This window comes from Acanthopagrus latus, chromosome 6, assembly GCF_904848185.1.
Source record: "Acanthopagrus latus isolate v.2019 chromosome 6, fAcaLat1.1, whole genome shotgun sequence".
Lineage (NCBI taxonomy): Eukaryota > Metazoa > Chordata > Actinopteri > Spariformes > Sparidae > Acanthopagrus > Acanthopagrus latus.
Window position 1 is genome coordinate 25,773,313 of NC_051044.1, and position 117,036 is coordinate 25,890,348.

The 117,036-nt window shown below is 44.3% G+C and overlaps 2 protein-coding genes across 18 annotated transcripts; both read left to right on the forward strand.

Moving 5' to 3' along the window:
• Window positions 1–28,894: 28,894 nt before the first annotated feature.
• On the forward strand, window positions 28,895–79,417 carry sulf2a (sulfatase 2a). Of its 13 annotated transcripts, XM_037101653.1 has the most exons (26): window positions 28,896–29,143; window positions 29,694–29,847; window positions 29,955–30,059; window positions 43,031–43,161; window positions 50,432–50,500; window positions 53,916–54,138; window positions 66,095–66,364; window positions 67,116–67,355; window positions 67,457–67,608; window positions 68,443–68,612; window positions 72,193–72,343; window positions 72,615–72,790; window positions 72,891–73,019; window positions 73,300–73,356; window positions 73,470–73,599; window positions 74,060–74,267; window positions 74,678–74,960; window positions 75,096–75,192; window positions 75,304–75,398; window positions 76,033–76,092; window positions 76,182–76,348; window positions 76,508–76,650; window positions 76,842–76,950; window positions 77,042–77,075; window positions 77,575–77,628; window positions 78,014–79,417. In XM_037101653.1, exons 7-26 carry the CDS (start codon window positions 66,169–66,171, stop codon window positions 78,042–78,044), a joined length of 2,682 nt encoding a protein of 893 aa, XP_036957548.1. In that variant the 5' UTR covers window positions 28,896–29,143; window positions 29,694–29,847; window positions 29,955–30,059; window positions 43,031–43,161; window positions 50,432–50,500; window positions 53,916–54,138; window positions 66,095–66,168; the 3' UTR covers window positions 78,045–79,417. The 13 variants fall into 13 exon arrangements, with proteins under 13 accessions (XP_036957558.1, XP_036957548.1, XP_036957552.1 ...); XM_037101657.1 differs by lacking the exon at window positions 53,916–54,138 and having other exon boundaries at window positions 66,070–66,364; XM_037101650.1 differs by lacking the exon at window positions 53,916–54,138.
• Window positions 79,418–80,006: 589 nt separating this feature from the next.
• zgc:92107 (uncharacterized protein LOC492329 homolog) lies at window positions 80,007–116,734 on the forward strand. Of its 5 annotated transcripts, none has more exons than XM_037101301.1 (10): window positions 80,007–80,215; window positions 94,476–94,982; window positions 104,771–106,208; window positions 108,478–109,144; window positions 109,426–109,518; window positions 112,154–112,227; window positions 112,897–113,096; window positions 113,735–113,826; window positions 113,934–114,103; window positions 114,851–116,734. In XM_037101301.1, the coding sequence occupies exons 1-10, from the start codon at window positions 80,202–80,204 to the stop codon at window positions 115,043–115,045; spliced, it is 3,450 nt and encodes a 1,149-aa protein (XP_036957196.1). In that variant the 5' UTR covers window positions 80,007–80,201; the 3' UTR covers window positions 115,046–116,734. The 5 variants fall into 5 exon arrangements, with proteins under 5 accessions (XP_036957196.1, XP_036957197.1, XP_036957199.1 ...); XM_037101302.1 differs by having other exon boundaries at window positions 108,478–109,120; XM_037101304.1 differs by lacking the exon at window positions 80,007–80,215 and adding an exon at window positions 84,464–84,602.
• The last annotated feature ends 302 nt before the right edge of the window (window positions 116,735–117,036 follow it).

Sequence of the window (117,036 nt, forward strand, 5' to 3'; positions counted from 1 at the left end):
GTAGTAGAGTGAAACGTACCTCATAAGTAGCACTGAATAGAAATAATCATGTAAAATTCAAGTATCTAGAAATGTGTCTCCAGTAAATGTACTTCATTACAATACGATGTCATGCTTTTAAATTAAGTTCCTTTACCTAACTGAGGTCTGCAACAGGTGAGTGTTCATAAAAAACATATTTCTGCAAATGCAAGATTTTCTTCAGAATTGTTCTAAACTAATTGCACAGACTGGTGCAATGCACAGTGTATCTCCCAGTCTTTCATTAATCAGCCTCCTTCTTTAAGGAATCAAAAGCAGCCTTTCTCTCTTCAGATTTGACTGTAAATGCTTTTTAAAGAGCTGCACAGATGTTTCCAGACCAGAGATAACGGCTGCATTGCTCTGCTGTCGTGTTACAAAGTTAACTACCACCAGGACTGTTTCTTCTAGCAGTTGCAGTAGCCTGTAAAAACTTTTTTAAAAACTTTCTTTTTTTCCCTTTCTTTTCTTTTCTTTTCTTTTCTTTTTTTTTTTGCCCTCTGTCCTAGGTCGCAGCTGACAGGGCGGAGGGAGGGCCGGGTGGGCAGAACAATGGGAGTGCGGTGCAGGGATTGTGGGAGAGAATCTAGGCTGGAGCCACAGTGTCTGGAGCGCCCCTCCACTCCCCTCATCCAGCTTTTGTTCAGCTGCAAAAGCTATCAGCACTTCCTACTGACACCAACAATAACTCCACACAGCTGGGCCCTTTTTAGCCTGTTTACAGCACATCAAGGCAGAGGGGAGAGAGAGAAGACAGAGGGAAGAGGCAGAGGAGGGGAAAGAAAAGTGAAACATATTAGCTCCTGATTTTAACTGACAGAACAGCAGTGCCCTCTCTCTCTCTCTCTCTCTCTCTCTCTCTCTCTCTCTCTCTCTCGCAGCTCCCCTCTCCTCCTTCACCACCGACACACAATCCATTTCCCAGCGGGCTCTTTACATGTGAGCCGATTATCACTTTTATTTCTGCGACCGGCTACTGTTTGTGTCAGGGCTGTTGCAACATCCTGCATCCATCAAACAGCAGAAAAGCAACACTTGTCTTTTCTTTTTAAGGACATTGTGTATCTTGGCTATATTTGTTCCAGCACATTTCTTTTCTTTTTTTTTTCTAAAGATAAATCGTACCATTTGGTTAAGAGGAAATGTATTAGCGAACACGCCCTTTTTATCGCTTACAGCAAATAGATCTACAAGAGTGCACTACAGGAAGCCATGAGGGGAAAAAGTTTGTACGGGAATTCATTGTGAGGAAATAGGACATTCCAGCAATGCTTTCACGCTTTTGCCTCTGTTATTATTGCTGTGGGGACAATAAGTAGTGCGAGTACTACTTCCTGTTACATGAAAGTGACCCAAGCACAATAGTAAATGCTTTCTTAGACAGAGGCTTGTGATTATTGAGATACTACTGTTGAAAAGAAATGTACAGGAATTTGATTATGAGAGGAGAGCACCACATGTGGGTTTTCAACAATTTTTACTCACACACATACGGACACACACACACACACACATGCAAACACACAGACCGGCCATCTCCTCACAGCTGTGGGATTAGTTTCCAGTTCCCAGTCTCGCTCTTCCTGTTTGCTTGATAATGATCACACCTGTGTGCAGGTGTGTGCAGAGGCTCATATGGGAGTGGGAGGGGTGAGTGTGGTGTCAGATGCTGGAAAAAAAAAAAAAAAAACTTCAACCACACGACACAGCGTCTCACCACTCCCCAGCTGAGTGATGGCTGATCGGTGCCACTCAAGACCTGTCAGTCAGGAGGGTTGTGCTGAGTGTGAGAGTTTGTTATGGCGTCTGTGGGTGTATATTTCTGCCTGGATTCCTGGTGTGTCCCCGTGTGGCCTGGCACCTCCCCGGGCAGCCCAACCTCTGTAATGACTGAGGACCAGTGGTTGGGAGTCACTTCCTGTGGGAGTCCTGGTTCAGAGATGTGTCATCGGCAGCGCAGACCGGCTGGAGCCTCGCCGCCTGTTGGGTGTTTTTCCCCTTGTGTGCAGGCAGCAGACTGGGTGGGTGGATGCATGGATGCCCTTCCCTGAGAGCCAGGGGCAGGTTACAGGAACACTATCTCCATCTGATAGTTGGTGTGGCGAGAAGCCTCAGAGAGATCCTTGAAGCCCCACAGGTGTCCTCTGAGCTGAGTCCTTGGCCTCGCAGGGACAGTTTGGTCTCTCTCTATCTCTTGTGTACGTGTGTGTGTGTGTGTGTGTGTGTGTGCATTCACTGGACCCAAAGCTCACCCCTCCTTCACACCCCTGTGGCCATCTCCCTCCGCCTGGTTCCCACACACACTATCAAAGCCCTTTAATGGCTTCTAATTAGCTCCCCATCTGCTGGTGACAGCGCACTGGTGGCATGCTAAAGCACCCATTGAGAGCATAGGCATTGTGCTCTGGAATACTTTCCACTCCAGTGGCAATTGCCTGGAGAGAGAGCTTTAGTTGGGGGGTGCAGGGGTGGGGCTGGGTGAGGAGGGGGTGAGAAGAAGAAGGAGGAGGAGGAGATGCTGGGTAGTGTTCTCTACAGTCAGGGGCTTGGGGGAGGGCAGGGGTGGAGGGACGCACAATAGGAGACAGTGTTACGGCTTGTTGCAAATCTAATAACGCCAGAGTCCCTTTTCCGTCCGCTGGTCATCACCCCCGCCACCTCCGCCACCAGCAACTATTTCAGGATCCACCTCGCCCCTCCCTCGACTTCTTCACTTCACCTCAGTTTGCCGCTGACAGCTCAAATGTGACTTTGCGCCGAGGCCACAGTGAAACCGGCGACGCAACCTGATGAGGTGCTCCATTGTCCCGAGGAGCCCCGTGGCTACTGTTCCCCACTCGGACCGAACAATAGACGCACCTCTAAAGAAACTGTAAATGTAGCCTAATGAGGCCTCTTCATTAGCAGAACCTGTCTGTGTGTGAATGTGGCTTGTTTGTCAGATCCTATGAGGCCTTCTCCTCTCCAGGACTTCCAGCAGGGCACAGGTCCACTGGTAGCAGAAGGGGGCACCAGCTGTTCCCAGCTGGTAGCCAGAAGATGCCTATGGGGGACAGGCCTGATTGCTGCTGGCCAGCTGCCCCCTGCTGCAGGAGGGAGATGGAGAACAAACAAATAACCGCTGCCGTGAAAAACCATCAGATCGGCTGCATTCTTTGTCCGTAGACAATGTGGACTGTCTTTCCCTTTTGAGCTACAGAGGAAAACAAGTCTGCAAATCAGCACCAAAATTCAAATCGAGCCAGACAACCGTCACGAAACCCACAACATCCACAACAAAGGGGGAACACACACCCAAGGAAATCTGCATACCTGGTCCAAATTCAAATCATGCTCAGGTGGCATCAAACTGTTATATGCAAAAACTGGGCCATAGAATGAGCCCTTCATATAACACAGACCATAAACACGATGTTAGACTTTCAATATGAGCGCAGTGCATTCGTCCAGTTTTACATTTACAAGTTCTGTGGAAAACAGCTATGTCCGAATACCATGTGTAGAGAACTGCTGTCGTCCCGTGTGATACCAAAAGTGTACGCTAACTTAAATGAACTCAGGTCTGTAAGTTAACAGATGTTATGTACATATTTCCTTTACATCTTAACATATCTTACACTGCTGGAGTACCAACTACAGCTTTAACCACCATCTTTTCCTAAACCTGAACTGGGCAGTTTTGTAGCCTCAACCTAACCAAGCTGCGGCCATTAAGTGCTTCTTTTTATTACCATGACGATCAACTGACAATGCATCTGCTCTCCACAGGAATCGATCTTTAGCATAGGTGACACACGCAGTTTGAAAGCAGAAAGTCATGTGATTTGACAGCAGGTTGCTTTAAAGGGATGAAGCAGAAGATATCACATGGTGCAGAGTTATCCTCCTCCCCGTTCTCATTGCTGAGCAGCACCACGACTTCTGCCGTTTGACATTTCGACATAGTTTGGAAACAAGACAAAGGATTACTGAAGTGTATTCCAACAGTTAATTCAAGAGAGGAATTATTTCATCCCACGTGTTTTCTGTTCGATCACAAGCGTATAACAAATGCGCCAGAGTCTCCACATGTCCTGTTACATGTCCAACTTGTAGCACTGCTGCTAGTTTTAAGTCTTGCAATGTTGGAGGTCTCCCAGAGGCTAAAAATGAGTAGTGACTGCAAACTTTTCCAATCATCTTTTCGGAAGTTCGTAATCCAGTTCCCTTTCCATGAATTATTTTTAGGACATCTGATGTTGTTTATATATTTACGCAGAATTTTGTTGCTCCTCTTTTTTTTGTAAGTGCAAAATACGTTAAAGATTTGAGAGAATGCAGAAATCACCCAAATTCTCAGTTGGTTTTATTATATAGATTTTTTTATTTCATCAGGGGCTCTGAAATATATACCTCCCACTAAGTCATTTAGGATGAATACGGGAACTAAAAGATGAAAAGTTTTTTTGTGATTCCATATGGAGGATCTGCTCGATAAATATAGAGCAGATTTGGTCGTTTGTTGTTCTCTCTTCGCTCCAATATTCTCTGGCTACAGAAAAGAACTGTCCTGTCCTGTCTGTTTGTGTTAGGAAAGTCTCCGCAGCAGAAGGATGCACTAATTGCTCTTCTCCTCTGACCCACACAGGGGTCCAAGTAGGGGGTGGATGTATTTTAGCAAGTTAAGAATGAGAAAACAGACAGATGTTACCAGTGTAGTCATAATAAATGCTAGCCCCCTCTTGTCTTTTCCAGCATAAAACTTGGCAAGATTGGAAATGGGTTTACTCTCTACCCAAACACACTTCTACACTCTATAAATAAGGAAAGAAAATGTTGTGGTAACTTGCCTGTGACATAGTTGATCTCGAAAATGTCAAACTTTTTTATTTTATTTTATTATTTTTATTATTTTTTTAATTATTTTTGAAAATGGTTGGTTATGTCCAGAATATGGATCTAACGAAAACAACGGAATGAACCATGATGAGAAGGTCACAAAGAATGTAATGGGGCTGTAATAAGAAACGGAACTAACACATTAACATCAACGTATTCAATTGTCTGAGCTCATTCGGGTGTTTTTCAGATTCCATGGCAACTGAACGCGCCACTTTGAAATGACAAGCAAGAGCCACGTATTTGTGTGTGTGTATGAGACGAATGGTCTGTCACCTAACCTCTCTCTCCATCCCACACACAAACACACACACACACACACACACACACACAAACCCGCACATCCCCACAGCTGCACAGAGGCGTCCAGTCAGCACGGCCAGGGGACATGGGAGCCAAAGCCCAAAGATGGAGCATGGACAGTGGCAGCTGGGGAGCTGACAAAGCCCCATTCAGAGGGCCCAGGCCTGGGGACAATGGCTGGGCCAGGCTGAGCCCTCTCCTCCACTCTTCCACCCAAAGATTAATACTTCAGATGGGCTTCCCGGTGGCAGGCAGGGCTAAAAGGAGAGCCCTCCTGTTTGTCACTGGGCATTGTGCGAGTCGCCTGAGAACCAACCTCTTGGATGAGCTTGACAAATGAGAGCCGCCATTGACAGTGAACAGATTGGGCCTGCCACTTTTGTTTTGATTGTGGAGCGGGTATAATCAAGTTATTTGGGCCTCGGGGAGTTTTTGTTTCTCTCTCCTGATGCTCTTGACACCAAAGTCCCACCTTAACAGTCTCGGCTGGCTCAGCTGTGATCCGAGCCTGGTCAAGTTTCCCCTCCTGTTTGTTGTTTCTATTTATCAAAGCTGCAGCAGGAGGAAGTTAATTTACTTGGGTGTGGGAAATCGGCCGCCTATTCATGTGCCCTACAGAGGCAGCGCAGGTGCAACAGGTGTAGGTGTGTGTATTCTTGTCGCAGTCAATGGGGCTACAGTAGAGTTATTGTTATGTTTTCTATGCAGATGTCCCCTGAACACCTGACCTGAGTAATGTTAAAAGAATCGCTCAGCTAGGGGACTACAGTAACCAGAGACCCTGTTAGGTAAGGGGTTAGGGGTAAACACCCCCCCCACCTTCCTCCCTCCCTAACCTTTTCTCTGTTGCTATGAGGTGAGTGCAGCGCAGGTGTTTAGCCCCCAGCTAGGCAGCATTTCAGGTTAAACTGTAGGAACGCTGCCCCGCCTTCACACCAGGAACTAGAAGTGGCCGCAGAGTACACAGCGTCACACCTGCACACCTGTGCTCCCAGTGTGTGTGTGTGTGTGTGTGTGTGTGTGTGTGTGTGTGTGCGTGTCTGGCTACTGTGATCACATCACCTGATTTCACAACAGGAAATGTTCTGCCACTGAAACTTATTATCAGTTAGGGACCATGTGCCGTATTAAATATGAATGTCAGTATTTGATGTGCTGCCTGAGGCTCATTTCCACCTGCGATCCCCCTGGCAGGCCACATCTAAAACATCCACACAGTGACAGAACAGCAGGAAGCAAACGAGACAAACAAGACAAAACACACACACACACACACACACACACACAAACACCCTGTCAGGGCCGGTGTTGGAATATAACAAAGTACATACACATGAGTACAATTTTAAGGTACTTTGCTCGAGTACTTCCATTCTCTGCCACTTTATTTTCTCCACTTCTCTACATTCTGGAGACAAATACAATGCTTTTTACTCCAGAGTGTGTTTCACAATAAAGACAATAACTCTCATCACCCCATACTACTTATTAATTTGTTTTGAGAGAGCCCTCTGGCAGCAGAAATGACATACTGTGCATTTAAGGTCACGATACGCTGGATTTGTTGATTCCCGTAGGTAAACATTATTCAAAGGTGACAGGGTTGACTGCTGAGTCTCATTCCCAGGCTGTCAAGTACCAACGCTTTGGTTTGGCAAAAGCATTAGCATTTGAAGACCTGGGAATGAGACTCAATAATCGGCTATGTTTCTCCCGACCTGTTGACAACCAGAGGCGCCCCAAGGCAAAGTTCTATGAAAGGGAGGAGGGCCTGTTCTCTGTAGATACTGATACTGCCAGACACTCAGGTTCTCAGGTTAAATCCTGCTAAAGATTCTGGTAGATCTACCACCCTTTACGTCACGGACGTTGTTGTGGCTCTCACAGAGAGACCTTACTGTAACGACAAGGTGCAATAAAATCACCTGTAGAATATATTCTTGAATAGTTTACAGTTTTCCCAGCAAAGTAAACAAAGTCACACCCTGGAGGAGGGGCCAAGGCATTTACACTTTTATTTTTGAGTCTAAAATTCTCAAGGCTCACAGGAAGATGTTTCTCCAGTATCTTATTGTGACGACAATAAATTGGATTTGTTTGTACAAGGCCTCTTAATGACTGTTTCTTCTGCTGGCCACCAACATGTGCTGCAGTAAGACGTGTGGGAAAGGATCATCGCGTGCATGACTATCTTTGCTGTGTCCACAGAGGGACAGTCAGAACAGAGAGCGCTCATTCAGTCAGCATTGTGCATGCAAATAAGCTGCACATATAGCTAAATTAAACTGACCTAAAACTAATTTTCCCCTCGCCACTCACTCAGCCTTTGACTGGCTCATAAAGCGACGAGCAGGGACTGAACGTTTGTTTTCATGTGCTGTGGCTACAATAAGAGAAGCCTGGGCCATCTGCCCTCTCTGTCCTGTTATTGCCGCGCATCGACCAGCCATTCTCACGATAAAGGAATGTGCCCTTCTTGTAAACATACATCGACCCCCTTGAAGTGCCACAAGCGCCATTCCCTTTCCTTGTTCCCTCCCATCCCTCCCCTCACGCCCGGGTGTCCCTTCATCCGCCCCTGTCTCCATCGGCCCCCCAGGTCCCTCTCCTGCCAGTCCCCTCAGCCGCCCAGGGACGATCCTCCCCTGGTTCCCACGTGGAATTGAGAGACACGCAGCTAAGACAAGCGCCCTGCTTTCCACCCAGGGCCCACTTCCAGGAATCCGCTTGTGTGAAACTTCTCTGCAGCAGAAGGTGCCCTACTTTTAAACTTCATTCTTCTCCCTGGGATTGTTTCGGGGCTTTAACAAAAGGGGAAAGAGCCTGTGTGCGGGTCAGCAAGGGGTGTGTGAGTATGTGCATCTAGGTTATACTGGGGTGCATGCGTTCGCGTGCACGCCCGTGTTTATGCGGCAGAGTGTGTGTGTGTGTGTGCACGTGAGGGGAGGGCCGCAGGATTATAAAGAGGAAGTGAATGGGAAGTACACACTCAGTGACAAAATAAGAGGGAGACATTCCTTTGCTGCCCCTCCCCTCCTCCTCCCTGCTCCCTCTTTCTCTCCTCTCCCTCCGCAGTGGCAGGGCCCTGGGAAAATCAAACAGGTGGTTTGGGCCTGGCAGGAAAGCTGGCTGGGCCCGGGGTGGGCAGGCCTACAGGCTGCTGGGGGCTATCAAAAGCTCTTAGGCCCAGCTTTAGGCCAGCACTCTGAATGGCCCCGGGCTTCATTATCATGTGAATTCTGGGAACTGCCCCGGGCCCCCAGTAACACCAGTGAGCTGCCCATATGGCGTTCGCTTGGCAACTAGGGAGACCCGGCAGCCCCCTGCCCCCCCCCCCACCCTCCAGTGCTACTCCTCCATTCCAGCACTCCTGATATCAAAGGAGGACAAGGAGGAGAGGGAGGCAGAGGCCCAAAGCCCCCCAGCCCCAGCCCTCTCCTGGGGGGGCTGGACCACACAGAGCAGCAGTGGACAGTCCTTAGGGACCCTGGATAACACCGCTGCCCTACAGGGCACTACAGCTAGACCTGCTCTGGGTGGATTTAGCCATCGAATTAGCATTAAAACCACATTCTAAAGCTGTCAATTTAGCATCAGAGCCAGAGCTTTGACGGATAGAGATGTCGGCAGCCTCTCCACTTCACGAGGGAGCTCTTAATCAGATGCTCTCCTTCCATCAAACCATTTCTCACTGAGGATGTTGGAGGGTAGACTCCTTCTGACTGATTACTTTCAGGGTGCACAATGTGGCACGGCAAAATTCATCTGCGTGTCTTCACCAAATATGTGGTTGTGCAAGTTTGGTGATCTGTAAGTCCTCGCCGGGCTGGCTGGTCAAGGCTAATATGGGTCAGTTACGTTAGACTCCTAAAGTGTCTTTCTTTGGAAGCATTTTTCCCTGAACTTTGCTGTTTACTAAGCATTTTGTATACGTTCAGTCAGTATCAGGGTTAGGAGAAAAGAAAATGTAGTCAGTAATGTAATTCAAGTATCACAATATCATCACTTTCTCTCACTTTTGGATTACTTCAATACTGAACATATGCTATTAAAGACAAGAGAAAATAAATGTCAGTAAAATGACTTTAATTGATATTAATTATGACTGTGTTATCCTGTTAGTCATCCTCTTTTTTTACTGATAGTATCTGCAATCTAATTTCATCTTTTTGCTCTAACCTACCAAAAACTACCTTTATGTGTCCTGATTACATAATCCTATAACAGGTATTCTGTTACTCTCCAAACCTGGGCACTATTCAAAACATGTATCCTACCATCGACTCCTGTCCTATAACTGTCTGCAATCATTTTTTGCCCCCTTTTTTTAATTCAGCAGTTTATGCTCCAACACAGGAGCTGTGTTGGTACAATATCAGGTATTGGTACTATAATATCACCACAGTGAGATTTTTGACAAGAAATCATCAGTAATATGGATGTTGTGACTAAGTGGCTAAAGACGAGTGTAAGAAGAAGAAGAGGAGTGTGGTAAGTTCAGAAAATAATAACTTTACTGTAAAACCAGGAAAAAGACAACACAGATCACAATGTAGCAACAACCAGAATCAAAGATGATATACTGATCATATCAGTGACGTTATATTTCCCTGCCCCAGCTGTGTGACCAGGCCTTTTGTGAGCCATAGCAGCCAAAACACTGAATAGCTACTATATGCTGTAGGTGTCCTGGCCCTAAGTGGCCCCCCACAAGAATTCCAGATACATTAGCAGTGACTTAAAAATCCCACAGAGACCCATCTGAGGTAAATAACCTCGTGAGTCATCTGATTTTCCTGGATGAGGATGAGGACACTTGTACAGAGGAGATGTCACTTAACAACAGAGCAGGAATGCTGCTCCAGCTGCTGCAGTCAGCCACCTGCGTTACAGTGCAGCGGGGGGAGGAGGAGGAGGAAGTGTGTGAGCTATGTGTGTTATATGTGCCACATGATCTCATGCTGATGAAGAGACTGGATGGCTCCGGCATTGTTCATTGTGATAACTGAGGTGTATGTCTGTGTGTGTGTGTGTGTGTGTGTGTGCGCACGTGTGTAGGCATATACAGCACATGTGGATAATCGACTCAGCTTACTTCACTGCTTGCACCTGCGATAAAGAAGGCGAGGTATGGAAAACAGAGGAGAGAAAAACAGGGCGGGGAGGAGGAGGGAGGGAGGAGTGTGCGAGTGGGAGAGAGAGAGGATGAGAAAGAATTAGAGAGAGAGCGAGAGCTGAAAGTGTGATCTGACTTCTGAGGAACTCTGCTGGTGATTCATGCCGTTACACATGGAGCGATTCACTCCCTCTGCAGCTGTGCGGGCCACATGCGCAATATGATTTCACAACATCTTCCCTGTCCTTGGAAATTCCTTTTTTTCATGCAGCCCTCTCACCCCCATCCCTCCTGTCAGTGTGCTGGCTGTTACCCTGACAGAGAGGCAGGTGCACGACTTAGTCATTCTTCTCTTCCCCGAATAGGTCTGTGCTTCGCTGAGGCTTTAGTCAGCTAGACGTACTCGACCAAAAAAGCACTGTAGGAGTCATGTGTTCATCAGACAGTAGGCTTCACAGTGCTGATGCTGCTGTTGGTGATGGTATCATCATCCCCTCTCCCTTCAAGAGGCAAAACAGTCCCCCCCGAAACTCAAGTGACTCAGTATTTCTTGGTTTTGGCTCCTGCTCTTTGCCCTACAGGCTGTGTTTGCTTACCTTTACAGTATCACTCTCGTCTAGTATTCGATCGATCCGCTCCATGTCCAGTTGTGACCCAGGGGTGAGCTCACACCCAGGATGACGTGTGTGTGTTGGGGCTGTGATTCATCCCACAGCTGCCCCCCCCCACACACACACCCGACCAGCTCCAGCTCTGGAGACTGTTTACAACAGACCCCTAATTCATAGCAGTGAGTAAACTTTCACACTTCGAGGCCGCAATGATGCCAGAATCCAGGATGTACATGATTGACATCTGCGAGGCTTGATTAGTAGTCATTCCATGGCCATGTGCTTCGGTGTTGAGACTATTACATAGATTGGATAAGCATGTCGACCCTGATTTCATAGCATTTTAATTCAAGAAGCTAATAAAGGATCGTCATCTATCCCATGAGATCCATGTTTGTGTTCACACTGTGGCTGCAGCAGGGATGGACCGACTCAGTGTGCCAGAACCACAACACTGACCTCATCGAGCTGATCTAGCATCGACCATGACATGACCGTTCCAAATTAAACACAGTCATTTCAGAATTCTGCTCCTATCAGTAATGTTCAAATTACTGGATCGTAGCCCTGGCTTTCCACTCGCTGATGGTTTTTGGAGATGGCGGACTGAAGAGCTCAAAGATGAGACTGGAAGGCTCGTCAGTGCATTGGCAGTGCCTTCTTCAAGTTTTCAAGAAGGCTAAATGTCTGGTCTTGTCGGAGACAGATTGGGCAGCCAAGCAACAACCAGCTGAAAGATCTTAATACGTAACCCCCTGTTGCAGATGTGCCTCTGATCGGGAGCTTTTGTAAGCCATCTCCAAATAACAGTGGAAAAAACTAGGACTACGATCCTGTGGTGTGAACATTAAATTCATTAATTCACAGACTCAGAGTCACAGAATTTTAATCTGTAGACTCGTGTTACCTTGAATGAAACAGATAATATACACAATTAGTTGATTGATTAGTGACATTGCTTTTGGTTTAAGAACTCTGACAAGCATCTTCAACAGAGATTCCGCAGTGAAAACTGCCACATGAGGTTAAGAGGTATATGCAGGAACACATTTTATACTTGCAATTTTATCTTTCAAACTGCTGAATGCCACTGACCTGCAGATGGATTACATACCCTGATGTTCTCACATTTGAGACAACAAATCTAAAGAAAGACTCGATTAATGTGTGACTGACATTATACTAAGTGATGAGATAAAAGCACTGATAGTGAAGCCTGTGATATGATTGTTACCTGACCTTGTGATTCTTAATCATTCTCTGTCTCCATTCTTAGTCAGTGACACATTATAGAAATGATAGAAGGACAAGCGCCAACAACTTCAGGCATTGCCGAACATCGAATGATGGGAAAGTTAGCTTAATGTTTACCAATGTTGCAGGCAAAATAGACTGAAACCACCAGTATAAAAGAGGAAAAGTCTGTAAGGAAGTATTTTATGGAAAATGGTTCTCAGGCTGTACTGTAAAGTCATGATGAAGGCTGCCTCAGCACTTTTTGGCATTACATGAAATGAGTCCATGTCACCTAATATTAAAAGATTGCATCTTGTTTAATCATTCTCTGACCCGATATTAGATTTTCATCACCTGAGATCCGTATGTGTCTTGTTCAAGACCATTCTGTAAGATCAGAGTTTGGGATTTAAACAAGTTAACGATTATGGTATTGATCGACTGGCGCCTGAATTGAAACTTAAAGGAGCACTATGTAGTTTTGGAGAAGAAATTAACTCTAAGAATTTGAACATTTACAATATTAATGAGGTAAAAAAATAAAAATGTCTTTCCACAACTGAATAAACAAGCTGCTCTCGGTCTGAACACTGTTTGAAGCTCAACAGGTGGCAGGGTCCGCCACATATAAACAAAGTAAAACATTATGAAATCTGCCCAAATCTGCAAAGTGCATCTTTCATTAACAGGTTAATACCTCTGCATGAGATTACCTTTGAGGAGATGTAAGATGTTACGACGCTGTAAACACCTGCAGGTGAGCTCACATTCTCTTGGCTGCATCAGTTAGGTGGGTGGTGCCTTCAATGAATAGAACCTGTCTGATATAGATATACATAATATATGTTAAGAGCTATATTCATTGTTTCATGAAGCATTTCAGTCCCTAATCCCCCACTCAAATCACACACACGCAACCACACACACACACACACATATATATACCTCTTATCCCTCTTCGCGCCAAAAGAGCCAGCAGGAGAAACTGAAAGGGAAGAGAATGGGCCTTCGAATGGCGAGGGAATGAGAGTTGAGTTGAGGAACAAGTGAGTGAGTTAGAGAATGAGAAAATGAGAGGGAGAGACAGCATGGATTCTTTTCTTTGGGGCCTTAAAGACATGTTTCCCTCAGATGTTGGCTCTTCTTCAGATGCTAATGGTTCACTCTTATTCCCAAGCTGGGCCTTAGCATAACAATGCAGTGGAAGTGAAAGAGCTAAACCTCTGCTTTCTTTAAGAAGCCAAAGCTGGGCTTTTCTTGTGGACTAATGCCCCTCTCTCTCTTTGTGCTCCTAGTGAAAGGCCTGTGGAACGCAAAGGCAAGGTGATCACAGAGTTTACTGAAAATGAGACTGAAACAACACACGGGCCCGGGCTGAAATTGCATCGGTGAAGTCATTGTAGACCAGCAGAAATGACCAAATATAGAGCAGTGAAGTTGACTGGCCCTGAGCCAGAGCACTCAATCTCTGGAGTATGATGACAGCAGTCGTTTTGAATATTATCAGCTTTTGCTTTTAAAGCTGTGCTGAATTATGTCTGTTGGAAGACTCCAATCCAAATGTTATGACTGTGCGTCCCGTGCTGACTCCAAGACGCCAGAGTCCCATCTGAAAAGCAGTTGCAAGCCTGAAGGGTTTTTGGACGAACTGCGTTCTGACCTTGACGGGCCCCGAGTAGATACTGTGGTGAGGCCCTGATAGCCTCTGATAGCAAAAGAGGAACATATGGTTTTCTGCTTTATCATTCATCAAGGAAGAATGAACAGGACGAGAGGTAAAGGACACAGAGGAGGACACAAAGACACTGTACGGGTCACAGCGGCGGTGGTGGCGGCGAGACATGATGACTGCAACTTATCCGTGTTTGTGTGAAGTTGAACTGTTCCTTCTCATTACACATCTTTCAATTTTCTGCCTTTATGCGAAAGCGGTTCTTAGAAATTTGGAAAGATCTCACAGGGCACATTTTGAGATGTGGTTTCAAGGCTGGCTGGCATTTTACGACTGCATGTTTATGACATAGGCGCCTATAAAAATATTGTATGCTGAAAATATATGTACATGGGAGGGAATTCTCAATTTTACAGGAGCAATTGGGAGAATTTTTTTTCAGCAATTCCCGTGAAAAAGAGATAAATGACAGAAGATCTGATCAACTTCCCATGTAGGAAAATTAACAAATGCATAGTATGTAATGACAGAAGTAGCCTAGAAGCAGTAGTCTTGATTACTATATAAGACTTTACTACAAAGTTAATCAGCAACTTTTTTGGTGATTGGAGAATCACTTTGAATAACCTTTTAAGAAAAAAAGCCAAAAAGTTTCTCTGAATCCAGCTTCAAAAATGCGGATGTTTCTGGTCTCTTTCCTCGTCTCTGACAATAAACTGAATATCCATGTGCAAGTTATAGAGAAAACAAGACATCTGAGAACGTCATCTTGGGCTTGGGAAACATTATCACCCTTTCAACTTTTATTAGATCAAACGACTAATCGATCGGTCAGGAGAATAATCAACAATAGACAATGAAAGTAATTGTTAGTCGCAGCCGTCGTCCAGAGGACAGTGACCTGATATGACTTAAAAGGCATGACAGCATAAAGTGACGTGAGAACTCTAAGAAATCCAAATGAGGCTTCATCTGTTGTCCCTCAGGCCTCACGATGACAATAGCTGACTAAGTACCCCCCAATTACCAGGTTTTACCCCATTAACACCTCTGACGCGCTCCCTCTCTCTCTCTCTGTCCTTGCAGCTCTCCTTCAGCCCCCCTCTCCCTCTTCATGCAGATGAGTCCAGGTGCAACACAGAGGAAGTTAGCACCTCCTCAGCACAGCAACACACTCTATTTACATGCAAAACACTGGGCTTAGTCAGTAAATGTGTGAACACAGGTGTGCGTGAGTGCGACGTGGTAGCGATGTTGTCACTAATCTCTATGTCCTGACGCACTGCGTGTTTGCTCTGATACTGTGGATTCGCAGCATTGTGTAATTAGATGCTTCGTGGAAACACATGTCAGTTTTCTATTGTAGGAAAAATACAGGAGGAGGACAGAAGAAGCTGAAAAATACGCCTCTCACAAACACAAGCCTGCATTTACTCGTGCTGAATCAAGCTTTTTGTGCTCTTTCATTTGTGTGCGTATATATATGTGTGTGTAGGTTGAGAGGAAGTCGGTGGTGGCACCCAATGTCATTTGAAGCGGAGCGCCTGGCGCCACAGCATCAGGAACATCACTCCCTGGTGCCAGGCTCATTTTTATAAGCACTCTCTAAATGACACACAGCTGGCTGCATGGAGACAGCAGTCACTGCCGTCACTACGCCCTAATCTGTCTTTCCCTCTCTTTTCCTCCTCTCTCACACTCTGGTGTTCAGCTGGGCTGCCTCCCTTCCTCCCCCCCTCCCTCCCTTCAGGGTCCAGACTTTGTGGAGCCGAAGCTGCAAAAACTCACTTCCTGGAGCTGGCGTTCACTTCCTTTTCTTTTTGTGGGACTTCCTGCGCTGCCTCTGTGATCAGGCCGGTCAGAGCTGACTCTCTGGGAGAGACTTCCTGATGCACAGACAGCTGGGGAGATAATTCTCCTTTTTCTGCCTTTGTCAGGATTTTTTTTTTCTATCTCACTTTTTGTGTCTCCAGAGGTCTTCTTTTCCCTCTGTACTGTTTTTCCATTTACTCTGCTGAGCTGCAGGTTTATTTTGATACAGAGCGAAGCGAATCTGATCCCCCGGAGAAGGATCATCTTCTGAAAAGGCAGACCTCCAAAGGGCAGCATCACAGGGAAATGAGCCTAACAGATATCAGACAGCCTAATGATATCAGACAGAGCCACGAAATGCAGCTCATACCTGCTAATCCGGAGAAAATATCTTGCAATACAGCACCAGGCTGTCCCATCAAGAAAGCCTGATGTTCACCTCAACCGGCACCTCGCCCTCCCCTCTGGCGCAAGCGGAGGAATGTAGTGGGTGTGGGTGTGTGGGCCCTGGTAGCGAGCAGCGACTGGCTCTAGTTGGTACATCGAGACCGAGAACAGGCTTCTGTGATGGTTCAGGCAGGACAGAGCACAGACCCGCTGCAAGGAAGAGGCCTACAGAGAGAAAGTGGGAGTGATACAGCTAAAATAAGCTTAAGTAGGTGTGCAGGAGAGAATGTAGTTTGATTTTAGATGCATTTCTGTCTGAGCTCTCGCCGAATCCCAACCTGCAACACGTCACCTATCATCCATAAATGTTTTTTTTTTTTTTTTTAAATCACTGCAGCTAAAAGAGCTACACAGGAACTTCCTGGCCAAGGCATCCATCCTTTTTTTTTTTTTCTGCAGCAGCATATGCTCCCCTTATGCTACTTCCTCTCTGTATGTCCATCTGGCCACCTGGACCACTGGTGACAGCAGGGTGGCAGGTCCAGGGTCAGGCCAGGGGAGGGAGGGCAGCAGGGAGCACCACTAGCCTGGGGATAGAGGGTAAGATCCTAACCTGGAGAGAGGCTACGGGCCGCTGAGAGCCAGTGTGCCACCTCTATGCCCCCCCCCCCCTCCTGCACAGGGGCCAAACTGTGAGAGCCTCCTTTGAGGGACGTGGCTCACACATGGGCTCCTCACAGGCAGAACGTGTTGTGTGTCAGCAGGCTCTATGCTTTGTGCAGCGGACAAATGGGTTTAGTGTGTTGCTCCTCTGTTTGCACGGCTGCTCTCATATGTTTGAGGTTCTCTGAGGGGAATGACCTGGCAGGGGCAATAAATAGTTGGACTGGATAACTAGTGTTGTTTCACCTGAACACTCAATCTGTAGTCAAACAAGCCCAAGGGATACCTATTGAAGTGTACGGCTTCTAAGGGTTTATATTGCCTCTTTTGACATCTACACAGATAATATCAAGGTGTGTAGAAGCTGAGCTGTGCAAACAGAGCTACAAGTGAAGGTACCATGTGCAGATAGCAGTGTTTTGTATCAACCTCTGGCAGTTTCACTTTCCTTACGCAACAAAAATAACAGCAGCGGCGATACAGTCTCACTGCCAATCTGTCATAATTAAGGTGATGTAGTCTTCGGGACTCATCCTCAGTGATGGTGGAATGGGGGGGTTATATGAGGGCGAGGCCCATGTTCTGGGCATGTTCCGACGGGATCCCCAGGCTCTGCTGTGCCCTGGCCCCGGTCCGCTTGGCTCGGCCTGGCTGGCTGTTCCCAAGAGTGCTGAGTGACAGGAGAACACGGCGAACTCTCCACAAGTCCTACACTTCCTGAGCTACTGCTGGGCTCGGCAGCCCTTGGGAGCTCTGCATGGCAGCAGGCTAAGCACACACACAGGAAGAGGTGACATCTGAAACAGCAAATGCTGCAACAGTTTGTTTGTTGTGTCTTTAAACTGGCGAAAGTTTCGAGTGTATGCATTGTGTCCCTGGGCCGTCTCATCACACCAGAGCATCTGCCAAACAACAGTCTCCAGCATTCAATTCAGCATAGAGTAAACTTTTTATTTCACGAGACTGCAGTGAAACACTTGTCCACTATTTATTTTACACTGCATGGTGAAAACATAACGCTGTCTTTGATAAATTTGGCATGTTCTAAAGAATATAAAGTATTACCAGCTGGTCTAATTATCTCAAATCACACAGTCCTGCTGTACATACAAATGGGAAAAGAAATGTGTCAACAAATGTTCCAGTGACATGGTGCATTAATCATAAGAGCTTCAGTTTGATTATGTGCAATGTAAGACTATGTTTTTGTGCTTCAAATCATTGTAACTTGCTTCATAATTCCATTAAAAAAATCTAATAATGAGTTCTAACATACCCAACGTATTAACCAGCTTAGCCCAGAATGTTTTTTTCATATAAAAGGAGATGCTTTAAGAGAGCTCGGGGATGAATGTGTAATGAGCTCGAAATAACCTAAAGCCCTTTTTTCTCTCTTTTTCTCTTCTCTGTGTCCTCCCCCCCCTCCTCCCCTCCCTGCCTTTTTTTTCCCTCCTCTTTTGGGAAACATGCCTTTCCCAGCTGCACAGCCCCCACAGCGCGAGGCCAGGCCAGGAGCACAGCTGGCCAGACTTGGTGGAGCCAGTCGACAGGCGCATGGAGCGCAGCCCGCCCAGGGCCCGCTTCCTCCGCAAACATGCCCAGGTGTGGGGCCTCCGAGCTGGGCTTCTGATCTCTACCAAACAGTACTGTGTGTGTGTGTGTGTGTGTGTGCAGGGAGGGACGGTGGGATGAGGGATCAAGAAGGCAAAAGGGGGGAGGAGGAGGAGGAGGAGGGAGGGGGGGTGTCATGGTGTAGAGGGGGGTGTCCCTGCTGAAGCTGTGTCAACATTGTGTGCTAATGTGTGTGAGTATGTGCATCTGTATCTGCATGTGTTTGTGTTTCGGGAAGTGAGGGGTCACCCCCGGGGGAGACAGTGGGCAACAACAATTACCGCAGCATTGTAGCTAAATTGTGTCTGAATTGTTCGTCCCTGCCCACAGCCAGCCGGTGCCAGGAGAGAAAGGCTTAGAGTGGCTACGTAATTACTGTGCAGTGGCTCATTTGGAAGATGCAACACTGCTTATTAGCATATAATGGAAAATAAATGATCACCTGCAGGATGAGTACACACTCATGCAAAGCTCAGAGGGCTGTTTGAAGAATGTAATTCTGTGCAGATTACTGATTACCTTCCACACACAACAATAACTGCCTACTTTCTGTTAACTCCAGGTCTCTGCGAGCTCTGTTGTGCTGCTTGAGCTGCGGTCTTAATACGCTTAAACAAAAACACACTTCTGAGCATATCCAGCTCAGGCCACAGAGCTCGCCTCAGTAACTTTCCCATAAATCACTTCATAAATCACTGCACAAAATGTACGTTTAAATGATTTCAGATTGCATCGTAACAGTGACATTACCTGTGGCTGATTTGATATGCAAACCCCCCCCCATCCTTACCCCCCTCCAGTTTTACTGCGTTACAAACGATGGTGACCTCACACTGGCCTGGTCGACATCCAATCCAAGCATTTAACATTATAACCAGATTCCAACACACACACACACACACACACACACACACACACACACACACACACACACACACAGTGAGCAGCCTTCAAATGCATGCTCGAGCACACACACACACACACAGGAACCAATTCCACACTCTGCACCAGATGAAACATAGTGTAACAGGAGGCGTATGAGCTGGGGTCAGATCAGATAAGGCGAGGCCAGACAGCCTCAGATAAGCTCTTTGAACGACTCTATCTGCAGCGTCAGGGAGACGTTCTCCCCTCCAGCCGATTCACATGATGACTGCTGGCCAGGCGGCTGTTGCTGGCCTGTTTGTGGCCTAGCCCTGCTACTAATTAACTGGGAGAGCCCAGGGCCCTCTGACTGACTACCTTGTCTCCTCCAGCAACCCCCCCCCACTCTCCACTCAGGATTGCTCATGCATGCATGCTAACAGACACTCACGCAAATACACACATAGGCTCCTATCTGCTGTGGACCCCAGGAGGATCTTAGGTGGTGTAGGTGGCCCTCTTGTGGTATAAAATAGAGGCTGTTGAGGAATGACAGTGAGTGCCGTCCAAGCCGCTCAGTTGTTGGGTCTTTCTGTCTGTCTCAAAATGTGAAAAGTGGGTTGCACAAAATCTCATTTGGGCTCAACTATGCATAGTCATACATACTGAACCACTATCAGAAATGAAACTAATATCGATCAAACTATCAGTTCTTGTTGAGATATGCAATGAATCATTTAGTTCTCTGAAATGAAGCCAGGTGTACTGTTACCCCAGTGGTTAGCCTACCTCTGCAGTTCCCAACATGTGTAAAAGGAAGAGCAATTTAATAAAAAATTTTAAAAAAATCCACATATTGAGTCATTACGCCTAAACACATGTGTTGCAATTGAGAGTGACTGTGTAACTAGTCTGAAGTCTAAACTGTGAGCTAAAAGTGGGCTTAGTGGATAAATGATTTACATTGACAGCTAAACATTATGAATAAGAGTTAAAATGTAAAACTCGATCGATCAACGGTTAAAATAATCAGCCAAAAGTAAGATATTAACAGGTGAGAATGAAGGCTAAGTCTGAGACAAATGGTTGAATACTTAGCATAAAGTAGATTATTTGAAACTGATAACATGTTAGACAAACTGTTAAATCGTTAGCTTACAGTCATGGATAAACAGCTGAAACTGATAGCTAAAGGTGTCAGACAAATGGTTGAATAGTTAACTCACAGTCATGGATAGCCTAAACATTTGAGACGGATAACTCAAAGTGTTCCACGTACTGTTAAATTGTTAGTTTAAAATCATGCATAAATGTTTGAAAAGCTAAAAGTAGGCTAATGGTTAGAAAAAGTTTGCCAAAACAGCCACCGGTACAAGTAGGCTACAAACCTACCTATCAATTGGGAGTTCAACTGTATTATGACAAATGACAAAAGCTGGAATATACACTTTTATGTAATCAATATGTCAAATTAAACAAAATAAACATCCATCCTTGAATCACCAAGGGTGATTCAGTTCATCGAACTGGGCTGTGAGGGCACATAAGACACAGACTTTAGTCAATCATAACTTCCCAAAGCCTCACATGACCTCTTCACATTGCTTATTTTATCTGACTAACAGCCCAAAACCGACAGATATTCGGTTACATAAACAAGGGAAAGCAGAACTCTCACATTAGAGTTATAATCAGTGAAAGTTTGACTTGTTTCCTTGATAAATGACTCACAAAGACAAATTAAGTACATGTCAGTTTATCAACTAATCACTCCTGCTAACTCATTAACACCCTTCCCTTCTGTTAAACCATGGCGAGGCATACCGTAAGTTTCAACTCAACAACACTGACAGTAAATCTCACACTACCCATATTGTCGAGTCTTGTACACTTCATTGTCTAATGTAAGCTTCTGATGACAGTCCAGTCGGAGGTCTGTGCTGTGTTTTAGCAGCGCTCCCCTCCCACGGTGCAGAGGTTAAAGCCCAGTTAACCTTGTATCTCCAGAAGCATTCCAAAGGCTGTCAGCTGGTTTTTCCTGCAGCGTCCCATGCAGGGTCGGGGCCTTGATGCTGGGAAGCTGCCCTCTGAATCCCCACAACAAGGAACAACACAATCAGGGATATTTGAACAACCACAAAGCGCATACACACGCACACACATACACACACACACACACATATGGACGCAGGGGGAAGCTGTGTGAGCGCTGCTGCTACTGGTATCTCACCATGAGCCGACGTATGCTTAGGAGGATCAGCTGGGATTTGTGTTTGTGTGTGTGTGAGTGTGAAGAGGTGTATTTGTGTGTTTCGGTTACTGTGTTTGTGTCTACTGGTCGGACTAAAAATGGTGGCTTGCTCACCTGTTCACACAAAGTGGACAGAAGGGGAAGAGGCCTCTTTTCACGGGGCCACAGTCACGGCTGAGTGCACACACACACACACACACACACACACACACACACACACACACACACACACACACACACACACACACAAACAGACACACACTGGCCTCCACGTTTTTCCCCCTGCGCTCACCTGTTTGTTCAGAGGATGTCTGCAGCCTGATCAACTTAAACACAGCTCCAATGTTTCCACGCTACCTGTTTGAACAGCTGAGTGAAGCGTTGACTTTAGCACTTTGCACAATAGCACGGGATTGGTTTGGAAGCACACACAGGCCTCCTCCTCCCGTGCTCCTTCTGCTCGCGTGGACTTGGATGTGTTAAACACTGCCCGGTGACCCACTGAAAAGCCTCCCCCCCCCTCTAAAATAGCTCTTTCTGGTACAATAAGAAATCTGGTTTTAACTGCATGTTTGTGGTCTGCATTGCTTACTATATATGGGCCGGGCCTCCCAGTCCAACATCTAATTATGTGTTGAGCACTGATGGGAAAGGATTACACACACTCACATCCAGCAGGAATCTGTAATTGTGTGAATGTACTCTGTGGATGTTGGAGTGGATGTCAAGTATGGGAAGCAGTGTGCTATTGAAGGAATACCCTGGTGCCAGTGAGACTAGGGAGCAGAGCGCAGACGAGCTGTGGTGGAGCTAAATGAGGAGAGACGGCAGCGTTTATGACACCGAGCTGCATTCCTCTGTGATCTATAGGCAGCTGCACCCTGATGGCATCATCTGCACCTACACCTACAAATGGACACAAACGCACGGTTAAAGGTTTACATGTAAAAAGGTGGTAACTTTTCAAACTTGGAGCTCATTCTGTCTCATATAGGCAGTGAGGGAAACTATTACAGGCTTAACGCGGCACAGCGGGCTTGTCGGCGTCCGTCTGTCGCTGGCCGGCCTGTTTTGGGGGTCCGGGCGGAGGGGTTTTGTGGCTGCGGTGCTGCCTGAGGCCTGGCTGGGCTGATTTACAGGCGGCGTGGGGACATGTGCCGGGGATACTCCCAGAGCAGCCTGGTGGGGGCCAAAACAGCCACACTGCTGCTGCCTGCACATCTGGAGTCTAGACTGAGTGGCTCTGCCGAGCGCCTCACTCCCTCCCTTCTTCCCTCTCTCCGCATCCATCCATCCATCCATCCCTCTGCCTCAGCTGCTGCGTCTCCCTCCTCCCACCTCCATCCACTGTTTGTGTAGCTGCCCGGGCTCAATTGAAATTTAAGATCAGCTCTCACTTTTTCCTCTCTCCCACTCACTTTCCTTCGCCCTTGTCTCTTTCTTTCTCTTCTCTCCCATTTCTTGCCCAGCCTCCAACACATCTGATGAAGGACGAAAAAAAAAAGCGTCACGGAGCGCATGTGGAAGACATCATAGGGGATTGTTATTCCTCTCCCTCTGACAACCGGAGCCTAAGTGTTCACAGGGGGACCCTCCAGTGATCTTTCAAGGAATTGAGGATCTGGCTCCCGAGCCAAGGAGCGGTCATATAAACACATTGACTCTGACATACATAATAAACAGCAGTGCAATAAACATGATACCTCACATGCTCGCTTTTGTGACACACAGCCTTGTTTTAATGGTGGCTCGTGTTAGCTGCTGCCAGGACAAATGTTCCTTGTTCAGCTGAAGACCTTGTGAAGATAAAGTCTTCTGTCCGATCAAACTATCCTCCCTTCCGTTACCTCCAAACACACATCTTCTCTTACGGCGTTCGTACAGCTTTTTAACAGGACATTTCAAGCGCATTTAGAGCTTCATCACCAGCTGCTCATATTTGACTTTGACTGTATGGTTCGTATGGTGTAGCCGAAGCTCGCTAATGTTGGTGCGAGGAGACGACAAAAGATGAGATCATTTCAAATATTAACAGGTTTTTTGTGCGAAGAACCACATCATGTTAAAAATTGAGCATTTTCGAAGGATCATTTTTTGTATTCAAGCATGACCTTGAAAACACAAGTCTTTTCCAAACTTTCCAGACTTTGGATGAACCCTGCTACCATCCATTCTGACCGTTCATCTTCCCTCTCTCTAAATCACACACACAAGGAGGTAAAGCCTGTAATGCTGATGTTTTTTCTCACACAAACTTCACACAGGGGAGCACTCATTAGCTTTGTAAGGGAGTCCATAATGCGTAAACAGAGACATATGTGCTATCTCTCATTACACCCACATGATGGATGAAGTTCTCAGCTTCATAAGATAAATATGTTATGGTTGGTCGGGTGGTCTTGGGAGCCAGTTAGGAACCTCTACTTTCCAGCTGAGATATGAATTGTTATGCAAATGATCCATTGTGCCCAACAGTGGCTGTTTTATAACTGCTCCTCCTGTAAACAGCATGCATCAGGGTTTCCCCTTGGAACATGAGCACAAACACAATAGTGTATCCCCTTTAAACAGTGGAAAGTTGTTGCAGAAACAACCTCTGTCTGTGGATCCAGAGAGGCAGGCGTCAGTATAATTTACTGCAGACAAACAGGGACCTCTCTTTCTTTCCATGTAGCCTGATTTCCTCTCAGTCATGAACATGAGCTTTTTTTTTTTTTTTTTTTTTAACTGCCGTGTTCACCCTATCGCATTCACACTGTGTCATGCGCTGCGGGATAAATGGCTGTGTTCAACTCTCTGGTGTTAAACAGGTCGTAAAAGGCAGCCACATGATACTCTTCCAACAAGGCCTGAACCTGTGCTCGCCTGACTGTCGCCTGCCTGCCTCCCCCCCTCCCCTCCCCTCAAATGGAACAAATTATCCAGCTACTTGGGTAAAACAAGGTAATATTCATTCTAGAAAGGAGTCAAGAAAGAAAGACGTAAAAGACAGAAAGAAAACATCTGGGCAGCACTGGTTGCTGTTTGCCTTCTCTGGAAGCAATTAGAACAAACAGTGTTCCTGCTCTATCTGAATGGTCTTCTCTCACGTTTCACTCTGGTTGAACCTCGCACATCCTCTCACCACCTGTATCAGCTCTGGTTCCCACCCTCGTCCTCTGTCACCAGAGGATATCGAGGGTGAGAGAAGGGAGAAAGACACCAGATACAACAGAGGGAGGGAGTTTTTGTGAAAGTCAAACAAGTAGTCCCAAGTGATCGAAGTGACCTCAGCCCTTCAGATTACAGGTGCAAACCGTCGGCACGGCTCTCACCTGCGCTGAGGCTTGAGTATCACACATGATAAAGGTCTAGGCGACAGGTCTTCCCTGCTGTCCGTGCAGCCTGAAAGTTATCCTCAAGCGCCTGCTGAAGTGCCGTGCTGATCTTGGCTGACATGAAAACAAAAGGCGCTCTCCACTGACGTCCTAAAATACCTCCTACTGGTCACTGACAAAAGCTTAAACACTGCCAGTGAATCATAAAGATGCTTTTTGACCTTTCCAAAAAATACAAAAGTTATCAAAATGCTGCTGACGTAGCTACTTTTCCCCAGTGACAAAGTGGACATTAATGCCAGATGGTTTACTGTAAACCGGAATTTGAGGTAGCTGAATAGTTTTTGTTATTTCCGACTAAGCGCTGAATCATTTTGTCCTAGTGAGACCCATATATTGCACAATACATGTGTGCAGGTCCAAGAGAAAGAGTGTTTTCTACTCATGAGTGTGCAGAGCTAAAGAAAGTGTCCTGTTGTTGCACAATAAGCCACCGGCTGGCTAGGCGTGTGCACCATTGGTGTGTGTTGAGACCCGCAGATTGGCACAACATTGTGTGTGAATCATTGGGCTTACTGGGGCAACACCACTGTCAACACAGGCCTGCCCAACGCCCCACTGGGTGAGGCTCAACAGCAGTGGTGGTGCACCAGGACGGGTATTAGCTGTGTTTGTGCTCATAGAGTTAGGCAAACACAGGCTTAACCTGTTATCCAGAGGCTCAGCATACATTCTGTCTGGTGATGAAGTCAGGTATGAAGAAAAGCAATCGGATTGCTGCAGTAGGTGAGAAGAGTTGTGTCCCTGAACTGTCACAGATAAAGTGGTCATAAAGTCATAAGGTGAAGTATGAGGACAAGCAGTTCCACAGCCAGTGCAGGTGAGAATGGAAGGCATCATCTGCCTGCTTTGATAAAGTCAACCAGTGCAGGTCCATCGCAGTGTTTCCACCATTCCCCTGAAACCTCTCCTTAAAGTGAGACTATGTAACTTGCATTATGACAGGTTCAGATACATTACATCTGACAATATGACCAATACAATACATTTTACATTGCTTAACAAGCTTCATCAAATGTTTTAATGAGTAGAGATGTAGTTTTCAGTGTTGTTATTAAAAGCTTTGTTGTTGTTGTTGTTGTTGTTGTTGTAGTTTGTATGTGTTGTTCCCTTGTGCTTTAATTGTGACATCATTTTTAAATTGTGAGGACTCCAGGAAGAATTGCTCCTACCTTGGTTGTGGCTCATGGCGACCCAATAAATAAATAAATGAATAAATGAATGAGTGAATAAATTAATATTTATTACTTGTTATATGGCATTGTACTGTATTGTATTATATATAATATTGTATTATATTAATATGCAATTAAATGCACCCTAGACCATTTTGGTAAACTAAGGGGTTATCCAGAGGAGAAAATTAATGGAGAGTGAAAACACTCCATACCTCACAGGAGACATGTTTGTTGTTTCAAATGGATGTATTAAGGGAACTGGATACCAGTCTTAAAGACGGAATCAGATCAAGTTTTACAAAAGTTAAATTTTTGTAGGTTTGAGTTTACTAATACAAAATAGTAATAAGTGACTTAATTCTCAGTTCAAATTGTTCTGCGAGACAGAGAAAATGTGTTGGGTCACAGTCCTGCCAGTAGCCATTGGCGCAAATTTTCTTTTGAAGGCACAGTGTGTAATATTAAGGTGTGTTTGGGATGATATATTGTCAGACATTGAATACAATATTTGTATTTTCTTTTATTAATCTTTTTAATCATTAGCAGGGTAACTTTGATGCAAGTCATATAATATTTGGTACCTTCATGTTCCAGCACCAGACTGAAGCTTTATCATACTTTGCTGACTTAAAGATTCAATCCAAGTTACAGTTCGACTGCAGTTTTACATCCAAAACCTACACTGAGTTTGGACTGTACAAGAGTAACTTAATACACTTATCAAAGTTTATTTTAGGACTGAAAGTGAGAGTTAGATGAAAATGAAAACGGTGGTGTCAGCGGTCATGCCCTGTCAAGTAGAACCAGACCAGTCTCGATGACAGGTGACAGAAGCCATGTTATTATAGCAGTTACTCAAATGATTCATATGAAAAAAAGGTCATTGTTCCAAAGTCTCTGTAAGTGTCTGTGCATGTGTGAGAGCATGTGGTGGTATCTGCCAAACCAGTCAGTCACAGTGACTGTGTAAAGTCTTTAACTGTGCATCAGCTCCAGTTGTAAACTGCCCCACTGTGTTAACCTGGTTTGTAACAAGCTGCCTTTCGAGGGTTTTTACGGCTGTGTTATGACGTCCTGAACGGTCCGCTGTCTGCAGGTGGCGCTTAGCCTTTCACTCAGCTCTCTCCAACTGTATCCCCCTCTCTTTTACTCATGGCTCTTACTTTAGGTCGCTAACTTCTGGACTGAAATGATGCCCCTATCTAACATCCATCATCCAGCCATTGTTGTCATCAGTGATCTCACCCTCCCCGTCACAGTGAACCAAACCATTGCCAAGGGATACTTGTCAAGCTCACGGTAATGCCTGTAATAACAGCTCTATTGGTAATGACAACAACAATTCTCAGAGACATATTTAAACAGATTATGGGCTCCTCTCCCTGGGTGTAGGCTGTTGTTTCACCTGCAAATGATTGCTCTACCAGCACCTCGCGGAAAAACAAGCAAACACAGGGAGAGTGGAGATATCGCTTGGTCTTCAAGTTACAGTAGATTTTTAGTCTAAAACAGGACAGTTGCGGTTGAGCTTGTAGTTTGGATGAGATGCTGTTCATGTGTATGAGGCCTCTCCTGCAGGAGCTCAGTGCCTTTGGGAAATAATGAAAAATAAACACAGAGCCTTGATGTTGACTCAGAGAGAAGTGATCCACAGGTTATTACTGTGCTCCTCTGCCTCCTGCTCTCCCATGGCTCTTGGATGAGTTTGTGTAATCTAAGCAGATTGCCCCCCCCCTCAAAAAAAACCTCCAGCCCCCTCCACACATACACACCCTCTGGCCTCTGGGGCAATACATGTCAGATGCTGCTGTCATGTCTCATTTACACCTTTCTTTGCAGCTGTAATGGATAGATGGAGGGTGTTTGTGATACTAATCTTGCAAGCTGAGATTTCTCACACAAGGTTGATGACAATTCAGTTTTATCTGATCCATACCTACCATAAACGGTGGTTAAAGGCGGTGGTTGTTATATGAACCTCTAACCGTTCACGCATGGATGGACCAGACTCTTTAAGTATGCACATAACAGAGCTTGGCCTTCAGCTTCCAGCCCTAATGTTTTCTTTATCATCAGTTTGTTCCTTAATTAAAGTATTTAGCATCCTAATTTATTCAACATTATGTAACTGAAATGCTTCTGAAACACGCGCTGACCGAGTTTGTGTTTGCTGGACAGGTAAAGATGAAAAATGATTAAGGGATTTTTCTAGGGGATATTTGACCCCTAATGCATCTAAATACACAGACGGTTTCAAGTTCAAATAAAAGAAGAAAAATGATTCTTCTACGCTCTATATAAATCTACAGATATAGTTTCCAGTTTTAAAGAGGAAGAAGAGGTTCTCAACCGATGGGAAGTAACTGCAATACCCTTAAATCTCTAAATCCAACCACATTCAGCTCAAAACAAGCCTACATATTATTTAGAAATACTTGTTTTCTCACAGCAGATAACTTGACCCATTTTCCTGTTCTGCCCCCTGAAACTAATAACCAGACACAGGCCTGCACACGGAAGCCTGCAGGATTTGCACCACTTGTCAGAATAACTAGAAAGCTGGTGGCGCCCTCTTGTGTTCAGATTTGGTAAGTAAAATAGGCCGAATAGAAGCAACATGAGGGTGTTTGATTGTCTGATTAGTTGTAAGATGTCTGATATATATATATATATATATATATATATATATATATATATATATATATATATATATATATATATATATATACACACACAAAGTTACGTTTATTTGCCTCTTCTGCTTCTTCTCCTTCTTTGTGTTTTGGGCTGATTTAAATACATAACCTCTGCCATGGCGACTCAGAATGTGTGCTGGAGAGACCACTGACTGTCCCACTGCGCTGTAATACCACTAATCAAACTACACCTGCTCTGACCGCAGAACAGTCAAAATATCAATGCGCGGAAGGTAACCGTTAGCCTGCAGTTCACTCGATGACGTCGCTTTTTAAATAAGATAACGGAATTATTTTCTCAAAAAAAGACCAAACTTTCAAACCTTATATCATTAAATATATGTTTTAAAAACAACTAATTTTATAAGTACATACGAGTAGGTATGGTCAACAGTCGGCAGAGGTCGCTGCTAAACAATGCTAGGGAGAGAGCACACAGCAGGCGGGCTGTGGCACAGAGAGGTCAGGTGTGTGGATTTGTAGTTGTTAATTACCTTCTGAGAGACAGCTGTCTCAAGGATTTTGTTACAAAAAGATAAAAAAAAATATATCTACGATGGTAAAAAAAAAAAAAAATAGTTTATGCAAAACAAAATGTATGGCTTAACGTTTATCCAGCTAGCAGGTGACACACTTCACAAGGCACATCTGCTAGCTAAGATACAACTCCGGTTAACAAAAGCAACGTTTCCTTTTTCCTATTCAAGATTAATGAAATGTTAAAAGAGACAGTCAAAATAAGACGTCAGGCACACAATAACCGGCTGCAGAGCTAAATACACTGTAAGATTAGTCGTAACTTTGCCCAGGTGTGTTATTATACTAACAAAGAATGAAGGCAGGAGTTTGTGTTTGCTGTTGTTTCATGCACGCAAGTAAACACTTCCACCAGACAGCAAGTCTATGGATTTGATATTAATAGGCAGTGAGTGATGTTTGGTGATTCAATATACTGAATGAATTATAGATGATATGTCCTGGAAAATATAACTCTAATCTCTGAACAAAACATCACAGACCTCAAGAGCTGCTTCAGCCTGAGCTCCTTTCACTCTGCCCTGAGACAGCCAGCCAAGGAGAGAGAGACAGACTGGTGTCTGTCAGGAAAACGCTGCACTGTTTCTCTGAGCCTTTCTCTGCCTCTCCGTCCCTCTCACACGCACACACTCAGGTCCGTGGTATGGCCAGTTGTTGGTGTATTTGGGACATCTGTGTCTCAGTGTGGCTGCCACGGTGAGGTCACTCACTCACTGAATCATACTGTTATTCTTTTTATAGATGTCCTGTGACAAACGCTGGAGTGAAGCAGCTCCGTCTGATGCAGATCTGAGCCTCGACCAGTGTGCAGCAGAAGCTGTGCTGCAGAGGTCATCCTTGTGCGAGGTAGGAAAGTACTGAATATTGATTACAGCCGCTGGAGTAGGCATGCAGATCCTTTACTTAAATAACCATGGCAACACTACAATGTGAAATACGTCCTTGCAGCAGCTTAATGTTATAGCTGATCCAGGCTGCTTAGTATATGGTTTAATCTGAGGCATTGCATCACATGTTTTCCTTTTTTTTCAATGGTTTTATATGGCGTGTCTTTATCTGCAAACTAACAGTCAGGTAAATTAGTTTAAAAGTGAACAGAGTAGAGGTACGGAGTTGTGCAGACTTAAAATACTAATTTAACAGACCAGTACCTCAAAAGTGTACTTATAAACAGTGCTGAAGTGACTGTTTTGTGACAGCCCATTTTGAAGTTCCTTGTGAAATAACTTGCACACTTTACATTCCCCATTTTGGTATCTTGTCCCAAATCAATACTACATACAAATATTATTATATCATGTCCTAAATACTAATCACTGTGGTATAATGGTTTGACATAACTACACATTTGGAATCCCACTGCCAATTAAACTTCACAAAGCCAAAGCCTGTTTTGTTTTTTATTCAAATCTTATTCCTTTTGTTCTCCAAGGTCTTTCAGGAGCTGTCTCACCAAAGTTAATTTTATTTTATTTTATTTTTTTTCCCCCCATCTCCAAGCAGCACTTCCATTTTTTGGTGCATTGCATTGTGCAAAGAAATCATTCATCCACAGCACCCTCAAAAAATGTTTTATTACAGCCCTACATACTGAAAAATCTGCTTAGAATTAGATTGCACTATAGACTTGGTGTCACAGTTAGTAAGTAAGTTACTAATTTGAAATGTAACTGTAGGATAAGCAATAAACAATAACAATAACATGAATGTGTAAACAATAACATGAATGATGGCTGAATTCCTTGCTGCTGCAGTTTCAGGATATTGATGTTGTTTCAACCATTTCACACTGCGTGACTCACTGCGACTTCTGAATAGAGCAGAGCCATTGTTAATGTTATTACAACTCTCGCTCGAAAAACGCTTGGAGTTTGTGTTAAGCGAAAATGAAAACTGAATGCAGTCGCTTGCAAACAAACTGTGTTTATTGTCTATTGTCCCCAAGCCCATGTAGTAATATCCTTTATACAATCATTTGTTTCACAGAGTGGTGAGCCTCACTCCATCCTTGCTTGTGAATCACTCAACTTGTCAAGGATGCCTCTTTCATACCCAATAATGATACTGTCACCTGTTACCAGTGAACCGGTTAACCTGTGGAATGTTCTAAACAGGTGTTTTATAAGTATTCCACAACCTTTCCAGTCTTTTGTTGCTCCTGTCCCAACTTAGTGAAGTTGACAAGGTAAAAACATACACTGTTTTCAATTGAGTTTATGTCAAAAAGGATGAGCAGATTATTACATTCTGTTTTATTTATGTTGCCACTGCGGCCCAACTTTTTTAGGAATCAAGGCTGTAAAAGTGTTTTCTAATCTCACATATATATCGCACATTCTGTTCAATTTTTTTTTGGTGGGGGGGGGGGGATTGGACTGCAGTAGCACCTGTGCTTTCCCTTTCATGAGGAGTCAGTGTTGCAGTTAAAAAAGCCTGTTATCACTCGTTATAGATACTGTAAGCTTAAAGGGGTAATTTGCAAGATATGACCAGAATTCAGATTCAGAAAACAACAGTGTTGACGTTGACGGAGCAGTTTGCATGCCAACCAGCTGGCCCTGGCCCATCCTGCATTCTAACACCAGTTTGTACAGCAAGAGGCAATAGTCTGATAGCTTTCGTAGTTTCAGCAGGGAGATACAAAAGCAAGTCAACAAAATAAACTCACAACATGGAGATATCATTCCTAGTTTCCATTCTGAAAAGAAGAAAACCACTGTACACTGTATTGTATTGTTTACCAATCTAAGCTGATCTTAATTGCCTCATTTACTTATCGTAAAACACACACTGTCTTTCTTTCGGGGTTTCTTTTGAATTCTAGCCATTTCTTGCATATCATGCCTTTTAAAAAAGTGTTGTCACCATCTTCATATCTTGCTTTTATAATATGTACAAATTCACAGTCTGAATGCTCTTTTCCTTTTTGAGTAAATTCCAAAATGCATAAAATAGTAAATGTAATCCTTTGCAGTCAACTTGTTATAAGCATGCAGTTTATTTTGCAGGTACAAATTTTAATCAGATTACTGTAATCTAATTATGTGTAACACATCACTGTTCAGCCTCTTCATGAGTATTATAAATTCACATCGTCTCTACAGTAAAAAAATGTCTCTTGTGCACCGTGTGTTGAACACAAGGTTGCTTCTCCTGTGTTCCTTTGTCTCCCCCACAGTCCCTCCTTTCCATCCATCTGTGCTCTTCACTTACTGACTTTGTCTCTCCTCTGAGTGTGTTCCAGCCATATTGTGGTTTGAAGTGTTTCTGCTTCTAATGAGCCAATTGTTCTTGTGTTTTGTTCCCCTCAGGGAGTGTTGTGTAGCTAACAACATTCTGCTCTCAACCATTTTAAAACATATTCACTGCACCAGGGAGGGATTGGGGCCAACGATACAATAATGCCTTGAAGCATGTACAAAATGAAAAATGTGTTAATGACACTCGCACTAGCGAAGTGACAGAGCATTCTTTTCCTGTCAATTAGACCTTGGTTATTCAAAAGCAATTTGCAACTCCCTGCAGAGTAAAATGTGTGCCATCTCCCAGGCCTTAGTCTGTGATTGTGTAAGTTATGTATTCATTCTATGTCACTGCATGTGTCCTAGTTCGAGACATAGAAGTAATATTAAGGTTAGATACAAGCCAAACCACTCTATTCACAGTAGTATTCCCTTGAAAGGCGAAATGTATAGGTCTATTTTAGGTGTGTATGAGAGTGTGCATGTGTGTGTGTGTGTGTGTGCGAAAGTTTGCCGCTGACCGTGTACAAGGGATATTGATAAAGCTGGCATGCTAGGCCCTGATTAATTGCCATGGCATTTGGCTGTTCTTGGTAAATGCCATATCCCATGCTGAGTGGTTGGTTAATGGATGTCTGCCCATTGCAGTCCCAGCATCGGCCCTTTCTTTCTTGCCCTCCCCTCTATCCTTCTTTTCTCCTGTCTCTCCTCTTCTCTCCTTCCTTCCTTCTGCGCCTCTTCTTGATAAAAGGTTAGCTGTGCCCTATCAGCAGGACTTGAGTGGAATGATCGCACACAGCTCAGATGTCCACACTCTTGACAGTTCTGTCCACAGCCTCCTCTCTATTTCTGACAGCTCCGGTTCAAAGGTATCTTGAGGTTACGTCCTCTCTCTTCTGCTCTTTAATCTACAGTAAATGTGTTTTGATAAGAGCTGGGAAAGAGCTCTACCTTCAAGTGTGTATACCCTGGAGACCCAATTTTCGGTTTGTCTCTACATCTCTAGAAAGAAAAAAAAAAGATATGAAGAATTAGCTTTCGTCCTCAAGTGAATTAGTTTGCTCTATCTTAATGAGGTTTGCCATGTCAGAGGGAACAGTTCAGAGCCTGCATGCTAAACAGACTGAAATTGGAACAGAGTATTAGCTCTGCAGCTACAAAAATACCTTCTCTCTGCAGCCCTAATTTCAACACTTCCACGCAATTACCCTTATACACAGTTTTATCTTGTCACTTCCAAATGGGAATAGGAGACCAGGCAGAGGGGAAATCATCTTGTTTTTTTTTTCTTTCTTTTTGGAAAACTAATTCCAAAATCTAATTAACTGCAGAAAAACATGTCACTGGTTTGGCTGGAAACATCGAACGTAGTTATGCAAATGGACCCGAGGATTGTAGAATGTGATTTGACAGAATCTCATTCTGGATGGTGCGGGGCCAGATAGAAAGATTACTCAGCCGTATCTGAATGGAGGCAAACAGGAAGCGATGAGCCTCGTAATTTATTGTGTTGGTATTTCTCCTGTTTGACTTCAGACAGCTCATTACGGAGCGAGGTGTCACGCAGCCGGACAGAAAGACAGACAGGAGCATTTCTATAATGGGCCCTCCTCTGCTCTGCCTGCATCAGCTCTTCTCTGCCTTTCATGTCGCAGGCTTAATCTGTGACTTTTTTTTTGTTGAAAATATGAGGTGCCAAATAAGATTTTACACAATTCATCATTTTGCTCCTCACAGGGAAGAGAGGGAGATGCTATTTCATCCTCCCACTTGTCTTTAGTCTGCTTACAGGGCTGTTTCAGGGCAGCCGTTGAGAGATAGCTAGAGGGTTTAGATAAGGAGAGGAGGTCTGTCTCACATTTTGTTGGACACAATGGTGAGACGATGCTTTCTGCTGTGTTGTGACAGTCTGCTGTACAGGTGTCATTCTGCTGTAGCTGGCTGGTGTTACTTTTGGCAGAGAGTGGTCCATATGCTGTGAGAGTGTCGAAATTTAATTAACATTTGTGCCACACGAAGAGGACTGGAGCTGCAATGATTAGCTGATTAATCGATGAGTGCTTCGAGAGAAAAAAATAATAATTCTTTAACCATTTGATTATTCAATGGAGCATTTAATTAATTTTTTCATACAACAATGACAGAAATTGCCTTCTCCGTTTTCATATTAAACTCAATATTTTCATGTTTGACTGACAAAACAAGGAATTTAAGGGCATCATATTGGACTAGGATGGACATCTGAGATTTTATAGGCCAAATGATGATAATTGATTGATCTAGAAAATAACAGAAACATTAAGGCAACATGCTGTAGATAATTGTACTTGTGTTTTGGATTCCTCCACTGTCCGCTTGTCAGATGTAATGTAGTGTTGCGTGATTACTACAAATGAACACGACGTATCATAGCAATATTATGCCTTGAAAACTCATGTTGTGAATTAAACATGCATTTAAAGGCATTTCAAGTGTGCACATGTGCTGCATACACCTCAAAGAGTAACAGCGTGCCAAGCTAGCATCACCTGAAGCAAAGACAGTAACAAACGACTGAAGCTCAGTCGAAATGGGTTGACTCTGCTTATTATCAAAAACTAGGTAGTTGACTTTACTATAATCCAAACATCAAGCAAGTATAAAAACACAAGATATAAAAGTTAGCAAGCCAGCTAAACAGCAACAAGTTCAGCTCTGGACCTTCTGCAGCACCTTTTACTAAGGAGAGCTGTCGACACCAACTGAAAGCCAATGTTCCCTAATGTTCAGTCACTGTCCTCTGTTAGTGTCCTCTCCAGTTTCTTCAACTTCAGCTCTTGCCACTAGCACAGCTCTCTTTCTGGTGCCCATTTTTGCCTCAGACTTGAAAACCTCCTCTGGGCAATCCAAAGCAGCTGTGATAGAGGTGTAAACGCTGCACTGTAACTCCCAGACGATGCTCTGAACAGCAGGGTCAGCTAGCAGACCTAACTTGTAGCTGCATCACACACATCAGTTGCTGGTTGCTTTTAGGAAACTCTGTAAATCACAGAGAGTTGAGGCAGAGCAGCCAGAGAACATCAGAGGGAAAACCAGACAGCTTTTCTCCATTAACATGATCCAGTTTCACCAAAATCACTGAGATTGATGCTGTGTGTGATTTAGTGCCTTAAAGTGTTGTGCACTGTGATTCTACCCGTTCACCATTACATAGTGCAGAAACAAGTAATAGGGGGCCAGCGTTGCTGAGACAGATATATTACACGTCTCTGTACAATCAAAATGATTTTGAAACTGTTATAAGATCTTTTTTTTTTAATAAAAGTTCCATAATGTTGCTTTAATCAATACTGAAAAATAACTATTAATTGCAACCATGGTGAAGACTTAACAGTGACTAGCCTAACCCTCTCAACTATCTGATCCAGTTTTCTAAAATCTAGCACCAAACTACCCTCTTGAAGACGTGCAGACAAGCAAAATATTTGAGAGTTTTTGTAATGTTTCATGATATTGAGTCATCACAAGTACAAAAATAAAAATAGTCACACCCCCCTGCAGCGGTGACCTTTTGCTGTGATGTCAGCTCATACACCTTACTCTTCAGGAGCCCTACTCACACCCTGACAATTCCTGATAGCATGCCAGCGAGTGTTTGTTTGCAGACAGAGAGCCACACAGAAAAGAGGCAAGGTCCATCCTGGTACCAACAAGTAATTAATTATTGAGGACATCCAACGTGACTGCTTGCTAATCTACATAGCCGTTTAAGGCCTCTTGATTTATAATTCAGGCCCTTTACTCACTCCTCTGAGTGCTGAGAGTGGAAAGCTGAATTCGAGGGCACTTGAAACTTCAACAAGGCAAGGTGTCTCCTTTCACTCAGGGTCCCCTGTGACTGTGTGCACGCATAATTGTGTGCCATACACATACATGCAGGCATGCCTGTTATGTTAAAATTTCAAGCAATTAAATCAAATTCCTCTGTGTAGCCGCCCTCGCAACGATTTAAAGTGATTACAAATGTATTTGTGCTAAAAACACTGGGGTGCCTTGTTAGACAAACCCACAATCTCTCCTTATTTAATATGTGTGGCAGATATTACAGTGCTGTATGTTAGGAATTCAAATAACATGGCGTCAAAGGGGTTTAAGTTAATTAGCTAGAGATGCGGTGCTGGCGCTGGCCCACAGCGGCTTGTGTTCCTGGGGACCGCAGACCTCGACGGGGGGGCGCTCTTTGATCTGCGGATCCCACGGTCTGGTAACAGTTCTCCAACCTCTGCAACGCCTGCTGTGCATGGGACAGATGGGAGCGAAGTGTGTGTGCACCTTTGTGCAAGTGATTTATCCAGTCTGTGCTGATCTTGATCATTTTAATCATGTTTTTTATTGAGCTTTTAACAATGTAAACTTTTAAAAACAGAACTTTCCACATGAGAGCCCTCGCAGTTGGTAGACTATGGTATAATAGAGTACTCATTTGAAATAGTTTTGTCATACCATCCAAAAAATAACACTGTAAACAATTTTGTAAAAAAAAAAAGTTGTAGGATGATGGCAGACACAAGTAAAAGCCAACAAAAAGTGGTGGCATAAACCCTTGTTAATGGACCAGTTGGTGTATTTTTAGAGGGTCTTGTGTGAATTCACTTCCTATAATCAAATGTATTAAAACATAAGTGGGAGACTATAAGTGAAGAAGATGGTATTCATAATTTCTAATATTGCAGTTTCTGGTCTGGTGAAGCAGTTTCTTAAAGGTGAGGATATTTTGTAGAAATTTACAAATCAAATTAATTTTTATTTATATAGCCCAAAATCGCAATCACATTGCCACAATGGGATTTACAATCTGTACAGTGAACGACATCCTCTGTCCTTAGACTGTTGATTCGAGCGTGAAAAAACTTGCCATGTTGATGGGAAAAAAAGACCCTTTTAACAGGGTAAAAAAAACAAAAAAAACAATGGAAGAAACCTCAGGAAGAGCCACAGAGGAGAGATCCCTCTTTCAGGATGAGCAGGACGAGGCATCACCAAGTGGTGCCCGAGCCACATGACTTCCTGTCCACCCTGGTGACCTGGAAGAGGGCAGTCCACACAAGATAATTAGTAATAGACAGAGAGATCAGAGTCAAGAGGCTTCATGTCCTTTTTCAATGGGATTGTATTTTTTTTTTTCCAAATCTAATTGCGTCAGTACTTCTCTCATCCAATTCACATGAGTAGAGATTGATGAATGCTTTCAGTTAAGAAGCACTAGTCTACATGCCAGCAGACTGACTAATGTTATCATACTGCACTCTGGGCTACTTTTTCTGATTTTGTTTTTTACCACAACTTCTGTTACTGTGGGTTAATGAAATGGCATATTAAAGTTTGATCAACTTTCACTACTGAATTTACAGAAGGTTTGATTTCTTTCAGCCTCAGTGAAGACTCGGTTCATCATAAAAACTCCCACTCTTCCCATGATTTTATTCAACTGGCTTTCAATAGCTTTTCTTCCTAAACTATAACAATACAGTACATAAAAACATTTCAACAAAGCACAATTGCAGAGGCTGACATTTATAGCCAAGGCCAAACCCTAGCCTCAGAAGACAACAGCTTGGTACTTGTAGAAATGTGAGGGAACAGAAACATGTCAAGGGTAGCAGAGAGTTCAGCATATAACGTATATCTTATTGTTAACGATAAGTTATACATCAGCCATGTACTCATTTTCGAAACCAGAGCAGTGCATCAAGGTTTTTTTATAACCCTGATATGGAGTGGAAGATGAATTCCTTCTAGACCTGAGTACACCTCCCCCTGCTGGCTGTTGATCAAACAACATGGATTCCTTTAGTGAACTGGCAGGGTGTCCCATGTCTAATTACTATGTGCTAATACACAGTGTACCAATGTTGACAGCACACTCTTTTGGCAGATAGAGTGAACAAGAAATCAATGGGATGTACTGTTTTGTACTAACAGGGAATGATACAAGCCGTGTGGGATGCCTGTGAAGCCGCGGATTGGGAAACAGTTTTTAAAAAAAATGACAACTTGAACTTTTCAGCTCATTTTGTTTTTCCAAACATATTTTGACTAGCCAAACACAGGTGGAACTAAAATGTCACTAATTATTGTGTCCCCGTCAGGTGTTTCCATGGCCGTGACAGTGGGTACATGATGTAGCTACCAGGACGCCTCATTACATGTTTATGCTTATGCTGCTAGCTATGACAAATGTTCAAATCAAATGTGTGTTCTGAGAGAGGTTTCAAAAGCTGTCAGCAGCGCATGTGGGACACCAGTTTCCAACATCATTTTTAGTAGGGTTGTTCAGGTACCGATACCAGTATCAGATATGGCTCAGATACAGATTGAAATAGTACAGGAATCTATGCACTGATCCACGTAATGCCACGTAATATACTCGCCAAAAAATAGCACCCGACTACTTTTCCAGAAGCAATCCATACCACTGTACCCAGGTATTCTTAATGCACTGGTATCTGATAGATCTGATCTGATCTATATTGGCTGATACAGAAGTTAAAGTATCGGGATTGTTTTCAGGAAGGGAATAAAACCTCTCTAACTTTTTAGTATTCATGGTGGCATTTTTAAGCATACTTCATTTTAGAATTTTCCCAGTGTGAGCGCACGGCATACTCAAAGCACAGTACAAGATGTTGAATCACTATATATATGAAACTAGGACACCATATTGGTCTTTTTTCTGTCTACGCCTGTGTTTGTTTGTATTTGTCCTCGTCACTGCCAGAGTTATTGTGTAAGAACTAAGAAAACTTGCACACATGGCAGTCTGTCTCAGGATGGTGCTGGAGGGAAATCTACAGTCTGTGTTACAATTAAGGAGGATAGAGGCTTTGTCATGGTTGCTCAATTGGAGATTTCATATTTTATTGCAAAGCTTTTAGTGAGAGACTTATTCAGACTTACTTCTGTCTGAAATATGTCTATGACCAAAAGCTTAGCAATTAAAGTTGAAATCTGCGATAGAGGAAACTTTGCCGGAGCCTCTACTCTTTTTAATTGTTCCATTCAGAGTTGTGGGACATTCATGAATGAATTATAACATCACCTCAGGATATGGAACCAACTGCTGCAAAAAGACGGCCGCTCATAACTGACTTATTAACTATTTATATTTTCAAGGGGGCGTGTGATGTGACGGTGACGGGAGAGATGAAATGAATAAGAGGAGAATACATTAGACATGAAAGGATGATGTGTGTGGCGGTCATCATTGCCAGGATGTAATGATGTCGGGGTCTGCTGCTAAACCATGCCTGGCATTTTGACGACCTTCTGCTCCACAGGAACTCGAAGGAAACATGGTCCAGGAACACTGAGCACAGCTGCAGAATGTGACTCATTCAACTATTTGCATTTGTAATTAGCCAAGAAAGCTGTCCTCTGGACATATGTTTAATCCTCTGAAGTTTGTGGGTGTTCTGTGTGTCTGGGCATTTTGCTTTAACACACTCTAGAAACATGTTAATGCATTTTTTTAATCTAGGAGCTGAGTTGGAGGATGGGATTGTTATAATGGCTGTCTGACTCTGAAGCCATGTGCTCAGAGGTTAGATGGGTCTCTTGCTAGTGTACCTCCAGTAGCTGCTGTGCTATTTCCAGGAGAATTGTTTCATGGGTCCAGGGCTCCATTCATCCTCACTTCTGTCAATCCTGTTTCCTTGAGTCCCCACACTGTCAGCTCCTGGGCTGCTCCTCTCTGTTTCCCTCTGTTCTTTTCCCTATCTCTGTTCCTCTTCATAATGTAGTCATGGTGATGTAGCACTGTCTCAATGCATAGGGCCCATTTGCACATCCACAGACACACACTCAGACAGGGAATAGTTGGAGGACAGAGTAGGAAGGATGTGTGTGCACGGTGGTGGAGGTTGAGAGAAGTCAGCCTTGAACCAGCGCACCCAAACCAAGAGAATAATAGGAGGAATGGCGCTCTCAGAGAGATACAGATCTGGCAAGGAGGGGTGAGACAGTGAGGGGGTCTGCCTCATTTGCACTGGAGTCCTCCCCTCTTCATGCAGCCAGCTGACAGCGGATATTTTTATCAGGCTGGCACACACAGTGCAGAGAAGGAACAAATTCATTTGTAAAAACACACTCCCAGCCAAGGACAAGATCTCCGCTGGAAGGAACATAGCTGTCTTTCACAAAAGAAATCACTCTTTTTTATTTATGCACCTGTCTCGGCACTGTCATGCAAAGGTGCCGCACGAGACCCCTCCCCCCTCTGTGTCCGATGAAGCAGAAAACAGAAAAGCTATCAAAATTTGTTCCCTGGACCCTCCTGGTGGTTTTGAAAGTCTGAATGTTTTTCTCTGTTTTTCTGTTCTTTGTCTCTCTGTTTCTGTCTGCCTTTTCTTCCAGACCCTCAGTGGGGTTTTCCCAGAAGCCAGTGGGGTTTGATACCTATTAGTTTACATAAGGAGAGTTTACTCAGCTCATATACACTGGTTTGATGGAGAATACATCTGTTGATCTAAACCCAATTAGAGGTCAGTGTGAAGCCAAAGCTTAAGTGTGCGTGAGACCAAGCGAGAGAGAAAGAGAGAGAGAGCAGCAGCATGAATAAAGTATGTCCTAAAGTGGTGTCACTGGGCTGCTGTGTTGGCATGTCGGCACTGCTCAAGAAAAACATGGCCGTCTCTGGGGCATTGTCTGTAATCCAGCATGTTAGAGCAGCTAGATGGCTCCTTTATGTAAGCAGTCCCAGAGTCTCAGACATCATCTGATATGCACATAGTGGAGGAATAAATACATTTCCAGCATTATATTTTGTTTTAAGATGATTATGAATAGTGTTAGAAGAGACTAATCCGATCTTACAAAGGGCTTATGGTTCCAATTGGCTTGACTGACAATGCCTTTTTTTTTTTTTTTTACCAGGATTAGTACTGAATGCACCTGATGTTAAAGCAGGAAATATAATTTTCTTTATCCTCAAATGCCATGCAAATCCCCCGCTCTGAATAGTTTGTTTTTGCATCTGCAAGGGACAGCCATGGACAAAAAAATACTGTTTGATTTTCTCCAAGCAGCATGGTTTCATCTCGTTGCAGTGACACAAATACCATGGTGTGCCAAGCTGACAGATAGATGATCCATTGCAGACGTTGTAATTGAAAACACAGAGAGGGGGTGGACAATTAATCTCTCTTTCTCTCCCTGCTTCAAATTTCCGTGGAGAAATACCTCGAAAATGCAGATAATAGATAAGAGTGTTATTGATTAGATGGGGTGGGAGGAGAGGCGAGGAGGTGCAGAGGTTCTCCATCACTAATCTCTCTGGCTGTGACTGCATCTAAATAACCTGCAGAGAGGGATAAACAGGCGCATCCATCATGGGACGGCTGGTGCGGACAGTGATGGATGCCTCCGCCCTCCGCTGCCCTCCACCTTACCATTCCCTCCTGGCCAGGGATGGGAAGTGACACGGGCACTCAGGAGAAATACCTGGCTTAAACTGGGCAGGAAAATGCTCTGCTTTAGCGCGCTGTGATGGAAGGATTCAGGGCAGGCTTTGGATATGTTTTGAGTGTGTGTGTGTGTGTGTGCGCGTGCGTGTTTGAGTTTGTAGAACTGTCCCGTCCTCCGTCCCCTTGTCTCTTTGAGTTTGTAGGATTATCCATCTTGATAGATCCTATTTGTTTTGTCAAAGAGGAAATTGGTTTTGTGGATTTGTGTGAGGGTGTCCGTGTATGTGTGTGTGTGTGTGTCCGTGTGTGTGTGTGTGTGTGTGTGTGTATTTGTGTGTGGTATGTGTGTGAGCTCAGCAATATATATGCCTTTTGTGTGCTTGTGTATAAATTGATTTAGGTGTGGGTTTCTCCTCTATCTGCGTGCCCATGCACTGTGAGCCAAATCCCCCTGCACTGCCTGGACCCAGTGAGCAGGCGTGCCCACGCCAGCTCGCCTCAGAGGTGCCAGCCTGATAGATATGGTGTGTGTGTGCCAGGCTGTGCCTTCCCTCCCAACCCCTGCAGCATTAAGATTGATCCCTCGTTCCCTCCCATTCCTTTCTCTGTCACTCCTCTGTGTGCCTCTGCCTTTATGAGACTGTGAATAGGTGAAGCTCACTAGCTCCAACAGATGGCCAGAGCAGCCCTGTTTCACTGTCTCTCTCTCTCTCTCTCTCTCACACACACACACACACACACACACACACACACACACACACACACACACACACACACTACTGCCCCATGAATGACAGCTGAGAGAGAAAGAGAGGACGAGGCAGAGTTAAAAGTGAACAGAATGAGAGAAGTAACAGGAAGCAACACAGGATAAGAAAGACTAAAACTAAGGGAAACAGAGAGCCAGTGAGGATTCACAAGCAGCGTGGAAGATGGAAAAGGAGACGGAGTGATAGAACAACAGCAAGAATATGCTCAAAGAAGAGTGAAAGAGAAGAGAAGGAGAGAACTGCTGCTGAAAAAGGGACTGAGGGCAAAATTGAATTGTAGATTGAGGGAGCCTCTCTCCTCCCTCTTTCCCTCCCTCTTTTATTTATCTCATGTGAAACCACGCCTCCCTCCTTTCACTTGTCAGTGCATCTATAACAGTGAGCTGTCTGCACCGGGCTGCGTGGGGGGTGAAACGAGCTCCTCACTCTGCCAGCACAGGGGACCGGATCTGATCGGACCGGACAGGACTGGATGTTACTGGACTTGCCAGAACAGGTGTGTGGATTTATGTTTGTGCATGTGTGTTGATTTGTGAACGATGACAGAGAGCAGCATGTGTTTCCCTCAGTGTGTGATCGCTTGTTCCTCCACAGGACTTGCTTCCAGAGTCGCGTATCTAGAAGGTACACTGGAGCTTTGCCCTAGTTTACACTTGAATGCTCTGATCCGTTCTGTTTGCTTCTGAGATTTATGCATGGAGCTCCTAACGGCGCTGCTCATCAGGGTAAGAGAGATAAGACCTCTCGAACATCGGGTGCACCGGACACTTCACTCTCTTAGGTGTCGCTAAATCAGAGCAGATAGTAGAGGAGCTGCTGTTAATCTGGTGGAACAAGTTGGTAGTTTTGGGGGCTAGACGCCATTGACATGTGCTGTGCCTCATGTGTATCTGAAGTGATCGTGTTTCGAAATAATAGTAATGTATGTGAAACGTTGGTTGTGTTGAGAATCTGTGAGGATACTCAATGAAACAAGTCAGCACAGCTTTCACAGCTCTTCGATCTGTCTTGGTGTAGAATCTGATGTGTGATTAGTCCTCTTTGTCTTGCTGTTTCACAGTCTGCTGTGTTTTGAAATATGGAACATGCATTGTCTCCGCATTGCTTTGTATTTATTCAGCCAAATATAATCCTGACTGTTGCTGAAAAGTGTGTGTGGGTTTAAAATTAGAGCAAAAGCGACAACTACAGCAGTGAAAATGTTACTTTTTTCTGAGGCAAGACTGGTCCAGTTTCTTGTTTTTATTGTTTACCTTATGGGGACCTTTTTTAGAAATGGAGGGGGTATCAGCCATGAAGAATTTATTCAAGAGCCGCCATTTCAACAGTTGCAGCCGTTACTCCCATAGTAGCCTGCATGGCTTACGAGGCTGGTCCTAGTGAATGTACTCACTATCAGTGTTTTGTCAATATCTTTATGGGTCAAAAGGCTGTGTCATCACCAAGTGGTGGCAGTTAAGAGCAGCGGAGAGGAGGGGGGGAGGCGAGCGCTGACCTAAAGGCTGAAATATTCATGATAGAGACAGCTGAACGCCCCATGCTGTTTGTAGTTATATGGGTGGATGGATGAACGAATGCAAGGATGGAGGGATGGGTGGAAAGGAAAGAAGCTTGAGAGATCTGTTCTTTAAGCATTCATTATTTATCACAACGCACTCTGCCATGGAAGCTCTAACCCCCACATCAACTGGCCTCTTTTCTCACTCAGATGCCAGTGGACTGAAGGAGGATGCTCCTGCTTAGTCTACCTGTCAGCTATAGTCCCTCAGGCATGCTGAGACTGCAGCCGCATGCTGCAAACTCTGCTCGCGCACAGACACACACACGCATGCACACTCCCAGATGTAGAAGATACCTGCTCAGATTTATATTTACACACACTAAAATGTAATGGTTACACTCACTACGCTAAGTAATGTAAAGACGAGTGCTAACAAAATCCCAATCTTTTATTCGTACGGCATTAACCCAAACCTTACACTGGGTGCCCTCACAAAGCACACACACATACACACACCCATCACACCCTAACCATTTTATTTTGCTCACATCTTTCTCCAGTTCCTATTTTCTTCTCCAGTAGTCCACACATTCTTTCTAATACACATATACGCCACACAAACACAAAGACAGACACACACACACACACACACAGTCAGTTGGAGTGACGACCTTGAGACCTGTTGATGTTGTTTGCAGCAGCCGTGCTGTGAATACATAAGAGGCCATGTGGGACTCCCGGCGAAAATGGGGCACTTGACATGCCGTTTGTAAAAATGACTGGAAAATGTGCAGGAGGGCTTGCGAAGCAGTCGAAGGGAGAGACCGGCATGAATATGGATTGTATGCTAATGCTGCATGCAAAGGCTGTTGACTCAAGCTGTTGATGAAAGCAGAGGACATGTTCCCCGATCGCCACTTAGGAGGTAGAGCTATCGACAAACCCATTGTGGACGCCGCCGCATCCCCGGCCAGGGGGGCATCGTGATGACAGGTGGCAGATATCAGTGACAGCAGCCAAGGTGACACAGCTCACCAGTCTCTGAGGGCCCGCAGGCGGCCGGGGCAGCACCAGTGTCTGCTCATTTTACCGTCGCCTTGACCTTTTGTGGTTAGACACAGGGAGGTTATATTAGAGGGTCCTAAAGCTAATGTCTCCCGTTAGCCTTATTCAGCCCTCTCAGAGCTACACTTTCTTCCACCTGCTCTACTTTGTGTCTCTCTACATGTTTACTGTCTGTAGCAAAACCTGCTGGTGCATCTGTTTTTATAAACATTTTTAATTTGCCCATTAAAAAAAAGCTGAATTGGCAGTAAAAGGTTTTTACTCTTGGCTGAGATGGAAAAGTTGTTATACTGGAATAGAAAAGATGCAATAAAACCTTATGGAAACAATTTTTTTTTTTTTTTTAGATGACTTGTTTATTGTATCATTTTTGTCTACAAGGCATTCATATTCTGCCACGAACCTCCACTCCTGGAGCAAAAAGTAAAAATTGGGTGTTGTGTAACTGCAGTGTCACTAGTTTAAAAATAATCGAAGGTGAGAGGCAGCAAATAAATGTCACGATGTATCAGAGTCTCAGATGCGTAATTAATTTTGCAAGTTGACTGCTTGAATAGACTATCCCCTTTGACTAAATAAAAAATTTGCAGCAATTTCAGCTTCAACTCGGAAGCATAACCTGTGTTTCATGACTCCATTCAGTCGCACATCCGGCTCCTGTAGACTACATTAAAAGTAGCCTGACAGTAAGTAGCACTCACGTGCTTCCCCTCCGAGTCCCTCTTCATCTGTATGTATGAGATGCTGTTAACAGGTCCTGCGATGAGGCGGCAACAAGAGATCAGTGCGTGAATCTCAGTGCTGCTGCTCCCCTCAGCTCTAATGATAGAGAGGCAGAGGGACTCCATGACGATGACGCTCAGACGCTCCTCTCTCAACAGTGAGAGAGCCAAGAGTAGTCTACAGCTGGAGGGAGTGAATAAGGAGATGCATGCTGCTATGTGTCTTTACGTGCACGTGCTTCTGCGTGTGTGTTGTGTTTCTCTGCCCGTGCACAAATCAGCTCAGCGTGTGTGTGTGTGTGCGTACGTGTGATTCCAAACATTCACATGTGGACGGCCATCGGGCTGCTGTGAGCCAGTGCAATCAGCTTTCAATCTCACCCCTCTATGTGGCTGAGCTGCTGCAGTACAGGTGCCCCACGGGGAAATGTAATTATACCCTGCTGGCCACAGAGTACAGGCTTCACTGCCCTATCTGTCTCAGGAGGGACAGCAGCTAGAGGCCCCTTCTCACTTGCAATATCAAACAGCATGTCACTAAAGCCCCACTATATCTCTGAAATTTGTATTAAATCCTCGCTCCCATCTCCTCCTCTAATCAGCTTTTAGATCCCGGGGTTATCGGTGGCCTTTTGCTACAGTTTTGTTACAGTTGTGAATAATTTATGACAGAATTAACTGTGGTTGCTAAGAGCAGTGATTGGGAGATTTGGGCACACGGCCAAAATCTGACTGGAGTCCAAAGCCACTCTACTCAACCGTATTTTTTTCTGTCTGATAAGCAAATTCTCATCACTGCAGATCTAATTATCCACATAATTATTTTCATCGCACTTCAACCACCTGAGTCCCTCTGTGCGGATTTGAAGGGTTTCATTGATTTACCTGCAATATATTCCTCTCATCTCGTCTGCGTTCCTTTCTCTTATGAACATGTCGCCTGCACAGCCCGCTCCCTCGCTGAGGTGTGTGCTGAGATGGTGCCCATTAGTAAAGCAAAGCAAACAGACACACCCTACTCTCTTGGATTTAGGCAAACAATCAATGAGAGCACTCACATAACAGCAGTCTAAGTGGCCCACCGATGTTACGATTAAATGAACACAGGATGCAGTGGTGATGGCAGGACACACAAACAAAATGAAACAGATCATTTTCTATTCTGGAATTTGTTTCATGTGCACAAAACACCACCCCGAACCTTCTGCCCTGTTCAGTCTTAATGCGAAGAAGGGATTATATGGTAACTAAAGGAAAAAAGACAGCAAACAAAAAAAGATCAGCTATGACAAATTTAAGACGTCACTGAATAAAGTAAGACAAGGGTGAAGCCGGGCCGACAAGTATACCGGCAGCGAGGACGGCGCTTGACTGAACATTTTACCCTGTGAGTCTTCGTGCGTCACCTGTTTCATCATGTTGTACCTGGTCATGGTAACTTACAAGTGCAGCTGTGCCAGAACACTTCTGTGTCCTTCATTTCCCTGATTTGCTACACTCCAACTCTCCCTTAATCTTCATTCCTGTGTTCGTCATCATCTCTCCGTCCCTGTGTTTAGCCCGGTCACAACTCCACCCTCGCCCCCTCCCTCGTGCCTCTCCCTCAGGGTGTAGCAGCCATTGTTGTGCCTAATAAGGTTTATGGAATTACAGATCTCTGAAATTGGATTTTCTCACTTCACCAAAGCAGCAGGATTAGGGGTTTAAGGCCTGGTGCATCGGGGCACAAATGACCTGTGACTGAACTGTTTTTTTTCCTCACTGCGCCCTCAAGGTGGGCAGATCAGGCCGTTGATGTGCCAACAGCTCTGGAGAAAGACAGAAAGACTGTCAGGTTTCTTGTATCCGTACATGTACCTGGCAATTAAATGGATTGTGAGTCAGACGGCTTTTTGGATCCTACGCCTGGATTTGTGTTTCTCTCATGTCGACCACTCTCACACACTCCTCCTCTGTCTGTCCTCACAACTTCTGCCTGTGTTTGATCTAATTCTAATCTAATGAATCTTTTGATCTTCGCTGTCTGACACCCAGACACAGCCCAGATTTCTACATCCAAAGTATCTCAATTCGTTCTAATCCTTAAAATCTGGCCGCTGGTGAAGCAATTGATTCTCAGTGATGTACAGAGATTTGGACTTTCTCTCCCGGCTCGTGTTTAATGAACTGCGGGATTCCTTTGCTAACCTTGAAGGTTAAAAAGAAGCTAGCTCATCGCAACTCGAGATAAATTCCTCTGTTATTGTTCAGATGGGACTGAGCATTATCTACAGCTGGAATGAAGGAGTAGCAGGCGATAGTGAGAAATGAAGTGAGAAAACACCAGAGACAGGCAGCGCAGTGAACGCATTGAGATGTTGGCAGGAAGGTGGTATTCATAAGGAGTGGTCCATAGTGGCGGCTTAGTGAACTCTTAATTGGGGGAGAGACAGGGCTGGGGATGATGGATCAATAGGGGCAGAGCCGGGGTTCCAGCCCACTGAAATCAATCAGCCTCCTGCCCGATGGGGAGAATGCAGCCAATCAAACAGAACGCTCCCGCTCATTTACCCTCTCGGTCAAACTTCATCTGGATCAACAGATGGCTCATTCCAGCTTATCTCGGTCAGAACAGAATGGAGTCACCCGATTGCTTTTATTCGCGAACGCGGCCATTAGGTCGCGTTGCTGGAATGCTCCAAAATGTCCTTACAGTTTTAGTGTAACTCTGCCAAGAACGGCAGATTATCCCAACTAATAAAACATGATTTATTAACACAGGGGCGCTTTATGGAGAGGAATATTAAATGAACCCCCGGAGTATTTTTACTCCACTGCTAAAAATAGTCACTTTCTCCTCTTCTTCATCTTCCTCGCCTGGGTAATAGCCATCTTTCTGCCCTGTCACTTTTTGATGTATCATCCTCTTATTCACATCAAGGACAAGGCCAGGTGTCGCATTTTCTCTCAGCTGCCGTGCTTGTCACACTGCCTTGTCACCCACAGCCTGTTCCAATCCCGTCCCCATTCTTCCTCCCCCTCTCTGCTTATTTATATTAAATCTGTCACTCCTTTATTTTAGCGAGAGAAAAGGAAAGTAAATCATGTTTGCCATTTGCAGCCTGCGGTGTCTCCTGGATGCTGCAACTTTATGTGGATGTCATCTGTGGCCAAATAAAACCCTGTCGAAACAGCTGATGTCTCTGCTGTGTTGTATTGTTGTTGCACGACTGAAATTCCTCCCCCTCGTTGAGTCCTTCAAAAGTCTATGTCAGCTATGTGTTAAGCTATCGAGGAATATGCTTCACAGGGCAAAGCAGGCCTTGACTGGGGTCTTAGGCTCATTTTATTGCTCCAGATGGACACACAGGCAGATTGACAGGCACAGGTGTCCGGCCTCACCTCTCTTTGATGCCCATGAGTGGCCGGCAGAGCTGGCGTGGGCAGAGGGCAGCTGGAGTCAGAGACGTGCCTTGGCAGTGAGATACATATGAGCTTATAAGGTTCTCCAGTTTATTCTTAGCCTCGCTGCGCATAAACCGGTGCGGGTGAGTGTGCAGTACCACATTTCCGGGCGCAAATCATGCACGTATGAAACACTAGCGGCTCCACCGGTAAAGACAGACGAAGGCCAAGGTCTCATAGTGTGGTTATGGAGATGTCAAAGCTGGTTTGGCTTGGCTCAGATGTTTACAAGCTGGACACTGACACCTGTCCAGTCAGGACATGGATCAGACAGCATCAGTCCTGTCAACACGTCTTCACAGGCAGACACAGAACAAGGCCTACAAGATCTTAACCAGAGGCTGTTGGAGACGTGGAGACAGTGTCAGAAGCAGCTAAGGTGCAGAAAAATAGCAGTTTTCTCTCAGATCCTTCCATCAAGCTGCATTCTGACACCAAGTTTAAAGCATTGGAAGGCTTTACTTGTCAGCCTGACTGAAAGTGAGCATAACAAACAGAAACTCATTATCATCACTATCGTTGAAAGTGTCCTGGAGGGTTAGAGATAAGTATGAATAACATTTTTACACTATTTTAGCTGGCACAAATCTAATTAAGCCACCTCCTCAACCACTGCCTGCCTCCACAGGCATCACAGCACCAGTCAAATATTAATTTTATCCTGTGCTAATATCATGCTAACTTTCATGAAATGAATGTGTTTTTTTAATCTCCAGTTTTACCTAGAGTTTGTCACAGTGTTTTCATCTGAAACAGATGTGTCACCCTCCTTGGGGTGTGTGAGTGGGAGGGGTGGAGCCTGGGAGTGGCATCTGGACTCAGATGGTGTGAGACAAAAAGCCCAGCATCATGAGCATGAATGAACCAGAATGCCTGCAAAATGTAATAGATTTTTAAAAAGCTTTTTTGAAAAAAAAAAAAAAAATAGCCCAAATTGCACAGATAGAAGATGCTCTGGCTCTGCTTAGGCTTTTAAGTGGAAATTGCACATGTTCCAAGTATTCATCCACTCTGGACTTTGTGTTTGATTGCAGAATTTGGCAGTCAGAGACTGATATCGTTGGGAGAGAAGAACATCAGAGACAGCTTGTTTAGGAAGAAAGGTAAGGCTGCTCATTTCTTACACACTGTGAAAGTGATATCTCCTTCTGCTCTCGCATCTCCCCCTCGCACACACATACGCAGAGAGTTGTGTCATATGTGTGGATGCAGATTGGTGTTATGTTGCTGCAGGTTGCTGTGGGTCTCTGTATGTCTCTGTTTGTTTACGCGCAGATGTGGGTCGGTGCATGCAAGGTCGCGTCTCCATGTTTCATTATTGAAATAGAATCACGGTATAAAGTTCAGTCACTCCAGCGCAGTCTGTATATCCATCTGGGTATCACTCCTCCACCTGAGCAGACAGGTTCTGATCATCGCTCCCGTTACCATGGATTCTGCAGACCTGAGAGGAAACAAACAACACAGCGGGCCACATTTAACGTCAACACTCTATTTGCTGCGGGGGATAGATTTCTTCGCCTCCAGAGGCAACTCACGCATCATGCTGCCTTAGTCAGTCTCCAAATCACATCACCTCATTTGATCTGCCTGCTTGTGATTAGCATTTCATCCAGCATGAATAAAAAGGATGGTTATTGCTGGCCACACTGAGATGGATTCAGTGATCAAAGAGAGCTGTGGGTGTTGCGGTTTTGTTGTGGCCGCAGCAGATGCCCCCTCTGTGGCCGGCAGTCCAAATGGTAATCACGAAGAAAAAAGCGAGGGAAAAGGATGATGCAGAGACTGAGGGTGAGGTGAGGCTGAGGGAAATAGTCACGAGAATTAATGAGCAAGCTACAAAGCTCACAATTATCAAATCAGCAGCTGAAAAATCGTGTTCACCCCCCGTGGCTTTGGGCTGTAAACCAGCTTCATGTCTTTACTAAACAAGCAATGAAAGCTGAGGCCATTTTTTATGCTTTAAATCAGTAGTTTGAGGCAGTGGGTTTAAAAAAATGGAAATGATTTTGTGCAGAGGCAGTTTAAAGAGGCAATAAATCTGCATGACCTGGACACATCACCGCTGCAGTGTTACCACTTTCCTGTTGGCTGTTTACCAGTGACTGGCTTGTGCTGCTGCTGTGATCAGAGTCATCTTGTGCGAACAGTTGGATGGCAGCAGAGGAAGCAGCTCTCAGCACATGTGGGCACATTATGTACACAGCTGTGCACAGCTGAGTCATTATCACTTGCAAAAACATCAGTACGTGTCTGTAATCAGCTCTCCCGTTTGATTAACAAACGACTCACTACAAACAGCTCTTAATATAGCCGAGATAATTTAGTGTTTTGTTTGTGAAAAAAAAATAAATAAAAACACGCCAGGCTATGTAACTTTTCTTCATGGAGCATTTGAGGAAGACGAACTTTGATTTTCCTTCTTGTCACAGTGAAACTACCAACAGCAGACAGGTGAATGATGTGCCTTTGGTAAGCTATTCTGTTTGAGGACTGATCTCCACTTCAAAACCCCAGCGTGAGGACAGCATTCACCTCTCTCTTTCTTCCTCCTCTTCTTGCTGGCAGAGGGAGCCTTCGGCAGTGTGGGATAAGAACCAAAAGTCTTCAAGAGAAACTCTTCAAAGGCGCAGTTCATCTGCCGAGTGAGGACCTCATCAGTTCAGTTTTCTTCTTAAACCACTGTCCCTTCCACAGAGCTCTGGTTGTTTACGCACAGAGTTATGTGATATTCCTCCTCCGTCCGTTTGCAGCCGGTTGCGTAAGGTGCTTTTGATATCTTGTGAGTGACGAAGGGATATTTTCCCTCAACAACTTTTGGGGATTAGCCTGTTTGTGGTGGCAATTTCTCCAAAGACCGATTCCTCACATCCTCTCTGGGGTGTGTGATGAACATTGTTGGGCTCCGGGAGCAATTTCCTGACCCTCATTTTCCACATCAGCAAGACGGGGACTGCCAGCTTGCTTCCATGCCGCAGCCTGCCTTCGGCCCACTGATTAAAAGTCAAATATTAAAGTGCTCTGTTGTGAGCTCGGCCTAATTGATTCTTTCCGCCGGGTGCACACAGAATGGGCTGACAGCAGGCGATACCAGGCTTTGTCAACATCGGGCATGCTGCCTGACGCTCAGGACGGCACCCCAATAAAGCCCCCTGTGAGCGTGCCAACCTGCGGCGCCACACACAGAGAGGCCACTCGGCACCCTGGCCAAGCTTTATAGTGACAACACAGAGGAGGCTCATTCTTCTGCTGTGTGTCAGCTCCCATCGGCTGGCCGGGAAGTTGGCTCTCTATTTGTAAGGAAGCGGCTGGCTGTGAAGAAAGTGTGTGGGTCTGTGTGTGCATTTGCGTGCATCTCCACACTTGGGAAAAAAAAGAAGAAAAAAAAATCTTTTCTGCCAATTGCATAACCACTCAGCTAACTTAAGCTATCTGGGGCGACGGTGCTGAAAGGAGGTTTCATCTGAATTCCACAAAAGGCTCTCTTCTTCTCTGTCGATCCCCAGCTCTCCTGCCGTTAAGATAATTGCTTTAATAGCTTTTAATCACAGCCGTGTTTAACAAGGAGCTTACCAAACACAGGATGACACCAAGTATGTCATCACTGCCCACCCTGTGAAAAACTGCAGGACATCTGGTGAAGATATGGAGCGTCTGGTTGAAGCTTGTGGTGTTTTACCCTCCCTTAGCTACAGTGTAGGGCTAATTAATTGAATCTCTACAGCAGTAAAACAGTGTCCCTGCATCCCTGCCCTCTCTTGTCTGCTTACCCTATGGATTTACCGGCCGTTTTATGTGTCTTGAATTGGCTGTACTCCCCATTTATTTTTAATGCTTGTCTACTTCACATGTAGGAGAGTGCAACGGCGATATTGCCGCTATACAATGCTCATTAAGCGCAGACATTCATCCACAACGCTTTTCTCATGAATCTGATTGACCTTTTTGCTCAGTGTGATCCACCGTAAAAGGTTATAGCCACCTATTAATCCCCCCCGGTTGAATAGCTGGGTATATCTCCTGTCCTGTCTGATGCTTTATGTTCAATCTGAGCTGATGGGACGGTGCAATAGGAAGGTTTGAAGGTGTGTGGGGGTGGAGTGACAGAGGTCAGGGAGCTGGCCGATGGTGGTGTAATTACTCTATTAGTGAAATGGGGCCATGCTCTGCACTCTGACACTGCGCTAATTACAACACAGGGGTGATGAACTTGATCAAGGCACTGCTCGTTCATGTTTAATAGCAGAGAGAGGAGAAGAAGAGGACGCCGAGCAAGAGAGCATTTTGAGGAGGACGTAATCACAACATGTACCTCTCCCGCCCTTGCAAATCCAGTGCATTTGCTACTTGAATTTTTAAAATTCACATTTCAGCGTGACCGATTGGCAGCACAGTCGCGGAATGGTCTCCCCGCTGCTTCAGTAGCAAAGGCCACTGAAAAGTAATCACAGTGTCCTCTCCCTTGAGCCCCGAGCAGGGTTTCATTTCTGCCTCCATCCTGTTACTTCCCTGCTGCAGATCCCAGGGGGATGTCCAGAGGCTGAGTGGGGGGTCACGATCACAACCACAGGGGGGCAGACAGCTGGCTGCCTCTCTGACAAGAGCCTAATGGAGAGCTAATAGGAGCGAGGCGAGTCCTAGAGACCGCGGCTGTGACCTTGACACAAGCCTGTGGAGGCAGGTAGACAGGAGGAGGCGGAGGAGGGATAGAGAGGTGGAGTACCATAATAGAGGATGACAGGCAGGTGGTTTAATATCTCTTTTCCTTCTCCTCTCTCCTTCTGACTCTGTTTATTTGAACTTTGCCTACCTCTGTTGTCTAGCCACTGACCCCTCAAACAGCTTCAGCAAAAAGGAAGGAGATTTTCTCCCTCACTCCTTTTTGAGTGGGCGGGTGAGTCACTTAGCTTTGTGTACACGGGTGTTGCCTTGCGTCACAAAAAAAATCTTTAAATGTTGTTTTGATTTTTCTTCAAAGATTTTCTGCCCTAACTTTATTTTTTTATTTATTACTGTTGTTATTTAAGCAACTCTCTTTACTGAGAGAAATTCTCTTTTTCTCTTCTGCGTTTGTGCTGATAATGTATTCTGTTTTGGGGAGCATTTATTGAGATTACAATAACAATCTTTCTATGACTACGTGCAGACTGAAATTTATCAGGTTGTTTTTGTATTTATCGTATTTATCAATTTCAAGTTTCTATTATGTTCTTGTACAGTTTACTGCCAGTAATATTTTAAACTTAATGACTTTGGCGACCAATGGAGTCCCTTTACAGTGGCATTTAGTTTTGGCTGTTTCAGACAGACTTCATCACTGCCCCCATTATGATGCCCCATCTTAGAGTATATCTGTATCTTTGTATACCAGAAATGTGACTCCAGTCATTTGGTTTAAGTCTCCAGCAAGCCTTTTTGTCCAAGTCTCAAGTCAGTTTGTGTTTGTCACACCGAGTCAAGTGTTACCTGCAGTGTCAGGTCTTTGTGAAGACAATAAACACAAATGTAGGACCTGTCTTGTAATGATATTATTGGCCAATTTATCATACTTAAAAAGTATGTCAATACAATGAAGTTGTATTAGAATTATTGATATTCAGTGAAATACACTAAAAAAATCAACAAATAACTTTATGAAAGCTTATTTATTTCTTAATTTCTTCTCAGTGAATGAATATTACCTCCCCATTGCTTTTAAACAGTGACATATTGACAGCCAGACTAAAGAATACAAAAATATTAAACAGATAAAATGAACATAGACGAGTCCTTCGAGGCATCATGTCTCAGGACAAGTAAAGTCTCACGTCCTTAACTTCCAAGTCAAGTCTCTAGTAATTTATTATCTGTCAGGTCAAGTCATGAGTCCAAGTCACAATGACTCGAGTCCACATTTCTGTTTGTTACATTCATATGTGTGACTATGTACGGGAGGCATGAGTGTGTTTGTCTCACTCCTCTGTCCGTGATACAGATCAGAGGGAGGTCAGGCCTGCAGGGACAGCCAATGAGCATCATCCACAGTAAAGGGAGAGCCACTACCGCCTGATCAATCTGAGCTCTCATTAAAAGGCTGCCAAGCCCTTTGCAACCTGATACAATATCAATACCGTAGCACCACAGAGAGACCTCCAAAGCTGTTAGGCAAGCCACTGGCAGCTTAACTGTCATTACCAGACGGGCAACATGCCAGAGACCCCCTTCGTGGGCCACTTAGGCTCCCCTCATGGTCCCAAACACAGGTCAGTGCAGACAGATGGGCTGTCTGGGCAGCTGTCCCGGGGACGAGGCAGAGAGAGATGGATACGGACCTGTAGAGGAGGAGACAGCCTATGTTCCCTCACAATATAGAGGGACGATGTGGGTTGTGAGCAGTTACACATCGCTGCGGTTTCACCTGAGGCTTGTTTGTTTGCCTCTGGTATTTTCTGTGACAGTCATGTACAGAGGATGATTACAGGAGCCATCACACATGTTTGGGTTTAAACTGAACAAAAGACAAAGAGTATAGTAAGAAACACACTCTCTGCTAAAAAAAATCTGCTCTGGGTTTTGGCATACATCCAAAGATTCCTGCTGGGAAAACCACGAGCACTCAATAGTGCTCTGTGGTAGTTTCTGAGTAGAGCAAATGGGGGGAATATAAGTGGCCATACATAGAAATCCTCTGTAATTCAAATCATTGTGTGGAGGTCTCCCCTCTTTGCTCCAGTCTTAACCCCCTGTGTGGTTCCGATAGGGGAGGGAGGGATCAGTCGGTGCGTCTCTAAACCCAGAGTAATCCGCCGACAAAAGGGCCAGGAGAAAGCCAGCTATCGAAGGTGGGGGGGGTTAGGACAGAGAATGGGAGGAGTGAAGAAGTAAAGAAGTGGTTGTCGCCTCCACATCCCCCCAAGGGTGTGCTTAACACCAGAGAGGATGGTCCTCACGGCATCTAAAGACCCCTGCCACCCTAGTTTGAAACATTCCTCTGCTGTGTAGAGCGCCCTTTTCTTTGTTTATCAGTCGAGTAAAAGAATGCTGAGTCTGTACATGTGATCACTTGTGCAGCAGCTGAACTGTAACTTCCAGCCAGCATATTGATTTATCCGGGCTGTCAGTAATTTATTCAGCGGGCGGGCCGCAGTTGTTTACTGAAAGTTGAAACCGATATTGTCTGTAATCATCATTAAGTCGAGGCCATTAGCAGCAGTCCCAACTGCAGGTGCTAATTTGATGATGGGGAGACAAATGGCATGTAATTAAAACAGAGCAAATGACAGCTGAAAACCTATTAGTCCTGTAGAATAGGATCTAATTTTAGCAACGCATGTGCAGTTTATAAACTATAGAGACAGACAGAACTGTTTACAGAAGATAAATATCACCATGTGCCTCCCAATAAAATTCCACTCATCAAGCTTTTTTTAATTCCTAGCAGATCATATTTTGAGTTATTTCTCGTTGCGGCTGCAGTTACGCGGTGTCATGCAGAAGTCACTTGACTGCACTGAGGTCTCAGTGAGGTAGTTAGGTCGGTGGAACAATTGGCCCCGGCTGATTTGTCTGTAATCCATTTAGCTGAGATGTGACACACTGTAGGGGGGCTTTGCCTCTGGTCAATAAGTGCCAATAAGAAACAGCCATCACTCAGCGGGCTGCCCTGTCCACCAGCTTGCTCACTTGTTTCAGCTGTCAACCCCTGTCTCAAAGGAGCTGGCAATTGTGCTGCTCTTTCGGACGCACCACAAATGGCTTTCCCATACCAACCTCAATAGGACAGGAAAGGCAAGGACATTCGCGGACTGCAAAGCAGGCACATTTCCCTCCGACATCTGAATAAACCCATCTGAAGTGAAAACAGCCACGTATTTACAAAACACCATTGACAGTTGCTCATTCTCTCAGTCCTAAACCCCTGGAGGTGGGGTTGTGGGGGGCTGAACCCAAGTCAGGGACAATCGGGGCTCTGTTTGTGTTTTCCCTAACACCTCCGTGTTCTCTTTGGGCTCTCTTGGAGCGTACCGCAAGAGTGCAGAGGAGGAGGGGTAAATGCCGTGACCCCACCGTGGACCCTGACTGAAGCCCCCCCAAAAAACCTGCAGACCACCACGCTAGCGCTACATAGCGCCCGGTTGCTGCGGGAAACAGAAAGAAAGAAATCAGTCACCAAACATCATCACTGCAGCAGTTTTTGACGTGGTTATTTATGTTGTGGCTGCAATCCAAGCTCATTATGAGGAATATCTTCACTGAGTTAGTTTGTTAAACCTTGAGGAGACAAAAAGGCAGGCGGCAGCTGTATGATGTCCCTCTAGTGCTGCCGGGGCCAAACAATTTCAGAACAGTACAACAATACGACGCTGTTCATTTCCTCTAGATTCAGAGATAATTAGCCTAACTGCACCTCTCTCCTTTTATGTCCCCTTGTTGAAGAGAGAGAGAAGTTTGAAGTCTGATACGCAGAGTGGGTGTGTTTGTGTGTCTGTCTGTTGCTCTGCCTGCATGCATGTGTGTGTATGGTGTACATTTATAGTCAACAGAGCAGATACGGGGAGTCTGTCAGAGCTCTTTGTTCTGCAAAGAGAACACATCATGACTGGGCCTTTTGTCTGAACTGACACCATCATATAGACTTTTCTTTTCCTACCTCTCTACCCCGCTCTTATTTTTTCCACCAAACTATTCACCCATCACTCCTATCACTCTCTCTCATGATTAAACCCTTTAAGAGATTATGACCCCTGTGGATTATGTTGCAAAGATGGAACATTTTTACCCTGTTTCTGGATGTGGCCAAGGCTCCACTGTCCAAAGTAGCGTGACTCTCAGAAGTTAACTTCTGACGACAGAGTGTGTGTGTGTGTGTGTTTATTACCCTACTTACATGGGACTTGAACTTACATACTACTACATGAAAGTACACCGGTGATTAGGGTGTGGCATTTTGAAGGCCAGTTGGTTTTACTCATTTCTCACCTGTTCAAACTGATTCAAAACTTCAATCACCTGTCAGAGTATCAAAGCTTCAAAATGCGTTAATGCACAAGACCATGTTGACTTGCACTTATTTTTTACAGCAATATGCTAATTTACAATATCCATGCTTGAGAGGCTTTTCAAAAATGAAAGCTAGTAAGGTGAATAGAAATGAAAAGCAAAAAGAAAAGAAAATAGGTTAAACGTGTGTAAACAGTTGTGAAAAAATGTAACATGCTGCTATAGAAGCCTCCACTCCTCTACAAGGGCTCAACCACAACCTAGTGGAACCTGGCTGCATGTATTTGCTTCCAGTCAGCCATAACAACAGTGCAGTCTGTCACTGATGCTGGGCAATTAGGCCTGACTCACAGTTGGTGTTCCGGTTCATCCCATTGGTGTTAGTTGTACCTGAGATTGTGGCTGTGTGTAGGCTATTTCCCCTGAAATGAAACTGTGAAAACCATTTCTTTTTGGACCTGGTTAATGTATGAAGACATGCTCTGCTCATGCTTTATGTATTTAAGGCATATATATATATATATATAAAATGTAAATGTGTATGTATATAAAAATGTGTATATATATATATATATATATATATATATATATAACCCTAACCCTAACCCACATAATCATAATCTTGTCGGAGTTACATGTGTTTCCCTTCATCAGACGTTGGTCACATTAACATCAAAATAACCTGACGCATTAAGATGCTTGGGATTAATGTAGATAAAGTAAACATATGAAGGTGTAGCCATTGTATTCTTTGACTGCTGAAAAATACTGAGAAATACACACACACACACACACACACACACACACACACACACACACACACACACACAAATGAAGTGCAGTGTGTAAGTGTGAGCGAGAGAGAGCTTTCCAGCCATAACACATCACAGCTTCACCCCTTCTCTCAGGGCAGCAGACTCACTGCAGGATTAATGATGTGTTAAGTACTAAAATTATACTCATTCATTTTTCACCGTCTGGGCAGCAAATTCCACATGGTATTAAAGGTTAGAGAAGAATATTGTATAATGTATAAACAAGAAGAGAAACACACACAAATGTAGCGGCAACCAGTTAAACAGTAACTGCAGGGAGAAATATTTCACACTCGAGTCTCCCCATCGCAGCAGAAATCTCATTTTCTCTCTTTAAAAGTCTAACCACTGCTCTTTGTGTGTGCGTATTCAAACAGAAAATTGCTGTGTAGGTTCTGACTGTCATCTTTAAATGTCTGCAGAGTGCCGAGCTTATCGGAACCTGAGGGAAATCTAAATTAAATCTTCCCGGTGAATGGGATCAGCCTCCGCATTATCTCTTGTCATTCTCAACTATTAAAGTTAGTTATTAGGAAGTAAAGGCGCATTTGTCAAAAGAATGTGCAGGGACTATTTTAAAGCAAAGAGCTGTTGGAGAGCTATCAATAAGATTTCAGCCTTATCATTCAGGGACTAGAGCGTCTGGGCTGACTGTGCTGACCTGTTAAAGGAGTCGTTGTTCAAGATGTCATGATACCAGCATTAATCATTGATAAGCTGTTAGTTTAGAGGTCATTTGGGAGAACAGATCATGTGGAAAGCAGCTGTACATCCAGGATGTGTAAAGGACCTGTCAACACCGAGACAGTCCTCTCCACAGAAAACACAGCATTGGTCGCCAGTGGAAACTGCTTAAAACTACCCATGTTTACATTCAGTACAAAAACAGGAACATTCTCATGGCACAGATAAGACTAATGGACTAGGCGTTGACATAACTGAAAGGCACACTAGTTGTCTTAACTAAAACAATGAGAATGAGACTCAAAGATGAGACTCAAAACTACCTCAATATCTATCTCTCATATCAACTATCTTTTGCTTTTAAAGTTTGCCTACATACTGTAGTGTTGCTTTAATTGTCAACCTTAATACACACACTCTGGCTCGCATCGCCTTTTTCTCTTCTCTCCCATTAGGTGTCTGCTATGTGGACTATCTTCGTCAGCAGTATGTTTTATAAAGTCGGCCAAAGTTTGGACTTTTTCACCCGAAATTCCGCTTACACAATAGGAGGTGAGCTGCATGTGGATTGTCGTTAATTATGTAGCCCATAAACTATCAAAACCAACAAGGCACTGAGTGACATCGGAACAACCAGGTGCACTCACAAGCTTTTATGAAACAACGGCATAAGTAGGCCTACAAGGTAAAGAAGGTGTGATCACGATCATTTACAGAGGGATGTAATACCAGAGGATATTTCTCTCTGTTTCTCTGCAAGCATGTGCAAATTGCTGTAGATGGGAGGTGTAGACTGTAGGGAGACTGTCTACTGGTTAATCAATCCGGACAGGGTTGTTCACTTGGATGGATAAAAAATAAAAGTAAAAGATGCGAAAATGGGTTGCCAAATATACTTTGGTAGCACTTAATATACCTGGGCAGCCTGCCCAAATAAGGTCTATTCGTGGGAAATGGTCCAGTCACAGCCAGCCCCCCAGCTGTAGTTGCCAAAACTTAAAACTGATATTTTTTATGATGACAGTGTATCAGATGACAAAGTAAAAACAATGACATGTCCACTTGTGGTGATGATCAGTGAGAATTGTCCTATTGTTTAAAAACATTTAAAAAAAAAAAAAAAAAACACGGTCCACAACCTGCTCAGCAGCAAACCACAAAAGACAGTTTGTTTAGAAGTCTTGTTAAGTTACTGCTGCTTTAGCTTCATAGTAAAAGCTTTTTAATTAAATGTGTCACAGAATTAGTGGAGCTTCGTTAACGGCTATCTCTAGTAATACTGCAGGGAGAAGGCTATGACACGTTTTCAAGCAGGTAGCCCAGGTGTGTTGGAAATGCAGATTCCTTCAATGCTGGGCTGGTGCATTGAGTCGAAGCGCGTTGAGCCAGGCCGGCGCAATATATATATATATGAAAAGACACTATAGCTGGTGATGGCAGTTGGCAGAATAGGTCGTTTAGTGTCACAGACACACACAACTCCAAATGATTGAGGATGTTGCTCTTTAACTGCTGGATGTGTAAATGAGTAACTGCTTGCAAACACTCACATTGACTTAAAAGATGCTGATAAGTCAATGCTGTGTTCACAACTTGTTTCTGCTGGCTTAATGGCAACAAAAAAAATGTTGTCGTATTTTTAGCTATACCTCAACTATAGAGCCATATGAGCAGAAAATGCTCATTTTGGTCACTGCACTGTCAGAGAACATATTTTGTCATTAAGATCCAGGATTGATGAGCCTGAAAAAAACTCTGTTTTTCCAGATTCTGGTGGTGTTGCAAAGATTTGCAAGCAGAGAATGACGGTTGAACGATGGCAACAAACCATGGCTTCTTATTATCATGAAAAAAGCATTCCATACTGTATTGAGAATTGAAAACCCCTCCTTCCACCGACACATACTCACACACACACACACACACACACACACACACACATAAACTTCTCTGAGGGAAAGTTACTCTCAGATAGATGCATGCCACTGCAGAATTTGCATCTGAATGCCAACTTTTGTTGGTAAATTCAAGGGTCCTTGGAGATTTTGCACATTCTGTTCAGAGCTAGGCAGGCCAATGGGAACAAAGTCACACATTAGCAAAGCCCTGCCAGCCTCAATTATGACCAAAGGGATTGGCTTGATAGTGTTGCAGCGGGCCACATTCAGAACTGGATGTGTCTATTTAAACTTTCCTGGCCACTTCCATTATGTTTCCCAGCACAAGAGTACAGCGGATGACAAATTCCTGCATGGAGAACGACGTAGAGGAGATTCGGGGGCACTCTGCTACCACATTCTGTTTTATTCTCCACTATTTTATATGGAAGCCTTGGTCTGTGAATCTAGTTTTCATGTTTGAGAAAAATCCATCTGCAATGGAAGTGTTCAGGCTTTGTTCTCACCAGACTCTATGCCTAAAGGTTCTTTCCTTTTCTCACACGTTCTCCGTCTTTTTCTTCCCCTGTCTCAGAACATCGGTGATAGAAAATCCAGGAGTCTCGCTTCAAGCTTGTGGGCTTTCGCCTCCATATTTCATATGCATTATGAGACACCGCTGATTAAATTTCAAGTGTACGCCATGACTCGTCCTCCCTCAATATGTAATAAATGTCTGTTTTTCCCTCGGTTTTCTCATCTTCCATCAGTGTTTCGTGCCTTCTCAGGGGGTTGCAGATTGGACGAATCAGACTTTATGCCTGTTTCAAAGCCCAAGGTGTTTTATTTATAGGGGGAAAGTACATTAACGCCCCTGCAAAGTCTTTGGAAGATTTATCAAGCTCTCTCTCTCTCTCTCTCTCTCTCTCTCAGCTCCCTCACTGCATCACTTGAGCGGTGATAGTTCAAGTACAGATGTGCGTTGTTGGGCAGTGTAACATATCTGTCTGTCGATCTGGTGTGTGTTTTCATCCCTGCACTCTTGCCACCATCTTACCACCGTGCCCATGCTGTGACATGGCCAGCTCTGTTGTCACGGCATTTATAATTCAGCCTTCTCAATAAAAGATGGACGGCATTAAGTTTTTATCTGGTGATGCAGTGCTGCTGCTCTATCAGAGCCTCTTTACAAGCGGATGACTGAAGAGCAAAACTTTCCGCCTCTGTTCTGACTTCCAGGCATCACTTGGCATTAGTATAACCCGAGATGATCCTTGTTCCTCAAACATGCTTTTAGAAGCTCATTCCCTATGATCTCATATTCTGCTAGCTTACTCCCCAGCCCTTCCCCTCTAAGCCCCCAACCTTTAATGAGTTTTGCTGAGGGTTATATTTACCCATGTTGTCTTGTGCTTCTGTCTAAATGGCAAAATTTCCTCTTTCATTCTGGGTTGTCTGGCTGAATCAGCATTGTCGTCTCGCAGCTCACTTAGTGCAAAGAGCTGATGTGGGCAGAGCTCTGTCAGGAAACAAGCTTCAAGTCATCCCAGTTTACAGAAAAGCCATGGTTTGCCTCACACCATGAATGCATACAAACCACCACATTGGTCATGTTGCTGGAGACTGAGAATAGCTCTGCTAAGTACGGCTGTTTTCTAACGGTTGTCCGTCTCTGTTCTTCCACACATCCTCAAGGTATAATGGCTTCTGTCTGTTTGGACGTTATGGTTTCCTCCGCTTTTTTCTTTTGCGGTTTCATGTAGCATCTGCCACCCGGAGAGATAAACAATACAGGCAGATGAAAGAAAGAGGGAGAGAGCAAACTGTGAAGAAAGGACAGTATGTGTCAGTAAGAGCTGATAAAAGCCTGAAAATCCAATTAGCCCTCAGTATCAGGGGGAAGGAGGAGGCCTCATGAGGGTAATGTTGGAAAATATCCACCAGCAGAGCATGTCAATAGCACAACATTTACATACTTGGCTATTGATAGGTCAGCATGTAAAATCGAGCGGATGTTTTCTTGTATGTCGGGACTATATTTGGTTTTGCCCACGTCAGCTCTTTAAGCAGATAAACAACTATCAAACAGCGGCACTGTACCTTCCACACCACAAACCACTCACATGACGGAGGACCATTTTAATTTGAGCACACTGAATCTACTCTATATCCCCTGGAGATGTCCCAGGATCCATTTTGGTGACAGTTAAATGTCTGTCTTTCTTTCACCGGGTTTTTTTTTTTTTTTCTTGTGAATTTCCTCATTGATGCTGTCTTGTTTTCATCCCATGCCAGAAATGAAAGGGGGATGCAGACAGAGAGCACAAGAAAGGAGCAAGGACAATTTCAAACCGCTCAGCGCCCTGGGTCAGAGCTCATGTGTTCCTTCAGGGAGAACCACATGCCCTGGGAGTAGGAAACCAGAGCAAACACAGCTGCTGCTGCACTGATTTATTTGTGTGTGTGTGTGTGTGTGTGTGTGTGTGTGTGTGTGTGTGTGTGTGTGTGTGTGTGTGTGTGTGTGTGTGTGTGTGTGTGCACATATTCACATGTACGTGGTGTGTATTCGCATGTGTAGGTGTGTGCATTTGGTACTAAGCAAGACCAAGGGGAGGAGGATGGAGAGGACATGTGTGGGCGTCTGGGAAGACCTTAATGAGCACAATCTGGACAACAGCGGAGAGCAGAGAGGAACAGGGAGCTTTGTGTTAGACAGAGAAGCTCTGCTACATTCAGCTCACACTTACTTCAGCTTCTGAGACTCTGCGTGGAAAGAACGATTCTCCTCTGTAATCATCTCGGCCCTTAAATGTTTAATATGTTTTACATTTTGAGGGCCACAATCCCATCTTTGATAAGCGCATTAGTTGTGTACGTGTGCTTCCCCCCACCGCTGTGTGTGGGTGTGTGTACGTCTGTGTATCCCCATGTCGAACTGTATTCCAGTCAGGTTGTTGTTAAAGAGGACTCGCAGTCCCAGGAGGAAGAGGTTGTCTTTGTGATGTTGTTTTTGTCTTCATCATCCATCCAGCCACATGTTCCTCGAGGACTCACAAACACATTTACACACACAAGCGCAAACCCACAGTTTATTGTAGCAGTGGAGCATCTCAGTGGGTCCACTGCTGCTTGTAAACTGTGTTTATGATTATTTGCTGCTCTGATTATGTGTGATGATAAAATAGGCACAAAGTCCAGCTCTTCTCTGTAGCCTCATGATATTGAATTAATGATACAGATAACAGCTCAATGAAATGTATGTAAAAGATAGTGATTTCTTTTTTTAGCCTACTATTTTAAAAGCAGATTTATTAATGCAAATGGTATTTAATATTTAATGGTCAATGAAACATATTTTTCACACAGGTTGTCCTTGCTTTATCTGCTGAGATTACATAGTAGTAAACACTGAACATTGTTGAAAAGCAGATATCAAAATAAGTAACAATGCTCCTATTTCTGTTGCTTTGTTTTCTTTAGATTCTACATTTATATACACATATGGTTCTTGGAGTATCTTTCAAATTGTATTAGATACTAGAAAGGCACTACTGCTACATGTTTGCAAGGGAGTGTAAGCAACAGTTGCCATGGTAAACTCAGAGGGGGCATGCTGTTAATGAGGAAGAGTGATTAGGGAACTAATTGGATTGTAGTGTAATTTTGGTGAACCGTGTGTGGAGATTAATTAAGAAAAAGCTCTATTTAACACGTACTTGACTCTAATTGTTATGTTAAATTTACCAGAATTTGTAATTTTCTGCACATTCAGCGGCGCTTTGCTTTTGTGATATTGCAACATTCGTATCGCCTGCTTTCAGTTTCAGAGGTACTCTTGTTTTGCTCTGTTCCCCGCTGTGTTTTGAGTGTGAGGGATATTTGAAGTCAGTGTTTTCTGCTCTTCAGAATTGCAGTCTTGCTCTCTTCACATTGTCACTCTGCTCGTTGACCCCTGTCTTCATTGTCCTCCCCTCATCCCCTCGTCTTCTGTCTCTCTCCTTCACCTCTGGCCCCCACACCTCCTCACATCCCTCATATCCACCCTAACCCTCTCAGGGGGAGGTGAGGCCTGAGCTGGCCCTGGGCCCAGGCCCATTAGCCCCAGCCTGGCAGCCATGTGCTCATCACCAGAGATCATTACACCCAGCCAATGACACCACTCTAATGCATCATTAATGATTGATTAACGAGCTGAGCTCAGCCCAAACGGGTGCATTTGTACGGAAGAGCACCCTGTAATGGCTGTGCAAGGCCTGCATCTGCTATCCTTCACCATGTTTTGTGTGTGTGCATGTGTGTGTGTTTTATTCTTATCAGTCTCCCTCCGTGCCCCGTCTCTCAGGTTGAGTGAGGGAGCCGCAGACGTGTGTGTGTGTGTGAAACGAAGGACTGAGGAGGTGACTGCAGAGTAGCGTGATGGCAGGGCGGGGGCTCTCTGCCCCTCTCCCTCTCCTCCTCCTTCTTGTCCTGGTGGGAATCCTCCCTGCGGCCCAGGGCTCTGGATACCTGTCTGGGTATCGCCTCCGGTCCCGCCTGCAGAGAGACCGCCAGATCCGCAACGTCCGACCCAACATCATCCTCGTCCTCACTGACGATCAGGACATAGAACTGGGTAAGACAGTTTCCTCCATTAATCTTTTCCTGTCTGTGTTTACTGTGTGCTTGTGCATCTGTCTTTCTCTGTTTGCTTTGTGTCCCATGGGTATGGGCATTCTCTCCATGTGTATCCAACAGCATCAGCAAGGGAAAGTCAGCCTAATGCTGCCTCTTGGCACCATAACAACTGGCCCACTCAAAGTCATGTGCTCCCCTTGCCAACTCCTCCATTGCTGGCATGAAATGAGGGCGGCCTATGGCTTCCATTGTCCATGTGCCAAACCCTGGCCATCTCCCTTCCCGCTTAAGTCCTTTAGCGGCGTATTGGACTGGAGTGGCTGCATAATGGCCTTGGTGACATCCTTTGTCCTCCTGTGATCGCTAGTGAGAAGACTCCCATTGAAAAGCAGGAATTTATGGTCAAGCATCTGTTTTCCCAAACAATCACCATCAGCCTGAAAAGGTTTTAGTACACAGGAATCCAAATGGGTTACACTTTACCAAAAAGATTTATTTTCCCCTCCCTCTTTTTCTCTTAACTTGTCCATAATGGTTTTTGCACTTTTCCCCTCATGCCCTACATTTATATTTTTCACTCTTTACCCTCTGTGTTTTCCTCAATCTTTCATCCTTCTTTCCTTCTCCGTCTGTTTTATGTCCCCCTGCATCCCTTTCATTTCAATCCGTGGCCTTTGAATCTTGTCTCACCCTCCTATCCCTTCATGCGACCCCCCCTTTTCTCTCTTTGTTGCACTGTTTTCTCCCAGGCTCAATGCAGGCCATGAACAAAACTCGGCACATCATGGAGAAGGGTGGCACGCATTTCAGCAACGCTTTCTCCACCACGCCCATGTGCTGCCCGTCACGCTCCTCCATCCTGACAGGGAAGTATGTGCACAACCACCACACCTACACCAACAACGAGAACTGCTCCTCGCCCTCGTGGCAGGCACACCACGAGCCACACACCTTTGCCGTGCATCTCAACAACTCCGGCTACAGGACAGGTGAGCACCACGAGTCTGACGCAGATTCAGACAGATGCTGTCACAGATGCATTGAGCTTGTGGACCAAAATGAACATACTGCTGGCCTCTTCTTCACTCAGCCTTCTTTGGAAAGTATCTGAATGAGTACAACGGCTCCTATGTGCCCCCTGGCTGGAGGGAGTGGGTAGCGCTGGTGAAGAACTCGCGCTTCTACAATTACACGCTCTGCAGGAATGGAGTACGAGAGAAACACAGCAGTGACTACCAAAAGGTATTTATACACTCAGTCAAAGAAAGAGTGTCACTATAAAAGTCAAACAAGGTGTTCTGTTTTAGATTGGATTGAGAGTTGTAGTTATCTCTGCAGTTTAATCATTTGGCATTCAGTAACCATTTGTTACCCAAAAATAATAAAAAGTTACAGTTAGAACTTCATAAAAAACATGTTTTTCCATGTCTTAACCTCTTCACCCCATTTAATTCTGTCTTGCCTTCAGTCTGCCTGGCATATTAATGCTTGATTTACAGAATACCCACCTGCTTCTACGTCTGCACTGTAGACTACATGATTTAATAAACTCACATTTTCCTCCTAATCTTTTCATCTATTCCTCCCTTCACCCAACTGCAACCCCTGCTGTTGTCACTTGTTTGCATGAAGCAAAAGTCATGTAAAATTATGAGAATTTCATTTCACCTTCTGTGAACATGCTTTTTTTTTTTTTTTTTTACAAAGTGGTGTTGATCGGTTCTTCTTGGAAATTTGGAATCAAACATGTTTTGTGTTGTTGGTAGTTGCCAGGCTCTGAAGCCAGCGCAAAGTGGTCTGATTGTCTTTACGGCTGCAGTGCCAACAATAATACCACTTAGAAATGCTAGAGAGGTGAAAGTTGTCTGTTTTCACTTGAAGGGGATTTATAAGACAAAAATCTGGGTTCAAAGGGCTTAAACAGTAGATGTGGGTCATTATTTAGACATAATAGTGCTTGGGAATCTTTTTTGACTCACACCAGGACACTGACTCAACACAGTGCTGGCGGCTTTGACATCTGCTCTTCCTGTCACTCAATGAGGGCCTGATGGACACTGTCTGCTCTCTCCGCAGGACTACCTGACAGACATCATTACCAACGACAGCATCAACTACTTCCGTATGTCGAAGAGGATGTACCCTCACCGTCCTGTCATGATGGTCCTGAGCCATGTCGCTCCACACGGACCAGAAGACTCCGCCCCGCAGTACAGCGCCGCCTTCCCCAACGCATCACAGCACATGTAAGACAATGAGTGAAAATGCTAAAAGCAGCTTTGATTTAACCAAACTGTGATCCCTCAGATTGTTCCGTGATAGCTGATATTTAGATACTGTTAACCGGTTTAGTTTATGTGGAACACAGCAGACAAACACAGGGGTACAATTTTTGACCATTTTCCACATTCACAGCTATTTACTTGCCTGTGAGTCATCGACACACTCACGCTCTCTTTCATTTGACCCAGAATGACACAAATTCCATAATCTCAACTCCATCTTATCTTCCTGTGCCTGCAGTGTGCTCTTGGCAGCTGAGCCCTCTCCAAACACCAGCCAGTGTTTCACTCTAGCTTATTTGGCTCATGTGTTGTTCACATTAGTGTTACCACCATAATGAGCCTGGCTAATTTGTACCATTTTGTCAGCCACGATCAAAGAGAGGCATGAATGATGAACGTTTAATGCATAGGTAATGAATTAGCCGTATTCTCACACACATGCACACATGCACACATGCACACATGCACACACACAGAACATTTCAGCCTTTGTCTTTCTGACTCTCCATGCTCCGGCCGTCTGTATAGTGCTACTGGCTAATGGCAGACCTGCTATTGGCCTCCAGAGACAGATCCAAGGCCAGTAATGAGACTGCAGTTTCTGCCCCCTCCCTCCAGCCCCCTCACACCCTTCTCCTGCTCCATCTAATCCCTCCAGCATCATTAACCTGTGCCACGCAGGCTTTATACACAGAATATTCTAAAAATTCAGCCCCAGTGTCTTTGTACAAACTTTTAATTGCTCTTTCTCCATAAATTTGCCCTCCCTCGGGTGATGTTTTCTGAGAGCACTTCTCTGGCTATTTTTCTCACTCCATCTCCCTCCGCCCTTATCAACCACTCGAAGAGAAACAGGCAGTAAAAGTCCTGCATTCTTCTGGTGATAAATGTTCCTCTCACCTTGGCATCTTGCAGACACATCTTCACACTTCATTACAGTTTCCATTGTGGAGCAGGCTGTGAGACATTAGCATTTCTTAAAAGTCGAATCGATCCGCTCTAAACGTTAAATATATTTTGTTCTAGGATCTCATTAGCTATTTAGCAGTGTTTATTCTCAAATAATTAAAGTTCCATATGGCTTGGAGTTAATTATTGATCAAACTGTGCTTGCTCACTGCGTTCAGGCCTATCGATTGCCACGCTTTGCATTTTATATGGTTTATGTAACTTCCAGTTCAGCATTGCATAAACAGTTTTCCGGCTACTTTAGAATGAAAAGGATAGGAGATATCAGCAGACACAGGCAGAGGATATTGCTGTGAATGCACAGTGTAACTGGCCACACATTGATACATTTTCTATAATCCAATTTCCAGCTATGGAGTGTGAAAGCACATGTATAGAGATGGAAAGAACAACTGAATACAGATGTATGCATTGAGTCCTGTGCTTTGTTATCTTCTCTTTTTATGATTTGAAAGAAGCAGCTGATGCTTGTTCAGACCTGGTATCAACATGCATCCTGGGTGATCCCATCCCAATTGGACAGCTCTAAATACATGTGCGAAAACCCACAAGACGCATTGACGATGCATTTGAGATCCCATCACTCAGACCGCATTCAGTGATTGTTTAGATCACATGGACCACATTCTTTTAGCAGTGTGTAGGCACATGTGTCCTTGGCTACATGTAAGGACCGCTTATTCAACAGAAGTCCTCTGCAAAACAACAAGAAGCCACAACAACCAGCATAATGGTTTATACACTGTCTGATTACCATTTGGTTCTCTGTGATGTAAATTACATTTGTGGGCTCTCTTAATCTGCCAGTGTTAGCAGCAGATGTTTGTTAATGCACTCTCTGTTTCTACTGAGCATTGAACTAGTACTGCTATTCCCCAGACTGACTTTCAAATTGCATGATTTTTTGAGTATTTAAAGAGGAGAAAAGTAACAAACAAATTCTTATCTATTTAGGCTTCATCATTAATTCAGCAAACCTTCTTCATGTTAAACACTGAGTATCCTTTTGTTCCAGTGATGCACATGTTTATTTGAATATAGAACAGGAAAGTGAGATCCGATCACTAGCAGTCACTTGAGACGTATGTTAATGCCTGGTGTGAGCTGACGTACCTTAAACTGTTGTGTGTTAAACTTGTGATCGCATCACTCAAAACGCATGTTAAGACCAGATGTGAAGAGCCTCAGAGATTAAATATTAGAGCTGTAATCCTTAAGATTTAAATCTTGGCTGATTTTGCATCACCTGTAGTTCCTGGTGGTAACACTAAAGGTCATAGAATCATGGGGGTAGCAAAACAAAAAAAAAACAAAAACAGCCTTTATCAATCACATTTGGGCATTCATGAGATGATTTTATGCTGCACGCGACATGTATCTGTGGACAGCTGGCAACACTGAGAGGAGTCGGCTACCCTGCTGAGAAGTTGGAGATATGCAGCTCTCTATGTAATGGCCACTACTTTCAACATTTTAGACTTACCGTCAAAAGATGCAGAAAATTATTGCCTTCTTGTTTCATAGAGGCATTATTGATTAACAACTGTGAAAAGTGCAAAATTCTCATCCTTCATAATAGTCAACTGGTGTTTTGCCATGTAAATGTCTTTAATATCAAGCTGAATTTTCAGGAATTTTTCAGATGGACACGCAGGTTGTAATACTGCAAATATATGAATATTCTGATAGTTTAATAACTCCAGTGTTATAAACTGTTCCCAAAAGTCATTCTTGAGTAAAAGCAAAGATATCGTGTTAAAATAATGGTATGAGTGCAAGTCACCCATACTGTTAAGTGTAGAAAAGTAGTCAGGACCTGAACGCAAGACACTCAGGAGACAGGCGGGGTAGAGAACAAAAAGCAAACGAAAGATGTAGGCCAAGATCTGAAGAAAATCCAAAACACAAAAGCCAAACAATGTACAAACCAGGAAAAACACAAGAAATTATAGGACACAGGTGAACACAGAAAAAGGGCAGGAAATCAACAAAGGGAGGAAGTGAACAGCAAAACATGACACATAGAACAGCAGAACATCAAAATAAAACAGGAAATGACGGAACCACAAACTCTATGACACATATAAATAGTATTTGAGTAAAAGTATCTAGTGTATGATATTTAATGTGCTTAAATATCAAAAGTAGAAGTAAAAGAAAATATACATATCTTTACGTATATGTGTACATGCCAATAAAGGCTCTGATGCACCAATAAGTAGAAAAGTTGAAGAAATTAGAAATACTCAAGATTGTATTGAAATACAGTACTTGAGTACCATGAGTAAATGTACCATCACTGGTAACTTCTTCAGTGATGAATAGTTCCTTAACAGACTTAAATTGAAATGAATCTTTCAGATTATTTACATTTAGGGCATTTAGGAGACGCTTTTGTCCAAAGGGATTTACAATGAGTTTACCACAACAGAGAAACCACGACATATCACCGTCAATAAAGTAAAAAGAAAAATAGAAACAACTGTCAAGCCCTCATCTGAGGATCATAACTGCTACACATTGAGTTTTATGTAGTTTAGTTTGATGTTTTTTCTGTCCTTTCCTCTTTCAGAACTCCCAGCTACAACTATGCTCCTAACCTAGACAAACACTGGATCCTGCGCTACACAGGACCTATGAAGCCCGTCCACATGCAGTTCACAAACATGCTGCAGCGCAGGAGGATGCAGACACTGCTGTCTGTGGATGACAGCATGGAGAAGGTAGACAGACAAGCAGGCAGATAGACATATGCTTAAACAGAGAAACTTAAGCACAGTACGTTTGCAGACACACACATTTCCTCTGAGTGTCTCTAGCCCTGAGAGATCTGTGCTTGTTCTGACTGGGACTGTATAATGTATTCACTGACACACTTGGTAAACTGTTCTATCCCTTTTCCTCGAAACTGGCACAGGAGACTTGAGCTATCAAACATGAAGTATAACTTTTTACACAATGTGAGTGTTCAGTGAGTTATATCCCCCTCTGCAGATGTACAACATGTTGGTGGAGACAGGGGAGCTAGACAACACCTACCTCATTTACACCTCAGACCACGGCTACCATATCGGCCAGTTTGGGCTGGTCAAGGGCAAATCTATGCCTTATGAGTTTGATATCCGTGTTCCTTTCTACGTACGCGGACCCAATGTGGAGCAAGGTGCCACGTGAGTGACATGTAACATTTTTCTGTTAGTCATTCAAATGTTCCAATGTCAGATCATGAAATTCTAATATAATATCACCTTTTTCCATGGTTCCCTATAGTAATCCTCATATAGTGTTAAATGTTGACTTGGCACCAACTCTGCTGGACATGGCCGGTTTGGATATCCCTGCGGAAATGGATGGCAAGTCTATCCTCAAGCTGCTGGACACAGACAGGCCAGTCAATAGGTGAACACAGACATTAAGTATTGCTCAGTGTCCATTAATTCAAAAGGCACTTAAAGATAGCTATTTAAAATGTTGCATATTAAGTCAAAAAGTGATTTGGCTGAACTTTTGAGGCTGAAAGTTTTTTTCTTAGACAAGTCTACAATCCAAATATACACGCCACATTTCTTTTGTGCGCTGTACAAGGATGGCATTTGAAAATGAAGTGCGTGTTTTGTCAGTGCAAATATCACAGAGTAGTCTGACAGGATTTTTTCATTTCTTTCTAATCATTTTCCAGGTTCCAGTTGAACAGGAAGGGTAAAACATGGAGAGACTCTTTCCTGGTGGAGAGAGGGTAAGTTTTATTGATTGACCTTTTGCGGGACATGTTCTCATTCCAGGCATTGTCCTCTGGTGACATCAGACTCCTTGTCTTTGGTTTGCTGATGTGTTTTCCTGTTCTCTCAGGAAGCCTCCACACAAGAGAGCTGATGGGAAGGAAATGGCCCAGGAGGAGAACTTCCTGCCAAAATACCAGCGGGTGAAGGACCTTTGCCAGAAAGCAGAGTACCAGACCTCTTGCCAGCAGCCAGGACAGGTACCTGACCTGCAGGAGCTGAGAAGGAGAGGCTATTAAAGTTTCAGGAGAACAGCATGGAGTGGGGCTCATGCAGAGTGATAATTCGGTTGACGGTTGACAATTTACTGAGTATAAGATGCAGTCATTATACTCTCGGGGTTCAATTTCACATCAAAGTCTCTTTTTTAATCCTTCAAAATGAAGCGCACCAAGTACAACATGTGTGCATTAATGCAAGTGTATCAAGAGCCGTCCTATTTGTTAAAAAAATGTGAATTCATAAATTCATGCCATATGAACTTTTTGCTGTTTCCTGCATTTGAAGGGTTCTACCGAGCACCATTAGAGGTCTGTGTTGGGAAATTTGAGCATAACTCAATAAAGAACATTTTAGCATAATGGGTTTTTATGCATCAAAATTGCTAAGGCACAAGCCTTAAGAAGCAGCATCATGAAATTTCCCTCTGCTTTATTACAGAAGTGGCAGTGTGTCGAGGACCCAACTGGCAAACTGAGACTGTATAAGTGTAAGGGCATGGCTAGTCTCTATGCCCCACGTATGCAGGCTCTGATGGCCAGAGGTGCCTCTCTGCTGTCGCCCACGGCCAACTCTGACAGCTGCGACTGCGGCAACGTGGGCTTCAAACCATCAGTCCTGAAGAGGAAGAGGCTGCTCACCAAGAAGGGTAAGTTCCTCCTGTCACTCACATGTTCCGCTGTTCTGGTAGTTATTAATAGATGTGGGATTGTTCAGAAAGACACTTGTGATTTCCTTTGAAACGTCCTTGCAGTAGCGTACAAAGCTTTACCAAAAAGGGCCATTAATCTCTAGCTAAAATAACCAGCTTTGAAGTAGTCATGGGATGAGGACTGTGTGTCTGTGCTGCCATCAAGTGGTGGACTAGAGGAGACAAATGAGCCTTTAATCAGAGGGCCTTGAAAGACACAGAAGATTGTAAATGATTCATGGGGTATGACACCAACTGCATGGAATGTTGATTCATATAATTTTTTTCTGATAGTGCACTTGTCTGCATCATAATAGATCTAGATTTTCTGGTATCAAAAACACATTCCTATTTTTCATCTTATCCAGGTTCCTCTGTCTCGTCTTATTCAGAGATGAAATCCAGTAAGACTGCCTCCAGGAAGCGCTGGGCCCGCTCCGTATCATTTGAGCTGGATGGAGACCTGTATGCTGTGGACCTGGAGGAGGGCTACCAGCCCCTGGGTTCCAGGAATAGCAGCTGGGCCACAGACAGGAGGAGAGAAGAGGGGAATGACGATGACATGGAAGAGTTTAGTGGCATGGGGGTCACAGCCAAACCCACAACTAGCAATAAACTCACACCACCTGCTGCTCTTAAAGTCACCTACAGGTGCTGCTGTGTACATCTTTTCGCCTAATCGTGTGAAGTTTTTGGTGATGAAGAGAGAAATAAAATGCTAGGGAATCATTTTGACTGCATATGCATGATATTCAGTGGCGCTGTTCTGGTTTTTGTGTCCTGCAGGTGCTCAATTCTTATGAATGACACAGTAAAATGTGATGGAGGTCTCTACAAGTCTCTTCAAGCATGGAAAGACCACAAACTTCACATTGAGCATGAGGTACTGCAGCAATGTCCACCCTGTTAAATCTAGAGCTAAAATCTGTTCCACAGTTTGCTTATGGTTCATATTGAGCTTTGTGTGTCTACTTGTTGTTTCCACTGTATTTAGATTGAAACCCTGCAGACCAAAATCAAGAACCTCCGTGAGGTCAAAGGTCACCTGAAAAAGGTGCGTCCGGAGGAATGTCAGTGTGACACTCCCAGGTAAGAATGTGTCAGAACCACTCGCATAGAGATGTATATGCACTCAAGTGCAATTTCAAAGTACTTGTGCTTTATTTGAGTATTTCTGTTTTTGTGCTACTTTTAACTTTTTACGACAGTATTTTGGAAGCCAATGTTTTACCTTTTACTCCACTACATTTATTTGATAACTTTAGTTAATAGTTACTTTGCAGATTCAGATTATTGATTACAAAATAGAATAATGATTATGTTACATAGATTAAAATACCCAGTGGAAAAGTAGTGAAATTAGCTCTAATTTACCAGTTGCAACATTGATGTGATGAACGCATTAATACATCATTAATTATATTGCTAATACTTTTGTAGTTTTATTTTGGTAAGATTTTTACTGTAGAATACTGTACTGCTACTGTAGAATTAATGCCAATGTGATATAAATTAATATTTTAAATATGAAAGATTCACCCTAAGCTAAGGTAACTAATTTTTAGATTCAGGTAAACATACACCAATGAAAACATAATTGTAGATATTATATTCTACTTCTGAGAAAAAGATCCTCTTAAATCCATCACACCGGACCTTTACGATCTGCTCTGAATACTTCTTCTACAAATGTACATGTGACCGTTATTTCTTGACTTTACAGTTACCTTCTCAAGAATAAAGAGTCTTTCAGACTGAACACAGGACGCATGCACTCACTTAGGTAAAAACTGACATTGTTTACCAGTTAATAAATAATTTATTACTTCCTTTTGCAGTCTGACCGTATTTAATGTGTATCATTCTCATCAGAATGCCATCGAAGCAAAAGAATCAGTGGCTGCAAAAGGAGCAGAAGCGCAGAAAGAAACTACGTAAATTCCTCAAGAGGCTCCAGAACAACGACACATGCAGCATGCCAGGCCTCACCTGCTTCACCCATGACAACCATCACTGGCAGACTGCTCCCTTCTGGACAAGTGCGGAAATAACACAAGTGTTTAAAAAGATTTGAAGAATAGTGTGTTGGAACTGTTAAATGTTTTCCAAATACATTTTTAGAACACTGTTGTAATATCCCTTGTTTTCCACTCTCACCCCTCCCTTCCTCACCCTCTCACGTACCCTCCCTGCCGCAGTGGGTCCATTCTGTGCATGCACCAGTGCCAACAATAACACCTATTGGTGCCTAAGGACCATCAATGACACACACAACTTCCTGTTCTGTGAATTTGCTACCGGTTTCCTGGAGTATTTTGACCTCAACACTGACCCGTACCAGGTATTTTATTTGTTAGAGAAACACTGTACTGTGTGACAGATAGATAAATAACTCACCAGTCATAACTATAAAAGGATGCCACAACATATGATTCACGGTGCCTTCCTGTGAGCACAGGGGGTGCAGATTTTACAGTGTTTTCCATAGTTTCCAAAGGCCTTGCTGACATGTTGTCCTTATTATTCCTGTAGCTGATAAATGCTGTAAGCACCCTCGACCGCAATGCTCTGAATAACATGCATCAACAGCTCATGGACTTACGAGGCTGCAAGGGACATAAGCAGTGCAACCCAGAGAAGGGTGAGTAAGAAGTCTCTGAGGCAAACATGATTGATTGTAGTGTCTCCAGTAATTTCTGACTGAGACTAATGTTACCTCCACTTCCTTTCAGGAGGAAAAGAGCGAAACTACTTCAGTGAATACAGGTATTTTCTTCTTGCTCTTACAGCCCAGCTAATTACTTTTACAAACACTGCAGATGGATTTCATGTTACAGTTTGAACTCTGGGAGGATACTTCCTCCCTAGTGGGTCTTTGGCTATGTTTCTTCTTATTGCGAGTCATCTGGAAAGTGAGGAAAATAAAAACAGTCACGTGCTGAAACTGAACCGCTTCAAACTGTCATAGTTCTCTACTGTAGAGATCAGAGGCTTTAACATGCAGAAGCAGAAGCCAAAGATGGACAAAATACAAGCCTGCTTTTCAGCTTTTGCTGTTCCCTTAATGTAATGAAGCCTAATTGCTTGTCTCTGCTGTGCGTGTGGGGGTGTCTGTGTGTGTGCCTGCCTGTGTGTGTGTGTGTGTGCACATGCCTGTATGTGTGTGTACCTGTATGTGTGTGTGTGTGTGTGTTTTGTGTGTATATACCTGTCTCCATGCACGTGCATTGGCCCTGCACGTGTATACGTGCTGTGCATGCTTCAGGCCAGTTCATCGTCGAAAGAGGCCAAAAGTGAAGAAGCCTTCCTCCAAATCGCTGTGAGTTTGTCATAACCCATCTGTTCCTTTGTAGTCAGCCAAGCTCTCCCCATATCTCCATCCAGATTTTTTTCAGCTTGGTCAGAAGACCCAGCAGCATGCTCCGTTCCCTCCTCTTTACTGTAATTCTGTCCTCCTACTCTTACAGTAACTCTCATTTACCTGCATTGCAGAGCTGCACCTTCTTCTCACTCATTCACTCACACAAGTCAAATTCAGTAAAGCAATGCAGGTGTAACACTCTGTCTCAATATGTTGTGTTTTCAGTCCTGTTATTGTCATTTCTTACTTTTCCTCGCAGTGTTGGTAGGAACAGACCACAACTGGAGCCATGGTTTGCCTCGAGTGGCACATTTAACTCACTGTATTTGTTTCCCCTGCACAGAGGGCAGATTTGGGAAGGATGGGTTGGTTAACCACCTGCATCCCACAACCCATCATTTCAGCCTCCTCTGGTGACGGAGAGAGTAGGGGGAGTGCAGGCAAACCCAAGGACCTTGACCACACTGCGATGGACCATAACCTGAGATACTACTTTACTCTAATGTGGGTTTTAGTTCTTAAGAGAACTCCTCTTCGTAAATCTCACCCAGGCAGAGGAGATGCCGAGACTGAGAGGAAGCTGAAAGACTCTCCAAGTGTTAATTCTACCTTCACACACATTCATTCACATTTATATCTTCTGTTACCATCAGCTACGAGGACCATTAACATCAACAGGATGCTGTGAATCAGATGGGACTGTTTGCTGTCCACAAGCCATTCAGTCTAACAGTACTGCTTGTACATAATATATATCAGCTTTCATCAGCTCTCTTTCATGTCAAATGGACCTGGGTGTTAACATGATGAGTTACATGTCACCTCTGCTGCTACACAACGATGTCATGGCCTCATGATGTCACTGTGGCACAAGCTGATTAGCTAAATCATTCGCTCTTGGAGTTACACAAAGACTTATTTCTTTTCTCTGCACCAACGTGTCTGCACATGGAAGTGTTATGGACTTCTAAAACGGTAACTTCGTCATAATCTTTTGTAATATAGTCGATCTTAATGCTGATGAATGTCCTTAACGAATCATCGTCCTCCTCAAAGCTGTGAGATGTCAGGTGACCAGAGAATGCCTGCCTCGATCCAACCCCATCCAGTGGCAGCCGCACTTTGAACAGGCCTACACTATCTCACGATGATACCATCCAAACCTCCTGAACATTTGACCACTGGCAGAATACTTCATTAGTGAATGCCATTTTACTCCTTTGTATTGTCAGTACCACACTGTAAAAGTATCCAAATAGTTTGTTCAGCTTGCTATAAATGGTGCTACAGGATAACAATACGGACGTAAGATCTTGCTGTACAGTACAGTATGTATTTGAATGTATGTTGTGCAATTAATATAAATGTTTACAATATTTTTTATAATACTGAAGAGGCAGACCTCATTGTATGATATGAGTTGACAAGATGTAATTATAGGGAGAAATGTAGCTTGAGAAATTTCCTTGCCCGCAATTTGTATGTATGTCCTCTCCTTATTTACATCGGAAAAGCACTTAAAGGGTTCACTGTGAACAGTTGCGCCATGTACATTTAATGGATATAGTTTACTCTGTGCCAGAGGAACAACACAACAGTGTAATACTTATTGATGTGAATTTAAAGCTACCTGCCTTTGTTAGCTTCTTTGATTTTTTTTTTTTTTTTTAGCAAATATTTCCATAGACCTGAGTGCTGATAGTAAATGTGAATAAAGTGTTGTTTGACCATAAAAGTGACCTGATTCTTTTTATTCTGAAATCGCACGACTGTTTGTGTTGCTGTCCAGCAGGTGTCTCTGTCTGCTTGTCCACAGGCTGAGACCAGGGCGACAACACATTAGTGGAAACACAGTGAGTTGATAGCATGTAAAGAGATGGTTTTGATCTCCAGCTCTCTGATTGGCTGAGTCAAGTGTGAATACATTGTAAAATGAGCCTATCATAATCGTGATAAGCTATTCAAATCAGTGTTCTGGGTTTAGCATAGCTGGTCTTAGATGGCTAACTATTTGTAAAGTATGTTTTATACTTTAACTTAAAGCATAGCATAGTGCATACACGGTGAAAACAACCTGTCAGTAAGAAGTCTACACTGCTATTTTTATTTACACCAATATCGTGTTATGTATCTTTTAAGTTTAGTTCAGGACGTTAACGTTTCCTCACATCGCGATAAGATTTTCATTTTATCACCTCTGTTCAGCAAACCGAGCCACTAAATGTTTTGCATGTGGTTCGGTCCCCGGATACTCTTTCCAGTCAGCTTGTAAAGGGAGGGGGGGTGTGTTGGTGGTGGAGAGACAGGGGGGAGGGGTGGGGGTGCAGACTGGGTGACCCCCATCCCAACCCATGACTCACGTGCAGAGGCGGAGACTCCATATCGGATTCACCGCCGGAGGACCGTCCCGTCCCCTATTCGCTCCACGGACCGCTCTGTACTCCAGCTAGAGAAAACTCACCCTCTTCACTCTGATACCAGCTGAACATCGTTTTCCTTTTTGTTAACGCCTCGTTTACAATGTGAAGAAAATGGCCGGGACAAGGTGAGTTTCTTCTTGGTGTAACTCCAAAGTGGCACTACAGAAAGTTTGGCAGTAGCGCGTGGGCGCCTCGCTCTCAGCCCGCCGCGGGCAGCTCTGTGAGGGCAGACAGAGAGCAGGACCGAGCCGGTCGGCGGTGGTTTACTGTGAGTGCTTCACAATGTTGGCCGGTAGTTTTAAAAAATAATATGATAACCTGGAGTTTGTGAACATGCAGTACCTGTAATATGAAGAGAGTCACTTCGGTACAGCAGAAATTCAAATGGTGTTTTGTGGTGGTGTTGCCGTTTTATTGACTGAACATAAACTTGGGCTGTTGTAAACATTTTAGTTGTTGGTAACTTGCTCGCAGCAAGTCAAGTAAAGTAAAAACTATGAGAGAAGTCTGACACTTGAATGTTTGCCTCCATTCAGTATGAGTAGTGGAGATAACCCAGCTGTAGCTGTGGTAGGTCACAACTACCTTCTTATATGTCACCACCACCAGCAGCAGCTCCATCTGTTAGTTTTTCCAAAACTGGTCCGCAGATTGTCTGAGCTGCTCTCAGTCTTTGCTGTGGTGAAGAGACTAATAACTAAAACGGAAGGCAAATGTCCCACAGCCCATTTGTTGCTCCCATTTTACTTTTTTTTTTTTTACTTACGCTTTTACTGGTGGAAGGTAACTGGGGTCTCTGAACTTCACTGGTTTGATCTCCACATGGTATTTTTTTTCTGCTTTGACTGCAGATGTGCATTAAAACTTTGTTCAGCTTTCATCGGTTTCTTAAGACAGATGGTTTCCTTTAGCCCTCACAGTCTTATTTAAAGCTAAGGAGATGTATATGATAAGCTACTTTGGTTCCTTTGAGCATTTTCCTTCAACTGTTTTGGCTTGATACATATGCTTTTTTACTGCTGTGGCTCTGTGTAACTCACTCGTGATGGCTTTTAATGGCTAATGCTGAAGTTTTGAGAAGCTTTGATGTCTTGATATATGTGTGTCCGCCTCCTGTTGAATACTATACCATGGACATTATTCGACAACCAAGCCGCCCAGTCAGATGTCATTTTCATAGCCTGAAGCTGTAAGTTTGGCACGTCATGCCAGCCTGACTTCATGGGTGCAGCAGTTTCACCATCCCCCTGCCAGCTGGTGCTCATCCGATGACTGCGTGGTGTTGGTTTCTGCAGACGTGTTAACTTCTCTATCAGTCCGGCATTACAACTTTATCTGTCCAGCTCTACGTAACAGACAGTGAAGGCAGGACGGCGGGACAAGACAGTGGCCTGTTTGGTGTTGCTAGCCATCAAAACTTCTCTTCTGTTCATTTGTGCTTGTTAACGAGAGGAGCAGAAATGACAATAGGATGTTTTCTCACTGTGTGCCCTGCTAGTTTCAACAGACTGTCCATCCCCCTGACAAGATGAATCCAAATGCTGCACTATGACAAGAACAAGGCAGGATGTCCATCCTATGAGGATTTGACAATGGACAAGTTTGTTTGCCTGTTGAGCGGAAGTGATTTTGACGCTTGTGCTCCATTGGGTGTGACACCAGTAACTGGATGACTGTGTATGATCTTCTGTTTTGTTAGACGTAAAGCTTCAAATCATATTTTCCAGCTTTCATCCTCTTCTTCCCTGCTTTCTGGACTGTAATCCTGCTCACATCCCCGTGGATCACTGCTCTTCACCCACCCCCAGACACTTTTCGTCTGACTTTGATTCTCTGTGGCAAGCCACATTGACATTGTAATGAGGTTAAGGTGATTTGCCCAAACACATTTATCTGTACCTGTGCAACAGCTGACATCTCGAACCTCCCCTCTCCAGGGATTAAAGGCTGGTTAGCTTCCCGACGCACACAAGATTGAGGCTGATGCTAAGAGTGCTGATCATCACTCACTAGCATTAAAGGGGATAATAACTTGTGGGATGGTCCAGTGTTCATCTGCTTCAAAAGAGAACAAGTGAGCTGTCACTATGATTGTGTGAAGCGTATACTAGTATTGGAAATGTCTCCATTAATGCCTAAAATGCTGGATTGGGCATCAGCGAATACACATATCTGTGCACAGTTTTAATAGCATGTCATTTATCAGCCCTCAAGATGGAATCCTGCAACTTCCCAGCAGCATCTTGCAGACCTGTATGAATCTAATTTCTCCAGCATGTCAGCAAATTGACACTGGTTGATATTTGTTTTTAAATTACGACCGACTGTAAAGGTCTATGGCATTCCTTCTCTGTGTGCATTTGTTCATGTTTGGATGGGTTTCACCTGCTCCGAGCCACACAACGATGACAGCAGTGATACATACAAGAACAATACTAGGGGTTGACCGATGGCTATTTCAGCGCCCATACTAATACTGCTTGTTTTTTTTTTTTAAGATTTTTTTTTTATTAACTAATACTGATTGTTATTCATTTAGGAGACTGATAACAGATATTTGGAACCAATATACATTCACAGGAGAAAAAAAATCTTATAAAACCCCTTTAGAATAACTAATAATGGAATGTAAATTTACGCACGTATCATACTTACAGTTTTGAGGTACTTCTCTGCTACTTTATGCTTCCAGTAAACTTAAAATACATATATTTGGCAACAAGTTACTTCGCAAATTCAGATTATTCATTGCTGATTGGCCGTTACTTGTGACATCGGATAGTGTTGGGGACACTTAGACCTCAGAGTGGTGATCAGTTACAGAGAAAGAATGCTGCAGCACAGCCAAAGGACTGCAATTTACCAGAGAGATACTGATATTTATTAGTAAGTCAAAATCTTGATATCAGCTGGTAGTCTTTTTTTTTTTTTTTGCAATGATGATTCAAATGTGGTAATCAGACACATGGGACAAAGATGTAGCAGAGGCAGGATATTTTACCTTGTAACAATACACTTAATTGTTTTAAAAGTGTGCTAAATTGGTAAACTTTACTGGGAATTTATTAGTTATGCATTTTTTTTAATTCTTTCTCTGCATTATAATTCATAAAAAAACAGCTCTCATTTTGGCACACATCGGGCAACATACACTGGTTCTGATATCTGAGATGGATCAGTATGGGCCAACTGAAATATCAGTTGGCATTTACAATCTGTATCTGGAAGGAAAAGACAGAGAAGGAAAATCTGAAATTGTCACACTGCACAAAACAAGCTCTACAGATGTAAAGCTCATTAAACACAGTCATCACACACAGAAGAGTAAAACTGAAACAGACAAAACTGAGGCATACTCAAAGTCTACCTAGAAAACAAAGGTTTTTGTCCTTAAAATGCAGCAGCGGCCCAGTCGTCTCCCACCATCCCCACCTAAATCTCTGTTGTCATTAGGAGATGTTAATCTGTCCCTACACCGTTGATCCCCACTGATGGCCTCTTAAATTATAATCCACCCCAATTCTCCCGTCAGGGGCCCCACAGACCCAGCGTTAACATCTTCACCAGGCTTTTCTTGCACTTCTAAACCTGGCGGGCCTGTCTGCACCTTCACTTCCTCCAGAGGACAATCTGGATGCTTCTTTCCTGTGTGGCTCCTCAGCCAGCCGCTGACCCCCGACTCACCCTGTAACTCTGCTCTGGGATTAGACTCTGGCCTCGTTTGTCATGTCAGCAGGGGAGGATTCGGGGCAATGGTGTGGTCCAGCTCAAAATGAAGTTACAAACTGCTCCTTATGGTCACAGACAAGTAATAGGAAATGTGATTTGGGCAGCACGCAGATGGCGGGGACTGAATGCTTGAGTGTGTTTTTCCAAACGCTGTGCAAGACACGTCTTCATTTATAACATGTAGACCTGGAACGATCTGACATGATAAAGTTTGGACAATGAATGTGGAGGGTTATTAAGAACAAATACATCCTAATAGGTTCATCCATTTCTCTTGTTTGGACAAGTGACCCCATTGTTCCCAATCCGACAGCTGGTGTACTGGACAGATAGGCCGGCCTGTGAGTGGTAAACACCCTGGTCCTGTCCTCAGCTTCTCCTGCACATGTTCACTCTCGTCCAGAGTCTTGTCTGACCTGAAAATCTCCATGTGCTCCTCAGCACAGGAAAGGGGTGGATTTTAGGAAGGACAGGGACTTCTGTTTGGTCAGGCCTTACCCCTATAAAAGGGAATTTATTGACCCTGTTGCTGAGTAGTGTCTCACACAGACGGTGGCTGTGCAGCGGAGCGGTAAGGGGGCCGGAAGTTCCCAGCATTTCTCCTGAAAGCTGCAGCATTCGTGGGAGAAGAGAGAGGATGGCTGGACAAGACAATACTCTGTATACAGAAATCACAGAGCGCTGCTTCTCTGTGGTTAGTTTGTAGGCGGATTACAGCGAGTGTATCTGAAGCAACATTCAAGACTGCCAACACAAAAATGTTCTGCTGGAACCGGCGGAGAGGTAGGCACTGTTATCTCAAATCTCATGTAGAATCGGTTTGATGCAGCGGGGGTGAACACTTTAGGCTGCTTTAGGAAATTAATTCACTTTGGCCATGTAAAATCGCTAGTTGGAAAGCAGCATGGGAAAGACGGGCCTTGCTGAAGGTGGCTGGGCGACCTTGTGAGATCCGGTCTAATCCTGTGCCAATGGAGAGGGGAAACTGTCTCTAGTTCTGGATTAGGGCAGCTGTTGAAGGAGGTCACCCCAGACCTCGTATACATGTCCCAAGCTCCTCCCCCGCCGTGGCTATGATTGGTTGGGCCCCCCCTGTGTCGGAGGCAACACAGAGAGTTCTCGTCGAATGAACTCTGCCTGTTGATCTGACAATAGTCTGCATTGTCCTGTACCTTCACAGGCTTCAGAATAGGGTGCATTTCACAGGCTTTGTAATGCATATGGCTGTGCGTCATCACAGGACATTCTTGTCAACTAGGTAACCATTTTTATTCCAAAACCAGAGAGCCCTGAGACCGAGTAACAGATAAGTATCAGTTACTGACTGCAGCCAAAATTAAGACATTTCTGACTTCTTTGTCAGGTCAGTGTATTAATTTGCTTGTCTCCATCTACTTTGTTGTGCTGAAGACGGAGTACAGATTGGAAATGTGCAGAAAAAGCTTCACAATCCAAAGTCCACTTTGCGTTTTTTTTTTACCATGCCAGGGTTTTAAAATAGACCCCATGCCCAGCAATACCACACATGCGCACACAAGTCTAGGATATAGCACACTGACTAAACCAGGCTGTCTGGTTTTTGCGGTTTTAGGCGTGTGCAGTCACTCCAGTGACTCACACTGCCAATCACGCAACTCTCAGCCAATACTAGACAAAATGAAAGCATTCATCGAAGTATATTTATTCATTTTTATAGAGTGCTGATTGCATTTCCTTGTTGTCACCTGCCTACAGGGGAATTTTTGCGAGTGATTTTACAGAAATTGGCAGTGTTGATTTTCTTTGCTCTTACTCCTGCAGCAAGAGACACACTGCATGTGTCAGGGATTCAGCCCTTCTCTTTGATATCTGGCACATCATGGGTCTGTACAGTGTTGTTACTGTTTTTTTTTTTGTTTGTTTGTTTTTAGATTGGTACGGTCATAGAAGAACACAGAACTGTTGCACCCAGTATTAACAGCTTGTTAGTGTCTTATCCGTCGCAGGCCTTTTGGAGATGAATCAGGTGACAGAGTGAGCTCAGGACTCTCCCCCTCTGTTCACCCTCCCAGCCTTGTTCTCGCTGCCAGGCATGTGGATGCCCGGCTGTTTGGTCTTAAAGTGCTTTACCTCTCTTCCCCTCCATGGCAACCTGCTGGCTCGGTGCCTGGGTCAGCTCACATAAGGCCGGCTCTATCGTGCCTGACGAGTCTCGCCTTGAAAGACGACCCCCAAACTTGTTTGCCAATGTCAGCACACGATGAGTGAGGAATGGATACTGACAACTGCTGCTGAGGGCTGGGAGTAAAGAGGAAAGGGGAGGAGGGGTTCAGTAAAGGGAAAAAGGTATAAGGCCATGTTCCAAGTAATAATGTGGATCTATTTGAAAACACTGTTCTTATGTCCACATGTGACATCCATGTTAAAATGCAAATAGGGCTGCAACTAATGTTTTTTCTGATTAATTTACCAGGATTAATTGTTTAGTTTAGGTAAAAAAAAAAACATTTCAGAAATGCTCATCAGACTTTCAAAACCCAAAGTGACATCTTCATATTGCTTCTCTTAGACCAAAAGTCTAAAACCAATGACCAAGAGAAGCAACAAGCGCTCACATTTAAGAAGCTACAACCGGAAAATGTTTGTCTGATGTTCGTCAGAGGCCCATTGGAATGACAGATGTTCAATTCAGTGTTTCATTTTTTTTTTATCATCAGAACTCCTCAGGGTCTGTATAGGAGATGAATAACCTGGCTGCAAGGCAAAGCAGCCCTAGAATATATATAGATATATATATATATATATATATATATATATATATATATATATATATATATATATATATATATATATATATATATATATATATATATATATATATATATATATATATATATATATATATATATATATATATATATATATATATAGATATATATATAGAACAAAAACAGTAACTGGCATTTAACGTTAGCATAGAGTCAACAGAGTGATAAATAAACCTGAAGACATTCTAACAAGGGACAAAAGCGGAAACAAGTTGGGCAGCGTGCAGCCTGGTGGGTCTGGTTAACAGAGCACATCACTATTAAAGTCAGAGAACAAGATAAATATACAGCATCCTAACCCAGAGCATTAACTTTTATGAGGGTTTCTGCGGGGACAAGCTCCTGGTTGCCTCTCTGAAGTCCATTACCCCGTAACAGGCTCAGCAGTCTTTATGCTGGTTTGTTTGTCGTTAAATTACATGCAAGACACACACACACACACTCACAGACGGGGACCAATTGTACCTTCAGTTCTACCGACCTTTAACCCTGGTGACACGACAGGAACGAGAGGTGTTAAACAAAAGGGCCAAAGAATGTGTGTGTGTGACAGGTGCAGGGCCTTTTTCTGTCATCTGAAACATGTGCATTCTCCCCTCTGATTGTTCTGGACACAAGGGCGGAGCGTAGGAGCCTATTCTCACACACTCACACTCACACACACACATCCTGCACAGAGACGGCCCACATACATCTCGTCCCAACTCTGTTTGCAACAGAAACATTTGGTTCAGTTGAGACTTCCAGGAAACAAACATTTATTCACAAAGGCTGAGTTATCTTTTTGATAAGAGTCAGATCAGCCTCTGTCAAACCTGATTCATGTCCGTCACGATCAACAAACACTGCTGGCAGTGGAAACATGCAGGAGGAAACGCAGGAGACAAAGCTGACCTATAATTTCTTGCCATGTCTTGTAGATTTTTTGGGGAGATGTGCGTCATCTACAACTGACTTTTCGACGCAGGAACTTTCCCCTTTCTAAATGAAGTCCAGGGGACTATACCCAAAAAGGTCTTGCTCAGGGGATACTCCTTCCCAAAACTACAGGGACTTTGGTGATCGGGCTTGTAGTACTAAACATTTCTGATTGATTGTGTACCTGCGGCTTTTTAAAAGTTTTTATTCAAGCCAGGTTTTTTTTTTAAAGGTTTTTATTCATTGTCCTTCACCATAAAAGACGGACAAATGGCTGAAGGTACGCAACTTTTCTCGATCCACTAAAGTAGCTACAGGCTCTCCTACACACCGGACGCCTGTGCAGCACTGCTGCGTGGCGTTACCACTCGCTTTTCATTTCAGTGTCCATGTTAACAGGTTAGAACAGCAGCACTGGATGCACGAGTTGCACTTCCCACGAGGCTGCCAAGCAAGTCTGCAGTCTTGCCTATTTTTACCACAACACGCGCACAGTTCTCAGCAAAAATAGGCCCGATAAGGACCTGTAGACAGTCATATCGACATCTTACCAGCGTTTGACTATAGTTCTTGATGTCTGTATCTGTAGAATATGTCACAGACATGAAGACAGCACACACAGCTGGTGAAGGGCAGTTTTATCTTCCTGTGCTTTTTTTCTTTCTCTCCCTCCGTTTCCCTCTCCCACCGTCTCACTCTTTAAACTGAGTTAAGGAAAATCAAGTCATCCTATTTCTTGATAGTTATCAAAGTCCAACTCCATGTACACAGAAAGGGCAGACAGGAGCTGAGCTGTAGCAGTAACGCAGCCCATGTGAACACAAACATGTGAGTGAGCAACAGCAGCTCAGCAACCCAGTCGCCACGCATTAAAAAGCATTCTGTGTGGCCTGTAAAATGATCATCCATATCAATAGACCATATACACGACGGCCATTTTCTTTACTGAAAAGATGATGGGTAGTAAAAATATGGAGCAACATTAGGCCATATTTCACATTGAAATAACATTTGTGATAACTGGATTCAACCACTTACTAGCTAAGATTCCTATCACATCATGTAACACTATCAGATAGGGATGTTTGCTGGAAAGCGGTACAGTGCTAACGTTAGTTGCTGTCTAACAGAAGATAACAGGTGATCTGTTGTTTTAACTGGAGATATGGCCTGATTGATGGAGTTTCACTGTCCACCACCTTTTACATTTCTGATCAGTCAGGTAGTAACAATATGTTATTTGTAATCTATGATACAATTTTTTTCTCTGTGTTTATGAGACTTGCAACCAAGAACACGGCTGTGCAACATTTCAGCCTTGAGAAGTCAAAGGAAAATGACCGCTGTGAATACCATCTAATTATTTAGGAAAGAATGTGAATTAAAAGATGACTCAGATATTAACTTTTTTGTTTATTTTAAATGGCCTTTCCATTTGTTTCAGTACAGTCATGTCCTGTGCCCCCGGCTGACTGGGCTACTCACACTAGAGCTGCTGCCCTCTACACTCCAGCACACAGGATTGTGGCCACGGCACTCGACATGCCAGCCTCACGATTAACGTTCTTCGTTTGTCACAGCTACTGGAAGCACTGCCAAGCACTCAGTAGTCGGTCCGTGTCCCCGGTCTTGTTTTACAATATTTAGATAAGCAGGTTGCCTAGCAGCCATGCTGAATAGACTTTGTACATGGTTTATGCATAACCAAACAGAAGTCAGCTTTTGGCGGATCAGTCCTTGTATTATATTGAATTACAGGCCCCTACTTGCTCCGTGAGAGCAAATTGCCAGCGGTTTCTCAACGTTGTAGATAGTTTTGTACCTGTGCCACCAGGTGAGTTTAAATCCTTCCTCTTCTCCGAGCGGTGACTAGCTTAAAGGCCAGTAACTGAGGAGAAAGGGTGGTTTATGCTTCTTAATAGGAAATAGCAGATCTGTAAATATATACCAGCCAGGGTGGACTTTGGTACTTGTTGCCATGCCTGATGAACAGAGCGCTAAGGTTTCCTCGATGAATGGCAGGCCCTGTGTGAGAACTGTTCCACAAGGGACGGTCACAAGTAACAGCGCAGAATAGTCTGTTGTTGGAAAAGGTTAGAGGTTACCTTACAAGAGTCCTAATTGTTAAACAGGGCTAAGCCGTATCGCTGGCTCTGTCTGTTTTCTCACCTTAAGTTTATAGTGAAATGAAAGCAGTAATACCCCCATTTGGCTCGGCTTCTGAAAGCGTCCTATCTGTTCATCAGAAATGCCACAATGGCACTGAAGCATAAAGTTGCATTTCAGCCATTAATAGATTATCTGATGAAACACTGCAGCCATAGTTTGTTCAAAACTTTATGTTACGCAGAGAAAACAATCTTTTTTTCTCTCTCTCTCTCTCTGTGTCGTTTATCTTTTGGACGACATCAGCAACCACACTGGTATTTGAGTTTGTTTGTAATCCAAAGCTGGACAATGACACAAGGCTGCTTGCTGCCCTATTTCTACTGAGCGTATTGTCCAGTCCTCTATGTTTACCGTTGCTGGGAAAAGTGCCATTTACACTTTGGCATTGGCTTCGAACAATAGGGCAGATTCCATGAGCTATATTCTGTTGTTTCCCTCGCTCTGGGAAACCGCTCTCAGTTCTAGCTATTTTTGGAGCTGACTGTAAATTGTGGATGATAGATGAAGTATTTCTCCTTCAGAAGGAGACCTCTGGCACACTGGGAGCAACAAGGTGGTTACGAAGGTGTGCTTGTGTGCACGTCTTTGGTCTCAGTGGCTGCCTCTGTTTACTAAGATTTCTCTTTTACAACTTGACAAGCTTTATTTTTAGTGGCTGTGGAATAACCATAGGGTATTGTAGCCTCTCCTTGACCCAAATGGGAGACAAAGATTCTGTGTGCCATGGGAGAGCAGAGTGTGTTACTTCATACAGGGGTAAAATCTTTCTTTCACAGCTGTGGACAGTTCTTTAAAACAGAATTGACTGACATTACCAGACGAATGATACAACTACAAGAGCTGGGTGAAGCAGTGTAAGTTAGATGGAGATGCTTTCGATTCTGTTTGAGAAAGGCTTGTGTCAACTACATGTTACTATTTCTGGGCACATTTCTTGTGGAGTCGGTAAAAACCAAAAACTTGTTAACTCTCTGTGTTCACATATTTACTGAAGGCAGTCAAGAGCTGGCTTAGGACCACTCAAACACATAACACGGGTCCCTGGCACACAAGTCTGCTTCAATTAGATTCCCCAGAGGTAAATCAGGTGCTATGTCCTTCAGTCACAGGACTCTGTGTGTGTGTGTGTGTGTGTGTGTGTGTGTGTGTGTGTGTGTGTGTGTGTGTGTGTGTGTGTGTGTGTGTGTGTGTGTGTGTGTGTGTGTGTGTGTGTGTGTCTAAGTTAATTTTAGTTCAATATAAAACATTTCTGTTGGAGTTAAACTCCGCTGAGCTGGTGCAGACTGCATTCCAAACCATTTATGAACATGTGCAGCATGAGGCAGGCTCCGCCGGTTGTTTGGAGTCCTGCGCTATGCTTTAATGTTTGCCTCTCATGTCAGGAAAAGTTGAAGTTCATTTCATTGGTATTAAAGGTAGTAACTTACAATCTGATATCTATCACATGTGCTCACTTAACTTTTAGGATGCCCACTTCACACAGTGGAAACACTTTTGAGAATATAGAGTATGTCATCACGGTGAAGATAAGGTTTCATTTGAAAGTGTGTTGAATTCAGTCCCGGTAAAGGACAAGTCCCTTTGTATTAAACAAACCCATGTAATGGTCATCACTCACATTGTTTGAATACTCCCAAATGTGATGTTCCAGGAATTTCAGAACCTGAACACTGGTCCGTCTTCCTGCTTATCTGCTCGTGTCAACAGATCCCAGCAGGCTCGCTCCCAGCTCTCACTGCTGTTTATTTACGCAGAGGGAACGCTCCATATGCAGCCACTACACCCCGTGCTGCTAAACCCGTCAGCCACGGCCTCCGCAGTTGACCCTCAAACCCTGGTTTCCTGTTGGGGTGTTCAGGATACCATCCAGCATTTTAGATTCTGTGCCGGTTTCCCCGGAGTCATCACTGCTGTGGAATTTTGGGATTTCAGAAAACACACAGAGAGGGACACACAGCCTCAGCTCTCCCTCACTCCATGTTCACAAGGGATTGGTTTATTTTGATTCAGATACAAGCAAAGCATTTACAGAGAGTGATGACAAACACAAGGCTAAATAACAAGGAATGCAGCATGGAGAGATCAGTTTCTCAGACTGGGGGAGGCCCCTTTTTGAGGCCAGGAGCACTAAAAGGATGAAGGATCTGATATGTGTGGGGTAGTATTGACTGTTTGGCCTCTGCTTTGAATGCCCCATTATTCGCTAGGCTGCCTGCCCATGAAGTGTTGCGCATCTAATCAGTCTGAAAGTTATCTTCTAAAAGTTGGGCCTCACTGTGGGACCTGCCTCTGTTGTAGGGAGGCAGACTGTAATAAACACTGCTCTGCTACACTGAATCCCAGTATGACACAAACAAACACATTCATGGAAGTGTTTTTTGCACTTCATTTAGCGGTGTATTCACTCAAAATCACAATGTAGATTGCAATCTTTCTTGTCAATTTTTAATTCCAGTTTCCAATTAGCAGAAACCCAACAGAAACCTAACCTAATTTTCACAGCGGTTGCACTGGTGCGCCCAGTTTTTTTTTTAATTTGGGTGCTAGATATGCCTAAGTTGTTAAAGGTCCTATGTAAGAAAAGTAGATTTTTGAGTCTCTCTCCTAACTTGTCAAATAATGATGCTTTGGTTTTCCCAACTAGTCAAAAACTGGCCCCTTTAGGAAGGCTGCCGACCCACCTTTGACACATAATGCAAATAATTGTAAACAGCAGTAAAGGTACAAATGCATGTTTTTCCTCCTGTCACTCACAGCACACGCAACAAGAAACTAAAAACAGACTAATTCAGAAACTTCATTTCAGACGCACAGTGCAACCATTGAAAACGTTTGGTCACACTTGACAGATTTTTGGGTGCATGTGCAATCAAAATAGTAGCACCCAGGAGCCCTGATTGAGTACAGCAGTATCTACGGTTTGTGTGGAAAGAAGGTTGTTGCTGCCTTCAGCATTGATAACAATCAAACTGCCTCACCTTAAATTTCCTCTTTCATCCTCTTGTCATCCCCGGTTGGTTAAAAATATAGTATGAAATCCCTCTACATGACAAGTCTACTAAGGTCAGGGCTGCTTGCCTGGTGTGAGGGATTGGACAGATGGCTTCCCAGCACAGAGCACTGGGACACATGGGTGGACCGTATGTGTGAGGCTCCTATATTCTTTCCATGCCCTTTCTATGTTAACTGGCTGTTAAATTGTTGCCCCTGGATTACCTGAGGCTGTTGCTGCTGGCAGCACATAAAAGAGATATAGGTTGATACTCGATGAACAGGTACGTCAACATTACTGAAGGCTTTGCAGTTAAAACAGAGAGCAGCTGTTGTTCCCAGTGAGTCGTCCTCAACACGGTGACATTGTAACCCTGGCAGACCCAACTGGCACCACGCTCTGCTGTGTCTATTTCTGAGGCTGGGGGTGCACGCTGGGTGGGTTTTGGCAGGCAGATGAAGAACGAATGTCGGTACTTGGTGGACATTGTGGGCACTCTTCTTATCCATGCTTAGCTTCGCGTTCTTTCTGATCATAACAGGTAGTTTGGACGGCGGGTTCATACCATAAACAACTGTGACCGGGAGAAGAAAGACTTTTCTGTCCTGAGAAAGCTGGGAAAAGGGCCAAACCTTTGGGGGATTGTCGTGACACTAATTCCTCCCCACTGGCGCTGTTCTCTCTAAGAGTCTAGGTTCGAGTTGGGTGAGATACTGAAGAAGAGAAATGACCTATCCATGCCAGGATCCTCAAGTGGTCATTACAAGAGACTATAAAGGAGCGTTGAGTCCTTCTTCTGGCGCTGATCTCGACATTTACTGTGTCTGAGACTTGGTAAAGGACTCTTGTCGGCTGTATGCAGTGTTCCTGTTCCCACGTGGATTTGCTGGCACAGTTAGGGAACTAGATCAAAGGAGGAGACATAATGGAGCTCTCTAAAGGGTGCCATGACCTGATATACATCGCCAGCGAACTTAAGTCTGTGCTTATTTGTAAAATATATTTATTGACCCTGCTTTTATTTAGAACGCTATAGCCTATAACACCTGTAAAACGTTTTGATAGCATTCAGTTACAGTATGCAACACACTCTGCTCAACACAGATCACAGATAGTGTCCTTTAATTTCCTTAAAATTCAGATCATAGCCTAATTGTGTGTAATTGGTTGTCCCTCTTATCTGTACCCGTTGTATGTGTACTTTCCTGCAAACTGGGTTGTCCTTCTCTCTATTTCTATCTCTGCTTCTCTCTTTTTTTTTTGCGCCTCCCCTCTGCACTGTCTCCTTTCTGTTGTCTGTGTGTATTGTGCTGAGCTGGCTGTTGTCACTCTGTGATTGTAGTTAAGCTCGGTGGTTTTGTGCCTTCGTAGCACTCGGAGCGTATGCCTCTCTTTGGGCCCTGCTGACTCCATGCCTGGTGTCTCACTGAGTGTGTGCACCTGTCTCCCCTGATTCAGGAAACACACTCATTCGCTACGACTCCCGCTGCTTCGTCACCTACCAAAGAGATGACATCATAGCAAACACACACACACATGCAGATGGTTACATGTAGGGGACACAAACGTTAACACTCTCTCCATATGGGCAAGTGGGCATATTTGGGCCTCTCAGTCTGTCAAACAGTGTGAGTTGTTTACTGCTTGTCACGTTGATTAGTACTCAGGCATGACCGTGGCCTTCATCATCGTATCCTGTTGCTGAGTAATCTGTTGCCATTTTCAGATGCAAATAACACTTCACTCTTTATCTGATTTCTTCTCATTCAGCTCTGATTGGGTGGAGATCCTGGAGCCACGCTCCCGTGAGCACATGTATGTGAACTTGACCACTGGCGAGTGCGGCTGGGATCCTCCCCCAGGAGTTCCCGTCCGCCAGGCAGACGGCAACCAGTGGTGGGAGCTGTTTGACCACCAAAGTGGCCGCTTCTACTACTACAACTCGACTGGGCGCCGCACCGTCTGGCATCGACCCCAGGGAGCCGATATAGTCCCCCTCTCCCAGCTCCAGGCCATGAGGAGATGCACTGAGGCCAAGCGGGCTGCAGGGGGCGCGGACAGGCCCCACCACGGGACCACGGGGAGTATCAGCAGCGCAGGGAGCCAAGGGCGCTGCACCCCTCTGCCCGAGCCGGACGGAGATATCCCTGTCCCCAGAGGACTGGAGAGCAACGAAGAGGCTGCCAACCCCGAGCTGGAGCCAGCACTGGACAGCAGATTGCAGGGAGACGGAAGCAGCAGCGAACACAGCACAGATGGCAGTAAAGACCCACAGAGGTAAGCCTGACCAAACCTTCAGTAGCCCCTACTGTAAGTCTGGAGAGGGATTTGTGCTTAATCATTAGTGGATCATATTACCAGGAGAGAAGTGGGGAAATGTGATAGTCATCGCAGCATGTGGCGTAGTGAGTCGTAATGACTTTCAAATGCTTCCTCTATGAGAACTCACAGGATTATTTTGACTTTTGACCGCTCCGACTGAACTCAGACTGCTTTTTTATTTTCATTCTCACTTATCTGAACATTCCATATGTCCCATGTTTCCATACTGCTGCCTGTGAACCGTGCCCAGCCATTTCAGCAAATCGCTACCAAATGGGGAGCACGGTCAGTTACATTACAGAGCACGACACCGCCGGGCCCCCCCTTCATGCTAGGGTTAGTGGTGCAGAACGGGCCCTAACAGTAAGTCATTCAGAGACCCCATCATGTGCTGTGCGTTGTGGCCTCATCCAAACCACCATCTCTTTCCTCCAAGTCAGATTCCAGACATGCCTCTTCTGTTTCCCCTGGCACAGTGCCACTGAGGCCATCTTAGTGTCCTTCTGTGTGCTCACCACCACCACCACCACCGAGCTCCACTCTGCTCCAATGCTCATTTCATTTTCCTAAAACAGATCTAGGCCCCAGGCCATCAAAGACTGCAACGCCTCTTATGGTTGAGAGCTTAAATGTGCATGCATGAGAGGCATGTGAGAGAGTGTTGTCTGTGGTTAATAACAAGCAGAACCACTACATTCCAGCTGCTTATAAACAAGACAAACTCTGCTGGGTTTCAAAGGCTCTGCTGTGGCGACTCTGCCTCTCAGGTTCCTCCTGACTCTTCCTGTACCTCACCTTGGCCATTAGGAGGTTACCCCTCTGACCCTCCGATCCTTTGGGATTACGTAAAGGTGGACGGGGAACTAATTGGTCATCCATGGCTGTTGAATGACACTACTGGAGGCCTTGTTGACTCTGGTGTGTGTGGGGAGTGTTAAAACTCCCCACAGGATCCCACTTTGCCCCAGTGTGATTCAACCTTTCCCAGAACCTTTTCTGCCTCTGCTTAAAACAATGGCCAGCTGTGTTCCTCTGAGGAAGGCTGAGGCGTCTTTAGCCCGCAGAGGCTTGATATCCTACTTAGCCATATGGCCCTTCACATGCTCACCAGCCTCTATCTCTTAGCAGGTAATTAGAAACCACCACAAAATGCACAGAGAGGGTGGAATGTGACAGCTCAAAATGGATGAAAACAAACTCGGAGACATGCTTATCATCAGTCAGTGGTCTGTCTTATTAACAATGACAAGGATCAATGGGTAAGGGGTTGGACGAGTCACAGTGGTTTGAGGTTAGCTAATTGTTCAGTCCCACCCAAAATGTTAGTGGCTTTCATGGGAACATAATCCTCTTCCCTTTCTTTTAAAAAAATAAAAAATAAAAAAATGATACTACTTCTGGTCATAGCTGTTTTATTTCTAGAGTATTTGTGTACTTCTTTGTTTAAAGTTCCTCAATGTTTGGTCTGAAACTCTACGCTATTTTAGACATGTCCTCACATGTTCTCTTCTCCTTTCTTTTTTTTTTTTTTCTCTGTGAAATTTCAGCGATTAAATGTTGTTAACTTCTGACCTTTGAAAAACAATGCTGTTATTGTGGAGATGGGACAATCCCAGTTCTTCCAACACCAGTTTCCTTTCGTTATGACCTATTAATAACTCTGGTCATGAGATAGAAGAGTTTCCAAAGCTTCCACACACCCTGCGTGTTAATCTAAGCATTGGTTGCTTGATGTGGCTTCCTTTCTCTCTTTCTGAAGCTCATATCTTATATTTCTCTATGCTTATAGGAAGTGTAGGCACGTGAGCGCATTTATGTGTCAACTTGTGTGCCAAGTCTGTTACTCATTGGCCAAGTCTTATCACATGTCCTGGGAAATTCTCGGTACTTTGAGCCTGTGGATCTCGTCAGGGAAGTACCGTGCTCTCTAAGGATAAACATGTCAGTCACATGAGGTTATGGGTGCAGGAAACTGAAGCAAACTGATCTCTTTTCATGATGTGGGACCTAAAGGTGTTGCAGATCAGCTAACTTATAACACCTGTATTGAATTTCACCCACCTTTCAATCCATGTCTGTGTGCTGTTCTCATCAACTAAATAACATCTGTATGGGATTTCACCATAGATAGTTTGTGATGTGGGCATATGTATGCTTGTCTTCACTGTGTGTGGGCTTCTCTCCTCTGAGCTTTTAGGGTTACAGGAGACCTGCTGAGGTTCAGTGGATGTTAAAAGTCTGCTGAGGACGCATGACAGCATGGTGTAAGGCAACCCAGGAGTGACCCAAGGTGGTTCACATCAGGGTCACAGCACTCTTTTTGTCTTACGGGCCGGCCTGAGGCGTATAATGGACCACTAAAAGGAACAAAGGTTGTCACTTAAACCTAGTTGCCCCCCACAATCAACTCAGAGCTTTCTCTGAGCAGGAAGTCTAGATATGTTGAATGGAGAACACCAAATGGCTTGTATGTGCCCTCTCATTTAGCCCTGTAATGATATAGCGGTGCGCCAGCATTCAGTCTAAGGCAGTCACGCTGACACTTAAAACCTGCCTTTACTGATTGTTCCTTGGCTTTGGATTCCTTTAAAAAGATTCGGCTTCCACAGAGTTGAGTACATCAGTACCTTGGTGAGCTCACCTCTGTCAGGCTTGTATCTTGTATCAAAGGTTGAATCAGTGTGTACACATTAAAGAGGAGGCATAATAGCTTGGCTGATGTATTTTTGATAAATTAAAGCGCTAATGTGTAGAGCTCTCCACAAAGGTGACAAATGTCTGATGACACAACCAAGTGAAAAACTGAAGTGGAAACATTTTCTATTTCAGTTTCTATTTTGGGGGATTTTCTTAAGCATTCTTTAGAATTAAGGCATGTGCATGAAAGCAAAAGCATAAAACAAGCAGAACCAAAACAAGCTTCCCCTCATGTACATGTGACTGTCTGGCTCATGAGTCATATAGGAGAAGTCACCTAGTGGGTTTATTTAGGAAACGAGTGGGTGTCTGATGGGTGAGATAAAGTTTTTTAATTTTGATGAGTCACACATTGTTTGCATGTAAACTGCGAGAGCACAGCCCTGCCGTGCTTTTCATCTCCCGCCACTCTTGAGGACGGAGCCACAGCATTTTTTTTTTACACACACACACATTGGAGTGACTTGTTTTTATCTCGACACTCCCAGTGTGGTAAGCTCATTTTTTAGCTCCTTCCAGATGGTGTTTTAAGCGTGCCTATAATAATAAAGTCGGCTCTTTTTCCTCTGCGAAAAGTTACACTTTGAACTTAACAATCCTGTTATGTGCTTTGGTTTGGTGAGCAGTGACAGTATCCTTACTTCGTTTTTTTTTTTCTGCACTGTTTCTCCCCATGTTCCACATTTCATTCTGTATTTCTCATAAATGTAACATTTATGGCATTCTCAAGATGTAGATTACAGAGCCAAAGTTTTATGTGTCTCACTGAAGCAGCGAATCCAAAACCTCTTTTGTGTTATTTTAGATATCATTGAAAGGCTGCTTATACGGTTATACTTCTCACTCTGGGGATGTGGTGCAGTGGAATATCTCCAGTGGCACCACATGTGAACTGGCCTCAGGCATGCTGCTCTGACTGACTCAGCTGACGTGCAGCCTGCAGAGATGGTATTCTTCATGGTACATTTCTAATTTAATGTGCACTAGGAAGAGGAGGCAGATGACTGATACTTGAAACTGATATACATTTGCAATACAAATGAAAATCTTCTTGTCAAAATGAAGATTAATATTATAATAAATTTGGTCTACAAAAGTGATGGAATGGAACTGAGTTCAGTTTACTGATGTACTGTACCTAAGTACAATTTTGAGGTGGCTGTAGTGTTCTTCAGTATTTAAATTCTCTGCTACTGCTACTTTTTACTCCACTACATTGTTTGCATAACTTTTATGGAGTTAATTTACGGATTCAGATTATTCAGTTTTGATAGGCTGTTACTCATGATGTATAATCAATCAGATCATGTTGTGGCACTGAGTGAGACCAAAGAGTAGTGACTACAGATAAAGGGGCAGCTGCATCAGAGCCAGGATAGTGTTTTTTTAAATTGATGAATTTGATTTGCAGTATTACAAAAGGAAACATTGATTTCAATAATCGGAAAATGCTGTTGTTACTTTTGTGATCTTGATCATATCTTTGAGACTTCGTATTGACAAGAGAATGGGTTGATTTGCGTGTGTAGAGAGGATCCAGTTTTTAAAGTGTTTCGCACACTGTGCCATTATGGATCGTCTCTCATGAAGAGAGTCACAGATAAACTTTCAAATTCCAGAGGCGGGTCTCTCTGGAATCCAGTTGGGTTTGGCCCCATCCTGTCTCTTCAAAACTATCCTAGTGGCTGTCCTTCAGCCCAGCCCAGCCCTCTTCACAGAGTTGGGCTGAGTGAGCCACAGACATGCACAACTGGTAGACATCTTGGCTCGGAGGAGGGAGGTGCGTCAGTTCAGCTGTTGCAAGACAGCTGGCCCTCTGAAGGTGCCTGACAGGAACTAGGGGGCTGCGTAGAAGCTTTGCCTCGAGCCCGAAAATGTTATTTCATGCTTGTGCATGATGTTTTCATGACAGATGGTTCAGAAGGGAGAAGAAAAATCTGCTTTGAACGTCAGAGTACATGACATTGTCCTCAGCGAATCCTCTCTGTCTTTTCAGTTTCCTTCCCGTTTCCAGATCGCAGTTGTCTCATTGGTCTCCACTCTGAGGTGTTTGTGTAGCAGAAGCTTGGCCTGTGTGACCTCATTTCCTCTTCCTGTCCAGCCAATGTTAATAATAACCCCTGTTTTTCAGACCCCACTATTCCCAGGAGGTATATTTAAGAACTTCCAAATCCATATCCCTATCCGCCGTAGTGACTCAGCTGATGGATTTTCCAACAAAACTTATTCCAGGCAGGAAAGAAAGGAGAGACAGAACATGTGCTGACAGCAGAATCCCCGTAGTATATTTAGCTGGTTATTGAGACGACCTGACCACAGCTATGTTCACAACAGTGACAGAGGTATCTGGGACTGAACTTGTGTGTGTGTGTGTGTGAGTGTGTGTGTGTGTGTGGGACACAAGAGCTGCTGAGACTAATTGAAATTATCTGACCGTTAAGTTGATTTGCTGCCCCAGAGGCCAATCAGATTACCCTGTTGGCTTCCAAAGGGCCTCTAACTTCATTTTATCTTACATTTTTCTGTCTTCCTTAAGGTCTCACACGCTAGCTCCAGGCTCTGAATGAAAGGGTTTGTATGTGCAAATGTGGGCACAGCAAAGGTGTGTGCACATGTGCTGTGTGTGTGTGTGTGCGTGTGTGTGTGTGTGTGTGTGTATCATGCGTGTTTGAGAAGTAGCTGAAATGGGGATTATCTCTTTGCAAACAGCAAGAGATTTAGAAAAATTGTTTGCACTCCCAGTGATAATTATCATGTCTCTTTTAGCTTCTGTGATAAATTGCTGTGCATAATCCCCACCTTCAGCTAACATTCAGCAAACACCTGGTAGGCTGCTAGCAGGCAACACACCCTTTCTAAACAACTTTCATTATGATTAGAAGAAAGTCCAGGCCTGTTCAGAGTTACGTAAGAGCCTGTCCGTTTGCCTGACTGACTGTGGAGGTCGAAGATGGCTCTTTCAGGTCCATCCCACCCCCCCCAAGCCACTCCTTGCCCTCCGTTGCCGTCGTTCAGGGAGGCGTCTCCGTGGCGATGACACAGCCATGCATTGTGTGAGGCTCCCCACACTGCCACAGGGGCCCCTGAATGAGCCCTAAGGAATGCCAGCCTTCCCGCTCATTCCCGTGCTGCACTCCCCCTTCTCATTTACACATGCTCACACCCTCCTCTTGTCTCTCCAGCTCTGTTCTCCTCCTCCAGTTGTCTCCCCACTCCGGGCCTGTTTTTATTTTCTCACCATTGTACTGTCATTGTCTCTCTTTGGGTTCAGGGTTTGTAATCATACTTTATTTGTTTGACCTGGGGTTTACTGATATACGAGTGTTGTTCTAGCTGTGTAATGGGATTAGATATCGAAGACACTGTAAAGCCTTACTGTTGGAATTGGCTAACGTCCACTGTGTGATCGCGGTGATCATCGCACCAAAAACCCTGCTGACACCCAACATAATGTGCCAGTGCTAGAGGGGGTGAACATGCTAGACCTTTGCTGATCCTGACTGGGACAATGGCAGGCAGACAACAGAGACGACGCCTAACAAAATCCCTCTCTCCCAACACTGTGAGCTGGTGGACTTAGCAGGGTGCTCGTCTCAGGCCTAGGACTGTGTTCAGCTTGCGGTCTTGTTACACGTATATGGATAATTTTGATGACAAATATTTTCCTCTAACTTTTGGTGTCTTATTCAGAAGCAAACTGCTTCTTTGGTCACTAAAAATTGAATTTTTTGATAACTCCTTTTTCAAAGCTCTGGCTTCTGTGTGTCTGTGTTGACATGTAAAATGGAGCAATGTGGAAACGAGGACATCACCACTAACATTTGCGTTAGTCCAATAAGTGTAATAAGTATGCGACAACAACAATGGCAAAGTACTTATTAGTTCTTATTAAAGGGATCATTAAATTGCTCTATATTCCAGCAGTAATCACTGTTATTAGTAAGACATTTTCTTTTTGTATCCCTGCCCATTTAATCCAATCAGGTAAAAGAAAACATCTTTATGAGGCAGTCCTGCTCGTGAAGGCGCAGAGAGCGGGGTCCTCATGTTTGGTGCTTTGTCAGGCATTCACTGCTGTGTGTTCATGTTGTGACAGAGTGGCGGGAGGGGATTCCTCGCTGCAAAAAGGACAGGAAGTTAGCTTCAATGGTGACAACACGTACGCAAGAAACAGGTGTCAATAAATAAATAAGTAATTATCTACTCTGTTTTTTAGTTGCTAACGCTATGGGATAACAAGCTCATACGCATGCTCACAATGTTCTTCTCTGGTACTTTGTCCCCACCTACTGACCTGGCACAATAGTCTGTAATTGTTATTCTGTTCCCTTGTATGTGGAAATATGTTGTAAAACAATGGTTGTGTGGATGAGAAAATAATTTTTTCAATGGAAGAGAAAAATAGCAATTTTCAACAATACCTGTATACGCGCAGACCAGACCTGACTCCCTGAAGAAGATGCTGTTAAATGTTGCTACTGAATTCAGAACAAGGTGCGATTTAGTGTTTGAACGGACAGGAAGGAACAGTATCTGTGGTGGCGTGTGACTAAAATAACTGGGGAGGACAGGAGGAAAACCACCCATCTTGTCATGTTATTGTACACCAGTAGCTACAAAAGTAGTTTTATAGTTGACACAGAGATTTGGTTATGTTTTATTTTAACCATTAAAATAGAGGAGCAGCAACCTCCCCTGCCTCTTTGGACCAGCCTTTCGCTGAATAGTACAGATTATGTTTTACAGTGAGTGAGTCAGAGGATTCAGAATTATTCATGTATTAACTAGTGAAACATGTATTAAGCTGTGTATAAGCTCCCTATTATTAAGATTTAGCCCATACTTCCGCTCTGGCCGCGGTGTGTGTGAACATTACATTAGGCATTTCCTGTTTGTGCTACATACGGGGGAGCCCTCTCTCCCCAACCCTCCGCTGGACCTCGTCTGACAGGAAGTAGTGGTCACAGCTATCTCAGGGTCAGTCCTCATAAAGTACGTCATCCCGCCAACAGGAACACAGAAGACAGATTCATGTTTTTTTTCCTTTTTTTAAACCTGCGGCCATTGCATGAACCCCCGGAGATTGTTTTATATGTGTTTGATTTGTTTGTGATTAATGGAAGGGGAATTTGATTATTAGTGGCGTGTCTGTGTGAGATCTGCTGTGTTCTGTAGCCTTCCAACTCTATGAAAAGCCTTCATGTCTCACGTGTGAGCCGTCCCTGACGTAGCAAACCAGTGCTAAACGCTCAGCTGCTGAGGTGGGAACAATTTTGTAGCATTTGTATCACCTCCTCCTGGTTTGACAGGACCAGAGTGAGAAAACATACACCGTTTCAAAGAATACAAACACTGGCTTCTCATGTTTACAGCTGTCACCTATCAGACCCCCCCCCCAGATGTAAAACCATACACCCTCACACTTGCTTGTAACAACTAAACAGTGGTTAGTTGGGGTGAATCCCATCCATCAGAGCTTCTTGACTTCACACGTGTCTGTGTGTGTGTGTGTTATTTAGGCAGTAAATGCTCTTGATTGGTCTCTGTGAGGCGTGGGCTTTGGAGCATTCCCAACAACAGTGGTTGTGGCTGAGGCCCAGCTGTTTATGGGCCCTGCTTGGATGGCGAATCTGTGGGACCGTTTGAAGATGAGAGCCTGTTTACATTCAAACCGCTGAGGTGGTGTGACTCACGCTGCAGACGGGGGGTGGCACAAGGTCCTGAGAGAAAGAACTGTAGCTAGGAGGACTAAAGGAAGTTTGCCGTTGGCCTGAGGACCTCAGGGGAATTGTTTCAGCATTGTTCCAGCGAGATGTGGGGAGGAGAGGGGGGTCACTCCGCCTCTTTCTCTCCTCCCTCTGCGTCCTCCTGCTGCCGTTACTGCCCAACTCTCAAGTGCGTGCTGTAGGAAAAAGGAAGCCTTTGAACACTTGCTCTTGCTCTAGGCTGACCTGTGTTTATGTGTGGATTTACGGGGACAGAAGGTGATCAGCTTTGATCTAATTAATTACCCCGCTGAATGTTAAGTAGAGGTTGGACGAAGGAAAGGTAAGTCTACTTTGCCTGCCTTCAACTTACTTACCTGCTTGACCTTTGATTAAGCAAGGAGGTCTACTGAGATCGTGTATTCTTTACTGCGTCACATGTGTCTTACTCTGGCCTGCCGCCAACTGTGTCCATGTGTTTATGTGTAGTAATGCCCGCTCTATACACACTCATTGCTTTAAGGGGGCAAGATTTTGATCAGTTGAGGAATGAAAAGTCCTACTTGCTGTGGAAGATTATGAGGCCACAGCAGAGCAGAGGGCAGCAGACCGGAGCAGCGTGACCAGATTGATAGCAGATTGTTTTACGTTGCTGGGATTAGAAGTGGGCCATTGGGTTTGAAGTTAGCCTAGCCGCTCAAGCAAAAGGGGAAGAATTAACCTTTTGCCCCGAGTAAAGATATTCTCAGCTGTGAACAACTGCAGTCCTGACTTTTCTCAGATCAACATCTTTTCATGTGGCCTGCTGGTTTATTGCCCACATGTTCATTCAGTGAGGGCAGTCTTCCATGCCATGTGAGAGTCATATGTAGATGAAGCCAACATGAGCTACTTCACAGACTTGACCACAACCACCAGCATTATCATACGAAAACCTTACCCCATGTATATTCTCCAGTCCCAACATGGCTGGCTTCTACTGAGATGTGTTGTGCTCAGTCACTCAGTATTTTTAGGCACAACACACAGTGGAGTTATAGTCTCATGGGTTTGACAAGGCTGTTTTGACTGCTTGACTAAAAATGGCGTAAAGACTTTGGAGGTCAGTGAAATGTTTGGAGAAGAATTTGTGGATTGCTGCTGGTTTTCCCAACCCTGTCAGCTTTGGATTTCTTTTAGATGAAATATAGCAAATGGCTTTACGCCTGTGTATAATTGTATATGATAGTAGTACATTTACGGTAATGCCGCTGTCTTTTTGATGTTTATTTAGACTTTATATATACATTGCTCCTTAGTCTGATGTCAATTCTCATTCTGCTTTTTTCCCCTCTTTCTCAGGGATGCTTCTCAAAGGTGGCAGCCTGCCCCTGGTTCTAAGGCAGCCATGTTGGTGAAGGTGAACAGCATGAGTCGTAACCAGCCCAGCCCAGCCTCTCAGCAGCACCACCAGCACAGCACAAACGGCAAAGCCAACACTTTCACCCTGCATCCCTCTAGCAACAAGGCACAAGGAGGGCACTCGAGCTCTCCCCAGGGGTATAAAACTGCCCCTTCTGGCAAAATGACAGCTGACACGCGTCATGCCCATCACCTGAGAAAAGCCAGCAATGGCAGCTTCTGTTTGGTGACATCAGATGGGGGCCATCCCAGTCCGCTTCTCCACAGGTCGCAGACCAGCACACCACGCCCTGTCTCTCCCCAGTATGGTTGTACTGCCCCAATCTATGACGAGCCAGTTACAGAATGTCCCATATATGATGAACCCCCAATAGACATGGAGGTAGAGGGGGCACACCTGTACAACGGACAACCTCTGTCGCGCTTGACACCTACCCATAGCCTCCAAAAGCCCAGACACCTCCAGCACCCCACCCCAGGGTCCAGACACAGGAGGAATCCTTCTGCCTCTGACTACAGCCCAGCTGGTCTGGAGTGCATCAAGCACATGGTCAATGTGGACCCCAAACAGGGGCTCACACCCGGCTCTCCTTTACCCACACGAACCCCTTCCCCTACCTCCAGGCAGGATCCTGTCTTGACCCAACCGCAGCAACATCCGCAGCCCCAAGCCCACTCTTTGCCCCAGACCCACTCTTTGCCCCAGGCTCGTGGCCAGTTGAGAGACAGAGAGCCAGGGACCCCAGGCCCAAATACACTGGACAAGAAGCAAAGCTGGCGGGTCCTCGAGGCCACCGTCCAGCGTGCCATGGAGGCCCGACACAGCAGGCAGAGCAGCCAAGCCTCGCAGGATTTCCCCTCCTCAACCCCTCAGGCCACAGCAAACTATCAAGACTCTGGTTACTCCACCGGCCCCTCGCCAAGCCTGAGAAGAAAGAGCAGGAGAAGGGTTGGAGCAGGCTGTGCAGGAGGCAGGCCGGGGTCAGTAGGCAGCAGCGGGGAGCTGTGTGCCCTCAATGAGAGGCTGATGGCCGAGATGAGGGAGGTTGTGAGTCGTTCGAACACCATGAGGGAAGTGAGAGCAGGACTGGACCCGGAGATGGGGGAGAGGGTAGTCGTACCTCGGACACGCTCCCCTGCGGACTCACTCAGGTGGTATGGCGGAGGGGGTGGTGGGTCAGCAGGCAGGTGCGCGTCACGAGAGGACCTGACCCCCAGGTCACTGAGTAGATCGGGTAACCATGGCAACCCTGCATTGGCTCCTCTGGAGATACCGGGGAGGCAGAAAAGGACCTATGAAAAAGTGGACACCTTGGATATGAGTGTGAACAGCCAGGCCAGCCTGTCCTCACCAGAGACCCCAGGCCCGCCCTCACAGGTAACTCCACAACTACTGTGTGTGTGTGTGTGTGTGTGTGTTGGTTTGCAGTGAAAGGCAATTGCTGTTAAGGACAAAATAGAGTCTGTAAGTGAATACAGATTAGTTAATCCAATATTGTGCTACTTTCCTGTCTGATTAAGAGCTCAGCTGTGTCTGTGTTATTGTGTGGTCTGTTTACTTCAACAGGTTTGCTTGGATTCAGCTTTGTTTGGTCTGGAAATGCTTTGATTACTGATGTCTCTCTAGATTCACTGTTAGATTAGGAAAGAATTCAGTTGAACTGTGGCGAATGAGGCTGAGTTGTGTCTGAATCTGCGTATTATGGGAATTTTTAGCTGTGGCTTTTTTGTTGTTTAGTGTGTCTGGTCCTCAGAGAGCTGTAAGTGGAAGAAAGGACAGATTGTTAGACTGAGCAGAAATATTCTTCTTGACTATTAGGGCAGATCTGATTTTTCAAACAAATCTGCTTCTCTTTTGAGTTTGCAGAGCTCAAAAATACAAAGAGACATATTTTGAGGAAAAAACAGAGATGGCTTATCTTGACATCAAGAAATATGCACATGATCGAAGATGAAAGAATGATTTGACACTCATTTGCTCATAACAGTTATGTAAATTGGAGCATGTGTCGCCATTTCTAATCTCCAAATCCCCGCTGGCAACAGAATCATACCCAATGCCTCCCTACATTATAGAGTTATTTCAGATGAGGTCCCACAGCACCTCTGCAACTAATGATAAATGTTAGGTTGAACAGGGAGCTCTGGGATGAAAACGGTGAGACTAATCTGCCTCTTTGAGAAGAACACAGAGCATTTTGTGAGTAGTGCTCTTGCATTCCAATCTTTAGTGCTGAAGTGTCCCCAGGATATTAAACAGTGGGCAGACTGGGCACAGTTGACGGCAATGGCTACAGTCCCAGCATTACCTGTCATCATCTTACCATCGTCCATCTGCCCTGCGCTGCAGGTACCATATACTCATATGCCAGCTCTATGCTTGGGCCTCTGGGCCCATGCCAGACCAGAAAGATTCAGGACATGGCTTCCCTTGGTCAGGAAGGAGAGCTGCTGTGGCCCATATGGTCATGGCTTGGAAGGGAGATGAGGAGGAAGAAGGGGAGGCAGGCTGGTACCAAGGCTTATTAGTGCCACTGTAGCTTTAGCATATTAGACAACAGCCAAGGAGCACTGAGCGGGCCCCCTAAATCTGTGCTGGAATGTTCTTCAGACCTGCTGTTACATCACTCACACACACTCCCAGATTATGTCTCACTATGTGTGAGAAGTTTGCATTTTCCATATTTGAACAATTTGTTCTTGAACTAAATAGTTTGATGACCATTTCAACAAAGACCATGAATAATTAATGTTTGTATAAACTGAGAGCATTTTCCACTCTCTCACTGTTCTGTCCATAGCATGACTAAATGCTCCTGTGTGTGTGCATCTGTAATCTATCTGTAGAACAGTGTAATTTACTGAAAGTAGTTCTACAGAAAATGTCCCAGTCCCTGGTTAAACACATGCTTTGTTGCATTTGATCTTCTGGAGTTGACCTCTGTCACACACATTTTAAACTTTTAAACTCTGTACGATCGTTTAGACTCCCTGCCAAAACCGAACCTCAGTTCTGCTCCATTTGATTGAAAAACCAAAATCTAAATTCCAGGTTGTCTGGCACTCGTCAACTCCATATTACATCAGGGTCTCATTGAAAAACCATGTCAATGCTTTTTATGTTCCATTAGTAAATTTGAGCTTTGATTCTGGCTCAGGTTTCGTGTTGTTGCTGGAGGGGTTACTGGCTGTCTCTATTAAGGGAGGTGAGGTTGCCCCTTACAGTCATAAACTGCACCGCAGGGATCACATGGAGGGCTTGTGTAGTGCATAGCTTTGGTTTTGCAGGGTAGGTGAGCCTGGTGCTGGAAGAGGCAGGGGGAAGGGCTGTTATGCCACTGTCTGGTCACCTGCCCCTGAGGCTGGGGTTCATGAGGATTTGTTCATATTTCTTTTCTGGTACAGTTCTTTTGTGGTATTAGGAAATGAATGTCCTGATTCTGCAACAGTCGGCCCCCCGCGTCTCAGCACTGCAGAGCAGAGTCTGGTAGGCGTAGAGCGGCCCAGCTGCTAGTGTGACCCAGTGAAGACTCTGCAGCTGCACACACACTCTTGCCTCACCCCTCTGCTGCCGTTTCTGCTATCCTCCTTCCCCCTCTGTGTAACTCACCTTCTCTATCTCATGTCCACGTCTTGTACCCCTGCAGGTTGGCACTCTAGAGCTGCAGGCTCAGTTGGAGAGCAGGAAGAAAGGCATGGTGGATGGGCGAACAGCTTCCCTGGGCCCCCACCGCTCTGCCAACCATGATAACAGAGAGGGAGGTGATGGGGCAGGAGATAGAGCACGAGGATCAGCGTACCAGCTCTCCTACGCCACCCTGCGGCAGCCTCCACCTCCTGCCATGGGCATGGAAGACTGGGCCAGCAAGCACCTCAACATGCACACCCAAGGCCTGTTCCGTCGCCGTGTCTCCATCGCCAACATGCTGTCGTGGAACCGCGGATCCATCAAAAAGCCCATGCTGGTCACCAGCAACCGGGCAGTCAGGAAGGAGGCCTGCGAAATGTTCAAGCTGGTGCAGGCCTACATGGGGGACAGGCCTTCCCGTCTGGACCGCCGTCACTGCGCCCTGCTCATCGTCACCAAGTGCTGGGACATGCCAGGGCTGCGGGACGAACTGTATGTGCAGCTGGTGAGGCAGACCACCGGCAACTCCAGCCCCAGAAGCTTGGCGGCAGGATGGGAGCTGATGGCTGTCAGCTTGGCGTTCTTTGCCCCCTCGCCTAAGTTCCGCTGCTACCTGGAGGGCTATATCCAGAGACACACGGAGCCCACCAGCGACAAGAAATGTGAGTCTCAGACTGAGCAACAGGGTGGGTCACCTTTCTTTCTTTTTGTACCTCCCTGTGTTGTCTGATCGTCAGCATTGTTTATGTAGACCAAAGAGATTTCTAACTCTCTTTTTAAACGAAATGTGCCTTTTCTTCTTTGGCTCTGAGTTTTCCTGTGGAATTTTTATTTAATTTAGTCAGTATGATGATGATAGAAAGCACAGTGGTGTTTTTTTTTTACAAGCCCAATTATCTGATTGTCTACCTTGTCTTTATTTAACTGAGCATCAGAAATGTAACCTATGCTATCTTGTGTTCCATAGTGACTCAGTTCATATTGGAACAGCAGGAACTAAAGCTGAAGAAGAATTCAAAGTCCAGAAAGAAGCGGAAACAGAATTCAGACGATGAAGAAGGTAAGTCCTTTGTACATATCCTTGCTCTTCAGTCCAAAATATTGCTTTGAGAACATTGGATCCTCTGCTATCCCCATTTGTACAAGCTTATCTGTTTAGCAGAGTACACAGTACAGTACGTAGGGGAGGGAGTCCTAAAGATGTTTTTCTACTTTCTCCAGAAGCTCCCTGTAGAGGGACCTCTCTGACAGGGATGGAAAATTCAGGGTTGTTTGTCAGTGGAGTACATGCTGATGTTCTTTCAGACACAATGAATGGGTTTCACAGAAAAGTTGAGCTGGAAAAAATATGTAGGATGAGAATTTTCTAAAGCTGTGTACGAGCACAATGGACAACACTGTGATTCATATTAGCGGTCTCTCTGGCCACTTGCATGTCAGACGGCCATTTAAGGGGATACCTACTCATCGGCACGTGCCCTCATTAGAGCAACCCACTGATGATGATGTCACCAGAGAGGAACCTAATAAACCTGCTGTAGACACCACAGTAGTGGCCTCACACATTGTGCTTCAGTGACTCAGACTTGGTGCTTTATGCTGGAAAAGATCCAAGTGACTAAGAGGTCAAAGAGAAAGCCTACTGACTTACCACTACACTGTGACTAACTCTAAAGATCTTTAACAGAGCCGTGATGAAAGCCAGCAAGGAAAAAAACAAAACACATGTACAAAAACAGCACAATGAGAGCTGCAGTTTGCTTGATGGATGGAGGAGCTGGGACATGTACACTGTGTCTGACCAGAGCACTGAGCAGCTGTGAGCAGCAGGAGTAGGAGTTCATGTGGGAACTGGAGGCCTGTTGTCAGGCCAGACCTGACGCAGGCTGGGCTTGGAAACAACTTCTTTGGGCTCAGGGCCAGAGGTTGTGTTGTTTTCAACCAGCACTTGGATGAGCCAAGATGTGTCTCATAAACGACAATAACCAAGAAGAGACTGAATTTGCTCAACGTTCACTGAAGGTGTAATGTTTAATATGAATTTGATGGTCCTATTTGAAAGAATTCCTATCACGTCAAATAATGACCCTTTAGACTGTAGGTCGGGTCGGCCTTCACCCTGGAGAGTCAGTATGTGATGAGTTGGCTGTACATGGTGCTTTCTCACACTGGTGATGACCAGCCTCCATCTTCATCTTTGTTGTTGCTGGAGTCCTGCTCAGAGTTGCTGTAAATCACTTCTATAATGTATTTCCTGTTGTCAAACTGGCCTCTGTCGGAGTTGGAGGCTGTTTTTGGTCGTAGTTGACCAAAGCTGCTGATTCCACCATAATCTGAGGTCACGATCCGGGTAAACTTAATTCAGCTAATAGGTCCAACTAACTAGCTATTAGTGACAGCCATAGATAGCAAAGAGTATAATGGGCAGCAGTTAGCAGATTTGCCGCCTGCTATATTCCTGGAGATACCTTTAACAACTCTGTTTTGATTATCAAGTTTAGCTTTAACCTATGTGTAGACAAGTGTGGTGTCGCTCTCAGCCTGGAACAGTACACTCAAGCTCCTAATGAGCTCGCATTTCCCGCAGGCTTTGGTTGCCTGGATGTTGTTGTTGTTTTCCTGCCATCAAACCTGATGTAAATATAGACCACCAGTTGTGTTTCTCACTGCAGCACAGGGGCTCTGCACTTTTGCTTTTCACAAAGTATGCATATAGCCACTGTGCGGGGAGCCTCAGGGAAAAATAGCCCTTCTTTGCCAAGATCAAGGGCAAATTATTGGTATGATCTCTCTAATTAGACATAATTATAGTTGAACTCGGTCAGATTAGCAGAAGTGGTGAGTGTTCATGGGAGTCACCTGTTTGCCATAAATCTGGGGGCTTCGACTGTTGGGATTTTAAAAAGTAACAAACACTTTCCAACATGTTCCCATCAGTGGGTTTGTCCATCTGGCTTCTGGTTCTGGTAGCTGATATAGTGGAGATTCTGGGAACGGGGATAGACCCCATGAGATCTCAGTGTTTGCTGTAAACTGGAGTTACCACAGCAATGACAGAGGAGTGTGATTTATTTTCATGAATGCACATGCTGGCTGTACAATCAAGGTTTTGGGTTTTTGTTTGAGAAGTCTACAGCGTCTCTTATTCGCCACAGATTACGTTCTTCTGTGTCTTGTGTCTCAATACAAGATCGTTGCTCTAATGCAGTTCACTTCTTACACAGATCTGGGCCCAACAGTAGCTACTTGGGGCAGGTAGCAGACAGGGAGCCTCTGTGTTTCTCATTTTCTTCAAGGCCCTTTATGTCTGTGTACACTGATGAATCACCTCTAAGTTGGATGTGTAGGCCGGATCCTGTCTCTAAGCTTTTGTTCGATGGCAGTAAATCTTCCCTCAGCCTGACAGTTTAGCCGGGCCTGCTCTAATCCCCATATGCCAGAATCACACCGTCAACATGTCTCTCCAATTACCACTGCCTGCCTCTCATGCACTATTTGACAACTGTGGGAAAAAAACCCTGTGCTGTTTGTGGGAAAGAATTTGAATTATTTATAATTTTGTGTGTTTTGGTAATGCCTGGTGTTTAAGGGTTTAAGGGTCTTTGAGGTTGTAACAAGGATGTGCATATAGTACCTTGTTGGGTTTGGTTTCATTGTGTCTCATTCCTGAATTTGCCTCTTCTGTCAACCTACAGGTCTGCCTATTAGTACGTATGCCAAGTTCTGCCATCGGAAACTGCAGAAGGTGGCGATCACTGGGGGCAAAAAGGTATGCTAGAAGAATTAAAAGTAAAAGATCCCTTTTGTACATATATTAAAGAATAAGTCTGTCCAAAAATGAGAAATCATTCATTATCTACTCATAGCAAAACAATGTTGCAGCATTCTCCTGAACAGCCGAAGTAGATGGGGGGGCTTACTTTAAACCATGAAAAAAAATAAAACAAACATTAAATATAATGTATATAAATTGTTCTGTCATGCTTGTAGGTTTACATCTTAAATTCAGGTTTACATTGAGCACAGAGAGAAGTTACACTTTGAGAAATGAACGTAAGAGCACACTTGTCAAACTCTCTCTCTCTCTCTCTTGGCACATACATCATTCAACACAGTAGAGCTCAAACATTCTACGGTAGGAACAAGAAGAAAAACACATCTTCGAGCTTTTAATGTTGCATTAACTTGTTATCAAAAATACATCACTTTCACGTGATAAAAATAGGACGTTTCAGTTACAAGGTTGTGATTTGGATCTGAGTCATCGTAGACAGCGTCACAGTGCGAGACATAATTACAGGTGCACTGACACAGTCACAAGTAGAGACATAAACACAGACTCAGTCATAGCAGTGCAGCTGCAGACACGGCAGTGATTAGCATCACAGTCGCTGACATTCCCAGGTAGTAAATCTGTCTTCACCTCTCACCCCTCTAGGGTCTACGTAAGCCCACCTTGGAGGAGATCGACCACAGTAGGAGGGCCATCGTCACTCCCTCCCTGTTTGGCAGCTCTCTGGAGGAGGTGATGGAGCGGCAGAGCGAGCTCTTCCCAGACAGGAAACTGCCCTGGGTGCAAGTTCAGCTTTCCCAGTATGTTTTGGCTCTGGGCGGGGCTCAGACAGAGGGCATCTTCAGGTAAGATACACCTTACTGAGCCAATTATATGTCTGTACTTGAGCACTGTGGGAGAGTAGAAAGGGATCTTATGAACTGTATGTGATTGTGTATGTTTTTATTGCATGTACAGTTTGTATAAACAAATGTGTGTGGTCTCCTGTATCCCCGTATTTCAAGAGGGCTCTCGCAGTGCACAGTACACACAACAGGCAGCAGAACAAACACTGTTTAATTTGATGCTTCATAATATGTGTTTCCATTGCTGCTTAAGCTTACAAGCACGTGGGAGCTTCACAACTGTGTGTTTATGCAGGGTACTCTCCACCTTATTTAATTCTGTAACATCTTGACTTGTTTAGAGAAGTGTCCCCTTCGCTAAACGTACTACATAGGGATCTTTGAGAAACTCCATTCCTACGTGGGGACTTTCCTCAACAGTTTGGTTATGTTATGTTTCTTCTGTTTTCGTTCGGTCCCAAACAAAGCTCTGAAAACAAGGAACCTGTACTTTCAGCCACCAGGCCACATTTGAAGCCAAGTGGGTGTGCAGGAGTAACAGTTTTGCCACAGGGCAAAGTGGAGACTCTGCAGTGATGGAGGTAGAGGTCCCTCATGTGGCCACTACGTGTAACTGACATGTTGTGTTTTATTTTCAGAGTGCCTGGAGACATTGACGAAGTGAACGCGCTGAAGCTCCAAGTGGACCAGTGGAGGATCCCAGAGAATCTCTCTGACCCCAACGTTCCAGGTGAGGAAGGATGTAAATTGTTCTTAAACCTTTTAGTTTGCTTTTGTGTTCACATGCATATGTTGGGTGAGAGAATGAACACTAAGAGTATGTTTTGTCGCGTACAGCCTCCCTGATGAAGCTGTGGTATCGGGAGCTGGAGGAGCCACTCATCCCAATGAACTTCTACAAGCAGTGTGTCAGTAACTGTGACGACCCTGTGGCGGCCATTGCTGTGGTTCAGTCTCTGCCCGAACTCAACAGGCTGGTGCTCTGTTACTTCATCCACTTCCTGCAGGTAAAATGTTGACAAAGATTTATATTCCCCTCAAACACGTCACGTACCATACTTGAACCCAACTAGGATCACTATTCCACTAACAACATTAGTATCTGTAACAAGATTATGTCCCTGTTCTTTTCTTATGTTTCCATCTTTATTTTATGTTAATGTAGAAGCACTATGTTACCTATGTCATAGACAGACACAGCTATTTGTAATTTGTATTCAGCTAAAAAACTACAATAACAAAAACTGATATATTAACTAAAACTTAAAAAAAGGTAATACCTATTGAAAATGTATGTTTTGTATCTCATGTTTGTGTGGTGGTTTGAAATTAGTATGTTTTTAACAGTAGGAATATACATGGATTTGAGTATAATCCTTGATAAATGCTTGAATTTCAACATAATCCAATGTTTCATTGACCCAATTACTCATGTAAACCACTAATATTTTAATATTTGAAGGGAAACAATCCAATCATCGTATTTTTCTTGTCCTCTGGTATCTGAAATAACAAGCTCTAAATAATCATGACCAAAACAAACACACAGAATATGAACACTTGCTAAAATAAGCAAATTGATAATAGACATTGCAGAGCCTGACCAAAGACAAACTTCACTACTGAACATAAACATTTAAACTAAGCCATGGGATAACTGAGTGTGACTCATGCATCACTCACTGCAGGTCAGAGGTCTGTACACTCAGCCTTGCTCACTCCACTCTCTTCTCACATCCTGACTCTCTCTCTAGGTATTCGCGCAGCCATCCAACGTGGCTATAACCAAGATGGATGTGAACAACCTGGCCATGGTGATGGCCCCCAACTGCCTTCGATGTCAATCCGATGACCCGCGGATCATCTTTGAGAACACCCGCAAGGAGATGTCCTTCCTGAGGATGCTCATCGTCCACCTGGACACCAGTTTCATTGAAGGCGTTGTGTAGACACTGTAAACAAATGAGCCCACCTCGGGTGCTGAGTCAACTCTCCGGCATCTCCAGTTACACATTTACAATCATGCGCTAACACTAGCCCCATTCACACTGCATTTGGATGCCGGAATCCAGCGCCAATTCTCTGCCTCCGCCTCTGTGTGAATGTCTCAGAGGCGGCGAGGGGTGAAATTTCGTATACCGTCACACCTCTTTAGGAGCCGCTGCGCTGATTTCAGTGTGAATTACACAGCAGTTTGTCTTTACACCGGCGCTGCTTCGCTCTGTGTGAATGGCCAACGGCGGAGAACTAGTGAACCGCTGCTGCGGTAATAATGCGGCTTCTCTGTGTGAAAGGGGCTACTGTTTCTGTTCAGACCACACTGGAAACTCCTGGGGTGAGATATTAACACCTCTTACGACACGAGGAGTGTGAAAACAGCTGGGACTTTGGACCCTCGCTCTCACTTCTTTCTTACTGAGAGACAGTACATATCACCTTAGGTTTCACTGTGTTTTTGATACTAAAATCAACAGTGACGGCTTTAAAGTGTTTCACTTTAAGGACTGTGTTTTCTAACCGCTGCATGTGAAAACAGATTTACTCTTTCATTTCTTACTGAATCGGTAGTGCTACAGTTTCTAACTGAGCTGTGTAAAGTGAGAGTCTTACAGTATTTACTTCAGAAGTATTCACCTGCACAGCAAACATAAAGACAGCAGTGTCGACGCTCTGCTTCTATTTTTCTCTCCGGTTTCATTCAAGTGTGTTTGTGTGTGTGTGACTGTCAAGTGTGAACGAAAGACACGGCCTTCTTTTATCATGTACAGAAAAAAAAAATACAATATGAAAATTAAAAGAACTTGTGATGGTGTCTCATTAATAAGCTTGCCTGTGCTGTTTTGAATAATTGTACTGATAGCTGGTTTCCTCGTATTTCATGTTACGAGACACAAGAAGCCGCCACAGCAATTTTGACAGAGTCGGAGCCGTCATTTCAAAGCCCAAACTGGAAGGATGTGCGTAAAGCTCTTTTTGAACAGATGGTGGCGATTTTCTAAGAAAATAAACTTGGAAGTGCTTTGATTTTACAACTATAAACACTCAAGTGAAGACAGGAAAGAGTGTTGTGGTTGCAGTTTATGTCCTTGTGATGTGGGAGTTTGGTTATTCAACTGTTCATACTCTTTCTCTCTATTATCTGTAAGTCTTTCAATTGGAATTGTGTTCTCTTTTGTTTGTGGTCTGTATGTTTTTTGGCTCAGGTCTTATGATAAAACGGGTGTTGGATGTGATGACTGTACATGGCCTCGCTAACAGACTGAGAATTTGATGAATCCACCAGTCAACCCTGTACTGAGAGTATCGTTAAACTATCAAGCACTATGAGAATGTAGATGAAGCTTTTTGTGTCCCCTCTCAGGCTCTGCCCATGTAAATAAATTCAGTGTGTAAATACTATTAACTCTCCCTAAGTGTATTCTAATGATCCAGGTTAAGGGTGAAGTTAAATGTTGCTGTAACAAGCAATAAAAAAGTGTTTTTGTAATTAACTGTTAATTCTCTGCTGTAACCGCCTGCCTTTTGAACATAGGACTGATTCAAACCACTTTCCATGTGTGTGTATATGTGTGTGTGCATACCCATTTGTGATAATATGGAATGGCTGTCCATAAATAAACGGTTTGTTCAGTTGCAGATTGGATGACTCCCATTTATTTTTTCAGCATGTTCGCCTTTATTTTGGTAATGGATTGGAGAGAGGAGACAGGAAATAAGGCGGTAGTGAGAGAGTGTGTGTGTGTGGGGGGGGGGGGGTCCCACATGCAACAGAGACCCCCGGCAGGAAGCTGCGACCACATCATCAACTGTCTCTTGTTGAGATGAATCCAGACTACCACTGTTCTTGAAGTAGTTGGTACGATAAAGTAAGTCAGGCTTGTATAAAGGCACTTCATGCATAAGCCGAATAATAAAATGTTGATGTAGGTAAAAAGAGTTC

Coding starts and splice junctions, on each gene's coding strand:
- zgc:92107 (XM_037101301.1), top strand. Junction 109,519..112,153: donor GAATTCAGACGATGAAGAAG/GTAAGTCCTTTG, acceptor GTCAACCTACAG/GTCTGCCTATTAGTACGTAT. Junction 114,104..114,850: donor ACTTCATCCACTTCCTGCAG/GTAAAATGTTGA, acceptor CTCTCTCTCTAG/GTATTCGCGCAGCCATCCAA.
- sulf2a (XM_037101653.1), top strand. CDS start 66,169: ATGGCAGGGCGGGGGCTCTCTGCCCCTCTCCCTCTCCTCCTCCTTCTT. Junction 68,613..72,192: donor CCCAACGCATCACAGCACAT/GTAAGACAATGA, acceptor TTCCTCTTTCAG/AACTCCCAGCTACAACTATG. Junction 72,791..72,890: donor AATGTGGAGCAAGGTGCCAC/GTGAGTGACATG, acceptor GGTTCCCTATAG/TAATCCTCATATAGTGTTAA.